We start from the raw sequence: 144,179 nt of genomic DNA on the forward strand, positions 1-144,179 counted from the left end.
ATAAATTCTTATAGGAGCCGTTTTGGATAGTTACACACAAACACAAGCAATGATTTAATACCAAGAAACAATTTGAAATCTTAAAATTCAAGTTGGAAGCAATCAAATGCTGTTTACATGTGTCAGAATTTCCCAAAACACAAAATTTGCGGCAAACTTTTCACTGTGCGATAATCGCGATAACGGGAGAACTGTAGGGATTTGGGATGCGGTTTTAGATGTGATTTAAAGCTGTGGATGTTAGCTACAAGCAGAAGTTCAGAGGTTGAAATTTTGGGCCTGATTCATGGAAGTGCTTTATAATGGCGCAATCCCATAAGAAAACGTTCCAAGAATAAGGCCTTTTGTTTCTAGCACAAAAACTGAGGAAGTTATGGACGTTTTAGTGGAGGTCGTTTTTTCAAGATAGAGACAAGAATGGGAAACAGGAATGCACTTTTAAAATGACAAAAGGATTTCTTACACTAGAGGATGTCTATGAACAAAACGAATGCCCCACAGGAAACCAGCCACTTGATCAGAATGACTGCCTGCTAAGGACTCGCCTTCTTCAGATGGGAAAAGATCAGCGCAAAGGTAGTTTTAGAAATACTATTACAGGAGGAAGATAGAATGGTTTGGAGAGAGTTCAGATAATTCAAAAATACTCCTAAAAAATATAGGTTCTAAATACAAGCTAGGATGGGTTTAAGATAGGGCTTAACTATGGACAGTACACATGCTAGTGACACAGTTCTATCTATAGATACTCACTAGACATGTTTTTAAACGGAACCGTCAGGATTCTGGTCCGTCAAGATTCTGGTCTGGGAACTGGATCTGGTTCTAGAACGGACAGCTGGGCACATCAGATTGGATCTGCAATCAGAAGGTGCTCTGGTCACAGCACGGCACAGGACTGGATTGGATCTGCCCTTCTTGGTTCTGATGATAATTCTTTTAGCAGGCAAGCAGTACAGCGCAGCCCGGCTGTATTTTGATGCTTCCCCTTAGGTTTGTGGGTTTCTGGATCTGGAATTGGAGGCCTAGCTGAAAATGGTTCAGCTACGCAATGGGTTTCTGCTTTGCCAAGTTTCTGGAGTCTGGAGCAAGGAAGATGTAGAGTTCAGCAGCAGGGTGCTCCGCCATGATCAGGATAGTGAGTGAATCTGTCTGTCCTTTTGAGTGGTGAGCTGTCTCTATTTATGCAATGATAAAGGGGTGTGTGGGATGGTTTAGCCTAAGCTTGCCCCTTTTGACAGGTGATTGGGTCAGAGTCTCCTACTGCCTTAATAGGAGGAGAGAAACATGGTGTCACCTTTATCGTGTGATTTTATGAGGCAGAGAATCCACCCCTTGACCCTTGAACACAAAATCTACTTTTGGCACCATACATATTTACACATGTGCAACCATCAGAATAATCACATATACAGATTACATATTTTATATAGCAGCTATCGCTCAAAACCCCGTAGATGTGGGATCTTGTCTCAGCTTTTCACCTAATTTTGCCCTTTTCATCAGGAACACAATGTCCAATTTATAAGCAAATTTCTAAAAGTGTGCGCGAGTAACATGGGCATAAGTGTATAAAGTTTCAGACTTCTAGCGAAAATACATTTTGTGTAAAATCACATTTTCTGCCATTTCTTTCCAGAACATGTCACAGGATTTTGCTGCCTCTTGAAACGTGCAACCAAAATTTAGATTCACCAATCTGTTACTTTTATATTTTATACAATTTTCACTCGAAAATTATAAGTCTTTGAAGCAAATGTTCTTTGTGAAGGTTCAGCCACAGATGGTTGTTTGGGTCTGCCTCTCTCTGTGTCCCTGCAGTCCAGAAGCAGTCTCCTCCCTGCTTCCTCTTGGCAGAGGCCATTTATGACTGTCCTCACACCCCCCATTTCCTTAGTAGCAGCTGTTCATTGTTCCCTTTTGCCTCTGTAGACCAGGTTCTTTCCAACCCCTATAATTACTGCTTGGGTGTGATTTCCTGGTGGGGGGAAAGGCCATCCTTCTGTGGAGAAACCTGATATTCAAGTTTGGTAGCTTTTAGCAAGGCTTCATTTAATTGTTAATTCTGTTGCATTTTCCCTTAGCTTAAAACTAACTTGTGATTTCAAAATAGCAGTTAGAATTCTGATTCAAGATTTTAAACCATGGGATCAAAACAATTACAACATAGGTTACTCTCAGTAACAGGCTTCTTAGGTTGCAAACCTTTGATTTCAGTTTATCCATTTTTAAAGTTTAATCAGGCAGGCTCCTGACAGCTGACATTCCAGCAGCCCTCTGCCCTACAGAGATTTTTTTTTTTACATCCAAAGACAGGCCACTTTTGCTGTGGAAATCCCTTTATGCTTTCAGCTTTTCAGGACCTTGCAAGTTCACAATTATTTCTTAGACTAAGTGAATTGTAGCACCCAACAAGAATTTTGGATGTTTCAGGGTGTTTTGTACCGGCATTCTGCAGTTTCAGCACCAAAGAAAAAAGTGATTTAAAGCAAGATTTTGCGTTTTCATTTAGCAACACTGCTTTTTCCTTCTGTATTCCATTTCACATGTTGTGGAGCCCAGTGACATATTCCAGGAGTGAGATCTCTGTTCCACCACTGACAACATACGTGGCAGATTGGGCAGCCATCTTTTTGTGCTTTGCAAAGCACTATTTTCAGAGGTTTTGGCGCGCACAAGGGTTTTGCAGCCATTTTGCTATTTCTGGCCCCATCATAGCACAGTGCTGCAGCATAGCAGAGCAGAAGTGGGTTAAAACATCCCACAGAGCCCCCCTCATGACTTGAGTTTGACCGCCCGTCAACGGAAGTTGGGAGATTGGGATGTTCTTTCTTTCTTTGGTCCAGGTGGAGAAAGTCGTCTGCTTCTCCCATCAGTACTGGATCGACATGCTCTCCTCGCCGGTTCTGGATGGGAGTATGGAGAGATACTCCGGGCTCCTTGGGTCTTTCCTCCCGGTCCCCGAGTGGTCCTCCTTGGTAATTAGAAATTCTTGGTTCCAATGCTATGAGACAGAACAGAGCATGGTTATGGAAATTTCCCCACTACTACTCATGTAGTGGGGCAGATGCATACATTGAAATACAATTTACAATATTCCCTGCCTGTATTTACTAAGGGTTTGAACAGGTGGATTCTTCTAGGTATCCAGAATGTCCCCCTCTGGGTTTCTGGTTTGCTCCTCTATCTGCCACAAAGTATGCGTGGGATGGCAACTCTTCAGCTGGTTTATGTGGACCCACTTGTCTTCCCCTTCTGCCAAACTGCCTTTGCGGATGCGGATTTTGTAGGAGACTGGTGAGATTTTGTTTACAATTTCAAAAGGACCCCGCCAAGTTGGGAGGAATTTGCGCTGTTTGACTTGGTTCCTTTGGCAATTGTACAAATAGACCCGGTCTTCTACTTGGTATTCTTTTTTAGTTGTCTTAAGATCATAGTGGGTCTTCATACTGTCTTCAGATATTTCTAGATTCCGCTGAGCATAGGCAAAAGCATGTTGAAGGTGTTTTCTCAAATTCTCAACATACTCATGAGTTGTGGGGGCATTTATCAAGGTCTGCTCTTGGGTTCTGTAGAGCAGATGCTGGGGTAGCACCATCCTTCATCCAGTCACCAGCTCAAATTGAGACATTTTTGTTGCAGAAGAAGGGGTAGATCTGATGGCCATCAGGACAAGGGGTAATCAAATGTCCCAACTTGGCCCAGAATCTGCCACAAACTTTTTTAATATGCTCACAATAGTTTTGTTGTATCCCTCAACTCTACCACTAGAGGCTAGCCAGTAGGCAATGTGTAGTTTCCTTTTGACCCCAAGTATTTCCAACATCTTTGTCATCACTTCGCTAGTGAAGTGTCTACCTTGGTCTGACTCAATCCTTTGGGGTAGTCCAAAACGTGAGAAGATGTGATTGATCATCAGGGCAGCTGCTGTTTCTGCCTTGCAATTTGGGGCCGGGAGACATTCCACCCATTTAGTGAACAAGCATGTTATGGTCAACATGTACTTGTTCCCCCTAGAGGAGCGAATTACAGGCCCGATAAAATCGACTTGCAAATCTGACCAAGGCAGTGTCATCCCCCTCTTTTGGAGGGGAGCATGGTGTGTGAGTGATGTTGGCTGAAATTGTGCACACACAAGACACCCCTTCAAGTATTGGTCGAGGTCCTGCTCCATGTGTGGCCAGTATGCAACCTCTCGCAAGATTTCTAATGTCGTATGTGGCCGCATCATGGGCGTGACTTAGCATCAGTCTTTGGAATGAGGTGGGGACCACCCACTGGTCATGGGCAGCTATGGATCTCCTAACCAACAAACCTTCTTGGATAGAGAACATTTTTGGACATTTCATCAACACTCTGTGGTCCTCATTCCCTATGTAATTGGTATCCATCAGGGGAAAGTTCTCAGGGTCCTCAATGTGTTGATAAAACTTACCAATCATTGGATCCCCTTTTTGAGCCATAATCAAATCAGCATCTGGGGTCTCCTTACTCCATTGTGCAGTTTAGAGTTCATTGTGAACATTTTTCTGGGACCTAGTGATAGCAGTGACCTGGATTTCCCCCAACAGGGACTCGATCTCAAGTAGATCCCCTTGGATGGCTCCGGTTTTGGCCAGCTGATCAGCTAGGTCATTTCCAGTTTTGTCTGGTCCCTCTACTTTAGAATGACCCTTGATCTTTTTCCAGCAGATGGTCCTCCCATTCGAGGTGACCAGATCATCAATATTTTGTATTAATTTTCCATGTTTTAAAGGTTTATTGTTAGCACATAGCATGCCTCTGGTTTTCCAGTTAACCAGGTGCTCTACGAACCCATGCCGTACCTAATCTGAGTCTGTGATTATGACCAGTTCGTGGAGTTGGTGTTGGACAGCAGTGAGGATGGCTTGATGCACAGCCATCAGCTCTACCACTTGACTACTACGGGGACCGATTCTGTACCCAGCGGAGGGTTCTGGGGCATCATCCACCCATGCATTCCCTACGCTAGCCACAAGTTCCTTTTCCCCGTTGTTGTCAACATGGTAGGAGCACCTATCCACGTAGACAGTGGGCATTCCCTCACACTTGTCTTCTTCATAGACTTTGGGGAATTAAGGTATGCCTCCATGCTGTCCTTGATTTTAAGACTTTCGTCCTCGAGACAGTTTTCTCTGGCACAATCATGCAAGTCAGCCAGCCCTTGCGTGAGGGGACTCTTCTTGTTTTGGCCATATCTGACCTCCACAGGAAAGCCTTGCATTGACAGAATCCAGGAAGTAATTCGGGAATTACTCACATTGCAGGCCTAGATTCTGTCACTTTGAAGATATTGCAAAGGTTGGTGTGGAGTGTCCACTATGACGTGTTCCCCCTGGATAAACAGGTGGTAATTCTTCAATGCCCACACCGTTGCCAGGAGTGCCTTCTCACAATCGTTGAATTTTTCCTCCACAGAGGATAAAGTTTTACTCGCATAGGAGATTATTTTATTGACCCTGTCATGCTTTTGATATAATACTGCAGTCAAGAATGTATTTGAGAACCCTGTCTCCAAGAAGAACTCCTTGTTTTTGATGACCGGGTAAGCTAGGCAAGGCACTTGTGAGAGGCTTCTTTTGAGTTGTCTTACTGCCTCGGCTTGTTCTGGACCCCACTCCCACTTACCCCCCCTTCAAAAGATGGATCAGGGGTCTTATGATCTCTGCGTAATCCTCAATGAACTCTCTGCTGTAATTAGTTAGTCCAAGGAGGCTCCTTAGTTCCCGCAGAGTTGTGGGGTCTTTTATTTTCTGGAGAGCTTCTACTTTCTTTTCCTGAGGACAGAGACCCTGAGGAGTTATCTCATGCTCCAAGAAATTGACACGGGTTCTGCACCACTGTGCCTTTTGAAAGGAGAGTTTTGCTCCGGCAGCCTCAACTGTGTCAGGACATAACGGATCTCCGCTATGTGTTCCTCCACAGTTGAGCTTTTGACTAGAACATCATCTACATAGGCCAGGTTACCCTTTTCACCAAGGTCGGACATGGCCTTATGTAGAAAGATGTTAAACTCATTGCAGTTGTTGTATCTGAAAGGGAGTCCAGGTCCAAGTGCACTGCTGCCCATGAAGGTAAAAGCCTGCTTGTATTGGTCCTCCCTACTGACAGGTACAGTCCAGTACCCATTGGTCAAGTCAATGGCAGTGAATACCCTGGACCCATGGATCTGGGCCAGCCTTTGTCAATGTAGGGAAGATGCCATCGGGAAGTATGGACCCATTTGTTGAGTTCCCTTAGTTCAACACAGAGTCTCCACTGGCCATTTGGTTTCAAAATCCCCAGCACCGGATTATTGAAGGTGCTGTGGACTGGACGAATTATCCCACAGGACTCAAGGTTCTTAATTATTTCAGTAAGGGACTCCATTGATGCGAGAGGCAAGCGATATTGCTTCAACACTGGAGTCATGCCAGGGTCCGTGGCATTTGTTGTTGTGTGGATGTCGGTGCGACCAAAGTCATATGATGCCACCACAAAGAGATCTTGAAAACCTAAGAAAACTTGTTTCAATTTTTGCTCCAGAGTCTCACAGGCATCAGCTAAGTTGACTCTCTCTTCCACCATCTGCCTGAAGCCTGAAAAGACTTCCGATTTGGCTTTCTCAGCGGCCTCCTCCAGCTGGGTGGAGAAGTCCCTGGTCAGGGTATTGACTTGCATTAATGGCTTCAGGTGGGTAAGGAAGACCTTGTGGACTTGAAAGATCACCTCATCCCTCCTGAAGTCACAGGTCACATCTTCCTTACCATAAGGGCAGGAAGAGTACACCAGGAAATTCCCCCCATGCCGGGTGAAGATCCTGTCTGGTGTTGTGTCATTGTCACTATCATTGTCAAAACAGTCCTTGGGGATTGGTCCTAACAGTTCATTACCTAAATCCATGGATAAATGTCGGTCATCAACCACCATTCCAATAGTGGTGCCTGCGCACAGAGTGATACACTTTAGGTTGCTGTTATCCAGCTCTATTGAAATGGTGTCGTGTTCTATGTTGACTAGTGGTGTTGGGTTTACCCCCAACCCTTGCTGTTGAAAATAAGCATTAAGATGGACATAGGTGTCAGGGTTCTTCAGTTTCTGTCCTCTTTTAATTTTTACTTCCAGTGAGAATTGTCGGGTCTGTTTTGGGATGGTGACTTCCTCTCCAATCTGAATTTCAACTGCATATGACAGCAGTTGAGCTGACCAAAATGCTTTCTCTGGGTCATCAAATTCCATGGGATTACCTGCTAATCGGGACCAAGCTTTGAAGTTTATTAGGTCCAAACTAATGGCAAAGCGATTGAGAATGTCAGTGCCTAAATAAAATGCAGCAGAGAAATCTCGCACGACCCACAATTAGGGACTATGCTCTTGTTGACTATGGTCATTTTGAGCATACACCAGCTAGGCAGGAGATGTTTGGAATTGAGTGTTTCCAGGTCCATTTCCAATTTGTCTAACAGTTTAAATGTGGGAATGGCTGGATCATTGGGAGTTTGCGGAACATGGCCTCGCTGATGAAGCTCTTACCGTTGTTCACACATACTCGGGCGAGAGCAGAGTCTTTCCCCTCATTTAACTGAATATGGGATGAACAACTGCTCTCCACTTTTCTGAATATCAGCCATGCTTTGAGTTGATTTATCATCTTTTTGGACTATAGGAGTGGGAGTTTCTGATTGTGAATTTGTATAGAATTTCAGAGTATTCCCTTCCTGTGTGGAATGCCACTTTAGACTGGAGGGAAGGTTGATTTTCAGAAATAGAGAGTCTCCCCATCACCAGTTGGTTGTCCTACTAGAATTACTGTCACGTCTGGGTTTTGATTATTCTGGAAGTGGAATTCAATTTGGTTAGGTTTTTGTTCAACCATGTGGCATGTGCCATTTAAACTAACATGGTTGACACTATGTTTCAACTTTATTGGTCGGCTAGTCTGGGTCCAGAGGACCTTGTTTACACAATCTATAAGGGGAGACAATCTACGCAGGATGTCATTCCCTAGTAAATATGGTGTGCCCTCTGGAGTCACAACTTGTGTAGCCCAATTTTAATGTCTAAATCCACAGTCTCCTTGACAGGAATTTCCTTCCGTCGAAGTTCTGAAGTTGTCCAGGAAGAGGGTTGAGAGGAATTTGGGAATTTGGTACTTCTCCCCACTTCCCGAATTCAGCTGATCAAAGGCCATTTTTGACAGAAGGGTAGCTTGGGATTCAGTGTCCACAAGTGGCAACATTGTACATTGCCCCTGTATTTGGACCGGGGTAAAAAATCTTCCCTCCTTTTCTTCAAGGGGGCAAAGATAATGCACATTTTTGGCCAACTGGTGGGTCACTTTCTTGGCTTTGGATAGTGACAGCGAGGTGATTTGGGCAGGATTCTGTTTGGGATCTTGGGAACCTGTAAGAAAAAGGTGACAGCTAGGTATGGGGGAAGTTTTGGACTCCCTGGTTCTGATTCTGGGCTGCCCCCCCCTTTTTGGAGGCAGTTACCAAAATAGGTTTGAACAAGGGGATTTTCATGCTAGTCATTCTGGGGTTTGATGATGGGTGGTTTTAACTCGGTCCCCACATCTACCCAGTCTGGATTGGGATCCTTTGGGACCCATTTTTCTTTGGGAGGAGTTCCCCCATCCCTGAAGGAGAAGATCATTTTCCCATAATCCTCTGAGGACCCCTCTCCTTCAAACTGGAAGATTTGCACCTCCTCCTCAAAATGGGCCTTTTTATGCCCTTTATTTCTCCTACCCACCATCTGCTCCTTGGGTTGCAGACTTTTCGGGGGCAGGAGATTTTGGTTCCGGTTCCTGGGTTTCCAGGGGCTTTTCACAAGTGGGGAAGGACGCTTCCTCTAAGGCTTTACACCCCCCTTCCCCTTGTTCCTCCTCCCTGGGAACGGGTGGGTTGTTTGGGTTCTTCCCCCGTCATTGTTCTGGAGCACCAAACCCTGGATTTGAGGAATTCTGAGCCGTCATGCTCATCTGAGGGTTCTCTTGAGCCCTCAGCATGCGACCCAGATCCTGTGCCATGTTCTGGACATGAGGCTCTAGTTGGGACACCCACTCTGGCTGGTATGGGGTCCTCAGATCTACCCTGGGTTGATCCCGGGAAGGGTAGCTATCCCATCTTGCACAATACCCCTGGTTACTCCACCCTTGGCCTCCCCTCTCCTGGATTGGGCTGTCTGGGCTCAGAAAAGTGGGGAAAGAAAGAAGGGTTGTTTTGGGGGTTGAAGTTTGGCGGGTACTGGGGAAGGAAATTTGGTCCGGCATTTGGGGGATTACTGCCCTCCTGGGAAAAATGAGGAGGGAAGTTTCCTGGGTTTCCTGATGTTTGGTTGGACCTCTCCCACTCCCCACCCTTGGGTTGGAGGAGTCCACACATAGCCCAGGATGGGTTTATTTCCCTTGTAGCAGGGGATGATGTAGTCAGGGGAGTTAAGGGTCCCAGTTGTGGGGTTACCTCCTTGGCTCCCCATTTGGGATTGGTCTGAGGGCCTTCTGAGTTTGTGGTTGGTCAGATTCTGCGCAGGAAGATTTTTAGGCCCCCTCATCTCCAGATCTAAAATGGGGGCAACCTTCACGTCCGCCACCTTAGCAGCAGCAGTGTTTGTTGGTTTGGGGTTTTTGCTAAAATTTTTACTTTCCAACGGCTTCTGTACTTCATAGATGCGTGTTGCTTGTTCAATGACCCAGTCTAGTGATCTTTTCTCATGAAAGTCCCTCACTAGCTGGGTCATAATGTATTTCGGGAGAGCGTGAAAGAAGGTGTTCACAAATTCCTTACTGTCAGTGCGCACCTTTCTAGTGGTCTGCGCAAAGGCGTGTTTAAATTCCTGAACACATTCTTGTGGGGCCTGGTCTTCCCCACATTGTAAGTTGTAGGCTGCCTTGCGAGCTTCTTGAGGGTTCCTATGAATGGAAAAATGTTTCAGGATGGCTGCCCTATAGGTGGACCATCTGGAGTGGTTCTGATCCTCCAGCCCGCAAAGAAGCTGGAGTACTCAGGAGAAAACTTCCACTTTACATACTGAATACAGCTTTGTCTGTCCTTCAGATGGAAAGTCTCCATCATCTGCTCAAATAATTCAAGGTGCTCCCAAACCGATTATTTGGCATTCTCGAGGTAGGGCGTAATGACGCTCCTAATCGCTTATATTTCTTTCAGGGGATCCTTGAGCAAGGCCCCCTTGATCTTGTTAGCCTTTTTAGTTCTGGTCACCCTGGACCACTCATCCTCTGACTCAGAGGCACTGCTACCAGAGGTGGTTGTCTGGTCTTCTAGACACTCCCTGATTCTGCGAGCTTGGGAATGGCTGGCAGAATGTGGGGGGGCTAGTCTCTTGGGGCCTGTGGCACTCAGAAAGTTTTCTGACTCTTCCTTGCTCCCAGGATTGGTTGAGTACCCCCACACTGTCCTAGCTGGGAAGAGGTTTTTTAGTATGCTCTTGGTGGGCCTAGTCTCATGGAATTCCCCACCAAATTTCACTGCCTGATCTCTTGGTAAGTTATATTTCTGAGGATCCATTTCTCTGATTCTCCCCTCACTAGAGTCTCCCTGATCAGAGAAGATGGCCCTAGCACTTGAGAACCTGTACAGAGATGCCCGTCCATCCATTTCTGGGAGGTGCTGACCTATTAGCCCCATATTTCCCATTGGGTTGAAGTCTACCATCCCGGTGGCCCTTGGTTCATGTGAGCCAGTGGACATGGGGGTGCCAGAGTCCATGGAATTGAAGGGATTAAAGTATCTGGTGAGAACAGAGTTCCTGAGGTTATGCTCAGGGGTTTCCATCTCCCATCTGACCTCATCTCTCTCAGCCCCTACTCCCTGATGGCATGCAAGAATCTGACCCCTTTGTTCTTCTATTAAGGCCTTACTGGTCTCTATTAGTTGTTCCTGCATGGCTATCTGTCTATGGAACAAATATATAAGGGACGCCTGCTTTTAAGTCTGTGGTCTATCAGGCAAAAGGATAAAGCTAATGAAAATTAGACCATCCAGACCAGAGATGACTTTTTCAATATATAATCATGAACTATTTATTTTTGTAACAACCTATATGTCAAATTGCACAGTAACAAAATATATTTATATAAAATATGGCTCTTTGAACTTAGAAAACAAACACATCCCTCCAAACAAACTTCATTCACAACTTCTTCATGCATTCATCATATTCACAAACAATAGAAAAAATGATATTTTGTTCATATCACAATAATGGCAATTAAAGCATTTCTTGGTTTCACACTCGATTAATTTACAATGTGTCCATCTGTCAACATTCAGAGGATAGAAAAACTGTTTGTCGACATGTTTCGGTTGAGTTCTTGAAGTGGGCAATAACTTCCCTTTGTATATTATGTTCAACCTTCTTCAGGACAAGAGACGATCGCCAATTCCGCGTGGTCTCATAGACGAGTGGGGGTGTGTGTAAGGCAAAGAGGCCTAGGTCTAAAGAATAAAAATTAAGAAAAAATGTCATCTCTGTTTCATAAAAACCCATTTCATGAGTAGCAGCTAACTACTAAGGCTGTGTGTGGACCGGCTCACCTCCTCTGATTTTTTCAGTGGCTGGCGTGTCGGTTCGATGGAGTAAATCCCGGCGTGAGAGATCTCTTTTAATGAGTTCCACGTCGTGCATCCTACAGAATGAAGGGCATATACTCTCGTAAGTTTTATGAGAGGGGTATAGCATACTGTCAAACGGAACATTAATGAATCGGTACTCACTCAGTTGAGGGGCTCGCAAAATAGTCAAATAGTCCGAGCTGTAAGTTCGGTAAGGCTGCAGGGGAAGAAACAAAGTGTAAGAGCTTGCGGATAGTACACCCTTGTGTCGCTTGACTATTATTACAATATAAAGCTTGCTTTAAGAATTCTATTGGGTGTCTGCTCTACGGAATAGAAACATTGTGTGAGGACCCACACTCGGGAGCCCTGAGCCTGCATATCTAAACATCCCTGCGGAGAACTCTCAACCACTTGTGGAAAATGAAACAAAATGGAGCTTACTTCTTAGGTTCTCTGGAGTGAATCCCTTGGGAGAGTGTGCACGTTGCTGGTCAATCGCAACCATGGAGCTATTTACTCCATGGAATACCGGCATGGTGAATGGAGTAATTTCCGGTCCATTCCAAGGATGGATGGACCGGTAATTCCCCATTCACCATAGCCCTTCCCCATCCCCATTTCTGCCCCCATAGGGCTCAATGGGAATGGGGAAGGAGGTAATTACGGCACCGTAAATTACGGTGCCGTAATTTACTCCAAGGTCACTTTGCGGGTCCCGTAATTTACTCCTGCTAAAAGCAGGCGGTAAAGAGGGACCCGCAAAGGGAACTCGGAATACGGAGGTAAGGGATTACTGCCATCGGTGCCCTTACAGGCGCCGGTAATCCCTTACCTCCAACCTCGGAATGACCCCCAATGTCCAATTTATAAGCACATTTCTACAAGTGTGTGCGTTTAACATGGGCATAAGTGTATAAAGTTTTAGACTTCTGTTACTTTTATATTTTGTACAGTTTTCACTGGCAAATTATAAGTCTTTGAAGAAAATGTTCTTTGTAAAGGTTCAGCCACAGATGGTTGTTCATGTCCGCCTCTTTCTGTCTTCCTGCAGTCCAGAAGCATTCTCCTCCCTGTTTGCTCTTGGCAGGGGCCATTTACGACTGTCCTAACACCCCGCAGTTCCTTAGTAGCAGCTGTTCATTGTTCCCTTTTGCCTCTGTAGACCAAGTTCTTTCCAAACCCTATAATTACTGCTTGGGTGTGATTTCCTGGTGGGTGGAAAGGCCATCATTCTGTGGAGAAACCTGATATTCCAGTTTGGTAGCTTTTAGCCAGGCTTGATTTAATTGTTAATTCTGTTGCATTTTCCCTTAGCTTAAAACAAACTTGTGATTTCAAAATAGTAGCTAGAATTCTGATTCAAGATTTTAAACCATGGGATCAACACAATTACAACATAGGTTACTCTCAGTAACAGGCCTCTTAGATTGCAAACATTTGATTTCAGTTTATCCATGTTTACAGTTTAATCAGACAGGCTCCTGACAGCTGACATTCCAGCAGCCCTCTGCTGCACAGAGATTTTGTTTTTTTGAAATCCACAGACAGGCCACTTTTGCTGTGGAAATCCGTTTCTGCTTTCAGCTTTTCAGGACCTTGCAAGTTCATAATGATTTCTTAGACTAAGTGAATTGTAGCACCCAGCAAGAATTTTTGATGTTTGAGGGTGTTTTGTACGGGCATTCTGCAGTTTCAGCACCATAGAAAAAAGGGATTTAAAGCAAGATTTGGGGTTTTCATTTAGCAACACTGCTTTTTCCTTCTGTATTCCATTTTCACATGTTGTGGAGCCCAGTGACATATTCCAGGAGTGAGATCTCTGTTCCACCACTGACAACATGCGTGGCAGATTGTGCAGCCATCTTTTTGTGCTTTGCCAAGTGCGATTTTCAGAGGTTTTGGAGCGCACAAGGGGTTTGCGGCCATTTTGCTATTTCTGGTCCCATCATAGTACAGTGCTGCTGCATAGCAGAGCAGAAGTGGGTTAAAACATCCCACATAGGCTGAGGGTGGCAGGGAAGCTGCAAAGAAGGATAAGGGACTAGGTTGGGATAGGAATGAGGGTTTTGGGGTAAACATGCTCCTTCACTCCTTGTACCAGGAATGTTGCTCACTCACAGTTGGCTATTTCTCGGTTGACCAAGGCTCATGCACACTTGCATCCATTCGTGACTGTATACCATTTCACTCTTTCTCATCATAACATACATAACTGAGGTTTTCTCTACCCTTTTAAAGTGGAAAATTCACCATGCAATCTCATGGAATAATAGGGTGTCCAGCGGGACCAAGCCATTCTAATGGATGCATGCTCACCATGATCTGTTGTTTCCCCCAAAATGTCAATAACAAGAGTTTCTATAAAAAAGAGTTCACAACTAACTTCCTCAAGTAGTTCGTAGCAAAGAGCATGCACATTTTTGCGCATGGCATTGTTGGATTCTTTCCTAGAACCAGAAGCTTTAGCTGAGGTCTTCAAAATAAAGAAAAACACCTGATTACGCAGTGAATCCACTAGCTTGATTACGCCAGGTTTGGTTGCTGCTCTAAACACTCTTATTATTGCCAGGAACTTTGTAATTCGGCTGAGAATCCGAGGTCATGTGCCTTACCCCCACAAACATGCCCTTTAACATATCTGCTCATGCTCCACCTCCTCCCACTATGCCTCACAGGCCGCCCCACTTTTAATCAAGAACATTTCTTTTAGGTCTGTGGGGAAGCTGAAGTAGTCAACGTGGGCATTACCCCAAAAGTGCACTGCAGTGAGGAGCTTTGGGTTCCTGCATCTGCTCCCATAGCATGAACAAGCACACACTTGTGTTTCGGCCATGCCTGCGTCACTGAGAGTTGTGATTTGTTATGTTCTTTTCACTTTTTAGCCTCTCATGCTCCCCTTTCTCACTTCTTTCAGCACTGGAATCACAATGGGGCCCAGGAGTTCCAGAGAGTGTGGTATCTTGGTTCTAATACTTTCTGTTTGGTGTTAGGAGTACAAGGATAGCACACTTTGCTGTCCTGCTTGGCACCTCATAGTACAACCCACCTACAGAAAACATGAGGCTCAGGCTTTGAAGAGTGGTAGGAAAGAAAAGTACATAGAAGCCAAGGTGAATGGATGTGTTCTACTGGTGTCCAGGATATTTCTTCCGGCCTGTACCCCACACTATCTACTAAATACCAAAGGCATCCTAGCCTAATTTGGATTTTCATCATCTGGTTAATCTCATACTCCAATTCCCATTTTAGTAGAATAGGTGGAGGTCTTCTGTTCCGAATGTAAGCTGCTTTCAGTAAGTGGATGTGAAAACCCACACAGTGCAGGGAGGATAGCTCAGGGGCAACGTGCTCACCTTAGAAGCAAGATGACATGGAGCAACACAGGTTCGATCCCTGGGTCCGTGCTTTGAAACCTCTGGGTTAAGTCTGTTATAAATAACCTATCATATCACAGATGTCCATATATATTACTTATTTTGATCCCCAATACACGAAATACAAAAGCATTGTAGACTTGGAACGTAGGAATTCACTCAGACTCTCAATTAGATTATAAAACTGGCTCTTTATGGCCGTGTATTAATAAAATGTAATATGAAGTAGATTAGATAAAATACATCACCACTGACAGAGATGAAGTCGCTTTCAGCTTTGTCAGTGGTGATGTATTTTATCTAATCTACTTTATATTACATTTTATTAATAAACGGCCATAGAGAACTTCACTGGACAGCTTCCAGACCAGGTTGTCAAAGAGAATCTTCACAGCGGGACCGGATGGAAAGGATGTGTCCAACCTTTCTCAAAGTTGTAAGCGACTTCATCTCGCCAAGAACTTCACTGGACAGCTTCCAGACCAGGTTGGCAAAGAGAATCTTCACTGGGGGACCGGACGGGAAAGAAAGGATGTGTCCAACCTTTCTCCAGCCTAGTAGAAGCTTCTCTCTGACGGCCTAATCAGGTGCTCTCCAATGTAAACATTACACAAATGCGTAATGGCATTTTCCAGAAAGTCCCGCATCTCACAGTTCACCTGTTGCCAAATCCCAGAGATTGTCGGCCGAACAATCCATAGTCATCTGAAGAGGTAAACACTTTGCTTTCTCATGGGAGCACAAAAGGCAACTTTCGGCTCCTGCAACATTATGAAACAGTAATTCAAAACAGTCCTTGAACACGGCAAAGTAGCATAGGGAAAAACAAGATGTTTTTCTAGTGATTCAAAGAATGCAGGCAGTATTCAGAGCTCACATTAAAATGAAGTCTTCACTGAGTCGTGAGGAAAATGTTCACTACACCCAGAATGCATTTTGAACAGACTCCATGTTTCTTAGTCAATTATATTATTTTATTTTAAAGGATTACACTGGTTTATTTGACCTGTGACTGTGAATGGTCCAATATATCATGGTTGATGTTTTCGTATCCCATACAAATACAGATAATTGGTGCATAGTCATATGTGATCACCTATATTGTAAGCCTGCTCATCTGCATTTATCACTAGACATTGCATACATCTTTTTGTCTTTTTTTAGATTCACCTCGGTGCATTGCAACACCAGTAACACATGCCCTGGTTCCAGGTATGGCCTGGATCTAGGGCAGGGTAGATGGAGACGAAACTGAGTTTGGCAGCCTTTGTGAGTGGACACCACATATTTTGTTAAATGTAGTTACTTTCGTGGATGTATGTGTTGGGTTATTGCAAGCCAATTCAAACAAATGTGTTTTTATTTTGGATTTCTCCATTTGCATACAAAATCAACAACCTTTCTTTGACACTAATCCTTACATAAAACCTTCAAAAATGAACTAAAGTACATTGAAAAACATGTCGGCTACTTTAAGAAACTGGAGTCATCACAATTCATCATATAGCACATAACTGATTGACATGTCCTTATTCCGTTTATCTTAAAAAAGGCCTCGGCCAAATTCTATGAAGATCTATAAAATTGTGACAAATGAATAGAAGATGCGCCAGATCTTCGTCTTGCCCCATGTGGCATCTGCACATGGTGCGCCCATATTTCCATCTTGTATGTTTCTTTAAACAATTCATCTACCCCAGTCAGTTCCATCCATGACGCTTCCGAAGTTTGAACAAAGCAATGTAGGGGCTGTTCTAGGCCTTTAATCACCTTGTCCATCTGCATGTCGGTTTGCGGATGGTAACTGGTAGATAGTCTTACGTCAATCCCCAAGAGCTTGCAGAAGGCCTGTCAAAATCAGCATGTGAATTTGTGAGGCATGATCAGGAATTAGACACTGAGGTATTCCAAGCAGATTGACAATGTTGTGCAGGAAGAAGTTCACTTGTTCAGAACTAGCACACCCACGAATTAGATATTGGTTGTTATGTTTTGTACCACCTTTACGCTATTTATACCTTTAGCTCAACAAGCATGAAGTACAAATATTAAAGATTTTTGCCTAGTAACAGGCCCCACCTGCTAATACAATAAAGCAGTACTATGAGCTAAAACTGTTGCTTTGTGATATGTGCATGGATTAAATCCACATAAAATACTACCCAATCAATGGATACTAAGCTTACTTCTGAAGCATGATTACGCAATCAAGTTAGTAAAATTTAGTAGACATACTAATAGGATGACAAATGTATTGTCAACAAATTGATATGTGGTTGGAGCCCCACCTCTCGTTTTTTACTTTAGGACAGCTCTACATCCCACCACATTAAGGGCCATCCCTCCCGTTACATATCACCGGAACAGGAAGCACGGTGGCAGCCATCTTTAAAAATCAAATCTACCATTTCCAATTGCCATCTGAACCCAGAAGCAAGACAGAACATGTCACAGGACAAAGGCAAAGGGATGGTGCCAGATACGAGGCTTTGCAAGCAAAAATATAGTGAGGCAGAGCTGCAGGTCCTCACAGTTGAGGTAGTGGCTCATGCTGAAGAGCTGAACAGCTCCAGGCAGAGGAAGAAATCTGGGATATGAATGCTGCCATTTGGGCCAGCATACAAGATATGGTTGCAGTAGTGGGCACATTCCCCCAGGACAGCGAAGACTGCCATAAGAGGTGGAATGACTTCAATAGTAGTGCACAAAGCCTCCAATAGAAACACCGGTGAGATACATCTGCCACAGGAGGCGGCACTGTGGACCACTTTTCAGACCCTTTGGGAGGAGGAGTGAAGCAGCATCTTCCATATGGAAGGGATCGAGGTTGGGACTGCCAAGGTCAGAGCCAGCAGCCAAGGTGAAGCTCGTGAGTATGAATGTCCCCCCCTCCCATGAAAATGCACTGGCCAAATGACCATCCCAGTCCCTCAGCATAGATGGACTCAATGGACAGTGGAATGTGCAACCACATTGCAGTGTATCCAAAGGCAATGCCACCACATGCGCATGAAAGGGAAGGTGGGCAACTGTGTACATACCCATGCACTGTAGTAGGAAATGCAGGTGAGCCCATGCAACCAGGAGCAGCAACCATGTGTGCTGAGAAAGGCTAAGTGCCAAAGTGAACCCCAAGCACAACCGCATGTACAAGCCATGTCATCAACCCAACAGGCAAAGAGCCCATGCATATGGGGTGTACACCCCCAACAGACAATTCCTCAACCTTGCACTAGCCATATGCATTGGCCTGCAATCAACCCTGCCCATTGGATCACGTGTGTCTATGATGACCTTCCACCTTTTAAGGTGGGAACATGCCTGATTTGCATATGGTCTTTCCCCTTCTGTAATGGCTTGGCAGGTGAAGAACGACGGTCTGGAGGGTTGCCCAGAGCAATGCCTGAGATTAGGATAAATTCTAAACCTTCCAGCCATCACCTCTTTTGTTTTGCTTAGAAACACTGTGTGGGACGGTTATGCCCAGGCATGCGTACCCTGCCTGCTGGGACTAGAGACGCAAGCTACTCCTCACTAATGAGGTCCAATGAGGCCAAAACATATTTGGGGAGTCTTATGGCCTATTGCAGCAGGGATGTGACCAAGCAGTTAGGGTTGGACTGACCCTTTTGGGGTGGGACCATGCCTGGTTTGCATATGGTCCTTCCCCTTTGTAATGGCTTGGCAGGTGAAGAACAATGGTCTGGAGGGTTGCCCAGAGCAATGTCAGAGGTTAATATTAATTCTAAACCTTCCAGCCATCACCTCTTTTGTTTTGCTTAGACCTCTCACCATGTAGATTGAGTGATTTGCAAGCCCACGTACAAGTCTGCATGATTAATTACAGCATGTCAATGTCCACCCAACAGGTTCACAGTCGACTCAGTAGGAGGATGCAGGCCCAACTAAGTCCTATGGCAAGGCCACCGTTGCAACCACAACAACCTCCACTGCTTACCGCACAGCAATGGGCAAAGCAGGAGAAAGGGCAGGAGATAGACACCAGAGCCAGGGCCAGGGCCCAGCAGCCCCATACCAGCTACAAGAAGTGGAGATACCACCACAGTCCACACCAGTGAGCCAAGTGGCCAACAAAGCAGCATTTCACATGCCACTGCCAGCACTGCACCTGATGGCAGTACTACACATGCAGCTGAAGTGGCTGCACCCCTTGCAGCTGCAAACACCACTCCACCTGAACAAGATGACCAGGCACATGTGCAGTGTGACTGGTATTAGAGGGTGACACTGATGCCAGTGGACTATGTGATAGAGGACACAGGGGTTTTTCTCCCCCCTGCTTTAGCCCCTGCCCTCCCGATTGCCAACAGCCCATTGCACAGCATTCCATCGATGCTACCTGGAGGAGGCTGGACAAGATGGTATGGTGGCAGATTAACCTGGAGACAATAGTGTATACATAAGTGCAGCATCTGCAAGCAGAGGGCGAGAGAGCTGATGGAGGGCATCTCAGCATTTGCTAGGTAAATGCAGGCCAGAATGCTCCTGACCCTCCAGCACATCCCGGCGCCAGAGTCTGACCTGTCAACCTCAGTCTCCCCCACAGAGGGATCATCTGCTGGCAGCCCATGGTGCTGCCCTTTGAGAAATATGGCACGTCCACAGGTGGAACTGCCTCGCAAGGGCAAGAGACCAAGGAAATTATTTGTACCTCATTGCACTTTTTCACCAGGCACGGGGGTGGTGGGCAGTTATAGGAGTTGGGGATGGGGGAGGTGGGTGGATATGGGTGTTGGGAAAGGATTTTTTTAACAATGCACCATTAAATACTACTTCACTACTTCACACAATCCTTTTTGTGTGAATGTGATGTTTTCAAAATGTGGCTTTATACAAAGGTGAGCAGCAGGTGATTATTGATGAGTTCAGAAATAATTGTCAATTAGTTCTTGCGGCACCAGATGACCATCCCTTCCCTGCTTCCGCTCACTGTGTGGCAGCACTGCACCAGTAGGTATGGAGGAAGTATGTCCTCATCAGGGGGAGGAGACATTTTTAGCAGAGGAAGATGTTGTGCAGCATGGCACGGGCAAGAAATATGTGTCCAGCCATCTCTGGCCTGTACATTAAGGCCCCTCTGGTCCTGTGTAGACACAGAAAACGGCACTTCAGCAGGCCAAAAGTGAACTCTGTTCACAGCCTGGCTCGGACATGTGCCTCATTGTAGGCCATCTCCTGTGGCATATGTGGATTGCGCACAGGTGTCCTAAACCATGGTAGTTGCGGGTATCCAGAGTCACCTGCAATGGCAAAGGTTACACATGTCTTTTCTTGATCTGAGCTTCTCTCTTGAGGTTGTTCGCAAAGACAACCTCAGCATTTTCTGCCAGTGTGTCTGCAAGCATTGTGAGCTCGTCCTCCGTGAAGCGCTCTTTACGCAGACGGGAAGCCCCTTTTTTCAGTGCCTTTGGCATGATGCTGGTGGTGATGATGTTTTTCAGCTGTCGGAATGAGTCTCCAGGTGCTGTGTAGTGAGGATGGCAATGGATTGTGTTTTAAAAGATGACCGCCGTGCCCTTTCCCGTTCTGGCGCGATGATGTTACTTCCGGTTCCGCTTAATAGCGGTGACCGCTAATAGTGGTGACCGCTAATGCAGTATCCATTGATGCCAGGCCCGTTATTTAGGGGTAGATGGCGGCGGTAGTTCTATCTGCGCTTCCGATGATGCCGCTAAGGGGCTTTTTTGGGACTTCAACGGCATGCCGGTAATGTCATTACCGGCATGCCGCTGAGCTCATGCACTCAAACTCGTAATAGGCCACTGTTAGCGGCCTCTTTCCTACACGGACACAGTATTTACTCCATGCCAGTAAATTCTATTTTTTACCTCCAACCTCGTAATGAGGCCTCTTGTCTCTCTTAGGGAATGTCTTGTATTGTTAAAATTGCACACTTCACCCTAAACTTTCTATCCGTATACATTTTTCTGCAGTGGCTTTTTGGTTACATTTAGAATGTGCCTAAGATGAGCTGGTGGCAGCGAATTATTTTCAACTGTGTTTTAAACGTTTTACTCATGCACTTTGGCATTTTTGGAAAATGGCTACTAAAGGAGGCTAGCACGCTAATATGGTCCTTCTAAAACTTCTTTTTTGCTTATCATTTGGCCATATTGTTAATTGGCCTTTATCCTGCCCACTCAGGTCTGGAATTGCCATATATGCAAAGCATTTTCACGGGGAAAGCTTCTGGTGCCTGACGTTCTGTTGCTGGCCAGATGTTGTGGCAAGTAACTATCCATGGCTGGATAGCCACTACCAGTTTGAATGTGCATATGCTTTCCATTGGTAGACCTGGGAGAGCTTCAAATCAAGAGCTTGGATAAAAGGAGGAATGCTGCAGCCATTCTTCAGATCATCATTGGAGTCAAGTTCTCTATGAAGAAGAGCAGCTCATTGGCCACCAGAGAACAAACCCTCCAGCTGACCAGTACCAACTCCAATGTAGCGCTGGAGAAGCCCTGCTCCACTGCCTGATCTCAAGAAGACCCTATTCAGTGCTTCCACCCCTGCACTGGTGGGAACAACCAGTCACAACTCCTGGTTGAGGATCCGTACCTTCAGAGCCTTCAGAAGAGTCCCTGGACTAGCCAATGGACAGAGCAGCTCTCCCCTGGACTACTTCACTGCAGCCGTCATCTTTCTGAAAGAATCCATGGAACTGTAGGATCTTCAACTTCATCAACAAGATGTCTGCTCCTTCCTTTTCAGCCTTCTTGGATCAACGGAAGCCATGCAGGACTTTTGTACATCCCTGGTAGATTGCCTGTCACCGCCTGACTGTGGTGACACACGCTGCAATCCATCTTCTTTGCATCCTAGAGGTGTTATGAGGTCACCTTCCCCCTTTCACCTGTTCGCCATTGGGTTACAAGGGTGTAAAGTCCTATCTCCAAATCATACTTTTTCCTGACTTTGGTCATTGGAGGCCTTGTCACGAACCCCTTCCTATGCCTATCCTAGAATCTGGGATTGAGTAAGTTTAGTTACATGAACTTTAGTTACCTTCTTGTCTTTTGAATCGTAAGCGCTTACATCGGCCAATCTCTTAATAACCCTACTTCAAATGTATATCTTTGGAACTGGTGACCTTAGGGCAAGAGGCCGCAAACGAGTTTAGGGTTGTGCTTGTTAGGTTTTAGGAAACTGTTCTGTGGTTATTCTCAAGTGTCTGAATGTATCTCTGTCTCATTGGTCATTGCTTTCTTTCTTCTCCTGAGTGCAAATGAATATATATGTTTTATAGTAAGTGTGTGGCAATATTTGACTAGAGGTTTTACTTAGAGTGTATTTTAAAGGTTTAATAAATAATTGTATATTTTTGTACTTATCTGCGTGACTTGAATTATTGGGGTTGTTCTGTGCGGACTCATTGCAGCCCTAGACCTCTCTCACAGCCCTCTTGAGACTAACCCTTGCCACTTGAATACTTTACCTTGTTTGGGTTTGGTTATTCTCAGTGTCTTCCTCTTCAACATAAATCAAGGAAAATGCTTTACCTGTGTCTCGTGGTGTAGATGATGCTGGGGAACGCCCTAACAGTAGCAATGGCCCTGTGATTCTTGAAACCATAGAAGGCAATAATGAAGCTGAAGAGAGGGCTTCTCAAGCATCTATTACCACATTTGAAGCTGAGGTCTTTTTTATTTGAGAAAAAAGGAGCTGTTGCTCAAAGAAATGGAGATCAAATCCAACGTAGCAAAGATGCACTCAGATAAGATTGAGAAAGAGAAGGACAGAGCTTTCCAGCTGGAGTTGGCCAGGCTGAGAGGGCCTTAAGGCTCATCCAAAGGGTCTGGGAATGGTTCTGGGCCCGCATCTCTTCTAAGATTTTCTAAGGATTTGTTGAATGTCTATGATGAAAGGTATGCCATTATAGGTTAGTTGATTGCATCTGACTATGCTTATGAAGTACACAAGGTGAATAATTGAAATAAAATAGCATGGTTGCTCTGCAGACTTCCCCAGAATGGCTGCAGTGCTATTATGAGAGAAAGGATTTTGACCAATTAGAGATGATGGAGAAAACTTAAAGGTGCTAAATTTAAAGGACTGACAAATCTAGCAATAAAAACCTACAAAAAAAGCATTGTTTTCTGCTAAATCTTCTATTTTAGAGAACAATATTGCAACTGCTTTAAATAGACAATATGAACTTTTTTGACTTTGAAAACCCTTTTTAACCCACGAGGATTTCTTCTAATCTGGTTCCATCCCAAATTTTAGGCAATGATTTGAACACTTTTTTTTCAACAAAAAATAGAAATCATACAACAAGATCTCTCTCGGAAAGCATTTATACTGAACATGATACTCAAAGAAACTGAACCGAATGTTGCCCTCTTTTAATTTTGAGAGACAGATTCTATTAATATTTCAAAGCTTTTATCAAACCTTAAACCTAATGTAGATGTAATTGATGGGATTCCAGCTTACATAGCTAGGACTAATGTTACATCACTAAAGGCATTTATAACATCCTCTGTACATTTCTCTCTGAAAGAGGGTATAGTTCCTTGGACGTTACAAAATACCACCTTAATTCCACTTCTAAAAAAAACATTGCTCAACCCTTAAATACTACAGAATTATCTTCCAGTGGCAGGTCTTTCTTGGCCAGCCAAAGCGCTGGAGAAAACAGTAACTGTTCAGCTATAAACCCACTTAGAGAGGTACCAGATTTTGGAAACCTACCAATCCGGGTTTCGGTCATTGCATGCGACTGAGACATCACTGGTTGCGTTGTGGGACAATGTACTGAAGAATGCCTATGAAGGGGTATGGTGCTGTTGATTATGCTGGACCGCTCTACAGTGTTCCATAATGTGGATCATGAGATCTTGCTCACCAGGCTTACGCATGTTGCAGGCGTATCAAATAAAGCACTAGCATGGTTTTGGTACTTTCTGATGGATTGTCGACAAAGTGTTGAACTGGGTAATTTCATCTCCCCCGAAATAAATGTAGGTTTCGGAGTACCACTGGGATCTTCTCTGCCCCCAATTCTCTTCAATATCTATATGCAACCAATGATGACAATTATCTCCAATTCCAACTTCCATATCCTACATATGCTGATTATACCCGGCTATATATGCGGATCACAGACCCCAATATACCACTAGATAAGACCATTAAATGCTCAGCACAAATCACACAATGGATGTCTCTTAGTAGATTCCAACTTAATCCCACAAAGACACAGATTATACTTCTGGATTGAAAGGATCTATTAATGAAACCAGAAGTAGTGCCTTCTCCGCCACATCTGTTTGGCCTGCCCTCGACATATGTCTCTAGGGTTAAGAACTTGAGCTGCTATTGGCAGTCTGATTTCAGCTTTCATCAACAAATCAATACTAACATTCCATCAGTTTATTACAATCTTCAGCTACATTGGGTAGCCCTCACATTTCCGGATAGCAGTGATGCCCCGTTAGTTGTGGAATCACGGGTTAACTTGAAGCTGGTCTATTCTGACACTATGTTAATAGGCATCTCTAAGTACCAGCTTCGGAGACTGCAGGTTACCCAAAATGCAGCTGTTAGACCAGGGGTGCACAACTGGTTTGACTGAAGGGCCGAAAGTACCATGCGAGTCTCATACAGTGGGCCAGACTTTCAGTAGGGATGAGAGGGTGGTCGGGCAGTCAGTGCATGAATTTGAGTAAACAAGGGTTTTGATGTCTATTGTCCTATTGCTCTACTTAAACTGTAACCTCTGTAATTAATTGGCTTGTAAGGGCATTACCACTTTGATGTATATGTATTATGGGACTGAGATCATGTAAAACTGCACGTATCATAATGCAAAGACAATACTGGATCACAGAAGCTTCTTACATGATATGACTAAGCGTGTAAGAGAAAAAAGACATACAGTGAAAGCGGGGAGAGAAAAGGTGATAGGAAAAGAGAAGGGGAAAGAAAGGGAATGGGAAAGAGAAAGGCTATCTTTATGGCAAGCCACACTTAAATTATGAAGCTCCTTTGACCTGGAGAGCCATAAATAATGTCCTTGAGCGCTGCATCTGGCACGCAGGTCGTACGTTGTGCACCGCTGTATTAGACTGATCTATAAAATATGAACATGCACTCCTGTCACTAATCATTGAATCTCTTTACATTGGTTAGCGGTGGGTCAATGAATTCAGTTTAAGGCCCTCTGCCTGATGTGCAAATGTGTGAATGGTCTGGCTCCCCTGTACATTGCAATGTGATCAGTTCCTACATCCAAGCCTGCATCTCTGCGGCCTCTAACAACACGGCGGAAATCTGAAAAATCTGCAAGGAGCTAGCCATTCCTGCTGCAGTCTCCACCTCTCCTGTTCCCTCTCAGGCCTCTGCATGGCTCTGGCCTCTCATTTCTCCACTAAAACCGAGGACATCCTGTCCTCTCTCTCCACTCTTTTCTCTTCCTCGCCATGGCCCTCTTCTGGCTGCCTCTCCCTCTTCCTCTTTTCCTGTGATCACTCCTGATGACGTTTTTAGACAATTCCGATCTATGAAAGTGTCATCCAAGCAGGAGCTCACCTGCTCCTCCCGAAATATCAAGGACCATATTGACACCCTTGCTCCAGCCTTGGCTTATTTCTGCAATCATTATTTTGCCATTGGAACTTATCCCTGCCCCTTAAGCACTGCCTTGTGCACCCCCTCTTAAAGCAACCTTCTGCCAATCCTTCCTGTCTGGCAAACTACCGCCCGATCTCTATCACTCCTTTCCTGGGCAAACTCTTGGAAAAGCTGGCCATCTCCCAGATCACTCTCCACACTAAATCTGTTGGTTGTCTCCATGACCATCAATCTGGCTTCAGAGCAGCCAGTGGCATGGAAACCACTCTCCTGAACACCTGTGAAGACTTGCTCACTAATCTGTATTCTAGCCTTCATTCTGTCCTCATCCTCCTTAATCTTTCCTCTGCTTTTGACCTGATCAACCATGCCATCCTGATCAGTCGTCTGCATGAGAACCTGGGCATCACGAGTCCGGCCCTCGCCTGGTTAACTTCCTTCCTCCTGGACCACCCCTCTCAGTTTGAACTGGGGTCTTTTTTCTCCACCTCCTCTCTCACCACATGTGGTGTTCCCCAGGGCTCCCACCTCTCTGACTTTTCAACCTTTACGTGGCACCTTTTTGGCCCACCTCATATCTACCTTCTCCTCTAACTTTCTTCAGTGTTATTTGGATGACACTCAGCTCTCCTTCAGGCTTCCGTCTGCCACCTCTCCTCTCCTGTTCATTCCTAACTGCCTATCCATGATTCAGGAATGGTGCACCTGCAACGATCTCTGCCTCAATGCCAGCAAGATAGAGGTCTTCCTCATTGGGACCCCTGCTCTCGCTTTCCCTCTTTCACTCTGACCCTTCTCCTTGGGCCCTGTCCCTGCGCCTGCCTGTGAGGCAAAAAACCGTGGGGTCATCTTCGACTCCACTCTCGCCTTTTCCCCTCACATCAGGGACATCTCGAAGAAGTCCCAATATCAGCTGCACCTCCTCAGAGGTATTCTTCCTTTTCTTACTTTCCTCCAGAAGCTCAACATCTCCAGAACCCTGGTTCTCTCTAGGCTTGACTACTACAACAGCCTCTTTCTCAACCTGCTTTGCTCTATTCTCCACCCTCTGCAAATAATCCAGAACAAGACTGCCAGACTTGTCCTTGACCTCAAGCCCAGGGATCGTATCTCTCCAGCCCTGAAATCTCTCCACTTGCTCGCAGTGGCTGCAAGGATCAAGTTCAAGACCCTTTGCATTGTCAACAACGCTGTCTGCGGTCGGGCCTGAATAACATCCAACTATCTCTTCCTAAACATCTTCCTCCTCGAGCCCTTCACTCAGCTACCTCTAACTCCCTGATGGTCAGACGCTTCTCCAGGCAGAGTGTTGGGGATAGATCTCTCTCCTCTGCAGGGGCCACCCTCTCGAATGGCCTCCCTTAACCTCTCAAACTTGAGCAGGACCACCTTAGGTTTCCGGAAGCAGCTCAAGACCTTCCTTTTTGCCTCTGCTTTCTATCTTGTTCTCCCTTGCTGATCACCTGTCTGCCGTGTTAGCTGGTCGCCTGGCCACCCTCTGAACTCAACGGGAACCCAGTTCCCCCACAAAGGGCAAGCACCTGCACTGCATCTGGTCCTCCATGCACTTAGGGGCTGTATCTGTTAACCCCACAGTCTCCTTGCCCCCTTTTTGCACTTCCCATAGCTGGCTCCCCTGGCTGCACTTACTTAGAGCATTTGCTGCCCTGACCGCACTTCTCTTTCTTCCTCCCCCTGACATTTCTCTCCCCATCCTTCACTTGCACAATCTGAATGACACAAGGCATCCTCTGTCTCCCTACCTTCTGTTGTCGTGCCTAGAAACACTTGTGTAGAGGCACTTTGTAAATGACTCATCATATCATATCACTGCTCATCTGCCTATAAGATCACTCAGATCAAAAGACAAACATGTTGTTAAGGTACCAGCATCGGTTTTGCCCAAAGAGGAGATAGAGCTTTTCAGTTTATGGGCAGTGACTTTGGAATTCTGTGCCTTTTGAGATAAGGGACATCTCTTCCTTGTTTCTATTTCCGTAAAGCATTAAAAACGTATTCATTTCAATAATTTTCTCAATATCACATTATTCAGATCAACCTTCAAACCTAATTTAAGACCAGAACCAAAATGCAGGTTGGCCTACCAGGGGTGCGTTTTAATTCACAAATACAAATTAAAGCTGGCTATGCTTTTGAAGTTTGGGAAGAATCCTGACCAATACTTAAAGAGGTATAGAGACCACAAGAAAAAAGAAAATAATGCTTGGGTGAAGTTTGTGAATGACTCTTTGAAGAACTTGAGTGTCTGACTTGCAGGTCATGAAGTAACAACTTTTGATGGCATCATGAATCTTGTTATGTTTGAACAGGAGTTAGATACAAAGAAGCTGGCCATTGCTGCTGATATATGGGTGTCCACCTGATGATGGATTTATATCCAAAATGCTTAGTGAGCAAATGAGTGGACACAGGAATAGATCTGATAGCTTTTTAGCTATTGACTGGGTTTTAATGTTGTGTTAAATTACCACGATAAATGTGTGATTCATTTTCTTATAACAAATCTACACTATGTGCCCATTATTGCCCGACATGGGTAGTTGTTTAAATTGCTCCATAACAAATATACATATATGTGTTTGGTAAATATTGTGATGTTAGTTTGATGCATTGGTGGAATAAATATTACATGTATTATAAGCACTGTAGTAAATTATAATTTTGAACTTGAGGAATTAGTAGGGTTAGTCCCTCAAGTGTGCCTGGTTTTTCATCATTGTTTGATGAGCATGCAATATCCCATAGAGTGTTCCATAAGGACATGAGTGATTCTGGTAAGCCTGGGGGGGGGGGGGTATCGGGTTCCTCTACTGAAAAACGTGCATCTCATAAGGCACACACAACGTTTGGTAAGGGTAACAAGTCACATGGGGATCATGTTAAGGGTAGTAGAACGTATCACCCCAAGCACGAATCTAGCCACAGTGCATACAGATGTCCTCAGGATCTTGTGTAACCTCTGGAGCAGGTGACCATATTAAAGGGGACACCAGATGTAAGGGTAGGACCTTGTGGGGTCCTTTCTGTGAATCTGACATTCCCTTATGAAGAAGGAGAGATACTCACAGGAGCGTCCTTCTCTTCTGACTCCAATGGTATTGGAACAGAAGTTATTCTAGTGTCCATGGGATTCTGGGCACCAAGAGTTGCTGAAGCCTATGCTTCCATCCCTGACAATACCACGTCTTAATTTAAGGATAGTGTACTGCTAGATAGGGCAGACACCTCTGCCGTCATGATGGTGGTGAATTCCACACTGGTAAATTCAGAGGCTCTGAATATACAAATAGAAATAGGCACCATCTAAATAACACTGTAAATTATTGAAATCATTTTAAACACTGTATTTGGTGCTGGCCCAAGCCTGGATTGCACTATCCAGGGAAGCAATGTACATGTAAAACTGGGGGATCACCAGTGTTGGCTGAACCCTTGTAGTGAATACTACATCAAAGTCTATACACAAGTAAAGATTATTTCTTCAATCTTCTTAACTTTGTATTACATTCTTTATTAATTTAGCTCCTTCATCATCATAGTTCCTCTAGCGGCATAAAGAATAGACAATGCATTTCGGAAATTCTGTCCCGTATCAGAGCACTCTTTGATGCCACTTGGAGCTTATTTCATGATAATAACACCCTTGTGTTCAAGGCCAATATGTCCATTAGGAATATGGTAAAACAAATGCTTTTTCTCCAAGGTTTCATGAATTCCAATGTGTGGCTGAAAAGGAATGAATGTAAAGTAATTCCCAAATTGTGGTTGAAAATGTCAATAGTAACGTTACAATCTACATTGATAGATGACCCGGTTGGCTGATGTAAGGATTCCTGGAAGTGTTCAAAGGCATGTACCAGTTAGAGTTCTGCTGGGGAATGATCTCAAGTTCTTAGGACTTGTGGGTGATACCACAGAAAGACCATGTACAAGGTCTCTGAAAAAGCCTATTTAGGCCACGCCTAAAGGGAAACCTAAGACCAGTGGGAAACTCAAGGATAAGGAGTCAAAGAATCCTAAAAAGGTGAAGAAGAGCTCATCCCCTAAAATATCTACAACTGAGGTTGAGGTATCTGACAAAACCCTTGAACATTGAAGAGGAAGAAGGGCTGTTTGAAGTATTTAATCCTCATGATCACCGAGAACTGTGAGTTTACTTGCAAAAGGGGGGCCCTTTTGGGAAGAATTTAGTCAGGGTCAGAGATTGTCCATTTATGGAAGGCCTTGTGAAATAGGCCTGTTCCCGGTTGGAGGGTGAATACACAGGGAAACATGGGATATAATAGGAAGTTGGGTTAATGTATAGAGTCCACAGGATGTGACCATAGGAGGTTGTTGTTTCCTCAGTATGCGAGACCCTTCCTCGTGAGGTTGTTGCATGAAGTCCCTTGTGCAGGTCCTTTTGGCATCAATAGGTCTAAGGAGAGGTTATCTAAGCATGTCTACTAGCCTAAGATGGGGTCCAGATAGAAGGTCACTGCAGGAGTTGCACTAGTTGTCATTTGTCTGACAAGAGTGGAAAAAAGATCAAGGCTCCACTGGTACTACTCCATGTGGTGGGTGTATCATTTGAGAAGGCAGGGTTTGACATAGTTGGTCCCCTTCACCATCCAACATCTGCTGGCAGTAGGTGTATCCTGATGGTTGTTGATCATGACACCAGATATCCTGAAGCCGTTTCACTCAAAGAAGTGACTGCCAAGTCAGTTGCTACAGCATTGTTAGGCATCTTTACTAGGGTTGGCTTCCCTAAAGAAGCTGTGTTTTGCAGAGGCAGCAACTTATGTCTAACTAAATGCAGGCCATGTGAAAGGTGTGTGGGTTGTCACATACATTTTCATCTGCCTGCCATTCACAAATCAATGGTATAGTAGAGCGATTCAAAAGAACTCCCAAAAGCATGATTGAAGCTCTTCAGCAGCCCCAGAGAAGGAAGTGGGACCTCCTGCTACCTTACTTACTTTTTGCATACAGAGAGATGCCTCAAGAAGGGGCTGGCTTTAGCCCCTTAGAGCTTCTTTTTGATCACCCTGTCTTGGGACCCTTAACAATGGGGAAGGAAGGTTGGGATGCCCCCACTCTACTTCTATAACATTGAATGTGGGGAACTATGGGCTAGGACTAAGGAAGAGGATGGCCCAATGCCACGCTGAACGCTGGTCAAGCACTGACCAAAAAGCTTCTCTTGTTCACTTTACCCCAGGCCAGGAAATCCTGATCATTTATTTATTTTTGACTTTTATTTATTGCATTTATAATATGCCCATACCCTGAGGTGTCACAGCAAAGTTACAGACATCTTTACATGAATGGATACGTTAACAATCAATACAATAATACGCAGGACATTGTGAGGGGATACAGTTACATAAGTACAATTTCAGTTAAAAACACCTAGAACAACAAGAATCACTATGCATTACAGTCAGATAAGGGCACTGGCACAGGATGGTGGGCCCTGAGAGTTGCGGTTGGATGGCTAGAATTTATTAAATAGCCACGTTTTTAGAGACTTCTTGAAACACTGGTGGGAGGGTTCATTGCTAGTGTGTAGTGGGAGAGTATTCCACATTTTTGGAGCCATAACTGGGAAGCTGCTTCCCCCGCTCTGAAGTATTTGTACCGTGGGATTGAGAGATGTGCATTTTAACTAGATCTAAGTGCTCTTGGTGTCTTATTCAGGATGACAGAGTTATTTAGGTAGGTTTGTGCCTTCTTTGCTAGACATTTGGGGGTGACACAGAGTGTTTTTAATATAATTCTGGCTTTTATTGGTAGCCAGTGGGCTTCCCTCCTGGTGGAGGAGATGTGGTCTGATTTTTTTAGTCCGAGAGCAGCTCACAGGCCTTTATTTTGCAACAATTGCAGTTTATCCAAGTTGGCATTGGTAGTCACTAGCAGTAGTATGTTGCAATATTCGAGCTTTGATAAGATGAGAGCCCGGGCTAGGGTGGTACAGTTTTCCGGCGTGAGAAATTGTCGGTTTAGTGCGATCATTTTGGATGTGTAGGGGGTGGAAAGGAAAGAGCATTCACATGTTTAGCCATTGTCAAATTTGCATCTAGGTACACACCTAGAGTTGTAACTTGCTTAAGAACTGGGATGGTAGTTCCAACAATATTTATCGCTGTGTGGAGGGCCTTGATTTTGCTCAGGAGCCCCCGATGAGTATCTCAGTTTTCTCATTGTTGAGACAGAGTGTTCATAGCATTTGAATTTTGAATTATGGCATACATTTTGTTGATCGGGATAGTGTCCTGGTCATAGTTGTCCATGATGGGGATGAGGATCTGAGTGTCATCCACGAAATTCATTTAGATGACACCCATGGCATCCAGGGCAGCAAATAATAGTTTTGTACACGCATTGTATAGCGTAGTTGATAGGCAGGATCCTTGTGGGACTCCTAGTGGTACTGGGATAGGGTCTGTAGCTTCCTTACCAATGGAGACTTGGGAGGTTCGATCAGCAAGGAAGGATTTGACCCAGGAGGTGGTTTCTTGCGAGAACTGAAAGTCTTGGGCTAATGTCGCACATAGTTTGTCGTGGTCGACTAGGTTGAGCGCAGCGGACAGATCTAATAGCAGCAAGATGCAGAGTTTGCCGGCATCTCTTATGGCATCCATCTTGATTTTAAGATCCAGGAGAGCCATTTCGGTACTGTGGTGGGGCCTAAAACCAGATTGTCTGGCTCCGAGGGGATGGTTTTGTTCGAGGTGAGACTGGATTTGAGAGTAGGCTATTTTGTCCATTATTTTTAGCAAGAACGGTACCGTAGTTATGGGGCGATAGTTTGTGGGGACTGTGGTGTCCAGCGATGTTTTGTTTAGCAGCGGGGTTACTCAAGCTTCCTTGATGCTGGTGGGGACAGAGTTTGTGCTAAAAGAGGCATTGACAAATTTGGTAATGATGGGAGTAAGTGTAGGGGCAAGGGTCATGAGCTTTACAGACCAAGTGGGCAGGTTCTCACTGGATAGTTGAAAGACTCAGTGATGTAAACTATTTAGTAGATTTTGTAAAACCTTACCAGTCCCCTAACACGTTTCATGTGAAAATATTGAGGGCTTTTTATCCCAAGAGTTGAAATGGGAGCCATGCTTCTGACTACAGATAGGGAGAAGAGGAAACGGAACCTCTCCCTGTTATGTTCCAAGACAGACCTTCAAATGGCTCCAGTGAGAGTGCCAAGCTGTCACCTAAAGTGACTCTGCAACAGCAAGGTGAGGTGCAATTTTACCACACTGTTTTCACTAATTCCAGGACCTTGATGTCAGCATGCCATAGATACTGGGGATAGTGTGCCTACCAAAAGTGGGAGTTTTAGATTTTCAGACAAGCAGAGATAACACATCAGGTCTGAGGTCACTACTATGTTGTATATAAGGGTGATAGAGCCCTCTAACAGTCCATGGTCCAGTCCTGTGGTTCTGATACCAAAAGCAGGCATCTCAGATTTGAAGTTCTATATGCACTATAGAGCTCTTAATGCTGTCACCAAGACACATGCCCATCCTGGGCTTTGGTTGAAAGAATGTCAAATGGAAAGAAAGAAGAAAGAGAGTGTAAAAAAACAAAGATTGGAAAGACAGGGAGATAGTAAAATAGGGAAGAAAGAAAAGCAGTTAGAAAGCATGGAAAACATAACGATTGAAGGGATGATGGAAAATGGGGAAAACATTAATAAAGAAGGAAAGAAAAAGCAAGGGTTTAAGGATATAAAGGGAAATCGAAAAAAAAGGAAGACCCATAGCACTATATGACAGAAGTGAAAGAAATAGAAAGCACATTCTAAAATTAAAGCAATTAGTGGGTTTGTCTGATGTGTGGTGAATAGTCAATCCCTCTGAAAGAAATGATTAGTTCTACCCCTCTGCGTACAACTTTTACTCATGTATAGACCTCATCTTAAGAGATTTGGAGAATAGAAACTCTACCTCAGCCTCTAGTATTGGGAGCATCATACTGTCTGATCATGCCCATGCTAAAATAACCTTAGGTTGGGGGGTTAGTCAAACAAACTCCTTTTAATGTTTTAATGGCTTCTCAACCATTTTCTATTGCAAGAAAAACCCTTTGCCCCAGGATCCAAAGTTAGATGGCACACTATCTGGAGGCAAAAAAGAGGTTCGGTGGACAAGTTGGGGGCACTTTCGGAAAAACCTTGAAAGCATTCCTGAGAGGCTTGTTGAAGTAACGAATGGATCTCTCTGATCAAGTGCAAGAGGACACAAGACTAGAAAAGGAGGAAACTGAAAAAGGCACCTCTTTTGATTTGAGAAGATTCTAAAATGAGTTGAAACAATATCAATAACGAAAGGCTGAAAGCTATTAACAATAAATTACAATACATAATTGTACAATTACAATACATAAAACCACAGAAACAATTTAACAATTTTAAAACCAGCCCCACACTAAAATATAAAATAATTATATTAAAAAGGTCTACCATACCTTCTAAAAACACTCTCTTATAAAGGCAAAGCAGGGATACTGGAAAGGGGGATGGATCTTACTAGCTCAGAGTGCCCACGCTCAAGAAACTTTCCCACCAAAAAGCATAATAAAAACATCAAACGCTCATGGAATTGCATTAGGGCAGAAAACAAGGCAATAAAAAAGGCTATTCAGGTTTTTTCAGACAATTGTACACATCAAGATGCTCTGATCCTGGGACAAATTGTCAAAATGGCTAAATGGCCAAATTACCACAAAAGACACAATAGTCACAAAGTTTTTTACCATATGCAGATCGACTGGCCCAGATGGATAGGCTACCTTCTCCTACAAGGGAAATGTTAAAGTTGTGGCCCCTTTGTCAAAGAAGTGCTCATTGAAGATCTAATATAACGTTTCCTGGGTACCATGAAAGAGACTAAGACCATTGTAATCCAAAAACATGGGGGAGACCTATTGTACTGCACCAAGTGCAGGTTGATATTAGTGATACACTTAGATGTGAAATTACTGACATAACTCTGGGCAGACCGGATGTGAAAGTTCTTGCATAAGGTGAACCACCACAATCAAGAGGTTCCATGTAATAATGTCCCCGCAAAAATGCCGCCTGGTAAAAAAGTCGCCAAGCAATTATACTTTTTTGCAAGAACATTATTACATTTAACATGCAGGGGGACACGCCCTAACACTTTTTTTCCAAGGGGAGCGGGGGACACCCCTGCAATCCCACTCCCCTTTCCCCCTATGTATGGTCACCATATATAATGGCCCTCATTACGACCCTGGCGGAAATCGAAAAACGATGGCGGAAATGCAATACCGCCATCGAATAGCGCTCGGTGTGATTATGACCCGTCCCCGCAAAGTACGATGCCATTAGCGACACCGTAGTGAACGCCAACGCTTACTGCACCAAGTACCCGCACGCGCGCCATGCCAAACCGTAAATACCACCATGGCGCAACGGTACGCGAATTCTGACCCTAGCGGACATGCACCTAACGCCATCAAGCACGGCGGAAAGTACCATTCCGCCATGGTGAGAAGTACGGCATCGCGAATCAACCGTAAACGGCCCCACTGAGTGCCTGTACACCGCTCCCTGGCCACATTGTACAACTCCCCGTAGGTGCAATGAAGTCACAATGCAACCAGTGAAATGTACAAGTCACCCATGCATGCCAACGAACAAAAGAATCTCAAGAGGGGCCAATGGGAGCTGCAGGGCACAGATGGCACGAATACAGAAGCTATTCCAATGGACATGACCTCAGTCTCCCACCAAGAAACGCACGCAAACACAGGCACCTGTGACCAGCAACATTCAGAAAATCACATCATTCCACCAATCCACCTGGCTGACCGGCATCTGTTACACAAAACCTAATCCCCCGCCCCTGAGCATGACATCATTCAAACAGTCATATTGGCAGCCCTTATCCCTGACCTCACTGGGCTTCGTAGGCAAACGCGCCCAGCACAGTACCACGCAACTATACTCCGAAGCTGGAACCCAATGCAGATCTCCTCACAATACATCGCTCCCCAAATAGGAATATGCCACATCACTTGCAAAGAAGAACGCTACACGGCCCATATCAGAATAGAAATTTAATGCACAACAAATTCACCAAGCCCATACAGCCATTAGGCCATGAACTCCAAAACACATTTCACCATTGTGGGCTGCATCCGCAATAAATGACCAGCTACTTCTTGTGTGACGCCCTGTTCCTTCATGGTACACAGGGCCACATTCTCGTACGAAAAGGCAACATGGAAGCGCCCAGAACTGCAGGGCCGACCCAATGGGGAGGCACTAGTCCAGCTGAAAGGCCGAAATGTTGCTCCGAGCCACTAGTACTGCGTAAGGGCATGTGGCCCATTGGCGATCGTCCCATAAGATCGTAATGCTGCTCCACTGATTAACACGAAGCAGCAGGTGTCGGGAGTAAAATCCATCTGCAGGAGTGGCATACAGATGGCAGTGGCAAAAGGGGAGGAGATACCTGTCAACCAAATGAAAAGAAAAAGAATAGAATGGCCATCAGAACTACATTTGAATTACTCACTTCAATGATCACACCAAATCCACAGCCATATGCATGCTAGCCCACTCCAAAGGATCATCACCACCCAAAAACCACTTGCGACTCATAACTATCTATATCGAGGTGAAAACACCATCACAAACGAGTGTACCTGTGCATGCGTCTGTTAAAACAGAATCCATCAGATGGGATTGGTAACGTGCATGGACACAAGTGTCTGAAGGCGCGTCGAGACAGGGAGGGCTCAACAAGGCCAGATAGACGATGGTCCCACTATGGCAGCCCTGCATCACATAGCGCAGGGGAGGCGGACAGATCCCAAGAAGCCCTGTACATGGCAAACTCTGTATCAAATCATCTGTCCATGCATCCATTCATCATTCCCTCATCCCGTAATGATAACGCCTGTTCCCATACTCACATAACATGTGAAAATTCCATTGAGTCTGTGCGTCATGCAGCCTGCATAATCCACTGTGCCCCAGCCCGTAATTCCAGTGTTGTGAAGTAACATGTATTTGGGAACGTCCGGCCTCATCGTCCACTTCGCTATTGCGCATCCCAAATTATTCATATCAATCATTGCATCCCCGCCATGGCCCCTGTCCCAAGGACATTGAACAATAGAACGTTATATTTGCAGTCAGACCTGTGGGCATCTCCTCGCCGTTAGCTGAAGACCGAAAGCGCCGCCCTTCGAATTCCTCATTTGCAACATCACGTCGAAAAGGCATCTGTGGCCGCTTGAAATCACAAATTAATCCATCTAGTGCGGCTGTGTGTGTAAATGGCAACTGCCTTTACTCACAAATGGGACGCCCCGCCCGTCGTTGAAACTCGGTACAGTGATGCATGAGGGTCCACCGTTACTCGAGTACTACGTTCCACTGACCCTTCACAAGTCTGTTCGCGACTGCTAAGATAGTATGTGAAACAATGGGACCATAGCCGAATGAACATATCAACCAATGTTACACTGCCATCGGGTACAAATACATGATTGTAATAGCAAGATGCCATTCCTCGAATTGCAGCGTTGTGTGCGGGACGTGCTCGCCCAAAGGGGAGAGCAGCTTGCACAGGTGGAATGAATCACCACAGGTGGAGGCCATACAGCCTGAAAACACATAAATAGCACACCCAGTCTCCTCCCACAACCACACCCACTCCGAAATGCTACCGGCAGGACTCGCGATGTTGGCCCTGGGGGACCTGATAGCACTGCAAGTACTCCAACTCCAAGAAGAAGACGAACACCAACCACAACCGGCCGCACGGAGGAGACGCAGGAGGAGGAGGAGGGCAAGGCAGGGCCAGCAAGGGCCGCCAGCACAGCCACTACCACCACGCAGGCAGCCCGCAATCCCACGCCTCCGAGCACATCCGTTCAACCTCACTGCTGAGCAGATCCACACCCTCTACCGTTTGGACCGGGACACCATAGCCGCCATTGTGGACATGACACAGGCTGACCTTGTCAGCATGATAGATAGCCCAACCGCCATCCCACCCCTACTGAAGGTGGTGTCTGTACTCCAATTCCTGGCCACAGGCACCTACCAGCACACAGTCGGACAGTTGCATGGCATCTCACAGCCACTGTTCTCACGGACACTATTGCAAGTGCTCGATGCCCTCCTGAAGCACGCAGACGACTACATCTCTCTACCACGCTCGGAGCAGGAAATTACCAACACAAAAGTGGGATTCCATGCACTTGCCGGCATACCGGGTTGCATTGGTGCCATCGACTGCACCCATGTGGAATTGGTCGTCCCACATGCCATGGAGGCCCAGTACCGCAACCGAACACAATTTCATTCACTGAATGTACAAATGGTGTGTGACTCCAACAGGATCATTACACATTGTTGTGCCCGATTCCCTGGATCAACCCATGATTCTATGGTCTTGAGGAACTCAACAATACCACGCTACATGGAGCGACACGCAGGGAACAGATCCTGGCTACTCGGTGAGTCTCATTTCATGCATGCTGATGTGGGGTATGTGATGCGGCAATGACCTGGCAGGAAGGGGGGGGGGGGGGTGCATACGTAGCAATGGCATTCCACATAATTCGTTTATCGTCCACATACAGGTGATGCCGGATATCCACTGAAGAGATGGCTCCTCACACCAGTCCGGAACCCACGGGACCAGCATGAGGAGGACTACAACCATGCCCACTCACGTACCCGTGTAGTCATTGAACAGGCATTCGGCCTACTGAAGACTCGTTTCCGGTGCCTCAGCAGGTCTGGCGGGGCACTCCTGTACCGCCATGTGAAGGTTACAAAGATGGTGATGGCATGTGTCATGCTACACAACATGTGCGTACGTAGAAATGTGCCCATGCCCCCTGACGCAGAACTGCAAGCACCTGAAGATGGTCATGATGAGGGTGGGGATGTGGCAGCACCTCAAGGAGTCTGCGAGGCACAGGAGGGCCGTGACATTCGTCAGCATCTCATAGATGCATGCTTCTAGCACTCACGCCTGGTGGCTGATACATGGACACGGGACTCGTGGCACTGTGTGTGTCTGGTACATGCACAATATGGACTGTACGCCTATGATGGCCTCGTACACAAATATCAATGTCCACACATCTCATTGGTTGATCGTGCATTGTTTATGGCATATGTGATATCATGTTGAACACCCTATCGACCCGCCACCCAAGTGAGCCCAACACCCCCCCTCCACCCTCCTACCTCACCCCCGAACACCAGTGTCCAGAGATGCTCATTGCCAGTGGGCAGTCGCTATTGCAAGCCCCCTCTGCGGGTATCAGGGGCACCCCTGCCTGTGGAGCGCAGGTTCCTCCCAGATCTACGTTGGGGGCTGCCCTGGACGGAACTTGCAACGGATGATGTCTCTGCCTGCTCACGTCCATGCATGTCCCTAAGGGTTTGTGAGAGCTCAGTGAGCACACGGCGCACTGCGGCAAGTTCGGCACATACGTCTTTGGACGTCGCATGCAGTTCCCCCCTCAGGCTCTCGGTGCTTCTCTCCATTTGGACTCTCAGGCTCTCGGTGCTACTCTCCATTTGTGCCCTTAGTGTCTCTGTACTTCTCTCCATTTCTGCCCTAAGTGTCTCAGTTGATGTTTCTATGTCTGCCTTAGTGCCCCCACATTCATCGGCATGGTCCTTGAGGAGCGTGGCCAGTTGCTGCTGTTGCACGATTAACTGGTCGAGGGACTGTTGCCTCTGCTGGGCCATGGCCATTTGCGGTGGTGTCACAGAGTGGCTGTTCGCCTCATGTTGCCCTGCCACAGGGCTTGTGGGGGATGGCCAGTCGTCGTCTTGTGGGTGCCCCTGCGTGGTATCCTCATGGTGTACGGGATGGAACAGACAGGGGGATTGGGACAGGTCATGGATGGATCTGACTTCGACATCCCCGTCTTCTGTGTCGGAGCATGCTGCCATTAATGGAGTGTCACCTATGGTGCTGCTGCCACCAGAGGCAGTGCCTTCTGTGGCATCCATTGTGGGGACCTGTGGTGGTGCTGTTGTGGGCATGCTGGCTGCTGGGGTGCCTGTTGGAGTTCCCTCCTCTGTGCTGCCACTTGATTTGTGCTGCTGCCGTGTCTTGATGCGTGCAGCTGAGGTGGAGGGTCTTTGGCCGTTGGTCTTGGCCCTCTTTGCAGGTGTGCTGGTAGGGGTGTCCTGAAGCTCGTCGTTTGGATCGGACCCTGTGGTGGAGTAAAGGAGGGCGAGCGTTATTAATGGGTCTGTGGGAATTGGAATGGCAATGTATCACATGCATTGGGGTGGTACCTGAGGGTGATTTGGGTCGGGGCCTTGGAGGTGCTTTCTTTTGTGTGTGGAGTGAGGGTGCAGTTGTTTGGCAGCCTGCAGTTAGGGTGTGCCTGCTGCACGTGTAGAGGGTGTTTTTGGGGTTTTTAATTATTTATGTATTTATTGTGAGTTTTAAAGTGCACTGTCAGGCCAATGTGTGTGGACGTTCTCCTGGACATGTGTTACTGTTGCGCTATGTGGACACATGGTGATTCACATGATTGGACATTGTGGATTTGGCATGGTTTTATTTGGGCCACCTACCGGATTCTTCGGATGTCTGCACTCCTTTCTCCATCCCTCCGACTCCCTCTATACTCTCCATTCCAATGGTGGAGGCACAGATTTCTTCCCAGGGGGTCAACTTGATGGGTGATTCCGATCCTCCCCCGGTGGCTGTGGCAATGTTGCGGTTGGCAGAAAGTATGCTACGGACGCGTATCCGCAGGTCGTCCCATCGCTTTCTGCATTGCTGTGGGTTGCGGGGTGCGGTCCCCACCGCACTTACCCGCTGTGCCACCAGGGCCCATATGGCCTTCTTGTTCGCAAGTGCCGTCCTGGTCATTTGCGTGGAGAAGACGGCGGCAGCATTCTCCTGGAGGGTCTCTGTGAGCACGGTGAGTTCCTCACGGGAGAAGTGGACCTGCCGCTTGCGGTCGCACGCTTTCTTCGCTACTTTTCCCATTTTTCTTGGTTACACTAGGGTGGATGACGGGTTGGGATGTGTCTCAGGGTAGTGTTTTTAGTGGTTGTGTGGATTTTGTGGTTTTATAGGTGTACGGCGTGATGTTTCCCGTTCCGGGACCATGTTTTTACTTCCGTTTCCGTATATTTACGGTCACCGTACTTTCCGGTTGGCACTCACTGCGGTGTCCGCTAAGATGGGTGGCGGTATTGCACCTAGGGCGCCGTACGGCGGCGGTGTGGGCCGTTTTGGGGTCATTTCCGCCATCGCGGACTTTGCACTTCCGCCATGGCGTGGTGCTCGTGCCCGATGGGTCGGAATGGGCCGCACTTTGCTCCATCGTGCAATGGCGGAAACGCTATTTACGCTGTGGCGGTCCGGTCAGTCACTTTCCGCCAGGGTCATAATGAGGGCCAATGTCCCCAAAATTTTTCTCAGTGACATTATGTATGGCGACCATATATATAGGGACATTATTACCTGATACCAATCAAGTAGGCTTTATAAGGGCGAGAAACGGAAAATCCACTATCAGACAATGATTGAACATCCTTCATCATGCAAAAGTCAGGCTAGAACATCATCTCATTATCAACCAAGATGCTGAAAAAGTCTACAATGTCAAATGGGAGTATATTTTTACAATCATGGAAAAGATGAACCTGGGGGAGATCTGCTGTAGGGCACTCTATGAGGGCAGAGCAATAAGTGTGAATAAAAATGGTTATCTTCTCAAATCATATCTCTCTAGCGAAAGATACCAAACATGGCTACTCACTCTCACCCACTTCATTTGACACTAGCGAAAAGTATCTGTGCTCTGCACGAGTTCTGTAGAAAGACATCAGAACACCGGCATCAGTTGTTGAAAATCAATGATCCGGTAGGTCGCTGTTCTGAGTCGCTTATCACTCGATGTGCTTTGCACTCTGAAGTAAAGTGCACTGAGAATGGGCGCATGTGACTGGCTGACAAACCCTGGAGCAGATGTGTAGGGGAGACGAGAGTTGGCGCGCTGCAGCATACTGGGACCTTCTGCGCGCTCTCTCCACCTGTCGCCTCACCCTGGCGCAGTGCATTGCATTCTGGTGCAATTCTCTCAGAAATCGTGTGTTCTAGGTCCTCGAAATGTGGTTTTCAAGGTCCTTCGAGTTTTGTTCCTCAAGTCGCTTAAAATGAGCTTTGTATGGTCCTTCTACGACCACATTGAAGTTTCACCGATTTCAGGCAACTGTCTCATGTGGGAAGGGGCTGAAATCCAGGGAAACGGGTGGGGTTTCCAAATGTCATGTAGCCGGTAATGTTAGGAGGATCCTAACAGGTGACTGCAAAATTTGGTGCAGATTGGTGGAATGGTGTGGAATTGTATAAGGAACAAACTAACAGATGTTCTGCTTTCTATATATAGATAGATTGTATTGTACTAGAACCCTTAACTATTTCATTAAGGGGATGCTGCAACATCAAAGGAATTAAAATAAGTGATTGCAGAAAAAGTCATGTTGTTTGCAGTCACAAGAGCTGAGACCAGCTGTTTGGAGAAAAAAAAAACAGGAAAGACTGTGAGTGTGTGTTCAAAACTCAAATCACGGAAGATGTCTGGGAGAGACATCCGAGAGGCATACAGACCCAGACCTGAGTCTGGACATGTTATGCACCCAACAGTGGATTGTTCTGAAAAATGCCTGGTCTCCTGATTGTATTTTCAAGCATGGCTTTACTAGAGATGAGGACAACAAAAAGATGATGGCTGGAAGGTTTTGAATTAATCATAACCACAGGCACAGCTCTGGCCCCTTTTGCAATGGCGCAGACCGGCTCATAAACGGTGGTGTGGAAGGGGCCCAGAGCAGTGCCATTGGTTCAGATTAATTCAAAACCTCCCAGCCATCACTTTTTTGGTTATAGTCTGTCTCCCTATGTGAGAGAGGGTATGCCCAGACGTGGGTCCCTTGATTGCAGGGCCATAGTGAACCAAGTTTGACCTCACTGATGAGGCGCAACAAGGCTGAAACATTTCTGGGGTTGCTTGTGTTTCCATGCAGACGGGAACTGGCCTAGCAGTTCCTGCACAGCTGCTTCCATTGGTGGCAGCTGTACATGGATGGACCCCTTTTGCAATGGCGCAGATGGGCTAAGAAACGGTGTACGGAAAATTGCCCAGAACAGTGCCAGTGGTTCAGATTAATTTAAAACATTACACCCATCACTTTTTTGGTTATAGTTTGTCTGCTTATGTGAGAGAGGGTTTGCCCAGGCGTGGGTCCCTTGCTCGCTGCGCCATAGGGAACCAAGCTGCACCTCACTGATGAGGCGCAACAAGGCTGAAACATGTCTGGGGTTGCTTGTGTTTCCGTGCAGAGGGAACCTGGCCTAGCAGTCCATGCAGAGCTGCTTCCATTGGTGGCAGTACCTGACTGATCTGTATAAGGCTGGACCCCCTTTGCAAGGGAGCAGATGGGCTAAGTAACGGTGGTGTGGAAGGATGCCCAGAGCAGTGCCAGTGGTTCAGGTTAATTAAAAACCTTCCACCCATCACTTTTTTGGATTTAATCGGGATGACCAATGCTGGCGATGCCAAGAAGGGAATCCAACTCTTGCTCATATGCTCTCGATGTGCCCACTTATTGCGAACATTGAAGGAAATTACACAGAAAATATTGGCGATTATAGGCCACAGAGAATTGATAACGAACGAGTGTTTAATGCCATGAGTGATTTAAGAGAGCTGTCTGCCTTTAGTAAAAAGTGAGATGGAGGCAAAAAGCTAATGAACGTATTTAGAAAACCATTGGTGCCCTAGCTTCGAAAACTGTCCAAATGATCTCACAAGGCTGGTGTTCCTTGATGGGTGGACCTTTGGAGGACTATATGAAACCCCTGAAATGACATACAATATGGTTCTGTTCATGGAGCACTGACATTTCATTGCTCTATTTTGCTGTAAAGCCTGCCACGTTTAGCCCTGTCTGTATTGGTCTCCACTTTAACACCACTGTCTCCTACACGCTCTCTGTGAGAGCTACTTCAGGCCTGTGCTATGGGATAGTACTGCATGCTAATTGATACCTAAGATTGGTTTTCATCCACGCTATACACGCTATATGAAGTAGTAATGAGTCCGAATACCCAAAAATCACATTTTAAAAACCAAGAAAAAAGGAAAGTACAAAAGAAAGCATATGGAAAGATAGGAGAAAAGAGGGCAAAAAAGTGAGATGAAAAGATGAGAAGACACAATCAAAGAAAGGGAGATGGAGACAAAGGGAAGTTAAAAGAATGAAAGTGAGGCTGATCTAGAGAGTGTAAGAAAGGGAGATGGGGAAAAAGGAAAGATAGAAAAAAGAAGGAAAGAAGAAAGAAAGAAACAAATGAACTGAGATGGAACGAGGGGAAAAGTGGGTAAGCAGAAAGAGAAAGGCTGGCACAGGCTCTTACCCGTGGGTTTGTCCACAGTGCAGCCTTGTTGGCTCTTCTGACGCCTATCACCACATTGCGAAGTGGCTGGAAGCTTCTTTGGGGTTGGGGCTATAAAGAGATTTGGAAGCTTAATCTCTAGTGGTGGCAATGCATTGGGTGCAAAGACGAATTAAGTATCCTACATGAAGGATACTCCTGTCCGTCACACACCATAGACCTGACAATAGCCAGAGAGTTGTGTATTTATAATATGATAATTTAATAGATTCAAGTCAGAGCTTTGAGAATACTCTGTGATAAAGAAACTTTGATGCAGGTACATCTGATTTTTGTTAAAATGTATTTTAGTGTTTTGAGAAAATATAAATAATCCATTGCTCTCCTCGTTTCGGGATCGGTAGATCCCTTCATCAGGAGAATTCTTTAACAATCTGTTGGATAATATATAAAAAAAGAATGTCAGTTTGTTTCGGGTATTTTTTAAAGACTAGTATATTCTGATCATTTGTCTAATGATCCGTACAAAAGTGAAAAACACGTGTCACATAGCCTACTACAATTCTCCATTTCTACTGCAATGACTTCCCTTCGTAGAGTAGAAGGCAACTCAAGTGTATCGAATTGTAGATAGTATCCAAAATCAATGAAGAATTGGTAATAGGAAATTAATTGAATGAAATATTAAATTAATTATTGAATACATAGATAAACAGTACCTGTTTGTGTTCGTGGTACTGGGTATTGTATTCGTCCTCTGTATACAACTATACAACAGAGTTACACTAACTATCTGAGAAAGCAACACATTTTGTGAGTTTATAGACTAAAAAAACGTTGCAGTACCGTCTAACTTCAGTGACAGTAGAATAGAAGGTTTGAAGAAGAAGGTAATATCACACTTAGGTCCCGATTCATGGAAAAGTGTGCACAGATGCTGCAAAGGCCGCACGCCGATAACGCCTCTGCGCGAGCCTGCGCGCAGAGTTTTTTTTCTGCACTCTGCGTATTTATGAAATAGTTTGTGCAAAGTGACCGTATATGCGAGCTGCGGCCAGAATGCCCCTGACACGCCCCCACACAAAGCAAAAAGAGCCAGATACAGCTAGCTTTGGGTGCTCTTCGGGTGAGAACACATGGACCCTTGAAGCAGTGCTTGGGGTCCACTGCAACCAGGCCGGCACCTCAGGGACACTGCGTGGGGGCCCCTTAACTATTACCGGTTCCCCGACAACATACGTAGAAATTTCCGTAACACAGGTAAAACTCTGGAAAATCTGCGTGCAAACCCCTGTAAACCGTACATGAACCCCGCTGCACTGCGTACGCGCACCCCTAAGTTAGTTCTGAACCCTGTCTCCATGCACGCACCCTTAAATCCAACATGCAAACTCACCACACATAGGTGAGTCCTATGCGCAAGTGTCTGCACGCCTGCCTTCGGGTGGCAGATAGATTGAGGGCCTTGCGTGGGCCTTTCCCCACGAGACCTTGCGCAGTCAGGTCCATGAATACGCTTTGTTCTGTGCATTTCTGGGCATTTGTTCGACTGCCTTTGGTCTGTTGCTCATAACGCCCACATTTTCCCATGTTCTTCCTCATTTTGCGTGTTCCGCACCCTACTCTGGCCTCTGCCCAGGCCACGCCCATGTTCTGTGAGGTGTCTTGCGCAGGGCGATCGACTGCAGGCAGACACATGCCAAGCCTGTGTGAAGTCCCTGCAAAGTACAAAAAAGTCCCACGCAGTCAATGCCATGAATCGACAAACTGGATTTTGCGGGTGGTTTGGCCCGCAGTGACCTACTTATCGTGCAGAAAATTCCATGAATCAAGCCCTTGGTATGCACTCTGTTAAATCAAGAACAATCAGATGTACATTACAGAGTATTCTCAAATCATTGACTTGAATCTATTGAATTGTCACATTCTAAATATACAACTCTCTTAGTGTTGACTGTTTTCAGTTATATGGTGTGCAGGGGACACAGGATATTTAATTCATCTTGTTACTTCACAACCTTTGTGCCAGGGTTGCATTACTGCTCAGCACCCTGAATTGTATACAGTGTTTATGGACATTCTTAAGGGTTTGGTCAGCATATTATAAACTAGGTGTGCTTAGACGTACTTCTTATAGAATGCATGTGCTGCTAGCAGGGACATGGGAAGGGTTGCAAGGCCGCTTTTGTGAACACTGATGAAGGGATGACCCCCTATCTCAAGAGTGATACCTCCAGCCAGTCGTGATATTATGAGAGCAGCCGTTTGCATTCAGGGGCATGAAGTTGCGTCTTTCACTTGCCAGCTTAGGTCGCCTTCTACTCTACGGAGGAAAGTCATTTCAGTAGAAATTGTAGTAGGGTGGTATGCAACAAATGTTTGTCCCTTTTGTACGGATCATCCATACTCACACCCCCACCTGCCCACAGACCATGTCAGTGTCAGATGGGGTGACCAGGTGTGACCTCATGTCACTCTCACAGTTTAGCACCACAGAGATTTACTTCTTATGACGAGCGAATGCGTGAGATTGCGGTGTTCTTGTGCAGTTACCGCACATATCAGATGCGGGAACCTGATACGGATATCTTCGCTCCTTTGTCCGACAAGTGTTGCGGGGGTGACAAGGCAAGAGAGGAAGGGGCAAGGACAGGAGCGGTGGGGCTGTCCCCTACTTTAGGATGGGGGGGCGCACATAGCGAACAGGCTACGGCAGAAATGAAGGGGATGGTCAATGGTGTCTGGCTGCAGTGGTGAAGTTGGGCCTGGAAAGAAAGGCGTTTGGCAAACTCAGCATGTGGCAAGACACCTCATAACGGGTGTATGGTTCGATGGGGGAGGGCTTTACATTAAGGTCATGTTTTTATTTCAATTTACATTTTTTATCTTATGTTAAAGTTTTTTATACCGCGTACTGTCATCCCCTGCATAGTGCCTTGGCGGTCTTGCAGATCTGTAAGGCAAGAGGGTAAGGGGGTTTAAATTAGTAGGACTGAGCGGGAGCAAGAGCAAGGGAGCTGTGATGTGTTTGGCAGCTTCAGTTCGGTTTACACCATTCGCTGAGCATAGGTGTGTTTTTTCAGTTGGTAGCCGTCATGTGTTGTTGTGCGAGGCTATGTGTGGTATGGTTCGTTGTTGTTTCGTTTTGTCTCCTATCACTAAATTCAGTGGTTGAAGCGTACGCAAAGAAGTAGTGGAACTATCTTCACTGCTGGCCTGCCCCCGCTCCCTCCTACTCACATTCCAAATCACCAAACAAACACACCTGCTGTTTAAGGGAATGTTCAGCACAGAGCACTAAAGTGCAAGTTTCAACTTCTTCCTACACTTTTATTTTAAAATAATAATAATAAATTAAACCATTCCGGAATGTTCTTTTTAAAATAAAAGTACATTAACAGTAAAACCTTTTTTTTTAAGTAGAGGAGCACCGCTCCCAACCGCTTGATTTGGTATTGTTCGTCTTGTGCACTCAATTCATTAGCAAATTAAGGTATTATAAAGAAGAAATTGGAAAGTCACAGCAATAACACCGGAAGCGCAGGCCTGGCTGTAAACGTGGACTCTTAAAAGTGGGCCGGACAGCAAGTGGTGAATGCTCTGGATGGTTTAATCCAGTGTTAGGAAGGTTTATTTTGCAAGCAATTAAAAGCTGGTTAAGGAATGAATCATGAATGGGTCATTACCTCTGACTGCCATTGTACAGTTAACAGGCTGAGGCGGGATTACTGGAGTCAGGGCCCAATTAAGAGGAAGCAGATATTTACAAAACACCTAGAGCCTGGGCTCCCAAGACTCCTGTGATGGCATCTGTCGGAAGGCACTCTCCATACACCACAAGTATGTTAACATGAGTACCTTGTCTGACTGCATGGGTAGTCCAACTGCAACTAAGAATGCGAAGACACGCTTGGAAAACTGCTATTGTCTATTTAGACAGCTGAGTGATCAATACAACCTTCTTTCACCAACTAATATTTAGGGTGGCATTACAAAAACTTTGCACAGCTCAAAGGCCAATTAGTACCAGGTAAAACATTGCACCAGTGAAAAAAAAGTATTCTTTCAATGCAGTTTTGCAACGTGCTTCCCTAGTCAAAGCACAAGTGTGAAATGCGCTCTGTTGCATTCATGCCTCAACAGAATGTGTTTTTTGCACGAGGGCAATGTTTGCCCTCGTGCTAATTGCACTTGCACAAGTGCAAAGTTCCTGTTGTAAGCATCTGCTACTTTCCACCAAAGTGATTGATCGATTTGATATGTTCATAACAATAATAATAATGTGTTTTTTATGTAGCACTTTAAAGCGCTCTACATAGGACATGTACTTTGAAGGTATTGCTATTTCTTCTTTTGTTGGTGGTAAAATAGTTCATTGGGTCAAGCTCTCGCTGCTGCTATCTGTGTGAAATCTGCAGGCCGCAGGTTCGAATCCAAGCATGGGGAACTCAGGGCCTCATTCCGAGTATGGAGGTAGTCGTGGCGCTATTTGCGCCACGACTACCTCCCATACCGGTACCGAGTCCGACCTGGTTCAATGGGGACTTACCGGTCCATTCCGACCTTGGAGGGACCGGTAAGTCCCCATTGAAAAAAACATTCCCCATTCCCATTTCAGCCCCCATAGGGCTCCATGGGAATGGGGAAAGAGAAAATAACGGTACCACAATTTGCGGTACTGTTATTAGCTCTAAAGTCTCTTAACGGGTCCCGTCCTTAACACCTGGTCAGACAAGGCGTCAAGGAAGGGACCCGCTAAGGGAACTCGGAATAGGGCGCAAAGGGATTACCGGCACCAGTGTCCTTACCGATGCCGGTAATCCCTTTGCGCCCAACTCGTAATGAGGCCCTCAGTCTTTCAACCTTCCGAGGTCGATAAATGAGACCAACTTATGGTGGGTAAAAATTGTATGTTAATGTTCAATGTACAGCACTTTGGCGAAAGTGCTATATAAACAACTAATTATTATCATTATCAATGTATATGAAAATCAAAAGTTTGTAACATGTTATGTTACATAACAAAGTCACCTTTTCCTTAAATTTAGTACAGGTTTGCTTGATGGTGTAAAGCTATATGCGGTCTCAGACCAAATGCCACTTTTGCCCCTGACGCCTTTGGGCTGGATGCATGGAATTATTTGCACGGTTCAAAGTGACTTTGCACTGCTGAATGACTTTGCACTGCCGACACAAAGCCTGATGCATGGACCTGTGCAAAGTGTATTTGTGCAGTGCAAAGTCCGGGCAGAGTAATTTTGTACTGCAGAAATGACTATGCACTGACTTTGCAAAGTCACTTTTCAGCAGTGCAAAGTCACTTTGAACCGTGCAAATAATTCCATGAAGCGGGCCCTTGATGTTTTTGAGTACCAAATGGCACCACTGGTGCCCTTCTGCTAGTTGTTTATTGGGCACCTGCTTGAAAATGCCTCCATATTGCAGCGTCCCTGGGGATTTTTCCTACTAGAGTTGCTCAGACTGGCACTCAAGTTAAAGAACAATCCAAGAGTTCTATCAAAACAGATGGATGACTCAAGTTAAGGAAAAAAGAAGAGCATGGACTAGGCCAGAAATGGGTCTAACATGGGTCATAGTGATCTGGCACGGTGGGCTAAGAACGCCTAAACACGAATTCACGACTAGGGAGCACACAGAGACTTGAGCCTGGAACACCGCTTTGTACTAGTGGAGGGAGTTCTTACACGAGGAGCACACCATTCTGCACGGACATTTCCACGGACCGACTAGAGCAAAAACTGCATTCCGCACCCACTGACCAGTTCGAAAATGAAATCTGGGGCCAATGACTCACACAAAAGCATAACTTTACATTGGTCGGCGGTAAGAGCATTGGTCGGAAATTGCCTAGGACTGGTGGATTTGAGGGGCTTCATCCAGTCTAAGGACCTTCGTTTTGACTTCTGGCAAGTTGTGATAGCGCATGGCAGGAGTTTCCAGGCTCTTTACTGCCCCCTTGTGCTGATGCTGCTGCTTCCTGTAAATACCCCCATGTCTCAATGAATGTTCCTAGTTCATGTCTTCTTAATCCAGCTAGTCCCACAACCTCTTTAACTGCCACTCTAGCTGGTATCTTTCTCAGCCTATCAAATCAATCTCCAGCCACAGGCCATATCCCCATCAGAGGCCTCGCTGGGTGGTCAAAGTGTTTGTTTTAAGCCAAGAACAATAGCCTTTCACCTAATGGAGGAATCTGCTTTGTACCCACACCTAGCCTCCCCCTGCCCCCCCCCCCGCGCCTGGTGAAGCTTGAGAGGGAGGTAGATGGTGTCACCGACTGGCTCATCCGTCAGCTACTGCGTGGCCTAATCTCTGTCGATAGGGATTCGGGCTTGGGAGATTGGTTCCCTCTGCCCGGGAGATTCTAACAAGGCGGACATGATGGTGGAGAAGCATGGTAGAACTTTCACTCATCGGCCACCAACACTGCAGATACAAATTCGAGGTAATATAATGTTCCATATTTTGATAAGTTGGGTATGAATGATTTTCTTTGTGCATACAACTGGTGTGCCCATTCCTACAATGTGTATTTCCCCCTGCAGATTTCTCCCCTTCCCTCCTCTCCTTACCAATCCTACACCCTTTGCTACACCTGTGCCCTACTTGGAACCACCCGGGTGTGCCCCCTGTGTACAGCACTCCTTTGCTTGCCATCAGGGCCCACCCTTCACATATCCCATACATACATATAGAGAAGTGAAAATGTATTTCCTTTTTAAAAAGTGCCTTTTTTCTTTTAACACAAACATCATTTCTTCACATCAGGCAGGACTCTGGCAGATGTTCTGCTCATGCTAGTGGTCTGAACACATCACCTAACCAGTTCAGGTGGCATTAAGGATAAAGCACATGCATACCTTTTACTTGCCATGCTTCTTTGATGGGTTTGCCTGATTTCAGACTGTTAGGCACGAGTGCTGCTTGTCTAGCTGGTAAGATAGCTCAGCAGGGTGAGCACTCGCTGCTGAGATCTGTGTGTGGTCTACAAGCCGGAGGTTCGGAACCCAACAAAGCCATCTGGGACTTCCATCCTTCCGTGGTCGTCAAGTGAGTGGCAAGTTCAGTTGGTCTTTGTACAGTGGTTTGATGAAAGTGCTAAAAAATAAAACCGATTATTATCTGGGCCCCTGTACCCTATGATATGTCCGCATTGCCACGCCCAGTTGCCACGTTATTGCCTCCCATGCTCCGTGCAGCTTGCCAATCCAACCCGCTGTTCCCAATAAAGCGCTCCTTGGCCTGAGGAATACAGTAAGATTCACTAGCAGAACATTCCCCAGAAGCTTTTGCCGCTGGACAGTGATGCCTCCCCGTCAGTAAAACATGCATCGTTTGCTAGGGTTTAGGAACATGTGTAGCCCTTTTAGGTAGAACTCAAGAGGCCTGCACAGGTGCATTCTTCTGCCATGACAATAGACTGGAAACTGGAGACACTTCTGGGATGGGCAAAGATCCAGCCCTTTATCAAGATTCTGGGATGGAGCTTGCAACAACACACCTGCCTTTCTTTTCCAGCTGATTGTTGATTATATTTTTGTTTCAGAACTGAAAAGGTGCAAGCACCTGACTGGGAAAATAGGTCTAGGAATCATCCTTTGTGCTTGTCAACCCGACTTCCTAGGGTCATGCACACGCGTATTTTGTATTTTATATGTAACTTATATAGCGCATGACGCCAAAGCGCTGAACAAAAAGACACACTTTACAGTACAATAAAATGCATCATTACAAAATAAAAAGTAATCATAGCTGTTCTTCTAGATCATGGGTACACAACTGATTTTGACAGAGGCCGAGAGTACCTTACATGATGGCTATAGTGGGCCGAAAAGTAAATGTGGGTGGGGCGGTAGGCGCGGTGGGCGTGGCATGACAGGAGGCTTTTTCAACCCCTAATTTTTATTAAACACATGGAAAAAGAATTGGTTTTTGAGGTGTAACGATTTTTATTTGTATTTCAAACTTACATTTTGTACTACACATTTTCCATTGTTATCATTTATTTCTATTTAGTTATTGCATATCGTCTATTTAATTATATATATTTTATTGACCCTGGATTGGACATTCCGTTGTTTTGGACTGCTATAGTTTGCTGTTTGGGTTGCCCAAGAGGAGTATGGCCTTCGTCGAGTCAGGTTTCCACAAAAAGCAAAGGATGTACATCTCCTAACTGTGCATGTTTTAGCTTTATTATTGGGTTCTCGCTTGGGGTCTGACACTATGCACCATGGCCCCCACCCCTCAAGCAAACACTATGCCCCATGGCCCCCACCCCTCAAGCAAACACTATACCCCATGGCCCCCACCCCTCAAGCAAAGACTATGCCCCATGGCCCCCACTCACCAACCAAACACTATGCCCCATGAATCCCACCACCCAACCAAACACTATGCCCCATGGCCCCCACTCCCCAACCAAACACCATGCCCCATGGCCCCCAACCAAACACTATGCCCCATGAACCCCACCACCCAACCAAACACTATGCCCCATGGCTCCCACCTCCAACCAAACACTATGCCCCATGGCCCCCACCCAATGCACCCATACAGACCCGAACCCCCATCCCCCAACTCAGCACACAAACTCACAAGCATACACCAATACACTATGCACCCATACCGACCAAAACCCCCCATCCCCCAACTCAGCACACAAACTCACAAGCATACACCAATACACTATGCACCCATACTGACCCGAACCCCCATCCCCCAACTCAGCACACAAACTCACAAGCATACACCAATACACTATGCACCCATACCGACCCGAACCCCCCATCCCCCAACTCAGCACACAAACTCACAAGCATACACCAATACAGTATGCACCCATACTGACACAAACCCCCCACCCCCCAACTCAGCACACAAACTCACAAGCATACACCAATACACTATGCACCCATACCGACACGAACCCCCCATCCCCCAACTCAGCACACAAACTCACAAGCATACACCAATACATTATGCACCCTTACAGACACAACCCCCCCACCACAGCATCTCAACATACACTGCACAAACATACAAATACAAACATCCATACAGACCTGATACACCCCCCACCCCCCATCTCAACATGCACTGCAATGCACTGCACAGACATACAAATACAAATACCCATACAGACCCGACACAACCCCCAGCCCCGCATCTCAACATGCACTGCACAGACATACAAATACAAACACCCATACAGAACCGATACACCCCCCAGCCCCGCATCTCAACGTGCACTGCACAGACATACAAATACAAACACCCATACAGACCCGATACACCCCGTACCCCCATCTCAACATGCACTGCACAGACATACAAATACAAACACCCATACAGACCCGACACACCCCCAGCCCCGCATCTCAACATACACTGCGCAGACATACAAATACAAACACCCATACAGATCCGACACACCCCTCACCCCCACATCTCACATGAACTGCACAGACATACAAATACAAACACCCTACAGTCCTGACACACCCTCCAGCCCCCCCATCTCAACATACACTGCACAGACATACAAATACAAACACCCAAACACCATGCCCCATGGCCCCCAACCAAACACTATGCCCCATGAACCCCACCACCCAACCAAACACTATGCCCCATGTCTCCCACCTCCAACCAAACACTATGCCCCATGGCCCCCACCCAATGCACCCATACCGACCCGAACCCCCATCCCCCAACTCAGCACACAAACTCACAAGCATACACCAATACACTATGCACCCATACCGATCCGAACCCCCATCCCCCAACTCAGCACACAAACTCACAAGCATACACCAATACACTATGCACCCATACCGACCCGAACCCCCCATCCCCCTACTCAGCACACAAACTCACAAGCATACACTATGCACCCATACCGACCCGAACCCCCATCCCCCAACTCAGCACACAAACTCACAAGCATACACCAATACACTATGCACCCATACTGACACAAACCCTCCAACCCCCCAACTCAGCACACAAACTCACAAGCATACACCAATACACTATGCACCCATACCAACACAAACCCCCATCCCCCAACTCAGCACACAAACTCACAAGCATACACCAATACACTATGCACCCATACAGACACAACCCCCCACCACAGCATCTCAACATACACTGCACAGACATACAAATACAAACACCCATACAGACCTGATACACCCCCACCCCATCTCAACATGCACTGCACAGACATACAAATACAAACACCCATACAGACCCGACACACCTCCAGCCCCGCATCTCAACATACACTGCGCAGGCATACAAATACAAACACCCATACAGATCCGACACACCCCTCACCCCCACATCTCAACATGAACTGCACAGACATACAAATACAAACACCCATACAGACCCGACACACCCTCCAGCCCCCATCACAACATACACTGCGCAGACACACAAATGCAAACACCCATACAGACCAGAAACACCCCCACACCCCCATCTCAACATACACTGCACAGACATACAAATACAAACACCCATACAGACCTGATACACCCCCCACCCCCATCTCAACATGCACTGCACAGACATACAAACGCCCATACAGACCCGACACAACCCCCAGCCCCGCATCTCAACATGCACTGCACAGACATACAAATAAAAACACCCATACAGACCCGATACACCCCCTACCCCCATCTCAACATGCACTGCACAGACATACAAATACAAACACCCATACAGACCCGACACACCCCCCAGCCCCGCATCTCAACATACACTGCGCAGACACGCAAATACAAACACCCATACAGACCCGACACACCCCCCACACCCCCATCTCAACATACACTGCACAGACATACAAATACAAACACCCATAGATCCGATACACCCCCCACCCCCATCTCAACATGCACTGCACAGACATACAAATACAAACACCCATACAGACCCGATACACCCCCTACCCCCCCATCTCAACATGCACTGCACAGACATACAAATACAAACACCCATACAGACCCGACACACCCCCCAGCCCCGCATCTCAACATACACTGCGCAGACACGCAAATACAAACACCCATACAGACCCAACACACCCCCCACGCCCCCATCTCAACATACACTGCACAGACATACAAATACAAACACCCATAGACCCGATACACCCCCCACCCCCATCTCAACATGCACTGCACAGACATACAAATACAAACACCCATACAGACCCGATACACCCCCCACCCCCCATCTCAACATGCACTGCACAGACATAGAAATACAAACACCTATACAGACCCGAGACACCCCCAGCCCCGCATCTCAACATACACTGCACAGACATACAAATACAAACACCCATACAGACCCGCTACACCCCCACCCCCACATCTCAACATGCACTGAACAGACATACAAATACAAACACCCATACAGATCCGACATACCCCTCACCCCCACATCTCAACATGAACTGCACAGACATACAAATACAAACACCCATACAGACCCGACACACCCTCCAGCCCCCATCTCAACATACACTGCGCAGACACACAAATACAAACACCCATACAGACCAGAAACACCCCCACACCCCCATCTCAACATACACTGCACAGACATACAAATACAAACACCCATACAGACCCGATACACCCCCCACCCCCATCTCAACATGCACTGCACAGACATACAAATACAAACACCCATACAGACCTGACACCCCCCCCACCCCCCATCTCAACATACACTGCACAGACATACAAACACCCATACAGACCCGACACAACCCCCAGCCCCGCATCTCAACATGCACTGCACAGACATACAAATACAAACACCCATACAGACCCGATACACCCCCTACCCCCCATCTCAACATGCACTGCGCAGACATACAAATACAAACACCCATACAGACCTGACACACCCCCCACCCCTGCATCTCAACATACACTGCGCAGACATACAAATATCAACACCCATACAGACCCGACACCCCCCGCCCGCGCATCGCAACAAACACAACACAAACATACAAAAACAAACATTCATGTACACCAGACACCCCCCACCCCCGCATCGCAACAAAACCAACACAAACATACAAAAGAAAAAGAAAGCACACCCGACACCCCCCGCCCCGAATCTCAACATACACAACACAAACATTCAGAAACAAACATTCATGCACACCCGACAACCACCCACCCCCGCATCACAACAAACACAACACAAATATACAAAAACAAACATTCATGCACACCCGACACCCCCTGACCCCTGCATCGCAAAAAAAACACAACACAAACATACAAAAACAAACATTCATGCACACCCGACACCCACCCCAAACACAGCACAAACATACAGCAAAACAGACCCGACACACAAACACAAACAAACAGACCACTTACCAGACGTGCTGGAAGGCAGGCTAGCTGGAACACTGGTGAGGTAAGTGGAGCGGTACTATGGCTGGCGTGGCAAGCAAGGCTGAAATGCCTTCCGGCATCAAGCCTTACTGGCCACACCAGCCGTAATGCTGGCCCTCCATTGGTGTAGCACACATGCACTACGTAGCTCGTAGGAGCTGCGTGGTGCATGTGTGCTGAGCCAATGAGGGCCAGTGTTTTGTCCGACCCGGAAGACAACAAAGTCTTTCCTAATGGAGGGCGGCCGATGCTGCTTGCGGGACGCACTCCATTAGGAAAGTCTTTGTGCCTCGCGGGCCGGACAAAATGGCATGGTGGGCCGCAACTGGCCCGCGGGCTGTATGTTGTGCACCCATGTTCTAGATGGAGGAGATGATTCTTATGAGAAGTACAAGTACGAAATCAAGAATAGGAAGTAATAGAGCAGAGGAATAGAGGAAGAGCATTCCAGTGAGATGGAGCGAGCAAAGTAAGGGAATGAAACCATGACTGGGCACAAGGGGGGGGCAAGGAAATGATAGTAGAAATTAAGACTGAGAGCGAAGCAAACAAGTGGGAGGGTAAAAAGATACAAGAGAAGAAAGGTAAGAATGTGCAAGGTCATAACGAGACTTGAACGCAAGAGAGCAGAAATTGAATTTGTGGCGAGAGTGAAAAGACAGCCAATCTAGGATGGGAAAAGGCCAAGAAATCGAATCACAATAAGAAAGAAGATGTATCAGACGAATATAAACATTAAAAGCAGACTTTAGAGAAGCTAAACGAAAGACAGGAAGACAAAAGACTGTAGCACAACAATAGAATGGGTGAGAAAAAATGAGTGAAGAAACCAAAAGCTTAGAGGCATCAATTGTAAGAAAAGATCAGGATTTATGAATGTTGAAAAGATGATAGCGACAAGCATGGAAAGTAATAGAAATATTAAGAGAGAAAAACAAGTTTGTTTCAGGATAAACACCAGGATTACCAGCAGAAGATGAAATAGGTAGTTGTGAAGGGGGCAATGAAACAAAGGGAGGAGGAGAAAGAGAAGGAATAGCATTCGCGGGAAAGAAATGAAATGTTTTAGTGGCATTTAGGACAAGAAAGTGATCCGACATCCAGGATTTGATAGCCAAGTAACAATAAGCAAGGTTGTCATGAATAGAAGATGAAAAAGAAGAAAAGAAAGAGAAAGTTGGGTATCATTCTCATAGAAGTGATGCCCAAAGGAGAAAGACTGATATGTAGGGAAATTTCTCCTTTGTGAAAGGGACAGTGAGCTATAGACTTGGTAGAGTCTCTCCCGGGGGCCATCCACCCAAGAACAGGCCAATGGCCTGTGTTCGCGCTGGTAGAGGGACTCCCAGAGCCCCCTTGTTTTACATATTAAGTAACTTTGGGTCTCACCCTAAGTTAACAGGGGAATCCAGACGTGGACCCCTTGTTCACTGTTCTTAGAGAGGCACAGCTCCACCTCACTGAGGAGGCCCGACTAGGCCGAAACACGAGTCTGGGGTTACTGTTGGTGCTCTGGTTCAGAGGAAAATTGCCTAGCATTTCAGTGCTGGACTGCCCCTGGGCAGGACAAAGGCTGATATGTAGGGAAATGTCTCCTCTGTGAAAGGGACAGTGAGCTAAAGACTTGGTAGCGTCTCTCCCAGGGGCCATCCACCAAAGAACAGGTCAATGGGCTGTGTTCGTGCTGGTAGAGGGACTCCCAGAACCCCCTTGTTTTTCTATCATAGTAGGTCCAGGGACAATTTTGATAGAGTAAGTGCATAGAAGAAAGTAAGGGGAGGAGCGGAGGAGATAGAAAAAGGGAGAAAGGGAGAGGAGGAGAGAACATAGAGTAAGCAGTCAAAAAGAGTGGAGAAGCAAGAGGGGAGAGCAAATACAATTGCCGAAGTCAGTAGTAACACATAATGTTGCAAGCCAGGATACAAGATGAAGATGGGAATAGCATGATTCAGGGCCACCATGAGTACAAGATGCAAAGGAAGTCCAGCATAAGAGTTGAGAAAGATAAGGAAAAAAAGAAATAGGTTGAGAATTAGAAGGAAGTGAGGGGTCTATGGAAGGTTTATTTAGAATAGGAAGAAAAAAAGCGTGTTTAAATGAAGCAGGAAAGGTGAAAGTGAGCAGAGAAATATTGAAAAGAGAGGTAAGATAAGAAACCAGAGAGGGATAGACCTTGGGGATGAGTGAGGAGGGAATAGGATCAGAAGGAGAAGCGGTAGGGTGGGCTAGGACAAGTAAAGAACAAGTCTCTGAATTAGAAATCTGAGAAAAGGATGAAATTACTGAAAATGGGAGAGGAGAACGTAGAGGAAAAGGGAACAGTAGAAGAAGAAACAATTGCTGCTTGAAGAAAGAAGCATGACGTAAGATCAGAAGAAGTTAAAGTAGAGTTAAGCAAATAGTCAAGAGAGGAGGAAAAGAAGAGGAGATAATGATTGAAATAGACACCTGGGATGAGTAGATTGGGATTGTAGAAGATCAGAATAGTAACAGCATTTGGTTGAAAGAAGAACGTCATTATATAGTGTATGATAAGAGGAAAAAGACAAACGATTTGCGTCAGAAAAAGAACAGCGCCAGCGTCGTTCCAGATGGCGAAGAACTGACAACATGGAGCGAAGATCAGGGGTTATTCATGGTTGAGGTAGTTTCCGAAAGGGACAGAATGGGGTAGTAGGGTAATGAGAATCAAGAGAAGAAGAAAGAGAGGAAGACAGTGTAGTGGTCATATCATTGGCAGAAAGAGCTGCAAATGGGATGCGAAGGAAGAGTAAAAATACAAAGGGGAACCAACAAAGGGGTGTTAAAAGCATGAAGAGCTCGATGAAAATATGTTGACGCGTCAAAACCAGGTGGACTAGTCGAGAGAACAGAAGGGAGAATTGAAAAGAATAAAAGATGATGATCAGAAGAATAAACAGGGTTTACAGAAGCAGAAGTTGTGGCTAAAGGTGAAGTGCAAATACTATTGAGACAAGAACCAGAAACATGTGAAAGGGGAGTAGGAAGAGGAGACAGGAGATAAGAATCAAGAATGGAAAGTAACAGAAGAGGTGAGTGAAAAGAAGAGAGATGATGATTAAAATCACCCAAGAGTATACATGGGGTAGAACAAGGTAGAATAACAGAGAGCAAGTGGTCAATATCATCACAAAAGGTTCCAACAGGGCCAGGAGGACAATAGACAAGTAAAAAAGTCAAGGGATGGGGATGAGAAAGAAGTGAGTGAGTATTCAAATGAAGACAACATAGGAAGAGACAATGAAGTAGGAGTTTAAACAATAGATGAGCGGCAGAGCACACCAGTTCCACTCCTACGGGCCAAAGGCTGAGACGTGTGAAGAAAAGCTGTGTCAGAGGTAGAAAGGGAAGCAGGAATAGAAGTATTATAAGACAAACGCCATGTCTCAGTAATACACAAAAAATGTAGGTTCAGACGGAGAAAAGTATCTAGGACAGAGTGAGATGTATTATAGAGTGATCAAGCATTCCAGAGGGCAAGATTAATGGGTGAGGGGTGAGGGGTGACTGGAGCAAAGAGGATGGATAAGATTAGAATAGTTACGAAAAGGAAGACTAGAAACAGAGCTAGGAGGAACACGAGGAGTTCAATTTAAATCATACATGTCAACAATACCAAAAAGGCAGAAACAATCAAATCGAATGGCAAAACTGGAGCAAGCACTGTGATGGTGAAGGAGCGTGAGCCAGCAAGTGAGTAAGGTGGCAGTGCTGCGGCGAATGAAGTAGGAGCGGCTGTTGAGCGTCGAATTGGGGCCAAAGATGATGAGAACAGAAACATAAAAGAAAAAGGTAGAGAATAGGAAGTCAGCGTCCAATTGCGGACAGCTGCAGACAGCAGCGACCAGACTTATGATTGGTGGCAATACTTATGGACTGGTGGCAGCTTTTACCTGCTTAGAAAAGTAAGATTTCATTACAATTTCAGTTTTTCCATAAGCCGTGTGCGCCCCTCTCCAGGTCTCCATCTCCAAGATGGAGAATTTAGAGGACTGTAGTTTCTTGGTCTGTTGCGGGATATGATTTATAGGATGAAATGTGTGCGGGAGGAAATTCTAACCTCTTTCAGAGATTGTTAATCCAATCCCTCTTACACCAGGGACAGACCCATACAGACCCGACACACCCTCCAGCCCCCATCTCAACATACACTGCGCAGACACACAAATACAAACACCCATACAGACCAGAAACACCCCCACACCCCCATCTCAACATACACTGCACAGACATACAAATACAAACACCCATACAGACCCGATACACCCCCCACCCCCATCTCAACATGCACTGCACAGACATACAAATACAAACACCCATACAGACCTGACACCCCCCCACCCCCCATCTCAACATACACTGCACAGACATACAAACACCCATACAGACCCGACACAACCCCCAGCCCCGCATCTCAACATGCACTGCACAGACATACAAATACAAACACCCATACAGACCCGATACACCCCCTACCCCCCATCTCAACATGCACTGCGCAGACATACAAATACAAACACCCATACAGACCTGACACACCCCCCACCCCTGCATCTCAACATACACTGCGCAGACATACAAATATCAACACCCATACAGACCCGACACCCCCCGCCCGCGCATCGCAACAAACACAACACAAACATACAAAAACAAACATTCATGTACACCAGACACCCCCCACCCCCGCATCGCAACAAAACCAACACAAACATACAAAAGAAAAAGAAAGCACACCCGACACCCCCTGCCCCGAATCTCAACATACACAACACAAACATTCAGAAACAAACATTCATGCACACCCGACAACCACCCACCCCCGCATCACAACAAACACAACACAAATATACAAAAACAAACATTCATGCACACCCGACACCCCCTGACCCCTGCATCGCAAAAAAAACACAACACAAACATACAAAAACAAACATTCATGCACACCCGACACCCACCCCAAACACAGCACAAACATACAGCAAAACAGACCCGACACACAAACACAAACAAACAGACCACTTACCAGACGTGCTGGAAGGCAGGCTAGCTGGAACACTGGTGAGGTAAGTGGAGCGGTACTATGGCTGGCGTGGCAAGCAAGGCTGAAATGCCTTCCGGCATCAAGCCTTACTGGCCACACCAGCCGTAATGCTGGCCCTCCATTGGTGTAGCACACATGCACTACGTAGCTCGTAGGAGCTGCGTGGTGCATGTGTGCTGAGCCAATGAGGGCCAGTGTTTTGTCCGACCCGGAAGACAACAAAGTCTTTCCTAATGGAGGGCGGCCGATGCTGCTTGCGGGACGCACTCCATTAGGAAAGTCTTTGTGCCTCGCGGGCCGGACAAAATGGCATGGTGGGCCGCAACTGGCCCGCGGGCTGTATGTTGTGCACCCATGTTCTAGATGGAGGAGATGATTCTTATGAGAAGTACAAGTACGAAATCAAGAATAGGAAGTAATAGAGCAGAGGAATAGAGGAAGAGCATTCCAGTGAGATGGAGCGAGCAAAGTAAGGGAATGAAACCATGACTGGGCACAAGGGGGGGGGCAAGGAAATGATAGTAGAAATTAAGACTGAGAGCGAAGCAAACAAGTGGGAGGGTAAAAAGATACAAGAGAAGAAAGGTAAGAATGTGCAAGGTCATAACGAGACTTGAACGCAAGAGAGCAGAAATTGAATTTGTGGCGAGAGTGAAAAGACAGCCAATCTAGGATGGGAAAAGGCCAAGAAATCGAATCACAATAAGAAAGAAGATGTATCAGACGAATATAAACATTAAAAGCAGACTTTAGAGAAGCTAAACGAAAGACAGGAAGACAAAAGACTGTAGCACAACAATAGAATGGGTGAGAAAAAATGAGTGAAGAAACCAAAAGCTTAGAGGCATCAATTGTAAGAAAAGATCAGGATTCATGAATGTTGAAAAGATGATAGTGACAAGCATGGAAAGTAATAGAAATATTAAGATAGAAAAACAAGTTTGTTTCAGGATAAACACCAGGATTACCAGCAGAAGATGAAATAGGTAGTTGTGAAGGGGGCAATGAAACAAAGGGAGGAGGAGAAAGAGAAGGAATAGCATTCGCGGGAAAGAAATGAAATGTTTTAGTGGCATTTAGGACAAGAAAGTGATCCGACATCCAGGATTTGATAGCCAAGAGACAATAAGCAAGGTTGTCATGAATAGAAGATGAAAAAGAAGAAAAGAAAGAGAAAGTTCGGTATCATTCTCATAGAAGTGATGCCCAAAGGAGAAAGACTGATATGTAGGGAAATTTCTCCTTTGTGAAAGGGACAGTGAGCTATAGACTTGGTAGAGTCTCTCCCAGGGGCCATCCACCCAAGAACAGGCCAATGGCCTGTGTTCGCGCTGGTAGAGGGACTCCCAGAGCCCCCTTGTTTTACATATTAAGTAACTTTGGGTCTCACCCTAAGTTAACAGGGGAATCCAGACGTGGACCCCTTGTTCACTGTTCTTAGAGAGGCACAGCTCCACCTCACTGAGGAGGCCCGACTAGGCCGAAACACGAGTCTGGGGTTACTGTTGGTGCTCTTGTTCAGAGGAAAATTGCCTAGCATTTCAGTGCTGGACTGCCCCTGGGCAGGACAAAGGCTGATATGTAGGGAAATGTCTCCTCTGTGAAAGGGACAGTGAGCTAAAGACTTGGTAGCGTCTCTCCCAGGGGCCATCCACCCAAGAACAGGTCAATGGGCTGTGTTCGTGCTGGTAGAGGGACTCCCAGAACCCCCTTGTTTTTCTATCATAGTAGGTCCAGGGACAATTTTGATAGAGTAAGTGCATAGAAGAAAGTAAGGGGAGGAGCGGAGGAGATAGAAAAAGGGAGAAAGGGAGAGGAGGAGAGAACAGAGAGTAAGCAGTCAAAAAGAGTGGAGAAGCAAGAGGGGAGAGCAAATACAATTGCCGAAGTCAGTAGTAACACATAATGTTGCAAGCCAGGATACAAGATGAAGATGGGAATAGCATGATTCAGGGCCACCATGAGTACAAGATGCAAAGGAAGTCCAGCATAAGAGTTGAGAAAGATAAGGAAAAAAAGAAATAGGTTGAGAATTAGAAGGAAGTGAGGGGTCTATGGAAGGTTTATTTAGAATAGGAAGAAAAAAAGCGTGTTTAAATGAAGCAGGAAAGGTGAAAGTGAGCAGAGAAATATTGAAAAGAGAGGTAAGATAAGAAACCAGAGAGGGATAGACCTTGGGGATGAGTGAGGAGGGAATAGGATCAGAAGGAGAAGCGGTAGGGTGGGCTAGGACAAGTAAAGAACAAGTCTCTGAATTAGAAATCTGAGAAAAGGATGAAATTACTGAAAATGGGAGAGGAGAACGTAGAGGAAAAGGGAACAGTAGAAGAAGAAACAATTGCTGCTTGAAGAAAGAAGCATGACGTAAGATCAGAAGAAGTTAAAGTAGAGTTAAGCAAATAGTCAAGAGAGGAGGAAAAGAAGAGGAGATAATGATTGAAATAGACACCTGGGATGAGTAGATTGGGATTGTAGAAGATCAGAATAGTAACAGCATTTGGTTGAAAGAAGAACGTCATTATATAGTGTATGATAAGAGGAAAAAGACAAACGATTTGCGTCAGAAAAAGAACAGCGCCAGCGTCGTTCCAGATGGCGAAGAACTGACAACATGGAGCGAAGATCAGGGGTTATTCATGGTTGAGGTAGTTTCCGAAAGGGACAGAATGGGGTAGTAGGGTAATGAGAATCAAGAGAAGAAGAAAGAGAGGAAGACAGTGTAGTGGTCATATCATTGGCAGAAAGAGCTGCAAATGGGATGCGAAGGAAGAGTAAAAATACAAAGGGGAACCAACAAAGGGGTGTTAAAAGCATGAAGAGCTCGATGAAAATATGTTGACGCGTCAAAACCAGGTGGACTAGTCGAGAGAACAGAAGGGAGAATTGAAAAGAATAAAAGATGATGATCAGAAGAATAAACAGGGTTTACAGAAGCAGAAGTTGTGGCTAAAGGTGAAGTGCAAATACTATTGAGACAAGAACCAGAAACATGTGAAAGGGGAGTAGGAAGAGGAGACAGGAGATAAGAATCAAGAATGGAAAGTAACAGAAGAGGTGAGTGAAAAGAAGAGAGATGATGATTAAAATCACCCAAGAGTATACATGGGGTAGAACAAGGTAGAATAACAGAGAGCAAGTGGTCAATATCATCACAAAAGGTTCCAACAGGGCCAGGAGGACAATAGACAAGTAAAAAAGTCAAGGGATGGGGATGAGAAAGAAGTGAGTGAGTATTCAAATGAAGACAACATAGGAAGAGACAATGAAGTAGGAGTTTAAACAATAGATGAGCGGCAGAGCACACCAGTTCCACTCCTACGGGCCAAAGGCTGAGACGTGTGAAGAAAAGCTGTGTCAGAGGTAGAAAGGGAAGCAGGAATAGAAGTATTATAAGACAAACGCCATGTCTCAGTAATACACAAAAAATGTAGGTTCAGACGGAGAAAAGTATCTAGGACAGAGTGAGATGTATTATAGAGTGATCAAGCATTCCAGAGGGCAAGATTAATGGGTGAGGGGTGAGGGGTGACTGGAGCAAAGAGGATGGATAAGATTAGAATAGTTACGAAAAGGAAGACTAGAAACAGAGCTAGGAGGAACACGAGGAGTTCAATTTAAATCATACATGTCAACAATACCAAAAAGGCAGAAACAATCAAATCGAATGGCAAAACTGGAGCAAGCACTGTGATGGTGAAGGAGCGTGAGCCAGCAAGTGAGTAAGGTGGCAGTGCTGCGGCGAATGAAGTAGGAGCGGCTGTTGAGCGTCGAATTGGGGCCAAAGATGATGAGAACAGAAACATAAAAGAAAAAGGTAGAGAATAGGAAGTCAGCGTCCAATTGCGGACAGCTGCAGACAGCAGCGACCAGACTTATGATTGGTGGCAATACTTATGGACTGGTGGCAGCTTTTACCTGCTTAGAAAAGTAAGATTTCATTACAATTTCAGTTTTTCCATAAGCCGTGTGCGCCCCTCTCCAGGTCTCCATCTCCAAGATGGAGAATTTAGAGGACTGTAGTTTCTTGGTCTGTTGCGGGATATGATTTATAGGATGAAATGTGTGCGGGAGGAAATTCTAACCTCTTTCAGAGATTGTTAATCCAATCCCTCTTACACCAGGGACAACAAAAGCCCTTTATTACATTCCAGGATCATGAAATGCCACTTTCTTCATCCCATTACTCAGGTCATGATGGGAAGTATGCATGTATGTGTGGGCTGGATTTTACATAGCACAAACATAGCTTTGAAGCAATGTAGCATTGTACAACGAGGGGACCTAGCAACAGGGTACAATAATATGGATACCATTATTATTATTTTTTTATTATTATTATTTTTATTGGTTTATTCAACTCTTTAAAAAAAAGGAGATACATCAAAATAACATTTTTGTTTCCATCTCTCCCTCTCTCCCTCCCTCCGTCCCTCCCTCCATCCCTCCCTCCCTCCCCATCATCTTAACAGGACTACAGTCGTAGCCAACATATCATATTTAAATGGTAGGTCCAGTGACGGCTGCATTAAGCTTCTCATCTCTATTTACATCCAAGTTTACTTTTTGTACGTCCAGGCGGCCTTTTAGCACGCAAAGGAAGTTTATTAGTGCGAATAGGACTGCTCTATTATGCCCCTCGAAGAGTGCTTTCCACCAATCTTCAGCAGACATAAACTGGTGCTCGTTAATCATTGCCCCAAATCAAATTTCTCTTTGCTGTTGAAATGCTTGACAAAACATTATCAGATGTTTTAAGGTCTTCTTATTCTTGCTACAAAATCTGCACGTAAGATCAGTGTCGGCGTGCTTCGCCCAGCTGCCTAGTCACTCTTTGGTTTCTAGCATGTTTAGTCTGAAGCGCATGTACAGGCATCTTGCGTGTTGGTCCGGAAGGAGAGTTAGATAAGTATGTCTCTGTCCATACACTTTGGCTTCTCCTGGGACCTCCGGCATTAATTTTGATTTTGCTCTTAGATCGCAGGTGTTAATCCAGTCTGCTCTCCAGATTTTGGTCTTTGCCAGCTCAGGATTCTCTATTAGCGTTAGGAGGGGGATGTCATACTCTTTTAGGATTGCTTGGCAGAGGAGATTCCATTTGAAGAGGATGGTATATACTTTGGCACTGTCAGGCTTGTGTAGTATTTGGAATTGGGCCGCAGGATCTTTCGTCATTGTTTTTCTGAACAGGCTCAATAAGTTCCAGGTGGCTCTTGCCTGGATTGAGATAAGGCCCAGTTCATATCGTAGGCAGACCATCGAGGTACCCTTAGGGAGCTGTAGAACTTGCATCCAGAATATATTTTCAAGTGAGTTCCACAAGTCACTTGTGCATCCAAAAGCGTTTTCTCCACCGTATATTAACGCTGGAACAACTTTTTGTTGGAAAAACTCAATAGTTGGTTTTAGTGAGAATTTTCCGAATTTTTTGTTGATCAACAGCGCTTGGCATGCCATCTGTCGGCACTTGCTTTTCACAACTTCAACCCATGGTGTGTCATTTCTGCTGGCACTGATCCTCATGCCTAGGTATGTGGAGTTTTTTACGGTCTGCAGTTGCTCATTAGTAAGACACCAACTGAACTTCTTTCTTCGTGTGCTGGAACCTTGTAATTTCTCAAGGATTAAGATTTCAAATTTTTGTTTGTTGATGTGGAGTCCATTAGCTGTGGTATAGGTGTCAAGACAGTTCAGTTTACGCTGAGGGCCTATAGGAGTCAGATCTAACAGAATAAGGTCATCAGCGTAAACCAGATAATCAATGGGCGATCCGTGTACTTTCGGAGGAAACATAGCTGCACCGATGAATGCTTCGCTTACATCGGATATGAAGAGGTTGAAAATAATGGCTGCCAAAGGACAGCCTTGTTTCACTCCTTTATGTGTACTGATAGGAGCGGATAGCGTGCCTTTAGTATCCAAACGGATCTTGATGGAAGTGTCTGTGTGTAGTTCACAAATTGCATCCACTATACTGGGGGGGCAGTTCCATTTGGTAAGTTTTTCCCACAACAACTCCGTTTATGCTGTCAAACGCGTAAGACAGATCTATCAGGGCCAAGTAGATCTTAGCGTTGGATCTAATTGCTTCCATCTTTAGAAGGTTCAGCACCAACACGTTTAGACCACATCCAACCCCTTTTATGAACCCAGCTTGTCTAGGGTCTACATGATTAGATGCTTTAGCCCATTTTAACAGTTTCTGTTGCAAGAGGGTAGCGTAGATCTTCCCCAAAACGTTGAGGAGCGCTATGGGCCTGTAGTATTTTGGGTTGGAGCGGTCCCCTTTTTTAAAAATTGGGACCACCACTGTGCTTTTCCAAGACTTTGGGGTTGATCGACTCTTGATGACTTGGTCAAACAAAGTTATGCGAAAATCTGTCCAGAGTTCTGGGTTTTTCTTAAGCGTGTAGTTTGTTAAGCCATCGGGGCCAGGAGCTCGAGAGTCACGCACGTTTTTGATTGCGTGTAGTATGTCATTTCTCTCGAACGCCAAGTCTCACTCTTTTAGCGGTATAGGTTCCCAGACAGCTGACGATTCGTCTCTACAGAATAGATTTGTATAGAACTTGGCCCAATCTGCTTCTGTAACTGCAATGGCCAGAAGTACCTGTTGCGGAGCCATGGAGTTGTTTATCAGTCTCCAGTAGGCGGCTGAATTTTTACCGGCCATTTTTTGCAGCATGTCTTCTGAGTCATTTTGCAGCATGGTCGCTGCGTGTGATTTAAACCAGTTCTGATATTTGGATTTGATCGCTCTTTTGCTCTCTCTCAGCGTGGCGGTATATGGACCTTTGAGATTCCTTAGTTCCTGTCGCATAGCTCTTTTCCGTTGAAGGACGGTCACGTCAATTTGTGTTTTGGACAGAACTCAACGTGTTTTAGATTGCGTTTACGTTCCTCAAAGTTGGACAATAGATGTTGGTATTCCAGAGATTTCAGAGTATGTTGGAAATCGCTTGAGATGGCAGCTACTTCTGTGTCCAAAAGGTTTAATCGAATCCTGCCGGTCCCAGTGCACACCGCAAAAGGCCAGCAATTATGAACACACAAGGTGAGGTGGTCAATTGACAGTTGTACCATATCGTGGTCACTGTGCTTCGTTTTGATCACTTCGAGTTTCATCATCCGCTTGTGGATGTTTTCGGTCATAAATATATAGTCGATGACCAATTTTAGGTCATCTCTTCTCCACGTAGGACAGGCCGGAAAGTGACCTACCGTTTGGCCATTAAGCATTGACAAACCTCAGAGCTCCATTTCTAGACACCATTGGGACGCAGCTTGTTCACGTTTGCTCTCGCCCCTGTTGTTTTCGCCATTTAGATCTGAATCAGGAATACAGACAATCTTCAGGTCTCCACATAAGAGTAGGTCCAACGGCTGCTCCTTTGTAAGTAGATCGTCGATCAGAGCTGTTACTTGGTCGATAAAGATAAGCTCGTCGTCGGACCTATGATTCCAGTATAGGTTGATAATATACAAGCGAGTTTCCTTATTGGTATCTTTCTGATGGACACCAATGGTGGCGACCTGAATTAATGGAGATGGGTTACAAGAATTCAGGATCCGAAGGCCAGATTCTTTCCTTACAGCCACGAGAAGGCCAGCCATCGGCCTGCCCTTTGTCTGCTTTATCGCTGGATTGACAGCTACTTCGAAGCCTTCCAACATGGGACTTTGTGAGAGCCAGGTTTTTTGTAAACACAGAATGTCTAGTTCTGAGGCCCATGTTGTTTCAAACAAATGCATGAAGCCTCTAGTGTTCCAGGAACCCATAGTGCAGATGTTGTTGCCTCCCGGTTCCTGGCGTTACTTCCTCGGTTCTGTGTTTAAGGTTGTGGCCAGCCAAGACCAGTCGTCAACTTTGTCGGTTGTAGTGACAGGGATCTTCACGGCGTCTCGTGTAATAGATGGACTCACCATTACGTTAACTGTTATTCTTATCAGGTCACCCATATGGGATGATTCCGTAGGATCGCAGTTTCGAGGAGAACTAGACACGAGACCCTCCTTTTGTTCTGTGACTAGTCTGTTCTCGGGATCCTGTGATTGACTTCTACTCATTGCAAGAGTTGTTCTGCTGCAGGTCCACTCTTTAGGAGATTCAGGCCGAACCCCTCCTTCAGCTTTAGCTATGTCAAACCCTAGGGACATCAGCACTGGTCCAGCATCCAGCAGCGCATCTGCTATGAGCTTGGACTGTAGATGTAGAATCACAGAATCGTTTTTCTTTTCATTAAGAAATTCCACAATTTTCAGGTCTTCAGAGTTTATCGCTCTTAGGCTGGGAATCATATGACACAGCCAAAGCACATTGTGACGGTTTAGAATTAGATCAGCGGAGGATTCTATTTGTTCTAATGTCAGGTGGTGGGGCGCTTGTGGCATCGATAGTTGTGGTTTCCTCCCTTTTACATTTGTTTTTTGGGGATGTTTATTTGTGCAGTTCTGCCACTCTGTTTGATTTTTAGGATAGTTCACTGCAGTCAAAGGCCAGTTTTTCTCTATTTTTCTCTCTATGGGTACACCGTTGGTTACAGACTGTGTCACGCGCTTTGCAACTTGCATCATGGTGTTTGCTGTCGAGGGTTCAGTCATAGCTTGCGGGCCTAGTAAAGGACCCTTTGTACAGAGCTTGGCAGCGAGCATCAGTCGTTTAGCGTCCAAGGTCAAAAAAAGAGGCGCCTGCTGACCTTCCTCTATATGGGGCAAGGGCAATGGTTGAATCAGTTGACAGATTCTGGGTGCTCTCTTGGGCAGGCTCACGTTAATACCCTCTTGTTGAAGTGACTTCAAAGGTGTGGCAGATGTGCTCTTAACAGCGCCCTGTACTGAACTGTTGAGTATGTCTAAAGTGTTCTGGGAGGACGCAGCAGGGCATGACTTGGGTACACCCTGCGAGGAAGCCACTGGCGTGTCCCTAGTGGTGATTTCTTCATCATCATACACAGATACGTTCATCAGGTCGTCGGATCCATCACTAATACAAATATGTGTCTCCTCGGGTTCCGTTGAGACAGCTTTATCCGTGCTTGCAGCCTGCTTTTTTTCAATGGAATTATCTTTGGTGATGGAGCCGTTGACAGTTACATTGACTGTTTTTATGTTACGTAAGAATTTTCGGGAGTCGATTCCTCGTCTCGCTTTCCTTGACGGTTGATTTTTGGATTTTTTGAGTAATCCACCTCTAGTTTGAGGCTTTGCTGTAGAGGCCTTTTTGCGAGACCACATGATCCTTGAAGATGTCATAAACAGCAGGCGGAGGATTTACCCTCACAGTTGGTGACATCGATGTCGATTGATGGCACGACAGTTCTTGATTAATGATTGACTTCGAGATTGAAGCCAATTGACGATTTTGCAGTGCCAAGTTCGTATCAGTTAGTACAGCAGCAAACAAGCTACTAGGCTGGGTTCGGTCCACTGTAAGGACATTTCCGTACGGTTGTATGCAGGGCCTTCCGACCTTCTCGGTGAGCCCCTGCAGCAAGGTGAGATCTGCAGACTTTGGAGTGACCGGATGGGACACGTTAGTCTCTGGGATTACTGTGCTGCACAGCGTAAATTCATCTTGCGCATGGACGGATCCAATTGGATTAGGAACAGCTGTGGTGCTGATTGGACTAGGGTCGCTCTCGAGTAGATTGATCGCAGCCATCATCCTGGGCTCCTCGAAGGTACAGGCATGTCAAGCAGTGGGATTGAATGGAGTGCAACACTGGGGGTGACCTCCACTAGGCAAGCATGTTCTTTTTTTTTGCTGTTGAAAAATGCCCAAAGCTTCTTTGGGTACTTCAGCTAAATGTTTTTTGTCCAGATTTGCGTTTTTAGCATATTCAGACAGGGTTTCGAGAGCCCAGTCTGTTTTTTTGTGTAACTCATGTAGCACTTCCTTGCAATGGAAGTTTTTGTTTTCCGTGATTTGCAGTTTGTTATTCATGGCAATGACCACCGATGAGAGCTCTTTTATGTTATCATTGAGGTTCTCATACAGTTTGATAAATGGCGCGGTGGAAATGGCCATAGAAGAAATTATAGTTGCTTGTAGGTCTTTGGCATACTGAACTATTCCTGGTGCTTCCAAGTTTTTACATTTGGGTCGTGGACCTCTTCTGCCACGGTAAGCTGGTCGTCGGATCTTTGGATAAGGACGTTCCATTATGGACGAGTCCGTTGAAGCTTGATCAGATGAGGAGTCACTTGTGCAAGAGATAGCTTCAGTACCTTGCCTTAATCACATAAGCACAGCTAGCGAGCCCAGGGAGTTACTAGGACATATGTTTCCCATTTTGGGTTTTTTGTTCTGAGAACAGCACAGACTAGGTGATATACTCGCATCAAGCCTCCTGCGTTTGTGTAGGGAACTTGCCCTCAATGTTTGCATCAGGGGCTGCGTTGTAAGGGGACAGAACCCAGGACCAGAAGTGGCTTTTTCGTGAGCCTGCACAATCGACCCGCCATTTGGTGTGCTTTTAGCAGCTCTTTGTTGAGGCGAGTGAGGTCGAGTAACAGTTTATTGGCCACTTCCAGTGAGTTTCCTCTCTCATGCCCTGGTGTCAGCTTGTGAATGGAGGAATTCGAGGCCAGATGGGGCTGAGCACCATTCAGAGCGCCGTCCTGACGTGAATCAGCCCACCTCCCCTCGCAATGTCGTGGAGCGGAACACACGGCAACATTGTTACCACACGTGTTACCACTAGTGAAAACTGCTTCATCCTCATAAATGAATACCTCCTTACAAGTGCGCACTGCCGTGGATTCAGAAGTACTTGAGATGTCAAGGGCACTATAGAACCTAGTTCGTGGTGACTCCAGGTTTGCATTTGTGTTTACATTTAAGGTTGCATTTGTATTTACATTATGCTTTGTAAACCCATCAAAGCGTGATTGCGGTCCGATTGAGTCGGACACAGCGCTTTCAGCAAACCCCTCACTTGTATCACAGGGAACACTGAGATCACCGGGCGGCCGCACGTCGGCACCCGCCGTGACGATCAGGCTCCGCCCCTCATCCCACCCAACAGGGCCGTCACCCAGCGAGGAGCTCGCTCCTGCTCCAAGCATCTCCAGGCGGCCGGCGACTGCAATATCCCCTGACTCATCGGGTCGGGACCCACCACCCAAACCCCCCTCGTCGACACCATCCACACACGCCGAGAGTTCACAGGATCCGCCTGCCTCTGCAGCGCTCAAAGGAACAGTGAGCGCGGACGAAGCCGCACATGTAACAGTGTTTGTGTGCCGTTCCATACAGTTACAATTACTGAGATTTCCATAGTGTTCGTGCGAGGTAGCACTTACTTGTAAAGTGGTTGCTTTCATTACGGATGAGGACGATGGTGAGGCTGAATCCACAGTAGTGCAGTCATTTGGGCATGAGAGGTGAGGTGGTGAGGTGTACAACGCCGTTACACATATAACAGGACCCCGGTTCTTGTCGCCAGATGTTGGCTCCAATGGGGACACCATCTTGTGTTGGGCGCGGGTTTCACGCATAATAGCGCTGCACTGCAGTGGTCCAGACTGGCGGAACCGCTCTCCTCAACTCCTCTGATCCTCGGACTCCTCAGACTCTGCCCTGACTCCGTGCCCGAGTCTTTGTAGATTAGGTGAATCAGGCACACCCACAGCAGGAAGTAGACAGGGTAGACAGACTCTCCATTCCAAAAGCTCCTCAGACTCTGCCCTGACTCTGTGCCCGCTCCGCTGGCGGAATGAGTCTTTATAGATTAGGTGAATCAGGCACACCCACAGCAGGAAGTAGACAGGGTAGACAGACTCTCCACTCCAACACCTCCTCAGACTCTGCCCTGACTACGCACCCGCTCCGCGGGGGGAATGAGTCTTTGTAGATTAGGTGAATCAGGCACACCCATAGCAGGAAGTAGACAGGGTAGACAGACTCTCCACTCCAACAGCTCCTCAGACTCTGCCCTGACTCCGCGCCCGCTCTGCGGGGGGAATGAGTCTTTGTAGATTAGGTGAATCAGGCACACCCACAGCAGGAAGTACAGGGTAGACAGACTCTCCACTCCAACAGATCCTCAGAATATGGATACAATTAGGATAAACTATTATAGGGGAACCTGGACCGACATACAGTGAAGGGGTACAGAATGTTACAGGCAGAGGATAGAGGTTAGACAGTGAAATAAACATAGAAGATACCCGCTGATTTAATTGGTTGCACCTTTGTGGGTAAATATCGTCTGTGCTCACCCCGTTGCCAGAGAGGGCTCCATTGATTTGATCCTTAAAGGGCTTGGCGCACAGATACACCAATGGCAAGACCTTATTTGCCAATAAATTACCCACGTCTGTGCTGACTTTGCTTGGTCTTTTTGGAGTGCTACTAAACTTTACAACAGGAGGCAATGGCCAACTAGCGGCAAAGAATTCTTCAGAGCAAGATATGCTTCCTTCAAGACAGGTCCCACTGATTATTTGGAAAACACCTCTGGACTATGTCATTGTGGGCCAACCATTCCTCTGTGTTTTCAAGGTTCCTTCACTCAGGAACACGTGCCCACGGTTTTCATTTGACCCCACTTTGTCTATTTTGTTGCACTACACACCCGGGAGTCTACTTAAGAAGCCTGAACTAGGCAGACCTGTGGTTCGCTAAGGTTGGCGTTCTCTCCAGTTTCTCAAGATACTCTGGTGGTTGGCATGAAGTGCTACTGGTTATACTCTAATAAGCAGCTCTTGTACTAACCTAGTGTTAGGTAGATGCCAACTCTGATGCTGGAGGATAGAGAGGTCCCCCCTTCTTCCATTTCCATGGCACTGTATAAGGGGCAGAAGTCCTGAGAACTTTGCGTGTGCCTTGCCTGGAACTTTGCAACAAAGTGCCCGTGACATTTAATGGTACAAATAACACTGGTATGCTTCCAAAATTAATGCATAGTCTTTCCTAAATTAACTTATGCAGAGGCAGTAAATGTTATGTGAATAGACTGGAATAAAGGTACACATTTTTGCAGAGTTCTGAAATCACTTGGCACCTTAAAAAGATGTCAAATTTAAGCAAATCCTCCTTTAGATAAACTTGTGAAACTTTGAGCTCACACTACTCTTGTACGTGAGGATGTCATGTTCTGTTCGTTTCTCCGAACTAACATCTATTGTATCCAAAAGTTCTGTTACAATTTCATTTTGTGAAGCCGGGAATACATCCTGTTAATATTTGATATTTTCCTATAAGGGACTGGATTCTCCCCAGCAGGTGTACCAGCTATATCCTGAGACAAAGATGACTTTTATTGAGTCAAAATAAATGTTTTTTCTATGGATTTTCAATAATAGGTATCATTCTCATTGAGCAGGAAATAGATTTTGGCTTCTTATAGTGCCCATCTAACCGAATCTTAATTAATAGCATGTGTGGTAAAAGGGAGAGGCCAACACCACTCCATGGAGATTGTTGAGATTACAATGCCAGCCTGTGGGAAACTAGCTTTGAATGCTCTTTTCAGTTTGCTTGCCTGAGTCTCTGCAGGACTGAATTCTGTTTCCAAAGTAGGGCGCCTTCTCCCACTCTGCATCCCCAGGACTAGGGAGACACTCATGTTCATCTTCTGAATCCTGGACCTAATCTGATGCTAGAGACCAAGGGAAAGGAGCGCCCCGAGCAGCAGTGCTGGGTAACTATGGTACCTCAGCCCCTCTAGCTGAGAGGGAAGGAAGCAGTTTAATTTCAGGTACGCAGGATGATGAGGAGTAAAGCTACCTGAAGTCTAGAGTCAGTGGGGCAGATTCCCAAAAATGTGCAGAAACGAAAGGATCTACTTTTAGAAATGAGCAGGTCACTTCATCCTCAAAGGTGACCTGCGTATTTTAGGAGGGGCAGGACAGTAGCCCAGAGATGTGCTGTCCAGCCCCCCTGCATACATTAGTGTCAGGAGCACGTTCCCGGGACTAAGGTACGACATGCACACAGCAAGCATGTGGTTGCTGGGAGCGCAGATCATGGCCCATCTCTGTGAAAGCTCACCCACTCGCACTGCCTCCTGGCAATCCCTTGCACTTGGGGCTGTATCTGTAACCCTACATTCCCCCACACCCCTTTTCTGCACTTATCAAACACACCCTGTCTGTTACCTTAAACCTAGCACTTGCCACTTGCTGTCTGCATTACCACAGTTTTTTTATTTTTATTTATGCCATTACTCAGCACTTCCCACTTCTCCCCCTTCCCATGCACTTTCCCCCTTCCCTCTCCTGTGCACTTGCGCGTTCTCAATGTCACTGGGCCAAGTAAGATCGCTGTTTTGTTCTCCCCTGTTCCCCTCCCTTGCCCCGTCGCGCTCTGAAACACTTGTGTATGAGTGCAATACACATAAAATATCAATCAATATCAATCAATCAGGAAAAAAAGCCTTTCTATTCATGTTTGGGGGATGGAAATGCAAGTCTGACAGCTGACATCATTTAAATCTAGGATGTGCTCATTCAGATATGCTTTATGGACTTGGATGGACATCTCATCACTTGTAGCAAAACATGTTTTGAGAATCTGTCCCATTGCCTCCAGGCATTTTGCCTGAGAATAGAGGAGTCAATGAAAGTGGTCACTGAGCGTGCTGGGGCTATGTCAAGAAAAGTGCAGAGTTTGACTAACAACACATTCAGAAAATACAAAAGAATTGTGCAGGACCGCGATGAACTCATCAAACTCACCTGAAGAAAGATGGACTCATTCGCATACACTCTGCAGCCATTCTGAATTGAATAACTCTCAGCATATAGTAAAGTAGCTACAAAGAAAGCTACTTAAGCTCTTGATATTCTGCTGCCAGCTCTGGCGATGCCTGCTCTGAGCACGTGTACCTTCCTCAAGCACTAGCAAAGCTGATCTGATGTTGTGGGGCCCTGTTTGGACAGCGTCTGTGACGCACCCCAGGTTGACGGAACTTTCTTCCATTCTGTAAAACAACTGAGAAGGGGGATCCAGTGCATTATTGCTTTAACTGGGAATCCTTCTTCATTCCCAGGCAGGGATTTTTCCTACCTAATGTTTTTTCCTCACTCCAAGAATACTTACTAAAAGCTAGCACCAGGCTGACCCAAGCCTAGGGCTCCCTCTTCATCCATCGCCTGTGACCAGACCCCTTCTTGATAGTACAGAGCTTGGCATAGTCAAGCTTTAACAAATGTTTTTTCAATGAGCACAACCCCCTCCGAAAGTTGAGGAGGAGCAATCCTGATCGGTGCTACTCTTTATCCCAATCCCACTAAAAATTCACATAAATTTGAAGTTGGGTCTGAAGTCTGGCTGGCCGGTGTCCAAATTGTTTGGCCATTTAGAGTTGCACTTGCGACACAATGATATTGTCCAGTGTCCAGGTGTTCTTGGCGAGAGAAGCTATGTGTGGATAACGGATTATCATCTTTGCGTCCAGGAAACTCTGCTTTCAGAGTGATGTTATCATGGTCTACTAGAATTCCTTTGGTACCAAGGCTATGATGGGGCTGCAGTTGCTAATGCCAGTCATCAGTGGGGTCAGACTGTTGGCTCAGCATCTAACCAACGTGGCAGAAGGAAACTTACTTGTAGCTTGACATGGCACGAGCTAGTGCAAGAGACCCTGGGAATGTTATGCAAGCTGAGCAATAGGTTACATTGGAGAGTGGCTACATGAGTGTTGGAAGTGGGGATGTAGGGTGGGAGATGAAAAGTAGTCTGGGGCTGATGTCTTTATATGATCATGATTTCTATTTGACGATGTAAGGCAATCTTCAGATTTTGGCTGATAGGGAATATTTTTGGGCCACAAAGAGGTGCTCTTGTCAACCACAAGGGATTACGTTCTACTTGTTATGAGGCCCAAGGACAATGAGGAACAACAGGTAAATTCAGACCAAACCCATGAATACCAGGTAAGTAAGACCCAGGTGTACATCAGTCTCACACTGCCCAGAAAGCCTGGTTTCTACAAGAACTGCGGCATGGTGACAGTCTTTTAATGAGAATGCCGAGCGTGTGTGGCAAGGTGGCGGCTGGAAATATCAGATCCCGCGAGATTTCCAAATCTCGTGGGATTTCCAGCTAATGCAAGCCGGTTTCGCCTCATGTGGTGTCCTGCTGCTGAAACCAACAACATCCCCTCCAAGTTCTATAGGAATCCATTGATTTTACACCTGCATGAAAACCTGGTGCTCTTTCCAAAAGGAAGAGGAAAGCAAAGCAGAGATACACATTCTGCTTTGCGCCCCTCCTTTGCCTTGGAGGGGCACAATGATGAGCTGGAATGCAGAGGGAAAGCATAAAGGCATAACACCTTGCTTTTATGCTTTCATTTTGCACTCAGCTTATTTGAAAATGACCCCTTAAACGGGTTCTGTAAGTTCGAAAATACATGTGGCTACCAGGCACAGCCAGTGTGCTGTTTGAATATGGTAGTTCCTTGGGGGTAGCAGCATGTTACACAGATATATTGCAAATAGAGAGAAAACACAATTTGAACCCCATTACAAGTTTGCTGGTATCCACCAGCAGTAAATCCACCAAGATACCACCAAATGGTATTACTGTTACCACCACTCGGTCCGACGGAATTACAGCCAGATTATAGGTGGTGGTAGGTGGTGTTAGTCTCCATTAATTGGAGTCCATAGGACTCCATGGGGGATTTCGGCGGTATTACCACCAGTGGTAAATCTGCTGTTGGTAATTCTGTCGATTTGCCCATTTTGGGGCAGTAAGGCAGTAAGGCAGGGGAATTACCCCCAGCTTTTTGGTGGAGGTATGTCCTCCATTTTACCACCTAATCTCGTATTTGGGCGGTGCGGAAATGCATCAGTAATGGCATTGCCGCCGCATTACCTCCGATTTCTACCACACCACCCAACTCGTAATGAGGCCCAAGAGATGGATTTTATCAACATAAATCTACCGTGAGATGTTATGTGGAAGCAACTGACTGCATTTCATTTAACATTGGTGAAAAGAAGTCATGGACTGAAACGATCCAACTTATTTGTTCTTTCTGCATCAATTAAACAAAATAATTCTGACTGACCGATTGCTTATAATTTGTGGAAATCTCATATGCTTTATTAAACTGCAATATACATTTAGTCACATTATGATCTACGATACCCCATATGGAGCTGCAGCCATATTGCAGGAAACACATAATGCACTGCTACCATCTCAGTAGCCATGCATTAGAAATGTTGGGAACAGACCTGGATGCTGAAAAGGAATATGTATTATTCTATTTGGGACGAGACTTTAAATAAAAAAAGGAGCATTGGAGCGCGACACTTACACAAGATCATGAAGTGTGCATTCAAAAACATTCTCCAGTTCCATCAGATAATGAGCAATATGGGGCATCTCATTGGGCAGAAGCTCCATACATGTCAGCACTCCTTGCACACACAAGCCGGGACCAATTCAGGAGTCTCTGTAAGTTCATATTGTGAATGTATGCCTGGTATGGGTGAACTCATCTGTTCGTGTAATTGTTATTATGGCCAGAGACATCCTATTGAAAAGAAACCCTAAAATGAGTTGCACCAAAAGTTAATTGTATGGTGGGTTTGAGCTGTTAGACTTGGCCATAAGTAGAAACGTGGCAGAGTGATTTGCTGCACTATTAGCTATTTCCTAAGCTGTATTCACTAGTAAAAGATGGGCCCTTGATGCCGAAAAGGGCTTTATGTCTGTGTCGGTGGAGCGCCATTTCAAAGACCTGGATGAGGAGATGTGCAGAAAGAAACATGTTGCATTTTAAACCAATTATTGCAGTATCTATAGCCATCCATTGCTGATCCCAAATCAGTGGCTCAAGGGTAGTAAGTGCATGGGTATGGACTGCAGAGTAAGAGCATGGAGAACCTACCGCTTGTAGCCACTGATACGATTGCATATCTTGGCTCCTTGAAATGCCTCCTGAGTGCATGCTCGGCAGCATGCAATAACAAGAGACATGCTGCCATTTGGAAAAGTTTGAAATGCGTGACATTTCTGTATTAACACATTCGGGGTTCCTAGTAAAAGGCATGTGGTGTCTTAGAAAAATGTTCTAAGAAGAGGAGAAAAATCAACATCTGAAGAGTCCTCAGTGTGAAGATTTACAGGCTACAGTCTAGGTCCCAATGATCCTAGCCAACGGGGGCTGTATGGTGGATGGAGAGATATTCCCCAGTGTAAACGAACCAATTGTATTGCATGGCAGGACAATGGCACTTATAGAGCACACATTCACCTTGAAAAGTCACATTAGCGCTAATGTGTAGTTTAGATTACCTAGGTTTGTATTTAGATGCTTTTGATGATATGGAATAACTGCCAGTCAGAGAAGCCCTGAGTTGGAATGGTTCATCATTCTATGTAAGGCATGACAAGAAGGGAATAAGAGAAAGTATAAACAAGGAAATGAGCAAAGGAAGGAAGCTGTGGAAGACAAAGGACTATGACGTGGAAGCCACCAGACAATATGCCCGTCCGATTTAATCAGAACAGAGAGAGCTTGAGCATGCTGCGGCTTTAGAGCCCCACTGTCCTGTTCTCAACAATATCTACAAAAGTAAGTGAACTAATATTATCCCAGTCTGATTAAAGTAATCACCCCTGTTCAGCGGGCGTACAAGGCTGCTAACAGCTCGCAAGGGTCTTGGAAGGGGCTCAGGGATGTTACCAGCCCTGTACACCCCCCTAAGTGGGAGTGATTGCTGTTCACACCCTAGGGTTTGTTCGGGGGTGAATAACTTTTTACTAGAGTGTGTATTCTGTGTGTATTGCACAAACCCAATCTCCCGTAAAAAAAGATGGCTGCCAGCATAGCAAATAGAAGAGGGGCAGAGTCCCTTTTCTATTTGTATGGTGGCCGCAGGAGGGCAGCAGTGCCAATAATCGAGCACCAAGCTCGAGTCCAGCATGTAAGTGGGGAGGGAAAGGGTGCGGCATGTCTTGGGGTTTTTGGGAGAGGGTGGGTGCCTGGGGAGGCACCAAAGAGAGACCCCCTACAATCAAGATGCCGGCACCCGGAGAAGGGCCTCGGGTGGCTGGAGAAACACGGGCAGTACACTCTGCCTTCTCGCCCATGTTTCCAGACACCTGATTGGCTGAGCACCCTTCCCTTGGTGCGAATAGATGTTTATATCCATTTAGAACTCTATTGTCTACAGAGGGCAATTACTGCTCTGAAATAATATGAATAACTTAATTTCCCATGCTATCTCTTGACCATGGGTCCGTCAATACATTAATGTTCACAATATACATTTGACATCACAATTTCAAAGTTGGATTACAAGACATGATATTACCTTTAAACCATTGAGAAATGAATGCCCCTAATAAACTTCTCTTTCATATTGTAGTGCCGTGGAAGCCTTTTTATGAAGATTAAAATGCAACAGCAGATTGCTCCTAATAAACTGCTCCATCAGCTGTGATATATTACATTGAACATCATTTTATGTTTTCCATCCATTTTGATTGTCCTGCAAGTCACCAAACAGAACTGAACCTTAGGTTATTTTGACCAAAGGACAGAAATCCAAGTCAATGGGCCTCATTACGACCCAGGCGGTAAGTTACCGCCTGGGCCGTGACTTTACCACCATGGCGTAAACGTAGTTTACGCCATGGTGGTTGGCGGACTTACCGCCCCATTCCGACCTTGGCGGGGCGGTAAGTCCCCAATCCCCATTTACCCTTCCCCATTCCCATTTTTGCCCCATAGGGCATAATGGGAGTGGGGAAGGCGTTAATTACGCCACCGTAAATTATGGTGGCGTAATTAACTCCATGGTCCCTTAGCGCCATGGATTTTAACACCTGCTAAAAGCAGGTGTTAAATCCGCCATGGCGCTAAGGGACCTCGTACTCAGGCGGTAAGGGTCGGCGCTGTTTACGGCGCCGTAAACCCCTTACCGCCTGAGTTGTAATGAGGGCCAATGGGTATGTATTTTGCATACACTTTACCCTGTTACCTTTCCTTTGGCAGATGGTTTCAGTGGTCTGCCATGGTTACTTTGGCATTGTTTCCCAAATGGGTGAAGCATGGGGTTTTACATTCTGTAAACATGTGAGACAAAATTATCATTTGGAACAGTTAATTATACCTATTGTGACTTTTTTTAAAAAGCAAGTGAAATGCAAATATTGCAACAGAACGTCTGTTTCACAGTGTGGGGTGGGATTGTTGAAAAAAGTCAATTGGGGTTAGTTCATCCATTCAAAAATGCAAAACAGGTAACTGTATAATCTTTGATTTGATCTAGGGTGCTAAATTTCCCCAATCGGTTGCCACCCTTTTAAACATCTTACAAACCTAGAGCACTTTCTTGCTTTCTTGAAGCCTCTCAAATGTGCTCTTCTTTTGCATCTCTCAGGCTGTTTCACTCAGCTTTCCTGCACGGCACCTGTTCTTTTCTCCGTATTGACAGGCCTTCCTTCGATCATGTCTTTTTCCTGTCCCCTTTCCAGTCATCGTGGCCATTGTGTTCCTTTTTGTGGTCCTCTTCTGGCTGGATCCTGGGCAGAGGCGTAGCCAGGATTGTCTACCAAGTAGGGACTGAAGCTAATGTAGTTGGGCCCACTGCAGTGACATTAACATCTGTAAATGCACACAGAGTGCTGCTGAGTGGGTATTGAAAGGTTTTGGGTGGACCTTTCCTGCTCAGGCCCTACCCTGTCTACACCTCTGATCCTGGCATGACATTACACACGCGCTGCACTATGCTTTGCCGTGGGTGCAATGTAGGAGAGAACATGATGCAATGGGTGGATTCTGTGTGCGATGGAACACTGAAAATATCTAATGGATTGGGCAACTGCCCCCTAGCAGCGATTTTGAAGTATTGCATGAATAGGGGTGCTGAACAGGCAATCCTTTTTGATGAGACACACAACAGAACAAAAAGAAACCTTGATAGGTGATACTGTGTTTTTTTCACCTGATATGTGAAAGCTTCCATCTGCATCGCCCTTCCCTACGGTAAGCCCAGAAAAGCAAATCAGGTCTGATCTCTTCGCCCACACTTTCCAGTCCCATCTGCATACTGTGGGAGGGAACTGAGAGAAAAAAGAGCGGCCTGGTCAATTATTTGAATGAACTGTCCTTTACACTTTAAAGAAGATAGAAAAGGGGCATAGGATTTTGGCTGCTTTAGTCGACAGTTGCAATGTTAAACAATCTGAAACTTCCAAACAGTGTTCCAACAACAGTGTTTTTAAAAGTGCAAGTTCTTCCTAGGTCCTCCCCACAGGTAGAAAAGGTCTCTGGATGTAAACAAACAAAAGTTCCCAAAAATATGTTACAGTTCAACTGGCTTGTGATTCCTAGGAGTCTTGCCTTCCCTGGAATGTTTACAAACAGTTCAAAGGAATATTTTGCGCAGATCTACGAATCTGTAGGAGTCTAGGGTTTCTCCTTCCCCTAGAATGTTTAACTGCAGCCCAAAAGAAAACTTGCCAATACATATAGTATTACCTTGTGGAGACCCAGGTTGATTCCTTCTCCTCAGTGTATTCCAGCAACAGCCCCACAAGGGGTTTCATTCCAACTTGTTTGTTCACACACACTTGGGTCTCTCTTCGCCTATTATGTTCCTCTGCATCAGTCTCACAGTTTCTATCTCCCAGAGTACTTTCTACTGGGTTGGGGTCTCTTGCCCTGGATTTCTCTTTTTCAGTTTGTTCAATTCTGGTTGCCCAGTCCTTCCTGGGATAGTTGTGGGTCCCAGACCCTTGGTTTCCGTGTGTCCTGGTCTTGCAAGGTAGGTGGCAGCCTTCTGCCCAGTTTTCCTTGCTTCCAAGCTTCCTCTGGTTAATGGTGTGTCCCAGACCCTTGTTGGGGTTGCTCCGCTGGGTTTCCCTTGCTCAGGCTTCCCCTGGGTAATGGTGGGTCTCAGACCCTTGGTGGCGGTGTTCCGCCCGGCTCCTCTTGCTTCCAGGCTTCCCCATGGGTAATGGTGGGTCGCAGACCCTTGGTGGAGGTACTCCGCCCGGCTTCTCTTGCTTCCAGGCTTGGTTCCTCCAGGTAGTCTTCATTGCTCTGGCCCTATTCCTCATCCCAGTACTTTGAGTCATAGTCAAAGGGGGGTATTTAGGGCCTTTCTTATTTGTCATACAAGGATGGTCTTTTTCAACATGACAATAGGATATGAAGCATTGGCGACAAATGTTCACAAGGCCAAGAGGTTTTCTTGTCGCTCTTGGTGTTTCAAAACTCACAGTCAATACCAGGGTACTGCCTCTCTTGCCCTGGATACCAGATACACAAATGTTCACAAGGCCAAGAGGTAGTTCCTCTTCTCCTGGCCTTTCCATGTTCTCCACCGGACCAGGGGGGATGACTCAGACTAGTTTTTATATGATCAAGGGGATGAATCCCTCCACTTGATGCCACCATGCATATGGCAGTTAAAAAAAATTGATGTGAGTCCAGACTTACAATCTTCTTGCTTGGTATACTGTCCTGCCAGGACTTTGGTTACTCTCTTTCATAAATTTGGATGCGGGTACCAGACTCGCAATCTTCCTGCATGGTATGCTCTCCTGCCAGGACTTTACCAAGATTCACAGTCTCATACAATTTCAGTATCTTGTCTTTGCAGCTTTCGGTACTTTGCTTTTCTTAACAGTTTGCCACGGAGAAAATATCTCCTTTTCTGGGTGAAGGATTGGGTTTTCGCCTCAACCACTGTGATTCCCTATGCAGTGGCCCGGTGCCAAAACTCCCTTCTATGGGCTCACCGGCTTCTCATAGTGGCTGTCGGATCTCGTGCTGATTCCATTAAACTCTGCATCTTTACTCTGTACTCTGGTAGCGTTTCTCCAGCTTCCTAGTCTGCTTAGTCAGAGGGAAGGCTCTGTCCTTCCTTCTCCCTCAACCGTCATCCCAGTAGTTTGAGTCAGAGTCAAAAGGGGGTATTTAGAAACGTTCCTATTCGTCATACAAGGATGGCTTTTTTCAACATGACAATAGAATATGGAGGATTGGGGAGCTGGGTCCAGGGTGTCAACCTTGGATGGGTAAGGGGGATACTATGTTATCTCTGGATTAACGTCCCCAAGTCAACAGGGGAACTCCCTCCTCATGTATTCCTTTCTCATGTTGCCACCCCGAGGGGATCTTCTGGACTGTTGCCACACCACCTTTGCCACATGAGAAGGGGTTTCCCCTAGGGAAATAGTGGCGACATTGCCAGATTCCTCACAAGAGGGAATAGCAAATGAGATGGGAAAGAAAGAGAGATGTCTGAGGATAGTTGAAGAAAGAGGGTAGACCAGAGGCGAAGCGAGAGGGCAGGGTGTTGGGGGCAAAGTAGACGAAGAAAGCAATTTAGAGACTAAATATATCATGTCATAGAGTCAAGGTTGCAAGAGGGAGGAGGTGTGAGGAGAGGAGGAGACAAGATATACAAAGACCAGAACAAATGGGAAAGAAAGGACAGATGAGAGAAGTAGCAGTAGCAGAAGAGTGGGTCCAGAAGAGAGAGCAGGGATGGGAGAGCTACCCAAGGGCTTGAACTGTTAGTAACATTCTTGATACGGTATGGGAGAAGTGCAAGTGGCTAGAGTAGGTCAGAAGAGCTGTGTCTCATTACCCTAGGGTCCAGCAGTGCTGATAGAGGCTGTTGCCCAACCCTCATTAAAATATCCCAGGGCAAATGAGGTGGTGGTTCTAGCGAACCACAACTCCTACAACGCCAAGACAACACCTTGACCCATCCATCGACAGCCAAGAAAGTCCATGGCGAGACGAAGAAAGAAGTGCAGGACACTACAAATCCCAGAGTCTTTGAGTGACTAGTGTCAAGAAAGTGGTCCAGGATTAAGAGTGACGGAAGGACCAAGGACCACAGTCCTATGAAGCCTAGGAGAGATCTCAGACATTGAGGTTCCCAAACCCTAACCTAGGAGAGATCTCAGACATTGAGGTTCCCAACCCCTAACCTAGGAGAGATCTCAGACATTGAGGTTACCAACCCCTAACCTAGGAGAGATCTCAGTCATTGAGGTTCCCAACCCCTAACCTAGGAGAGATCTCAGTCATTGAGGTTCCCAAACCCTAACCTTGTTCGTGAAAAAAAGCTAGTTGTGAACTTTTACTTGGCCTCAAGTCTTCTATTTATCTCTTGTTTGTGATAGGCAGGGGAGCTGCTAGGTCTGGAAAAGACCCAGGGCTACGCTGAGGTCGGAACTGTTGGGACTGGGGGCTAGCTAGTCTTTTGGCTGCAGCTCCTGAGATTCTATCCGGGGCTACAACCAAAAGATCATGGGCTATAGCCCCTTTAGCCCCGCCCCGTAGCAACGCCCCTGGTGATAGGCCTGAAGTATTAAAAGGGGTGAAGTGTGGCCATGGTATTATAAGGAACAAAATACACTATCCCATATGTAGAAGGCATTTCCATTTCCTCTCACAACCTTATTTGGTCAGGGAACTCCCTTTGATGTGCACTATCCTTATTAAGTACAGTGTGGGATACTTAATCTCAAACCCACATACAAATTAGAAATGGAAATCCTATAATCATTCAGTAAACGTGCCAGTTCTAACTGATTGTAGCATAATCAGCAAGCTCCAATGTTATTATATTGTACATGTGAGATACCGTTACAGATCTCTCACTGGCTAGCAACAGGTAGTCGTATCAGTAACCAATGACAGCATCGGAAGATTGCTGTTTTGAAAAACCTGTAGCCGATGAGACATTATGGCTGCAGCTCAGAATGTAAAAAACAGACCAACACATGACATCACAGATGAAATCACAAATTGCATCATTGATGACATCACATGTAGCATTACCACACAGACAGGAAGTGGGTACTAGGGGTTGTATCTAGGGTATGGTATCCAACATATGCAGGTTGACAGGTGGGCCTCTCATGGGTGAGTCATTGATGATGTCATCAAGGATTTTAATTTTTTTTTTAATTTTTATTTGACATATATTCAGGTAAAACCTGGAATTTTATCAAAAGTACATCAAGTTCCTTGTTGTTGACCACAAAAAAAATCCTTTTGAAGGGTTTCCCGAAAAGGCTTCCCACAGATCAACCAATCGTCGGCGGTAGATCGAAAAATGCCTCGGAGTCCCAGCACTGTTTGGACCAAAAAGCTCACTGCATGGACGTAGCAGTGCTGAGAGAAGCCTCGTTGATCTGTTTGAAAGCCAAATCGATAAGGTTTGTCATGGCCAATAAATCTATTCCATACATCTTCTTCCTGCATCAACCATGGGTTCGAGATCAAAGGCAAAAGGTAAGTAGATCTATTTTGTTTGGTGATGGGACAGTTTAGGATCAGATGTTTAAGGGATTCCACCGCCTCCATGTTTTTGCATAGCCGACAGCTCTGGTTTCCCACCACACCACGAATCGCCAAGATTTCTCGAGTCAGAAGTACATTCAATTTTGCTTTCATAAACACAAGTCCTTTTTTATTTCTGGAAATTTGGTGACGTAATTCAGTGGGCTTTTTACTTTGTTAAGCGTAGGAGGGAGGTGGCATAAAAGTTTGTTTTCTACTGCTATCTGTAAAGTGTTGATCCAGTCTGTTTCTTCAATTTTACGTTTGATTTTGTCTGGATTTTCTTTTAAGTCTACTTCTGTGCCTAATATTTCAGACAACCTTTCTTTTCTGATTTTGGCCCACTTTTTAAGAGCTTTACAGTTGCTGTGTTCCAGTTCATCCTTGATAAAAGAGTAGACGGGAAGTGAGTCTGCCAAAATTATTTTTCTGTACAGTCTCATAGCACTGTAGTCGACTGTTGAGGCTAACGAGACTAGCCCAAGTTCTCTTCGGATAGCCGCCATAGAGGTCAACTTTGGGAGGCCCAGACCTTCTAGTTTGTTCCATAACGTCTGTGGGATAAAGAGTCAAGCCTCCATTCCATAAGCCAGCGTCGGAACAACTTTCGTCTTGTAGAAGATATTGCCGGTTTTAGGGAAAATTTACCGAACTTCCTATCCAGGGTTCTCATTTGCGCAGTTAATCTTTTTGCTTGTCCCAAAGTACAGCTTGCATTGGCGAATCCGGTTTTGAGTTGTCTATTTCAAAGCCCAGATATCTGATGTTTTTGACAATTTCGATTTTGGTGTTGTTTAAGTACCACGACTCCACTTTCGAGAGTTTTTTCAGATTTTTGTCGAAAGTCATGATTTTTGTTTTATTTTTATTTATTTCCAGGTGATTTTCCTCAATGTATTTTGCCAGATTTGTAAATTTTTGCTGAAGCCCCACTTTGGTTTGGTCAATCAGGATTACGGCGTCTGCATATAAGAGGCGAGGGATGCTGGTTTTTCCAATCTTCGGTGGAAAAGTCCTGATGGATTTTTCTGCGTATTGTAAGTCTCCCAGAAATGCAACAAAGAGAGCGGGCGCGAAAGGGAAACCCTGTTTAACTCCCCTTTTCACCTTGATCTCTTCTGATAGAGTTCCCTGTTGATTTAGCTTCACTCTTATGGTTGAATGTGAATGCAATGCTATGAGAGGATCGAGAACTGGTTGCGGGCAATTCCAGAGTTTGAGTTTCTTCCAAAGCAGGTTCCTGTCAAGGAAATCATAAATGACAGCAGCAGATGGGATGTCATTGACAATGCCATCATTGTGCTAATAGGCATAGAGTTAAGGTTACATAGCTTCCATCACCTGTCAAATCTGAAGGATTTCATTTAATTAAACTGGCACCTTAACAACCCGTCAACTCAATTGTTTTCACTGAATTTCAAAGATTTTGTTGCATTGAGCTGTTTCACCTTCACTGTCTCACTGACTCTTAACTGAGGTGTTTGCACTGAATTGCCAGGGTTTTGTGATCTTATTTTTAATATCACCCTTAATTTTGCAAGATAATTGACTTCCATTTAAGATTTCATTAAACTAAAAAGCAACGCATTAGGATGTATACTGTTAGCAACCATACACATATTTCAACTTCTATGATCATTAAGAATCAAGTGAAAGCAACCATTTGGAAATGGGCTCATGAAAAAAACTAACATCCCTCCTATTCTATAAAAAACAGTATTCACCCTACTTTATGCAAAGGAGATAATATTCCCCCTTTATTTTGTTTATTTACTATCAAGCATTGCAATGTTTCCCCAAAAACACAAACAGGCCAATTTAAAATGCATGCTACTCATCATTCGTTAACCTTTTCGGTGATTCTGAAATGAACCTTTGCATAAGGGGTACAGGGAAGAGAGTGGGATGGAACCAGGAAGGACAAAACGGTATGTTTTGGGAAGGGGAACAAAACCATGAAAGCATCAGAAGCTTCAAAATGCTCCTCTCTCTCAAAAATAACTAATTCTATTGGTAATTGTTTACGTGCCCACCAAAGCTTCCCCTGGGGCCCCAGAAACATGACCCACCAGCCATGACGGTCTGGTGGCACCGTGTTCCGACCTATGGTGTGGCGTTGCTGACGGTGATGAGCCATGTGACCTATCCACATATTATTCAGCCACGGGAGCACGACAGGTGCCGATGGTGGTGCAGATGCAGTGGCTTATTCCATACATGGGTTTGAATGTCCTCTCACACCTGATACCAATGTTGCAGTATCAAGTAGTGCAGAAAGAGTGCGGTTCCCAAACTCTGGGAAAACGCTGTGGAGGGTTCCTGATGCAGCATGTGCCCGACGAAGCCTACACATATACATCCCAGCATCACGGTGGACATTGCAGTCTGCTATCATCTCTCCGCAGACACTACTAATACACAGCACACCTTATCAGTTCACATGCTTGCCTGCACACACCTCATCCTTTCTGCCATAAGCGAAAGGTTGATGTTTTTATATGTATTTTCTTACATGCCACACCTGTCGACATCAAAATGGTAGGTCAAGGCTCTCTGCCGCGGTCAGTCAGCCTGCATATCATGGTGGTGCCGGCTGCGATGTTGTCATGATCCACAGAACGCGTCCCTTTTGGACTTCCTGGTCCTTGTCACAACGGGGCTTGCACTCTTTGATACTCCCAACATGGCCATCTAACGTGGTACGCCTTGCACCAGCTTCTACGTCGGACGTAGCACATTCCACAAATAGACCACGCCCCCGCGGCCCTGCACATCTCAACGCTATCGCTGGTAGTGACTAGACGTGTGCTCCGTAGTTCGCTGAACTTTCTCCTGTCCTTGGTTCCCAGACTCTCTAATTTCCCAATTCATTCCTCCCTCATCTCTTACCTTGTTTCCCGGATTTCGTGTACCTCCTTCGTGTACACTTCCTCGCTTCCTGGACGTCCTGAGCATCCGAGTATCCTGGAATGCTGAACGCACGCTGGAGTCAGAGGAGACTCGCGTGGGCTTGTACAAAACCCGATCCGTGCGCTAGAAGACTTCCTCCAAGAAATCCTGCAAGGAGCGATCTCAGGTGAGAAGGGGGGAATTCCGTGACAGATGTTTGCTCAAAAACGTTGTTATTATCTCTGCTCAGAAGCTACCAATACACATCAAACCTTTCCTATTCACATCCTTGGCCTCGACACACACCTTCCCTTCCTCCTTCTTCTCAGCATTGGTCATTGGGCCGGAATTTTCCCTGATCCGAGATCCTGCAAAATAATCTGGTGCCCTTTAAGGGTTTTAATGTTTTCAATTTGTTTTTTTTTCCAAAGCCAGGACTCGAACACACGTCCTCAGGACACAGGAGAGACTTAACCACTAGACCACTTGAATGTCTGGTCAAAACACCCCTAAATATGCTTGTTAGGTTTGTTAAAATATTTAAGCAAGCTATTTATGGAGGGCTTCGAAAAATCTCTGCGTTCAACAACCTCCAGCCCCATCACCCCCATCAGCTAGGGATCCCACAGTTATTGCTTTTCATTTCCAGCACTGCTTCCTCTTGAGTTTTACGTTAGCATTTCTTGGAGTATTTTTTTCTTTCCTGGCAGAAATGTGAGCACTGAGATGCTACGCCATGACTCGATGGTGCGTTCCGCCATTTGGTTCATTGCAGGGTTTAGTTCTCCTAAAGCAGAGACACGTAGCCATTTTAAAACGACGCATCACTGAAACTCACACTGCAGGGAATTTGCTTGTACGTTAACTTTCTTAAAACCAAATCGCCACAACACCCTGCGCTACATCAATATTTTTTTTAATTAAATTTGAAAGTAATCATTCATACTTTTTGGCAGGCAAAGGATTACTTTCGAAATTAATTAAAATAAATGTCACCCTCCCACTTGCGTCTCTTTCATTTATCAATAGTGAAATCTCTCCAATAACCTTATTATTTCTCTCGCTTGTTAACGCCATCATTTTCATCCTTGTTTTCATGAAACTGCTTGCATTTAAGAAAGGTTTTCCCGGGCATCTGTAAACAGTGGACCATCCCGAATCTATGTCACGCGGGACCCCCACATCCACGCCAGTGCTTATCAACCACCCCTTTATACTTTTTTAAACACATTTTTGAAAACATTGCAATGTTTTCTCCATGAAGTGAGGGAATGCAGTGCGATTTAAATCTTTAAAATGAAAAGGGTCTATCAGCAATTCATCATGGCAGATAGGTAAAAGAGTTTGTTTGGGGGCTATGCACCATTTGTTTACAAAACTACAGGTCAGATTCCTACCAAACCAACAAAGGAACGCATTTCTGCTCTTTCTGCCATTTTTAAAAAAATCCAGCGGTTTAGCAGTTGTCTTTTTGAAAACTGGGCATTTTCCCTCTGGTAAACCAATGCAAAAAATGAAAAGGCTGTATTGCTTTCAAAGCATTGAATGAATTTTTTAAAAACATTCAGGGGGTAATTCATACACAGTGTGCGCGTGCAGCAGCCTGCGCCAGCCGCGTGCGCCAAAACCCATTTCAGCGCACAGCGTATTCATGGATTTTAACATCCATAACCAGCCGTGGCACAGAGTGGCGCAGCGACCCTGCAGCAGTGCCAGTTACGCCCCCGTCCCCGCCCCGTGCGCCATGAGCAGCGCACAAATCCAGTACATGCGCAAAGGCCAGTGGACCAGCATACAGCCCCCCAACCACGAAAACGCGTGTAAAACTCCCTGCGCACCCCTCAGAATACATACATGCAGCCCATCCACCCTCCCCATGCCCCACATGCAGCCCATCCCCCCAGTGCATGCCCCACAGGCAGCCCATCACCCCAGTGCATGCCCCACAGGCAGCCCACACCACATGGGGGACAATTCCCACGCAATTTCGGTAGTGCGAGAGGGGTACTTGTATTCTGAGAGGTGCGAAGGAAGTTTTACATGCGATAGGCCCTGTGCGAGCGGGGTATGTGTATTTGTGGGGTACGCGGGTAGTTTCACATGTGATAGGCCCTGTGCGAGGGGGGTATGTGTATTTGTGGGGTACGAGGGGAGTTTTACACGTAATAGGCCGTGTACGAGTGGGATACGTGTATTTGTGGGGTACGCAAGGAGTTTCACACGCTATAGGCCCTGCGCGAGCGGGGTACGTGTATTTGTGGGGTACGCAGGGAGTTTTAGACACAATTTTGCTAGCGCGAGAGCGATACGTGTACTTGTGGGGTACGCAGGGAGTTTTACACACGATTTCGCTAGCGCGAGACGGATATGTGTATTCAGAGGGGTGTGCAGGGAGTTTTACATGCGATAGGCCCTGTGCGAGTGGGGTACGTGTATTTGTGGGGTACGCAGGGAAGTTGACACGCGATTTTGCTAGCGCGAGAGGGATACGTGTATTCGGAGGGGTGCGCGGGGAGTTTAACGCGCGATAAGCCCTGTGCGAGCGGGGTACATGTATTTGTGGGGTACGTGGGGAGTTTCACACGCAATAGGCCTTGTGCGAGAGGGGTACGTGTATTTGTGGGGTACGCAGGGAGTTTCACATGCGATATGCCCTGTACGAGCGGGATACGTGTATTTGTGGTGTACGCGGGGAGTTTCACACGCAATAGGCCCTGTGTGAGCGGGGTACGTGTATTTGTGGGGTACACAGGGAGATTTACACACGATTCCGCTAGCGCAAGACGGATACGTGTATTCGGAGAGGTGCATGGGGAGTTTTACATGCGATTTGGCATCGTGTGCCCTCCCAGGTGTGCGGTTTCCCCCTCCCCATGCCCTGCAGACAGCCCACACCACAGGGGACTACCCTACAACCATCACCATGCCCTGCAGTCAGCCCACATGTCACCATGCCCTTGTGAGCACACTTGTGATCCCAGACTCATCTCCCCAGCATTAACAGGCACATGCCAGCAGGCCCCGACTCATGTCCTTCGGCACCTCCGCCCACCTAGCATTGACGGGCACCTGCCAGCAGGCCCCAACTCATGCCCCCCTGTACCCCTGTTCGCCCAGCATTGACGGGCACCTGCCAGCAGGCCCCTACTCATGTCCCCTCCCAACACGTCATCACGATCCACACACATGGCCCTTATGGCCACCCAAATCCCACCCCACGCCACCCCATTCCAAACACCTAGCCAAGTATACCATCCACCCCACAATGAAATCCACCATTACATGATACATCCCAAATGGCAAGTATACACCTCAATACATGTCCGTCACACACAAACAATGGGTGCAAGTGAATGAGAAAACCCACATTGTGACATGCATGAAATCAATGAGAGAATACCACACAAATGTATTAAAAATAAAAGAAAGGAAATGAAAGAAACTCACACAATAATACAAATAATAAACAAAAGGCTGCATGTCCAAAATAAATGAAATAAAACACATGAATGCTGTATCAAAATAAATCCAAATGAAAATGTCTCCAAAGGGTTCATCCATCAAACAAGATCCAAATGAAAAAATAAATCCATTGCTCCATGGTAAAAAATGAAAAACAAGAAGTCCAATCCAGTCTTCAAATATATACAATTTCCAAATCCAGGGTCCATGAGCCCAACAACCCAAATGAAACCTACAAAAACCTCTACCTAATAAACAACTATATACAAAAATGTGGGGCATAGTCCATGCACCCCAAATGAAAGAAAAATATAAAGGAAACCTAACACTAATTAACTATATACAATGGTGGCGGGCAAGTCCTACGGCTCACTTGTTGATATCCTTGGCCCGGTTATCACCGAACTCCCGTTCTACGTCCTGGAGGCGGGCCTGTTCCATTGCCCTGAGGTTTTACAGCGATAACGCCATGTCCACCTCCAACTCCCTGCGAATTTCCTCGAGGCACTCAGCCCTCCTCAGCACCCTGCGCATGGAGTTCTCTGCCCTGACCATAGTGAGCCGTGCCTCTTCTGCCAGCTGCCGCTCCGCATCTATTTGCTGGCCCAACTGCTGCCACGCGGAAGACACTCCCAATCCAGGGTCCTCCTGCCCTCCGGCTGATGCCTGCCCCTCTGATGTTGATGGCCTGAGCCATCATCGCTCCCACCTTGAGCCTGCTGCTGCCATGCATGTGCCCTGGCTCTTGATGCCTGCACGTCCTCCTCCTGCTGGGGTCCAGTTGTTGGGGTGGCCACCCCTGCTGGACCTCCGACTCCCGACTGTGGCAGGGATGTGTCCTCCACCAGCCTGGCCGCTGAGTCAGAGGCAGCTCCACAGGGTACCCAGGTGATACTTGGGCCGGAAGATGGCACGGAGGACGACTGGCGCATAGGGGGTTCATTTGAGGAGGGGGTCGGTACAAGGTCCAGCAGACGGAGGAATCCAGCACTGGTGACCTGTCCTAGTAGGTCGACGTGGTCAAAGAGGCATCCCAGATAACGTGCAGAGTCTTCACAAAAACTCTGCAGGTCATCTCGGAGGCCCCGTTGACGCAACGCCATCCCAGCTAGGACAGGCTCAACACGGTCCCGGATTGCCACGTCCGCAGGGAGAGGAAGGCCAGTTGTTGTTTGTGCATCTCCTCCCTGCGAACGGGTCTGGACGAAGGCATCCCTGCTGGTGCGGGATGATGCAGTCACAGGATCGGGGACAGGATTACACACAGGCACCTCTGCAGCGGCCTGTGCTGCCTCCTGTCCCTGCCCCTGGACTGCACCACTAGCACCAGGGGAATCCCCCCCTCCAGAACCCATGTGTGTCCCTTCCACGGCCTCCTCCTCAACAAAACCCACCACCAACCTGGATGACTCCGTGCCATCTTCCTCCATCGGACCCTGTGGGGTCTCACCTGGCCCTTCTGCTGCCGAGGAGTCCACCTCCGACCTCCGCCTCTTGGACCTACCCTCGGCAGCTGCGTCCATGGACGCGGCACCAGGCTCCTCACTCCCCAATGAGATGACAACCTGGGAGGGGAGCCAGGCCTTGCGTCTCCGGCTGGCAGTGCGATCCCTGCCGCTTTGCTCCACAGCACCATCTCCGCCCTCTTCATCAGTTGATGCTGCAGACAGGGAGAGATAGAACACAGGCATCAGGGCACTGTACAATGGTCTGATACACACATGACAGTTGCACATGAGTGGCAGTGTCAAACTTCAACATGGCATCACACTCCCTAACACACATCTACCATCCAAAAGCTCCAAACACTTCAGAATAACGCCCTAAGAGCGGCCCTAGGCATAAACAAGAAAACTCACATCTCCTCCTTGAGACGCCAACATAAATGGTTATCCACATCTAACAAAATACAACTAAAAACACTCTCCTTGACCTACAAAGCCCTTAATAACGTAGCCCCCAGCTACCTCATGGATAAACTCCAGAGTAGAACCTCTCTCAGACCTACCAGAACTGGGAATGTTAACTGTCTGACCATACCCAAATATAAGCTCACCACTATCGGGGGCAATAGCTTTACTGTCAAGGCAGCTAAACTCTGGAATTCACAGCCTCAGGATCTTAGAGCAGACCAACCCTACCTACATTTCAGGAAAAAGGTAATAAAACACATCATCACTACTGACCCCTAGTCTCCCATTACCCACTGGGGACCTGCCATCCAAAGAGACCTGTCCATTCTGCATTAATAGTGCACTACTTCGTTAACTCTGAAGACCTTGTGTAATGTAACCAACCCGGAAGCAGTGTTACTTGAAGGGCCCCATTTTTGGCATAGATATCCGTTGCACAGTGTCTATCGCTTATCTCTGTAACTACATTGGCTATTCCCTGTCTTCGCCTCTATTCTGTACATTATGTATATCTTGTATTCATGTAAATATTGTATTTCTCGTTACTATGTAAATACTGTATCCTGTGTATATTCGTAACCTTTGTAAGCTTTGCATTTCCATATTGTCGCACCCTTTTACTCACGAGTCTGGTGCGCCTAACAAATGAATAAACAAACAAACAATCAAACAAACAAACATATCATTTCAAATCACACACATGCACAAATCAACAGGAATGTTGCAGCAGGCAGCACCATCCATATACATACAACAGCATGAGCAGCCGAAGGTTAGCCTGATGTCACATGCAACACGGGGAGTGCAGAACACATGCACACACGCCACCAGACATACATGCATCTGTACATATCCACCACCTGTCGCAGTGATATCATCGCCATCCATGTCACATCTGCTAATCAGCCTTCTACATGTCAGTGTTACATGCATCCATGGTGTATCACAGTTGCACACTTGTCAAATACACACACATGCACATGTACATAGTGCAGATACATGCAGGTTGAACCAGCATCCATGTGTGACACCACAACCATTCCATAGTACATACACAGACATTTAAACATGTGTGCATCCACACATGCATTCGACCAGCATGCATTTGACGCATACACCATTGATGTGTCTCACACATGACAGGACTCACATGTGGCAGGCTCATGTCCCTGTACATACACATCCATACATGGGCCTACAAAGACATATGTCCAACCTGCACACTCCTGGCACACCTCAACATGCACAACTTCCAATCAGTACGCATGTACACTTACCGCTCGACTCATGAACCTGGAGGTGGAGCGATGGGCGTATACGTTCCAGGACCCTCATCTGGTTGTTGGTAGGGCGGACCCGGCACTCCTCAGCATCCGCTGCCTTCAAGAGGCGCCGGGCCTTGTTGAAGGTCCTGGACCTAAAGTCCTCCCAGCGCTTCCGGACGTGTTGAATGTCACGGGCTGCTACCCCCTTCATGTTGCTCGCAGCCACAATGTCCATCCAGATCCTCTTCCGTCCTTCATTGTCGGCGCGTGAACTTCCAAAGAGGGCATTATACTGCCCCAGGACTTGCTCCACCAGGTTACCAACTTCATTGGCACTGAAGCTGGTAGCCCTCTACTTCTCTGTTGGGGGGTTGCCACTGGTGCCAGATGGTGTTGTGTCCGACATGGCAACCCCCGAGGCAGGTGTGGGTGGGCAACAGGGTCCTGGGGCTGGGCTATGGAGCGATGGAATCCCAGTTGGGAGTCTTCTGTTCCAGCAGGGGTGGTCACAGCAACTGGACCCCTGCAGATGGCTGACGTGCCGGCACCAAACAGCAGGGCACGTGGCCAGCAGGCAGGCAGGCAGCAGCAGATGGCAGGTGGGAGCGTGCTCGGGGTTCTGGGGGGGCAGGACAATGGCCTTCTGGGCAGGAGCTTGGTCTTCCGTGTGTTGTCGTGTGGCCAGCTTGATATGGAGTGATTTTGCACGTGAAAAAACTGCACATCAGCGTGTAATTCGAGGAAAGGCCCTTAGCGCGTAAGAGCATCTGTGACGTTACACGCGCAGGCGTTTCCATCGTGACGGGTGCATAGTGATTCAGCACGTGACAAAACAGCATGTCCGTGTGTGAATGCGTGTAATTCGAGGAAAGGGCCCAAGTGCGTAAGCGCGTATGTGACATTACGCGTGCAGGTGTTGCTCTCTGCACGGGTTAAAGGTGAGCGTGGGCCAGCAAAACATTGTACGTGCTGTTCGTGGAGACCGACGCATGTGTTTCCACTGCTGGAATCACATGCGATCACTTCACAGCATCTGAAGTTCGTACCTCTTCTTTTGGTGGGGTATTGCCTACGCGCAAAAGCGCGTGTGTGTGTGTTTTTTTTTTCCACGCAAGGTAGACGGTGAGTCGTATACGCTTTTTTCCCACTGTGGTTCTTCCTGTGCATGCGTACTGCATAGAGGTCATTGTAGCCCGCGTGTTCCATGTGTACGTGTTTTTTGTGTTCCTGGGTGCACGTGGGCTACCGGGGTCGCATGCACACATTTCTTTTTTTTATTCTAACTTCATGAGCTTAAATTCATTTTCATTTATGATTATTTTTTTACATTTTTTTTCAGGTGGTGCCTAAGCGTTGCGTGACCCATCATTTCTCCCCAGGGGTCACAGACAGACTTGCAGGGGCACTTGGGTACCTATACCATCAAGTACCCTGCCCCCTTCTAGCCAATTGCCCAGGACAATTGTTGAGTGAACCTCCCATAGCCCATTTTCCATCGGTGCAATGGTTGGGAGGCCACCAAAGTCTAAGGGTGGCAAAGCTGGCCGTCCTCCAATGGCTGGATGTGGTCGGGCCCGTGGGCGCAGAGACCAGGGAGGGCGGGGAGTCCAGGGTGGCCAGGGTGGCTACAGGGGTGGAAGAGGCAGGGGTGCTCCTCTGGGACAGGATGCACAGCCATGTGCTGGTGCAGATATGCCACCACCCCCTGTGGTTCCTGGTGATGCAGCTGTTGCATCACAACCTGGCGCCCATATCACCCAACAGCAATTTACATCTGCTGTCACAGGCCCACCGGTGGTGGTAGCTGCAGGTTCAGCTGTGGACACCTCCACCCGGGCTCTGGGTCAGGCAGCGCATGTTTCGTTGTGTGAGTAGGACTCCCAGGATGATTTCCATCTTGTCCGGAAGGTGGGCTCATGTGCGTCCACTGTGGCTGTGACTGTGGCACACATATCTGGGGCAGTACTGACATCTGCTGCCCCAAGCAGGCCAGTGGTGGTAGCTGCATGTGCAGATGCAGCCGACACTACCCCGGCAGTGACTTAGACCCAAGCAAGACATTCTGTCCTCATACCAACACCCACTGCTTTGGTCCAGTCCACCAGCGCCACTGCCCCCACTGATCAGGGCTACATTGCCTCCTCAGGGTCAGTACCACCGTCCAAAAGGAGGAAGCGTGCTCCTGCACAAGAGGCTGGGACCCCAGACACGGCTCCGGCCTCCAGCACGTCAAGGAAAAAGCCTTTCTGCAATCAGGAACTGGACTTCCTTGTGGGCTACGTGTCGGAGTACCAACTCGATATGCTTGTGGGCCCACAGTGACATACAACACATCACCAGCGATGGGTCCACTGGCAGCATGTTGCGGATGGTGTGACATCCATGGGATTCCAGGTGCACATAGCTCAGATCTGCTACAAGCGCTGGAATGACCTCAAACGCAGTGCTAAGCAAAAGCGTGCCTCCAATTACTCCATGTCTCTGGTGACTGGTGGTGGGCCACCATCAGAGAAGGATGAACTCACTCAGCATGAGGAAATCGCTTCAGAGTTCATCCCGGAGGAACAAATCCGTGGAGTGGGAGAGAGGATGAACTATGATGCATCATCTGGTGAGTATTGATGCGTGCAACTTATTGACATGTGTGTTTGGCATATGTGACCTGCCCAGCTACAAGTTGGCTCTTACCTATCTTCATTCTCCCTCTCCACCTGTGTTGTTCACCAGGGGTCTGAACTTTTGGCCTCAATTCACAAGAGCACCTGGCAGCTCTTAACTACTGCATTATCATTTTTTTGTATGAGTTCTGGTGCTATGCTGATGACAACCAACTAATTTCCTGGCTGCCCTTGGCCACCTCTTGTCCCTCCCTTATTTCAGATAGCCTCATTGCCATTTGCATTTGGTGTACCACCAACGGTCTCTGTCTGAATGCTAGCAAGACTGACATCCTCCTCATTGATGCACCTTTTCCATCCTTTGCAATCAATCTCTGGCCAGCCCCACTTGGCCCTCCTCCTGCCTCCACCTGCAAGGCCATGAACCTATGGGTCTCCTTTGACTCAACACATCCCTTTTAATGACACATTTTTGATGTATCTTGGAATGGATTAACTTATTGCTCCACCACCTCAAGGGTACTGTGCCCTCCCTAACATTCTCCTACATACTCACAGTCTATCAAGCTCTGGTTCATTCAAGGTTGGGGTACTGTGACAGTCTCATTCAATAATCGACCGGCCTCCACCCTCCACCACTAATCCGGTATGATAGTTGTTTTGAATTCCTTTTCTACCTTGTTCCCATCCCTTTGCTTGTTTGCGCTCTGAGCCACTTGTGTACGTGTGTAGTCATGATGGTGCTGTGTGGTATTGACCTGACATGTATGTAACCATGTCCCTCCCATCACAGTTTGGAAATGCACTAGCGTAGATGCCTCCTATGACACATGTACTGTGCATAGTTGATTGTAGTTGAGTGCTGCACATGAACATGCATGTTACATGTATCATGGTGTGTTCGGTTACATTTCTAGCTGTGCCTATCTGTATGGTAACACATGCTTATGCTAGGTGCCGACTATTTGTTACCATCTCTCATTTTTGAATTGCATGAATGCCCTCTAGAGGTTGTGTGTGATGCAGGTGATGTGCAACATGCAATACATGTGTTGCATTCACATTTTGCACACATCCTTTACTGCTTTTGGAAAGGCCCTGCATTGCAATGATACTGGATGCATATTGGGGTTTGATTTGCCTGTGACATGGCTCTTTCATTATTTGTATGTCAATGAGGTGAACTGTATGTGTGTGGAATGTGTTACTGACTTGCGTGTTCTTGTTTTTCTTTTTTAAGCTGCAGGTGATGACGCACTGGCGGCAGAAGATGAAGATGTCATACCAGACACGGTGGTCAGTTCACATGACCAACCAGGCAGCAGTGGTAGTCGTGGGGTGGCAGCTCACGAGAACCCACAGGTGCTCCAGGCCATCGTGCCCAGAGCTGACTCTGAGTCAGGCTCTGATGTATCCTCTGACCACTATGTTGAGACGGATCTGCATCATGACGTGTCATCGCCGGTAGATGATCCTGTGTCGGATGGTCTTCTGTCTGCAACACCTGCAGTAAGGGGCCAGGCAGGGTTGGAATGTCCACCTGTGGTGGTTACGGGTGCACGGTCACACTTGACACTAGTTGGCCATGTTCCTGGGGCATCAGGTCGACAGAGGGATGCAGTCCTGCAGCCGCAGGCGGATCCAACCCAGCAAGGACCATGTCTCCTTGGGCCCGGCAGGTGTGGTGTCCGGCGACGCTGTGGCCGTGTGGCACCGGGTTCAACTGAGTGGGAGCGTTCCATGATTGCCATAGCACAGCAACAGGGGGGAGCAGTTGAGATGATTGCTCAAGGTATAGAAAGTGTGGCCCATTCCATCCTCCCTTCTGTTAGGCAAATGGTGCTCCATCAGCGGGCTACGCAGTCTACGTGCCGCTCACTCAGGCTGGGCATGACGGCGTATGACAGGGCTCGCCGGGCTGAAATGGCGGCGCTGTGTGAAACACTTAATGCTCAAGCAGAGGCACACTGTGAGGCCCTGAGGGTGGAACAACCAGCCCTCCGATCTACTCTAGCTGACCTCATGATGGATCAGAGTAGGCGAACAGAAGACAGGTTTGAACAGCTTGAAAGAACCATCTCGCCTGAACTCCGTGCAAGCCGGGAGTCACTCCGTTTGTCATGTGAGGCCATGCAAGCAGAACTCCGTCTCACACGTCAGTCCCTGCATGCTGGCCTCAGTCTCATTGCCCGCCAGGACCTGGTTTACCAGACCCGCATACTTGCTGCCGTTGAGGGGCAAGGTGTGACTAGGCGTGGTGAGTCAACTGCACCACCTCCACATTATGATGCAGATCCAGAGGGTGACGATGACAACCTATCTCCCACATAGGTCGGGCCGTGCAGGCGCTGAGCCCAGTGAGTTTTTTTTTTTTTACCTCGACATCTACACATGTGGGTGTAGAGGTGCACCCTGTACCTCCCCCCTCCTGGGTGTCACCCCCACCCCCCGGGTCATATATGGGCATTTGTGATTAAAAAAAAATCCTGCTTTCATTTTTCTTCTCTTTTTTATTTCTGATTTTTCATCAAATTTGTATGGTCTTTGGTAAGTATGTAATCTTTTCATTTTAATTTTTCATTTGATTTAAATTTTCCGTTATTCCTGTTATATTTCAATTATTTCACTTTGTTTATTTTTTTGTTATTTTTTTCAGGTTTTCTTCTATTTTATTGATTTTGCTTTTGTTTCATTCATTACTCTTTTCATTGTATTTCTTTCAATACATTATTTGAATGTATTTGTATTTTCTTTAGAATTCTATTTTTTTAATTTCATTTTGTCTATTGTGCATACATGTGACAGTGTGGTGTGTTGTGGCATCGGAAGGCATCCACTGTATGTTGCTGCTGGGCACATTCAGGCTTGTCTTGTGTATGTGTTTTGCTTGGGGTCCTGACACATATGCTACTCCTGCTTTCCTTTTCCAAGGGCTCGCAAGGATGGCTCAGTGTAACAGTATATCACACATGGGCATTGGGCTTCCATCATATCTGTGGCCAGCCTGCAGTTCTACTTGTGTGTACACCACTAGTGGGTATTCCAGATGGGTTCTCCAATGCATGTCTGCACTTCACTTTGGTAAGTATTAAGCTGACTGTGCATTTCATCATGTTGCTTGAGATGTTTGTTATGTATTGAATGTGTATGTTGATGCACTTCCTGCTGTAGCTGGTACCATGCACCCTTTGTCTGCATATAACACACTGATGGTGGGAGTGGTCCATGTGCTGAGAATGTGGAATTGGGACAGTTTTCCCACAGTGATTTTGATATGCCACATGAAGGCTGCACGCTGAGTTACACCTGTCACCACGCATTTCAATAACCACCCATTCCTTGCTAGCACTACTTTGGACATTTCCCAGCCCTGGCTGGTGTTTGGATGTGACATCTGAGTTATGACTACATTGTTTGTCATTGTAATTATCAGTTTGTGTCCTGGACCTGATCCCCCCATCCCACTGTTTGCACTTGGCCCTTGTGACAATCCGGCCAATCAGGATGCTTGAGCCTGCCACCACTATCAAAGGCCCACTAAGGTGCCCCTGTCTAGACCTGTCCACATCCCTTCTCAGTCACTTGAAGACCCCCATGTCTCCCCTGCCCTTGTCAGTGTCCCTCTGCCCCCCCTTCATCATCACATCCCCTACTCTTCTTGCCGGCAGGTTTCCCTCTGCCCCCTGTGTGTGCTTTCTTTCACCATCTCCCCCATTGGTCATTTTGAGCTTGGCCCCCTCCTCCTTTCTCTCCTACCTCTCCCTCTCCACCCCCCTTTGGCCTCCTCCTTGTACTCTGGCTGTCATTTTCAACCACTAGCCCAATTGCCATTGACCATGGTGATACATAGGTGCTTGTTCTTTGCAGACATTTGCCCTTCTGCCTACGTCCTTCCACCCCCACCTTCACCATTTTAAGTATTATTTTGACAGTTTATTTGATCATTAGTCCCTCCACCACTGATTGCATGTCATCTCTTCCCCCTTTCCCTTCTGTCTTTCTTCTCCGCCTCCCCAGCACTATGTTGAATCTTTGTAGACCTACCATAGTTTGTCACTTGTTTTGTTACTCTCCTCACCTCTTCCATCCTCTTCCGTCACTCCCCTCCTTATGTGACTCCTGCACTGCGACTATTCCCGTCAGGCAGGGGAATGTTGATCCTAGTTATGTCATCCTACAATCCGTCCCTTGGCTCTCCCTTATTGGTCCTGGCATTTATTATATGTACTTTGCTTTTCCAGTTCATTCTCACACTGTGGACTGTTTGAAGGACATGTAGGAATGTACTGTTCTTCTCCCTTATTCACTTCCTCATTGATGCACTTTGATGAAGTTTGTGTGTTGTTCATTTAATCGATTTCTATGATTCAGTGATGGGTCACTGTCTGCCATTGCCGATGTGGTGTACTCTGTACATGATATGTTCTGCTGGTCAATGGCTGATGCAATGTAGTGATTTATTTTGACGTGTTACTGGATGGGTGTGGTTTGAGACACAGGGGGGTCCTTGGTGCTATGTTCATATGTGCTGTGTACGGGACACTGGCATTCACTTCATTTCACATGCATGTATTCTAGACATGTCCATATGGACGAATACACTTAGGCAACACCGCCCCCAGATACATTGCACCCAGATTGCCTTCCCATGCATGCTGTGTCACGACAATCCATGTTCTCTTCCGAGTCATTATTCGTGGACATGCATGAAAGGGTGATATTTGGTTGTATGCCATTTTTTGAAATGATGCAGAGGGGTTTTCACGAATGCGATGCACACTCACTGTGCTGTGCAGTGTGCAGTGTTTGATATGGGCATTTCCTATTGTCCAGTGTGCATGGCGAAAAGTATTCAGACTTTTGTTGCTTGAACGACTGGTGGCATGCATTTGTGGCACCGTTTTCAGGGTGTGAGGTTTTGTTCACTCCTTTCTTCCGATTCCATGTGAGGTGTAATTGTCTGGTGACTACTTACATTTCTCACATGGCACTTCATGACTATTGTGTCATGTGTTGTGCATATGGTTGGATGTTTTCACGTTGCATGCCATGGTATGGTGTGGCAGTCAGGGTTGAGGAGTGTTGGGAGGGTTTGTTTAGCAAGGGGGGAGGGGGGTAATGCCTTGAATGTGTTCCCTTTGGTCACATGGGAATGGTTGTGTTTAAGTATCTAGGCATGCACACAATGTGGTACTTCCGTGGACACATTCTCAGGATGGTAAGGTAGTGACAGTTGACTGTCCCTTTGTCATCATCGATTATGACCTGGTGTGTGCCAGGCCTGTGCGCACTCCGCAGGGTTTGGAGTTTAGGTGAAAAATGTGGTCACAAGCTGGGTACGGGCTGCCTCACCACATGCCCTTTCCTCTCCCATGCGCAGCGGCTGCGCGTGTGGTTGCGGATGTGGGGGCACCACCATGTCCACCGGTACGCCATGCCGTGTTGCAACATTGTGCAGGATACATGCTGCCGCAATGATCCTGCACACTACTGGGGGTGCATATAGTAGCTGGCCACCAGAGCGGTCAAGGGAGCGAAAGCGTGACTTGAGCACTCCGAATGTGCGCTCCACTATGGCTCTATTTGCAATATGGGCTGCGTTGTATCTTACCTGGGGTGGTGTGGTGGGGTTCCGTATGGGCGTCATCATGTAGGTGCTCAGAGGGTAGGCACTGTCCCCTGCTAAGGTGATAATAGTTGTCATTAGTGGGGCTTTTGTATTTGTCTGTATGTGACATGTATGCATGTGCACAGACATTTGTATTCACCTAGGAGCCATGTGTCGCCATGCTTCCCAGCTTCCAGGGCCAGGCTCAGGGTGGACATTCTGAATATGAAACTATCATGGGTGGACCTAGGGAAGTTTGCATATACGGAGGTGATGATCCCCTTGGCATCACATACCACCTGCACATTGATGGAATGCCAGTGCTTGCGGTTTCGAAAGATGTGCTCTGTGGCCCTAGGTGGACGTAGGGCCACATAGGTGCAATCTATGGCACCGAGCACTTTGGGGAAGTGTGCCACCCTGTAGAAGTCCAGGACCACGGCCTGACTTTCTGCAAGTGTTCTGGGCATGTATATGTGCCTGCGGACTGAGGGGCGCGCAGTGATGATTGCCAACCCCTGGTGTAGGCAGCATGATTGCGTGGCCTGTGAGACCCCCCCACTATGGCAGTTGTCCGCTGAAATGACCCAGTGGCCATAAAATGCAGTACATTGAGCACCTTCTCCAAGGGGCTCAATGCTTGGGAGCACAGGGTGGGCGATGTGATGTCATACTCCCACTCCCTGATCAGCTCTAGGATATGAGGTGGAAACCTATACCTACCATAGACCTGGTCATCAGGCATCCCAAAAAGGCTGGTCCTGGGCAATAAAATGTGGGGCCTGGCTATTCTCTTCCTCCTGCGGTGTCCCACGATCACTGCTGCGAGGAACGGGACAGTCATCGTATCTGTATCTGATTGTTTGTTGTTTGCGCGTACTTTTATGCCGCAGCTAGGGCGCCTCCGCCTGCATTCGTGTGGCGGACGTAATTGTGCGTGTGTGTGTGTTTTGACGTGCGTGGGTTTTCCCTATTCGATTTCATGAATACGTGTAGTTCGCGTGCGTGTGGGCGTTCCGTATAGTTCCCAGCGGTACTTCCCCTGTTACGCCCTTATCTTCATGAGTTGTTCGCCATTCCGTGTGTTCCGCCCCTTGTTCCGCCCCCTTTTTGATGTGTGCACTGACGTTGTGCGCTTTCGCTGTGCGCCTGCTTGCGCCACTGATTTCGGCGCACATTTATTCCATGAATTACCCCCTCAATTTATTTGTCCCCGGTTGTCTTTTGGAAGATTTCATGCAGATGTGTCCAACGAGTCAAAAAGTGTTTAGCCGTAGAGGTTTGCAAAAGCCAATGGATCGTAGGTTTCAATTTAGATATGGGGCAGCAAGCGTTGCCTTATAATTTATATAATCATTTGGGTGGATGGGGGGAGATCTAATGAAAAGATACAAACAGTGCAGAAAATAATGCAAGGTTAACAAAATTAAAAGTCTTCAAATATTGGGAATGCCAATAATAAGACACCAAAACTCACTCCAAATTAACTAGGTCTATTAACTAGGTCTCTGTAGATTTGTAGGTTGAATGAAGGTCTAATAGGACGTGTTATGTACTGGAGTTAATTTGGAGTGAGTTTTGGTACCTTAAAAATGACATTCCCAATGTCTGTAGACTTTACATTGTCTTACCTTTACATAAGTGTTTGTACCTTAACTTCTCCTCATATAGGTAGTAACTTACCCTCTTTTCTGAACAATTTTCCTTTCTTCTGATTTCCTCTTTTTTTAATCTTGTATGCCTTTTAACCGTGCATGTGTTTCACCCGTTTGCATACTGCGCATGGGTCATCAATCTTTATGTGCTTTGTGAAACTAAGGCTAATCAATGTACATTGCATACTATGACTGCATTTGAATGTTATGCGTGGGTCGCAAACTCCGGGCATTTGTTCTGTGGTTACATTTGTTTTGAGTGTGATGAATTCCAGAAAGTGGTATTAAGAAATTGGGTGCATGGCTTGCGTTTGGCATATGTCTCACGGCTTTGCGATGCACGTATTTGTAGCCATTAGATTGGGAGTTTGAGGTACTGCCTTGCCAGGTACATATTCCTTTTGCATTCATGGGGAGTACTGTGTTGCATCAGAGATATTTGTTGTTGCTAGGGAGATATTTGTAGTCATTAGATGGGGCTCACTATGTGTGTATTTTCTTCGGTTTCACTCCAGGTACCCCAGACCACTAAATATGCTTTCCAAGGATTACCTGCAGCCATGCCCCCTGTCTACCTTGACCGGGCAGAGCCTTAGCCCCGTCCCCAAAACCACCAAGCCTCCAGACTGGTCCACTGGACATGGTCCACTGCCAGGCACAGTTGCTGCATTGACTTGGGCAGGACCGCAGGAGCTTGCACAAGATCTAATAGAACAACTATACTCTGATCAGGGCAGGGCCTTCAGCCCTTCAACAGGAACCACTGAACCACCCCATAGGCCCATGCCCAGAGTTTAATTTGCCACTAAGCTACTGTCCATAGCTCAAGGCCGTAGCCAATGGCCCCTGTTCCCTGGAATTCCCAGCCATGCCCAAGGCCCCACCTAACCTCCCAGAATGGCTAGCTGGGGGTTAGGCGCGAGAGGTCAGAAATGTGAGGCTGACAACGTTGTGAATATTTTTCCAAAGATGCCATTTTATGAAGTGAAAAGGTTGGATACCCTACCCTGTTGAGGATTTCCCTGCCTAAAATAGACTAAAGGAAACACTCTAGCAAACGGTTTCTGTCCCTCGCACTTGCACATACACCAACTCAAAAATTTAATATATGGCAGTTCAAAAGCAAAAAATATAACAGTTAAGTTCACATCATGATAATGGTTTCTCCTAATAATCTGGGTGGATTACCCTTCCCCTGATTCAAGCAGGATTCTGTTTAACAGGTCCAAAAGGATAAGGAAATCATGTCGTATAACACATTTCCAATGCAGTTCTTTTGATTCAAACTCGACAACAAAAGTTCCAATGCAGTTCTTTTGATTCAAACTCAGCAACAACAGTTCCAATGTTTCAGATTTGTTCAACAAGAAGTTTCCTCTTTCCACTTCAAAGCAACATCTTTCATTAATCAGGAATACTTCCTAATTGCATTAGGATCAACAAAAATGTCTTTATTAGGATAATTCTGCAACAGTTCACAACATTTGTTTTAACAAAGTTAGAAGCTCCTGCAGCCATTCATACACACTTGCTTCAGCAATATTAATTTGTTAGGATGATTCTTTAACAGTTCACAAAGACACTTCAGTGGTTCTTCAACTTCTTCTTCAAGATTTTTAACAACACCACAGTACTTAAATTATTTCTACCTGGTCCACTCACCTGCCAGGCTTACTACTACAGAGTTCTCAGCCCTGGCATACTCTCCTGCCAGGACAGAATACAAACTACTAAGTACAAGTACTTCTGTAGTAAGGGTTATCTTCTGACAAGTTAGCGATGTCTTTTGCTTCACAACTTCAATTGAAGCATTTCTTCTGGGACAACAAGAGACACACTAGTGCTGTTTGTTACACTCTTATGATTACCACATGCAATGAAAGTTATGCTCCACTCCTTCTAAATACCTCCTATCAGAAGGGTAGCCCTCTTGCCACTCTTGTTTCCCTTCTTCAGTATCAACAAAACGCTGACAATAGTTCTCTTTCACTCTTTTGCTTCTTTGGCTTTGGCAATGTGGGTTTACGTCAGTTACTTGTATGGCCTTCTTTATATATATGGGCAATATATTTTATAAACACTTGAATTCCTAATTGCCATCCATTGACTCTGTCAATGTTGTTGTTTTCTAACTTGCCTTGGGATAATTCTCTGTTGGCTTTGGCAATAATTGTTTGTGCGGTTTTCTCTGGTTATTGCCTTTTCTTGTTGTTTACCTTTATTCTGGCCCACACAATCACACAAACACCTCTTTGGTCTGTTTGTCAAGCTCTTATTCTCCACCATCTTCTTATTATATTAGTTTGGTTTTCATATGGATTATTAGTCAGCTTCACATTTGTTCGGTATTCAAAATAAGGATTAATTGTACCTTTCACTTTATTTATGATTGTTCTTTGTTTGGAACAACCCGGCTTGACCAGCGGGCAATTACGGAGCGCTATGGGGTCAAAACTCAACAGTGAACTCACTGGGCCTGGCTTGTGAGCCTGCTTGCTCCGCTGCCGCAAAGTCTTCTGCTTCTGCTGCTTATCGCAATCCAGCAACTTGCTTCTTTCATTCTCCTGCAGCCTGCGCCATTCGAAAAAGGAGCTTTCTCTGCTCCAGAGGCTCTGCAGTGCTTGCCTCCAACCGGAGCCAGCCTTACTTCGGGGAAAGCTTTCAAAGTTCCCGCTTCCTAATGCACCGCCTCTGCAATTCCGGTCTTCAGGAGGAAAACCTCCTACTTCAACGCTTTCTGCTGCACAACCTCTCAATGAAGGCTTCTAGAGACAAAGACCCTCTCAGGACCGGCAACTGCTCGACACTCGACAGTGGTCCCGCCATCTCTGTTCTCCAGATTCTGCTTCTGTTGCAAAGTGGAGAGATCAAGACTTCTCCACCTCCTACTACTACTCTTTTCTATAGCCTGCACCTGAGGCAGCCTTTTATGCCTCCCTGTCTCCCTCGGGTGTTGGCCATTATCCCTAATAGGCTGCATTCTGCAACATCGTGCCTCTGCAGCCCTCTTCTTAGTCCCAGTACTTTGGTAATTGTGGGACTTCGAGTCCACAATGCAAAAATCTGCTTTTCTAATGAAAGGATCAACATCAAGTTCCTTTCTTTCATACTTATATTCCCTAAAGGAATATTAAAATGATTTAATGAAGGGTTAAGTTTTACAGGGGAATTATGGTTTTCACAGTTTAAGTTGGTCCATTTTAATGGCTCTTTTTTATATTCCTGATGGAATCATGGAAGCTTTAATCCTTGTGAATGCCAGTGATTTTACAAGGTGGTTTCTTACTCCCAGTACATAACTGGTTATGATGGTTTTCCCCCCACATTGAAATAGTTAGCTTGACAAAAGTAAATCTTTCTCTGACAGCAAGCAATTGCGTATCCCAGTATCCCCACTACTTCCTTCTTTAAAGAAGACAAATACTACATCTCACCCGGCGGATTCCACCTGTTCCCCTGGGGCCCTTCTCCTCCCAGCTAATACCAACCCTAGGGTCAGGATCAGGAAGCGTCTGCCTTACCCTGGCCACCGGGGACAAGACTTTAGGTAGGCTTTTTGTGAGGACTCTGCAGGATTCATCACATAGTGCAAGGACCTTTCTCCCTGGAGAATGGCCCCAGCCATACTATGGACTATCTCTTACCCCCAAAAGTGGACACTGGGCCTGACCAGGTGCCTTGAGTGCCATTGTCCCCAATAGGAGTCTGAAGGTCGAGAGACAGCTTCGGTCGGGAGACAGCTTCTGTCCCATGGACCCTTCATGTATCCCTCTAAAAACCCAGAGCAGTCACTTAACCAGTAGCAATTGGACTAATCCAAGAGCCCTGTAGATATGTCCTAAACCAGCAACCAGTGATAAGTGGCTCAGGTTCACTTTTCTCCTGAAATGGCCACAAGTCATGGCCAGTAGAAACATGTATTGGCTACTTTTCACTGTAAGTACCATTGGACTAGCCCCAGATGAGCTGCACATTTGTCATGTTATAGTATGTTGGACTGCACCAAGTTGTCAGTGTAGTGATGCCAAAGCTCCAAACTGTGTCTGGTCGTTAGTGTACTATGCTCCCATCTGGGTATCTAAGCCATAGTATGCAGAGGAAATGATAAGGAAAAGGGAAGGGGTAAAGTGGTAGAGGAAGATGGTATTGATAAAGCAAATGGGGGATAAAGCATAGGTGGGAAAGGTTAAGGGAAGAAGGATGGTGTTTGTGATAGCTTGGCTGCATGTGAAACCAGCTAAAGTAGATCAGAGATCAGGATTTCAGAAATTAGAAGGGTAAACATTAAGGTGTCAGAAGGAGATGGGAATATTTATGTGAGGGTAGTTCCAGTGTGGCTGTGTGATGGACCGGAGATGTGATTAAGAGGACCCTTGAAGTGTATTGCTTGGATTGCCCTGGAGATGGGTTCATTTATTCCACAAAACAAACTCCAGAACAGTAATCCTGAGACTGCAAAGCCAACTAGCCAAAAGTGACCAAATCCAGAGTAGACTCTTTGAAAGACAAATTGGGATGTAGACAATTGTGATAAGTAGCGAGTGATAGGTCAGATGCCTACCCTTCTGTATACAGTGAGAGTCGTGCACCATTATTTGTGAAATGTTCTAGTGATGTGGACACCTTTTGGCTAAAGGGTGATCATGCTTTGGTACCTTCTTGGACCACTATATGGTGTTGTTAGTCTGGGTGTGTCTAAACAATGCAAAAGGGAACAGGAAAGAAAATCCCTTTGTACTTACTCCCTAGGACTGGAAAAACCAGGTTCTTCGAAGAGGTAAGCTGTAACTCTTAAATGCAGGTTGGCTTTGGACTGTGACTCCTTTGGGAACAATGCCCTGGACTGAGATACCTGGAAGGTTTTGAGGACTGATTTTTGGTGGTGGATTCCTCTTGATTTTAGACTGGACTCTTCTGTTAGTTATTCTACATAATCCAGCCTTGTCTACCCTTCTTGATTAAAACTGGGCTTCAGTTATCGTGTCATGTTAAAAGACAGTCGCAGGGGAGGGGGTCTTCGGTCCAACAGGGGTTTAGAGTCTTCCTACCAGCTTACATTTGCAGGTTTAATTTAGGTGTTATGCCCTTTACCTGTCTGTGTGCCTCTAGCAGGTGTAATTTATTTATTTATTTATTTTGTGATATACTCTATGTCACCTTTATGTTTGAAAGAGTTTTTTCAGTCTTGTAAACAATATTTAAAAAAGCAACTGAATATGAAATGATATAACACCACATAAGCAGTTAGTATACCAGAACTCACTGGTATTATGTCCAACAAATGAAGATGGAGGAGGAAATAAATAAATAAACAAATACATATCAACGGAAAAGAAGCAAAACTTCGATAAAACGAACAACGCAATGAATTAAAAGATGAAAATTGAAAAGGGGAATTTAGAAAAGAAAAACACAGGTGTGGAACCGGGTTACAAATGGATGCTGTGGGGGATTGGTGTGGAGGTCCCAAGAGTGGAGTATGATGAGGGCAGCGTAACTTCATGAAGCACATTTTAATGTTTACATTTGTGGCAAAGGCGTATTTCTGAACAACATAAATAGAAGCTTAATATACCAACATGGAAGAACATTTCCCAGTGTGTTACCATTACATGGTGTAACATAACATAACACAACATAACATAACATAGCATAGCACACCAACCTAAGACAGTCTACCATTTCAATGTCTGGCTTAGCATAGGAATGATAGCTTAGGGTACCTTAGAGCAACCACATTGGCATAGTGCAGCATGCCAGACAAATAATTATATAAGCCAACCTAAAAGCACCACAAAAGAAGTATGTCCCAAATAAGGTAGTAGAATGGCTGTTGGAAAAAGGGGCTATTATGTATTCGGGGTAACCCCAGCATGTCAGATGGACCTAAAACAGGGCTAAAAGCACACACAAACCAGGACCACCCCGCCCCCCCCTATGCCCTTACCTGCTGCCATGCCCAGTGGCTACTTCGAGATGGGCAGGGCCCAGGTCCGGGCCAAGCAATCCCTGAACCCTGCTAATAGTGCCAACTATACATGACCAGCAGTACTGTTCCTGACTCAGGAACAACTGATCCACCTGTGACCACTTTGGAAGGCTTGTGGGGGGCCTGGGACACATCCTTCTGACACGCCCTATCGCCAGTGGCCACTGGTTAGGGGCAAGATGGCCAAAGGGCAGTAGGCCCTGAGAACAGAAGATGGCCAGTGGTCGCTAGTGTCCCTTGGGAGAGTTCAAGCATTGACAACGATATTGCACCAACCAAAGTCACCACTGGCCAAGGCCACAACCCATGGCCAGGGCCCACTCCCTAGACAAACAGCCTCTTTTCATGGTATGGCGGAAAGTCTTGCCCATCGAAGTGGCTGCTGGCCATGGCCTGTTACCATTATGGGTGGTTTGGGGGATTTGAGGGCTTGAACTATAACTCATCCTGGGCATTTTGCACGGAGGGCCTATCAGGTGGCATGGGGGTGTGCATGGAAGTGCCAAATACCTTTCACTGGCAAGGCTTTGCCCAGCAGGCATGAAGGGTGACTTGAGGGTTCTAGGAACAGGTTGAACACCCAGCTTCAGTCAAAGTAGCTCCTAGGAATATTGTGTGGCTCAAGTATTCCTTTCCAGAGGTCTGGTCCACTGAGTCCATTGTGTGGCTTGGTTTATGTGGCCAAGGTCCCTGCTTTGGTCAAGTTAACCAGAAGGCATGTCAGCAGGCCAGGGCAACAATTCTGATGAGCTACAAATGTCCTCTTTTTATGGGCTGTGTGGGTGAGGACAATGAAATACAGACTATAAAGGTTCCCACAATACAGTATTGTGGAAACCTTTATAGTCAGCAGGCCAGGGCAATCCAGCCCATCAGATTGATCGGGGGTCCAAATAGCAGGGCTTAAGGCCATACCCAGGGAAAAGAGTACATTTTCACTACCAGTATGATTCTCTACTCAATCACAAAAGAACTAGAAATGTTATGTTTACATTTCCCTTAAAAAAACGTTTGAAAATTCCATGTAAATAATTATTAAAGGGACGGCCACCGCTTCCTTTGTCAGTAATATCGAGCATATGGGATTGCAGGTTGATACGGGTCGTTTCAGTACTGTGAAAAGGTCTAAAACCTGATTGTCTAGAGTGTAAGATCCCTGTGAGTTCAGTACATGCTTGGTATTGGGTAGTTGCAATCTTGTCTAGGATTTTTAGCAGGAAGTTACAGTTTGTAATAGGTCTTAAGTTGTTAGAGTAGTTAGGGTCTAGGCCAAGTTTCTTCACAGGGGGAGTAACAATAACCGTCTTGATAGATTATGGTACCAGTTTGCATTGAAATGAGGAGTTGACAAAGCGAACCAAGAAAGGAGCAAATATTTCCTTGTTTGCAAGCACTGGTTTAGGAGGGATAGTGTTTCCTGGGCACAATGAAGGCTGAATATTGGCTAGAGGTTTGAACACCTCTGGTGTAGTGACAGAGGAACAGGAGACACTGGAGTGCTCTTCCATAATAGGCTGGGACATAGGAGGTATGTCGGGAAGTTCCTTGATCAGATCTTTCTTAATTCTCGCCCAAGCTTTTGACATCTTTGTTTCAAATGCCAATTGGGCCCTTGTACAATCTTGGTTAGAGGGGGTAAAGTTGGCTAGCAGAGCATCTGGCTTTTCCAAGGATTTAAGAATTTCAATTAATTTTGGGAGATTAGTGTTTGCCTCAGAGATCAGTCGGTTGAAAAAGTTATTGTTGGCATCAAGGATTAAAGATTTGTAGATTTTTACCAGATGTTTCCATATGATCTTGTTTATTTCAGACGGTTGCTTGATCCATGCAGACTCAGCTTTCCTTTTCCTTTTTTTCAGTAGGTCCAGGTCTGCAGTGAACCATTTCTGATGGCTAGTATTGTCCCTTATAGTTTTAGACATCATAGGCGCTGGTGTATTTATCAAGCAGCTAATCGTGGAGTCAACGAGGTTAACTAGAGTTTCTGGGTGGTCAGTGTTGTGTGTAGCGGACAAGATGTTGCTCATCATACATTCCTGTAAGTCAGAGGTGTGCACTCTGTTGTAGTTGTTACTTGAAACCTTTTAAAGAGGGTTCTCTGCTTTCGAGGGGGGATCGTGCAACTGACTAAGAAATGCAATTATGTAGTGGTCTGACCAGATACAGGGAGTAGTGTTAATTATCTGAACTGTGAGGTTTCTGGCCACAATCCAGTTGGGAGTATTCCCTTTCGTAGAGGTCGGATCACTGTTAGCAACAGTGTAGTCAAGGTTATTTAGACCAGCTACTAAGGGAGTAGCTTCTTTGTCATGGTTGTTATAGAGCCACCGGTTGAAGTCGCCAACAAGAAGGGTAGAGCAGTTTAGTCCGCTTAGTCCTCTTAGGAGATGTACAATTTCCTCGTTGTGTCTGCTATATTAACCGGGGCTGGTAGATGACAATAAAGTTGATACAACTGTGCGGGGTAGGAGTAATTTTTAAATGTAGAAATTCGCAATTCTGGCAGTGGCTGGTAGCCGTAATAAATGTCAAGTGTTTTTTGGCAATAATCACCACCCCTGCCCCATGACTATGGGAGCGATTTTGACGGATAATGGATTATCCTTCTGGAGCAGCTGGAAATCATTGGGCTACTCGTCACAGTTATCCAAGTCTCAGTAAGGCATAAAAGATCTAAAACTGATTCGGCACTCGAGGAAGATATTGATAAGTGAGCGTCATCAGCTGTAACATGAATAGGTTCTTTGAGAGTAACAGGACTGAAGAAGAAAGGGCAAACCCCTGTAGCTTTGAAACGGGGAGTATTTGCAATATGTATGTCGACTGGATGCCCCATGGAGTCCAGGGTAACTAGTGAGCGTAAATGTAACGGGTTCGGACCTGGGACCCTCAGCAGTTCCCTGTGCATTCGCAGCTGTATCAGCGATTGAAGTAGTGGAGACTAGTGAGGTATTCGTGAAGCTAGGCAGGGATGGCAAGTCGGTAGACCGTTGAGTTCTTGTATATGGAATTTTTCAACTATTCTTAAGCATTTAGCTTTCTGGGCAGCCAAAACAAAGTTCAGTGCATTAGGGAAACCCATGTTAAAGTAAGTAACAGTGCGCAGCAGATGTAGGATTGCCGCACAGTATGATGCTCTTACCTGGAGCCTAAATTGATGTTATTAAATACCACCGTATAGCTGTCCGGTGCAGACTGACGAAGACTGGCTTGGCACAGAGGTGCTGGTGCTGAACATCTTGATGTTTCCCAATGAACGTCCCAGGGAAGCTGAGAACTGTAGTTCTAACACCGGAGCAAAGCTCAAGGGTATAATGAGAGTGCAGCAAAACAAACATATGGAAATGAATACGTATGCAGCGATGTTTCTAACAATGCTACTTTCACATGCACACTTGGTGAATAGAACGAATTCAGACACCAAAACCCCCGTACAAGCAAAGTCTCCTGTAATCAAGCTAAAAGTATTCTTCTCACAGGATTATTTAATACTTGATCATGAGCTTTTGACATTGGCAATCAGACAACTTCATTTTTCGTATCTCGTCTTAATGACTGGGACTAGTTGCACTCTTTATGTACTGTTGCATTCCTCATATCTCGTCTTTATGACTGGGATGAGATGAACTTTTCATATACTCTTGTATTCCTCATATCTCGTCTTTATGACTGGGATGAGTTGCACTCTTCATATACTTTTTTATTCCTGGTATCTTGTCCTTATGACTGGGACAAGTGCACTCTTCATATAGTCTTGCGTTGGCCGCTGCCCGCTTTTCCCGTTCTCCCCGATACCCTCATCTGCATAAGGTAACCTTTCAGGACTTGGCACACGCTCTGGTATTCTTTTCTATTGTCGCTTTTCTCATTATGGCTTTTCAGTGGCATCCATTCTAAGCTCCCCCTCAGGCTGCAGCCGTCTACGGTCACAGGTGATAGGGAGCTTTTCGTACTCCCTGCTGTGATGGTGTCTGCATCATTCAGCGGCGTCTCACCGACCATGAGGTGATCGTGGTTACGCCACCACCAGCTGCGCGATACTTCTTTTTGCTCGGGCAGCGGTTTCCCTGTTGCCATTGTTTCCAGCCTCCTGGTGTCTCACTGTGGCATTCCTCGCTGATTTTAAAGTCGCTGACTCCATGGCTTGGCTCTAGTCTGCCCCTCCAAGGCGCAATCATGTTAGGGGGTTTCCCCTGCAACCATGGACTCTTTCCTTCATCCACTTGTCTTAGTTAAATTTACATCGTCTTTTCTTCTTTCTGATAGATTCACTTCAGCATTGCCTGCAGCCAAGTATAAAGATGTTACATTCTTCTTCTCAGCAGGCAATCCCATATACGCTGATATAATAGGTAATCTAGTGATTTTCTCATAGGAACAGGAGTCATAGTGTTGTGGGGGGTAGATACTCCCCGTGAGGTCTCACTCTCCCAACTCCTAGGGAGGGTATCACAGAGCGGGCTCACCTACCTAGCATTTAAGCAGGTAGCTCCCCCTGGGGAGAAGTGGTGAATACCATCTATTTGTCACAATGCCCAGAGACTCCCGAGATCCTGCGAGACTATGCGCGAGAGCCTATTTAAGGCCCCTCCCATCAGCACGTGGTGCCAGTTATTACAAGACTCCTGAATGGAGGATGTAGCTGATATTCATACACCGCAGTCCATGCTCCCTTGATAAAGAAACAAACATGAGAAGGGAACAAGGTTAGCCACAGAGTGTAACTCGCTTGTTCTACACTGCTTGCCGTGTTCACTTACTTGATGAGTTAGGCTGCTGTCCGAGCTTCATGGCGCCTCGTTGACCCCCTGCACTTCTGGAATTAGAAAATAAGAAAGTGAGAGAAGACAAGGTGACCTTCAACGCGAGATCACCCCGTTTGGCATTGCACACCCTTGCATTTTGAGAGCATTGCAGGCGTATATATTGGACATTGGGGTGATATTCAACCACCAGTGTGATTTTTTCTTGGGAGACCAGAGAGTGATGTTAACTTTACAGTCAACCCAGACGGCTTTGCAAGCACTGTTGCAGGACACGGTGTTTGTGGTGTGGATATTGACTCATCCGTACACCATTGCAGGTACACATGAGGTGTTGGGGGCCTGTGGATAGATAAATCAAAGGAAAGACATGTGGAAAAGGGCATCCAACTAACATCTTGTCTGCAGGGAGAAACACACAGAATGTTAGCCTATGGCTCTGAAGAGGTGACAGCCACACATCCCTTAAGGAAACAAACAAGAAAAGCAACCCTCACTCACCATCGGGCACTCACCTAGCCATAGTTTAGATTGGCTCCTGGTAAATCAATCACGGATGATGGGCATGAGCAGCTATCAACTATAGCAGATCTGTGCCCACAATCCTCCTGGGAGCCAGAAGACCAGGTAAGACATTACAGTAATGGGAATTTTAAAATGTGATATGAGCGACAACACACACACACACACACACACACACAAAACCCTTATGACTGTAAACATGACATTAACAACATGATTTCCCTTGTGAATCAGCTGAACAAGAGATGCCATGAGTAGGGCATAGATGTCTAATGATGGTGCTGGCACCGTTAGGGTTGGATAGTAAATTTGACTTTGTTGGTTTTGATGTGCAGCTATATCACCCCCTGGAAATATCAGGGGAATTATTGTGAATGCATGGAATGTTAACTTGCTTTTACCAATCTATCAATATTTAGTTATGGTTCACATGCGTATACCCAGCCAAGATAAGATCACTCGTATTGGCATTAAATTTCTTTGTGGGTTGATACTTGCTAAGCAAATAATTGTACATCGATTTGTGGTACTGCCCAGATAACTTACCAGTAATATTCACTACCTTGAGTCCTACTCTTCCTCGACCCAGTCCTTAACCAATCAGATGATCCCACCTCCCAGTCAGGTCTCACATAAAAATATCCAAACCTTTACTACTGCCCATAAGGGAAGGAGGTTCCTCCCTCCAATCATGTGACCAAGCAAGAACTGTCTATCCCTCACTCACCTGCATATCCAAGCTGGTGACCAGGTCCAGCCCTTCGGAAATGAGGGCGGGAAGTAGGACTGGGACGAGGAAGATTAGTACTGAAGTTAATGAAGATTACCAGTAAGTATTCCGGGCACTACCTCTTCATCCACCTTCCTTAAACCAGTCCTTAACAAATGAAGATATGGCAAGCAGGGGATTTTCACCCCGGAATATAACATAAAGACACCAGACTATGAATCTGTGCACCAGGGAGTTTATTTCATGAAACCTGAACACTGCAATAGCGGTGATTGCTCAGAGCTGCAGAAACCAGGCCGTCGCAACAGCAGATAAAGAGAGAGGTGGTTGTATTTAACGATAGTGACCAAGGGAGTTCCAAGTGGCTCCCTGTCAGATCTCTGATATAGACACCCCCTCAAAGGCAGGGACTCTCCTCCCCCGGTAGATCTGCCCTGAACAACCATAGGGTGTGCCACTTCAGACAGCTTGTAGCACATGGAAAGTTAAAGCCTAATCAAATGATGAATGGTACCAACTGAAGGCTTCCTGCTGGCATTATCAGTGCCACAGGTGACCAGGACAGAGTCACAATCACTCATTATATCCAGATGAGTTGTGGCCGCCCTACAATCGAAAGGGCTCATGGAATGCACAGACTCAACTGAGCATTCTTTCAAGAGTGCATGCAGGAACAGGACCTCAGGAGGAAAGCAAAAATGCCCTTGTTGTATTGTAAGTATTGTCTTGTCACTGGCCATGAGACCTTGCTATTAGAATGTTGATGGGTGAATGCAACTCAGGAGAATGTTGAGTGGATCTGTGAGTGAATTTTCCAAGAGTGTCAGTTGGGGGCGTGAGCTGGGATGATAGGATGGCCGGTGGGTCTACTCCTCTGTATGTAGTGTCAATTACCTATCCCTGTTCCTGTCCTGTCGTATATGTTACTGTATATAAACAAGAGTAACTGGATTATGTACATACTGTACATTCTGTATAATAAACCTCTGCCTGAACCAATCTGAGACTCCACGGCTGGTCTGTGTCTGAGTGTTGAGCTGATTGACAACAGAGAGACTTTATAACATTGGCAACAAGGTTACTCATCATGACTGAAAGGACCGGACGAGGACCTCAGGAGGAAAGCAAAAATGCCCTTCGGGTGAAACTCCAGAGAGGGGCGAAGGAATAGCCCCCTGGAAAGAAGCAAAGGGATGTACTGATGCAAAGGAAAGCCCTTAACTCGCCCAGGTGTCTGGAGGAGGAAATGGCCAGGAAAAAGATAGTCTGCAGAATCAGACAATTAATAGAGATCCCAGCTATAGCCTCCCAATGATCCATAAACAGCAGGGAGTGAATCAAAGACAGATATCAGGCTGGACAGAGAGTTACAAATATTCTCTGTTTCCCCGATCACTCCATACGGATCTTGAAAGGCCCTAATGGTTGTAAACAGGGCTGAGGGAGCATCCTCTGGAGAGAAAAAACAAGAAGAGAAGGCTTGCCCAAGTGTTTGTAAGATTTTAAGGGTGGGGAGATTGCAATAACCCTGGACATAAACAACCACTTCCTGGGGCAAACTCCTGTTCAATAGCCCAAACACCAGGCTGTTAAGTGGAGATTATCCAGAGCCAAACGAGGAGGATGTGGAAGTCTGAGTGGTGAGGGGACAAGAGGGAACGCAGTGGGCTCTGATGCCATATACTGGATCATGAGGAACAATCCCTCATGGCCCTGCAGGGGGCATCATAATGACTGATGCTCCCTTCCTCTTGACCCAGAGAAGAAATAAAGGCGAGAGGGAGAAAGGAAAGAAAAATCGTAGAGGGGGCCACAGAATCAAGAGGGAAATTTGTGCCCACCCGAGTTCAGGAGCAACAGCCCGGAAGAAGAAAGTACTGGTGGGAAGCAAACAGAACAAAGATGGGATTTTCCGAACCTCCTGCACAATGACCCGCAGACATTCTGAGTTAGAGACATCCCTAAAGGGATTGAAAGATTTGGATGAGGGCACTGGTCCCTCCATTGACCAATCATGGGAGATAAACAGCTTCTCAGGACAAAGACTGTGCTCTGCCCAAGACATGACCCAGGGACTACCAGGGTTAGGGAAGCATACCCTGTCCCCTATGAGAAAGACAACACTTAGCCACCATGCTTATTGACCTGATCAAAGCCCCTTGATGGGCTAGGTGACAACCGAAGTGGTGCAGGGCTTGGATAACTGTTGGGAACCCTCACCAATTCAGTGACGCACTGGACTCTGCTGGACCAAGGACCCTGGCCTGACTGCAATTCCAAGGTATGTCCACAACAAGAAGGCATCAGTTGGGAGACTCTGAGGAACAGATGAAAGCCATCATTGCAGACGTTGTCTGATGGCAGGGCTCAGAGGAACTGACTGGGGAAAAGGACCTGGCAAGTTGGACTGCAGAACCGCAAAATATACACCACCATATGATATGATATGTCATGTATAACATGCCTGTACACATGTGTTTCTATGTGTGACAAGACAAGGGAGGGTACAGAGGGAAGACAAGACAAACTATATTACTAGGTCTTGTGTCATTCAGTTCATGCAAGTGCGGTAGCGCAAAGAGCAGGGGAAAGGGATGGGAGAAGTGCAAGGGAGAGGAAAAGGGAAAGTGCGATCAGGGCAGCACTGCTCTGAGTAAGTGCAGCCAGGGTAGTGCAGCTCTTGGTAAGTGCATGGAGGCGGGATACTGTAGAGGTTACAGTTAAAGCCCCTAGTGCACGACAGGCCTGGCGGCAGTGTAGCGTAGAATGGTCAAGGAGGAGCCTGGTACACAGTGAGACTCAGAGGGTATCCAAGCAACCAGTGAATGCAGCAGGCAGAAAGGGAGAGAGGCCTGCAGGGAAGGGAGAGAGAGAAAACAGAGGAGAAAAGAAAAGTCTTGAGCTTCAAGTGGTCTGGATCAATTTTGAGATGGGAAGGGAGGCCGTTCGAGAGGGAGGCACCTGCACGGGAAAGTGTTCTGCCACCTACTCTCTGCCTGGAGAAGTGCCTGACCTGCAGAGAGTTTGAGGCAGCAGAGCGAAGGTCTCGAGAAGGAAGGTATTTAGGAAGAGAGTGTTGAATGTTGTGCGGGCCGCGGCTCCAGACAGCCTTGTGGACGATGCAGAGGGTCTTCAACATCCTTGCAGTTACTGGGAGCCAGTGGAGAGATTTCAGTGCTGGTGAGATACGGTGCCTGGCATTGAGGCCAAGGATAAGTCTCGTAGTCCTGTACTGGATTAGTTGCAGAGGGTGGAGAGTAGAGGAAAGCAGATTGCGACAGTAGTCCAACCTAGAGAGAACCAGGGCTCTGGAGACAATGTAGAGTACTTTTGATGAGGTGCAGTTGGTAATGGGCATTCGTGGAAAGGTCTGTGATGTGAGTAGAGAAGGAGGGAGTGGAGTCGAAGATGACCCCAAGGTTTTTTGCCTCACAGGAAAGCGAAGGAAGAGGGCCCATGGAAGACGGCCAAAGTGAGAGAGGGAAAGTGGGGGCAAGGGTCCCGATGAGGAGGATCTTAGTTTTACTGGCATTAAGGCAGAGATCGTTTAATCGTGGATAGACAGTCAGGAATGCCTGGGAGAGGAGAGGAGGCTGTGCGGAGGCTGAAAATGAGCTGTGTGTCATCCGCAAAACACTGAAAGTTGGAGCAGAAGGTAGAGATTGGGTGTTTTAAAGGGGCCCCATAGAGTTTGAAGAGCCAGGGTGAGAGGTTGGAGCCCTGGGGAACACCACATGTAGAGAGAGAGAGAGAGGTGGTGGAGTGAAAGGACCCAAGTTGGACCTGGGAGCGACAGTCCAGGAAGAAAGAGGTCAGCCAATTCAGGGCCTGATCTGCGATGTCCAGGTTCTCAAGGAGTCAATTGATCAGGATGATGTGATTGAATGTGTCGAAAGCAGAGGCAAGGTCAAGGAGGATGAAGATAGAAGGGATGCTGGAGTTGAGATTGGAGAGCAAATCTTCACAGGTGTTCAGGGGAGCAGTTTCAGTGCCTTTGGCTGCTGTGAAGCCAGACTGATGATCATGGAGATAACCAACATTTTCAGTGTGAAGAGTAAGCTGGGAGATGGCCAGTTTTTCCAGAGGATTGCCCAGGAAAGGAGTGAAAGAGATTGGGCAATAGTTAGCCGGACAGGTAGCATCGACAGAGGGCTTTTTTAGGAGGGGGTGCACAAGGGAGTGCTTGAGGAAAGAGGGGAAAGTTCGCCTTGATGGTTCTAGAGGAGCAGGGGAGAACCTGTTTGGAGGACACTTTCATAGATCAGACTTGTCTTCAAACATCGTCAGATGTTATCAGAGAAAAATAGGAGTAAGGAGTAGGAGAGGGAGAGGCGGCAAGATGAGGGCCGAGAGAGGTAGATGGAGAGGAAGGGGAGAGTGAGGACAGAATTCCTGAGTTTTAGTAGTGAAGTGAGAAACAAGGGCTGTACAGAGGCAAAACGTAGGAAACTCTCATTGGAATGTGGAGGTAGTTAACTGTAGAATCACAAGTAGGAACGGAGACATGGGAATCTCATTCACATAGATTTATTGCAGATTACGTTGCTTGTAGTAAGTGCAATACACTGAAAGCGAGCTCCGCCCTTTCTACAGCTGACTCTCTCTCTAACCGTCTTTCCTTTCTCCCTCTTGCGCCATGTCCCTCGCTCTCCCTGGCTTCCACACTGTATCATCAGGTTCCATGACACGGTGTGTGCTACGCATGCTACATTAACCAGTATGATGGAACTGGGAATGTCAGCCCCAGGGCTATGTGCACGGTTATCAACTGAAGAGTCTCCATACTGACCCTTGACTGGATAATATAATGGTTCATGGGCAGCAATTTGTGAATAGGCTGGAGGTTTTCTGACAGTTTGCGGACCAAAAACACAATGGAGTGCATCACGCAGGACTCAACACTGCTGCCGGGATTACTCCTGATATCCCTCATGGGCCAAGGAGAAGTTCATGTGTCAGATCTTGTAAGCAATGAGGTGAACTCAACAAACAACCCAATTGCAAAAAACTCTGGTCTGTAAGCGCTCACACTCAAAGGTGAGCACATTTTGATGTAACTCCCCAACTGAAGCTCTGGACGTAGACAGGCAAGCATTGACTGAGGGTTTGAAGGAGCTGGGGCGACTGACAGGTACGTTTTGATGGCAGAGGAGTTGCCCTTCCCCTAAAAATGGATCACTGGCCAATTTAGTCTAGTCTGGAGGGCTGATACTTGTAAGATCACCTGCAGGAACTGGGTTTGCCCAGGAAAGATAGTAGCAGCAAATCGGCCTCTCAACAACTTGCCCATTTCAACCTCTCAGCCCACTTCTCAATGACGTATACCAGTGAGGACAAGCCCTACCCTTCTTCTAGAGGCAGAAGAAGGACCTGGAAATCCTTGTGGGTCAAACTGAGATGCATTCCACAGAGTGAGTCAGCATGAGCCTCTCCAATGATCCCCATGATCTGCATGTGAGGCTTCCCCTGAATAAACTGAGGACCTGGAGGTAGAGCAAGACTACAGATAGGCAATCCCAAAGACAACCCCTGAGGTCGTTCGCCCTATCCAATTCCAGGCGATTGTCGTCTTCTCTGGGACTCTGCATTCTTAGTGAATGATATTTCAGCTGATTCTCGCAAAGGGTGATCCCCAGACTTCAGTGGCCACACAACAGCTATAAGCATCCATCCTTCTGAAGTCTCAGGAGAAGGGGCATTACATACCCAAGTATGCACCCAATGGAGATGGGCAGCGGTCTCCATTTCAAGTCCTTTGCTTCAGAGATATCTCCCCATGTTCCATGTTCTCCCAGCTCTCTATAACATCTGTGTCCCCTACTGGTGCATTGGGAATGGTGGGGGGGTGGGGGAGAACTGCCACAGAGCCTAGGCATGGCAGCGAGAAAAAAGTGGAGAGTGGATAGGAACCATACCATACCTCTTAACTGTTTGATCACCAGGGTGGGTGAAAACCGTGGATTTGTTTTTGGTGGTGGGGAGTCCATTCCCATCTATGGATGGTATAGGAGCTGAACGCGTGAATTAACTGTTTCCATGGAGGGAGGCACCCACCAAAACGATGTGAGTTCAGAGATATGCCATCCACCCTGTTACCCAGATCTGCTGGCACTTTCAGCTTGAAGCGGGTTCGAGGCTGGGAAGCACCTCCGCCGGCATGCAGATAGCGGGGAGCCTGTAGAGGAGGCTTGGCAGTAGGAGGTGTCGGTGATACCCTTGAAACACGGACCTCCTCCTTCCTCTGCCCAATCTAATTGACTTGGTGCGACAGGTGCTAAGGAGCCCTTTCTCTGCTTAGGGACCGGGACTGTGTGCCAAGAGAGAGCGAGAGCTTCTCAGCCATGTTCGGCGCCACTAACCTCCGGGCCGCATATCGGATGTTCCAGGTGCCTTCTCATGGCATCTCTGGGCTGGGCTTCTGATGATACTGAAGTCAATTCATTGATGGTGTTGGAGTGTGCTGCATGCGTAACGGGGGCGTCTGGCGCTGTTCCCCGCCTTGGGTGCGAGGGTCTACTCTGCGGGGGCGCCTCATCTAAAGAAAGTAACAGAAAACCTACCTGTCGCAGACAGGAAAAACTGGTGGCTGAAGGAGAAGAGGCTCCTCTTATTTGGTCACGTGATTAGGGAGGAGTCTTCTTCTGTAAGGAAGGGTAGTAAAATCGAGGTTATTTTTACTGTGAGACCTGCTTGGCAGGTGGGATCACCTCATTTGAGAAAGACTGGAAGGAGGTAGATTGACGAAGGGGTATCGTAAACATGTTCGTTTTTTAAAATAAAAGTATATCTTTTCATACCGCATAGTGGTATTGTTGTTACTAGCACTAAGGTGTATTAAACGAACGCCACCTAAACCAATAAGAATGTCGACAAAGAAACCTGCGCATCAGGCCAAGAAACAAAACATTGTTTCCTTAAGATACACAGAGGCCAGGCAGCAGAGAAGAAAGCTACATCTGCAATATGCTTCTCTACTTTACAAGGCCCTAGATGTTCAGAAACAGTTTCTGGGGGTTAAAAGGCTCCCCGAAGTGACGCTGAATGAAAACGACAGGCCCGCTTGGGCCAGGGCCCTTGGAGAGCTGGGCGCAGATTGTGGAAAAATAATTAGAGGCCGCCCATTGTCTCCACACAACGAGCGGGAAACGTTGGGAGGCGAGGATCCCGGCCTCCATTGAACCGTCGCGCACACAATGAGGCTTCTTTCGGGCCCCCTTCCACCTCTAATGAGGAACGTTAATTGCCACATTTTCCAGACTCTGTGTAAAGCACCCTGCTCACAGAAAAACGAGGGTGTTTTATGTAAAAGGTTCTCAAACTTATCTGCCCCATTAAATGTGGTAACAGAGATAATAGGGACGAAAACCTCGGCGCTCCTTAATTCGGCCGCCCAAACAATGGAATGCCTCTCTGATGATGTGCTATTTTAATTGCACCTGATAGTCTAATTTGAGGCCACGGCATACGTAGTTAACCGGATTTATTTCTGCCAACCTTTTCCTTGTCCTAAAAATGCTCAAGTCGTCGTCCAGTAATTACTTCACCTTGGTCGCCAAGTGCTGCTGCCGCCAAAAAAAGTGAACCGTGATAGTCGTTCTTTTACTCCTTATTTAATTTTGCCTTTTGTACCTAAACGTACGAAATTAAAAATAATGAAAGTTCTTAGACTGAATTCACTCTTTACTTCTAATGGTTGGTTTTTATTAATGTTTGTATTATTATTAATATCAGAGATGTAGATCTACACGTGTGTTTGATGTGCGTATGTATGTTGGGTTCTACAAAGTGCAGCCTAGCCGTGAAGCCAGGGGGCGCTGTACACCGAATGGATATAGTAATAGGGTACCACAATGTGGACACGATGAGGACAGCCCATTATCAAGAGAGCAGGAGGAAAGATATGGGGAGATACCGCAGGATACATGCAGAGGATATCATGCCTGATCCCTCCTGCACGTATGTCCTTTCAAGAGTAGCTGTGATTACTTATATAAGACAGGGTGTAGGTGGAATATCCCCAAACCATGGGTGCAACATTTATTTCCATATAAAAGTTCCCATACTCCCCCACGGGTTCTGCAGACAGGCCCTTAATAATCTCACTTTCTTTGATTTTGGATTCATTTGTCAAATAGATTTCCGCTTTTTGGGAGGCATCTGGAAAGAGAAAAGCATAGAAATAATACCAAATTAAAATGTTTACGGTGCGTTGGGGTTCATTGCGATTCTCGGAAACTAGGACCTTGAAACATGGTCCTGTTCCACACGTCGAGACGCTTAACATGAGCTTTATCCGGTCCTTCTATGACCACATTGATGTTTGGACAATGTGAGGAAACGTTCTCATTTGTCAAGGGGCGGAAACCCCGAGGAATGGATGGGGTGTCCAAATGTCATGTAGCCAGTAATGTCCGGAGGTTCCTAACAGGAAACTATGCCAGATTTGGTGCAGATTGGTGCAACGGTGTGAAATTGTATAAGGAACAAACTAACAGATTTTCTGCTTTGCATGTATAAAGATTGTAAAGGTTTTTACATTTGTAACAGAAGGGCAATATGTAATTTCAGCAGCATACATACATCTTTATTCATATTAAATTTTTGCTATAGAGTGCAGATATTTTCTTACAGGGGCACTAGGATTTATGAACTTTGTAAAATGTTTCGTGAGATAAAGTTGCAGGCAAATTATGTGAATGTGACCCCTTTTAGGGTTAGTATATGTTCTGATTTGTTCAGATTGATGATAGCGGATACGTTGCTCTAATTTCAAGGTCACACAAACCCGAAAATATATTTTTCCAAGGGCTTGCGGTGATAAAAATAAAAAAAATAAGAATCCACTTTGTTCAACCCAATACTGAGGATTTCCCATTCCAGACATCCATATATATGGTTGGTGTGGAAAGTAAGCAAAAGTGGCGAAACATGGAATATAGAGAGGATGTAGGGGGAAAGGCCAAGATGGGAGAAAGATTGGGATAGGGCAGGGATGTAATTTCACCAAAATGCCAGGGGTAGCGGAAGTGACATCACACGGCCCTTGACCCCCTGATGACATCACAGGAAGTGATGTCATTTGACCCCACCCCGGAGTGATATTGTGGGAAGCGATGGAACATGACCTTTCAGTCGTTGACAAAACAGGAAGTGGCATCACATAGCATTGTACAATACGAAAAATATGGTTACGATATCACTATAATGTGATGTACATTTCATACAAGAATGGATCGCTATATGTATCATTAAGATCAGTGTGTATAGGCCCATATTACCAAATTACTGTGATTGCAAGCAGACGTCCATGACCAAATGATAATGATGTGTTATTATATAGCACTTACGCTTAAGTGCTTTATGTAGAAAAAATATACACCCAACATCACCCAACCTGTGCTGGTACTCATTTATCGACCTCATTTATCGACCTCAGAAGGATGAAAGGATGAGTTGAGGCATGTGCCTGAAATAAACCTTTAATGAGTCTAGCAATTATTGTATAGAATTCCTGAAAGACACATTATTTGGTATTCTTATTCTTTCTTATTTAGGGTCAGTGCTGAAAGTGTTAGACTTGTGGCACTCCTGTTCTTATTTTTCTTCTTTTGTTTAAGGGGCCTGAACGAGAAAGCCATCCACTCCAGAAGTCAAGAGCCACATGGTGCTGGCCACAGCCCAGGAGCTTGCATTGCAAAAAAAAAAGTTTTCATTTTCTTTTTTTTTTTATAGGTCACAAGGGTGGTCTCAAGGGTAGGCGACCCCTAAATGACGTCACTGGGATAGGGCCAAATTGGAGTTGGAGGGAGGAATGCCAGATTTAGATTAAACGAAAAAAAGGCAAACAAATTGAAATGTTGCTTTTTATTCAATGGTTTGGCAAAAGCAGCAGATCATGGACATGGCAACACTTTTCAAGACAACGAGAATAGTGTGTTGTCTGCAAACCTTATATGGAATGATTCCCTTCTGCAGTAGTGATATCTCACCATGTGATATGAAAATATTCCACATCAGAAGCACTCAAAACCATAAATACCAAAGGCCGGATTAACTAACTATGTCACCATTTGAATTTTTTGTACTATGCATGTGTAACTTACATTTAAAAAAAGAATTCACAAAGCTAAGTACTTAAACCAGGAGTAACTTAGACCAGGTGCAGCGTCTTTTGTAAGTCGTACGCGGTCCCGTCAGAAAAGACACTTAGGGCCTCATTACAACTCAGGCGGTAAGGGGTTTACGGCGCCGTAAACAGCGCCGACCCTTACCGCCTGAGTACGAGGTCCCTTAGCGCCATGGCGGATTTAACACCTGCTTTTAGCAGGTGTTAAAATCCATGGCGCTAAGGGACCATGGAGTTAATTATGCCACCGTCATTTACGGTGGCGTAATTAACGCCTTCCCCACTCCCATTATGCCCTATGGGGCAAAAATGGGAATGGGGAAGGGTAAATGGGGATTGGGGACTTACCGCCCCGCCAAGGTCGGAATGGGGCGGTAAGTCCGCCAACCACCATGGCGTAAACATAGTTTACGCCATGGTGGTAAAGTCACGGCCCAGGCGGTAACTTACCGCCTGGGTCGTAATGAGGCCCTTACTCCGAAGAACTACCATTCCAACAGCTGGAGCCACGCGGCCTGACTCTACCCATGGATGTGGTGGAAAGACATCACTACAAAAGCAAACAAATAAAACAATCCACCAAACAACTCAACACTTTTATCAGACAACCATATATCCACTCCACAAATCCAACTCACTAATACAACACGTCACACTTACACCGTCACTTTAAAGCTGTAAATTCAGACACAGGAGAATGTCTTTGGCAGCCCCAAACACTTTAGAGAATTGCAACCAACTTACTTCCAGGGGCAGTGACGGCATTTTACTCTGATGCACACATAAATCACTATACACTCCCACCGACAGACACACCATTTCCAGCATGCCCTCCTCACGAAAAACACCTATAAAATCCCAGGCACACACATTCCGCCAGGGGGGCGGACTCACCAGCACAGCTGGATCAAGCTCTGACAAATAAAACAGCTGCTGATTCACTGTTGCCTAGCAGATTTACACTCAGATAATTGGCCCACACAAGTGTGCACATCAAATAGTGATACCTCACTTCCATTGTATAATAGAATTAACTCGGAGTCCCTCGATGGAACCTATCACCATAGCTGGCAGCTCCCTTAGTGAGCGCGATGGTGTAATTGGGCTCCTTGCACCTGGCAAACCTGTAGCGGGGCACTTCCATCCGAAGCTGTCCGTTAAAATGAGGGATAGTGCTATATGGGTGTCTGTGCTGTGCTAACCAGGCACTATGTGGGAGTCTTTAGAACTACAACAGAAATAACGAAAACTTTTTAATTGAAATAAAAATAACGAAGAAATGTCGAATTCTGTTCTCTTTTTTAATTTGTGGTGGTCCTCCCAAACCCCCTGTTTCCACAGCTGCCCCCCCCAAGCTCCCCGCCACTCTTTTTAATCCCTCACCCACCCCACCTCCTGTATATACTTTTACAAAAAATTTGACATTTTATTTCGTTATTTAAGTTTCACTGAAAAAGCTTGTCGTTATTTTTATTTCTTATAAACACTGTATACTGGATTCTTAGCGTTCTACTACGCTGGCTACAGAGACATATAGGGCCTCATCACAAGTGAGGAGGAACGGGTTAATGGGACCCGCTAAAGGAGGCGGACCCGTTAAACCCGTTCTATCTCATTACAAGCTCCCCTCGCGGGACCCTGTAAGTAATGCCTGGTCAAACCAGGCGTGCTTACCGGGTACCGCGAGGGGAAGAGGGAGCAAACAACGGGCCGCTCGTAATCGGCCCGTTGTTCGCTCCCTCCCCCATTCCCATTCAGCCCTATGGGGGCTAAAATGGGAATGGGGAAGGTCCGGGCCCGGGTTCCTGGAGGGAGGAATTACCGGGCCCTCCGAACTCGGAATGGCCCAGTAATTCCCCATTCTGGGAACCCGGACCCGATTTTGGCGGCAAGATCGTAATGAGGCCCATAGAATCATAAATCGGTAGATACCTGTAACAAGCTTGAAGTAGTTACTATTGATACTTACGAGTGACAGTCATGTCATTACTAGGACAATGTGTGAAAGACACTGTACATGTTTGGTCTATAAAGCCCCTACCGAGCCGATGCAGTGACACCAATCAGCGCCCAGCGAGACAAAAAATAGCTAGTTGCTCGTCTTGCCACTAGATAGGTTTATGACAGGCTGGGATGTGTGTCCCACTTTTTTAGATGCAGTGGTGAGATAAGGCATCCCCCTGAGAGATGCCACGGGAAAAGAAAGAGATAAGTGGACCTGTGAATGGCCATGCTGTGGGTACTTGGTCACAGAGCATTAGAAACAGGGGTGAGAACCACTGAATGCACCATAATGGCTAAAAAGAGTTGTAAGGCAGCAGCATTACTGAAGAGGATGTTTTTTCCTTTTTAGATATCTCCCCTCCATCGATGGGGGGCATAGAAGATAGGGCACAGTGGTGTCCGGTCTACATACAGGGCGAATTTGAGCACAAGCCATGTGTAAGTAATTTATGCAAGTGTAGGGCAGGTCACTACTTTTAGCGATCTGTTCACGTTTGTAAAGGGAGAGATACAGGAATTTGGTTAACTCCTTTTCTGCTCTCTCTGTCCCTGTACCATTAGGTGGGTTCATTTTCAAGTAAAGAAGTCACCTGAACATGACAAATCACAGAATCCGAGGTCCAGAGCTCAATGGTTGAAGTATGCACCTTTGGGATTTCATTCATATGATATGTACATTGTGAAGTGAGTCATTCAAGAAGTGAATTGATAAGTGGAGACAGAACTTGAATTTTAATGTTAGCCATTTTTGTTTTTTGTTTTGTAGATAGCTACGAGTACAAAAGTTTGTTAACAGTTGGGCATAGTACAGCACCCACTTGTGTCCTGTGGAAGGCTGGAGCAACAAAGGACCACAGTGAAGGGCTCATATATTCTGGCTGAAACACGTGTCAATGACTATTTGTTGTTAAGAAATAGACACAATGTTAAAAAGCAATTAGGTGCATTGAAATATGATAATCAAAGTGTTATTTAAAGGGCCTGTATATCTTGTTTGTAGTTGGTTGCTATGATAAGAGTGATTCTAAAAGTCGATGCATGATCAATTTGGTATGCATGTACTCATGAACTAGTAGGGTAAAAGCTACAGTGACATGAAGAGCGTTTTTTTATGTTGTAGATTGCAACATGGTGGTGCTTTATATTGAAAAAATAAAACTATTTTAAAAAGGAAGGTTGAATGATTAGAAGTTCATTTAATCAATTCTGTCTATCACTTCTGGGTCTTCATCTTTCTGGGAGGTGAGCTTGGACAGGGGTTGAATGTAGACATGAAAAAAAAAAAACAGGTGAGATGATGGGTCCCTGAGGAACACCACAAGTGATAGACTGGGTGTTCAAAACCGTCAGAGAGGTCAAGGAAAACCAATGCACCAACTCCACGCTGATCTTGCAGTCATGCCAGATCATTCACCATAGAGACCAGCACACTCTTGGTGCGCCGGCCTGGGCAAAATCCACACTGTGAAGAGTGAAAAAAGAGGGAGTCTTCAAGAAAAGTGCTAAGCAGTGGACAGACCAGGTACACATCTCTAGAAAGGGATACCCTTTGTTATGTCCTGAGGTTCACCCCTTTACAAAATGTCACAAATGTGTGCTAAGTGCACACAAACAAGATAAGTCAGGCTTTTAGGAAGCCACGGTGTGTATATATTCTTTAAGATCAAAACAAGGTGTCAGGTAATTTCTGATAGGGGATTCTGAGCGAATTATTAGGGAAGGGAACAACCAAGGAAGGATTCTCATCAGTTTCGAACAAGACCAGGTTAGGGTATAACTAAAGGTGGCTTAACGACTGCTATAGGGTTCTAGCTGTGCTGGTTTCTTCACCTGCATTGGGTATACTATTCTCATGGGGAAGTAGCAATAAAGAAACACAAACAAATGTTAAATTGAAAGCTCAATAGTGCTTTCTTGCACAAGCCCCTTTTCGGACTCCCCAGCTCCCAGGAAATGGTCAAGCTAACAGCCAATAAACATAAGGCAAGTGTGACGAAGTCCCCTTCCGGGGCCTTCGTCTAGTGGCCATGAGCCAAGAGACTCAGGGAGCTGGGTACCAAGACAAACCGGTAATGGAAAAATACGTGTTCTACAATGCCCCTCAGAAACAGAAATAAAAGGCAGGCCTGTGACTATAAGCAGAATTAGGGGCTAAAGAGAGAATAAATCTGAAGAAGAAAAAAAAAGTCCTGTCACTTAAGACAAGGAAAACACCAGAACACTTGTCACAGGACCCAAATATCGAATTGAGCAGGCAAATCACGCTCAGAGGGACTACATGCCCAACGCCCTTCTCTCCCAATAAGAAAACCCGGGAACGGATCAGGGAATTTAATATCCCTTCAAGGACCGGGAGGCCATAGCAATACCTCAAGGAGACCCGGGAAGAAATCCTAACACCTAAGAGACCCCCGAGCACACTTGCCTTTCCAACAGTAGCAGAGCAGGATATCCTTCACACAAAGAGCCAGTTCGGCTTCTTCACGCACACAGAGTTTCAAAATGATCACTGGGGTTCTTTTAGAAGCAGCCCAACCTTCACAACCTCAATCTGAGTATCAGGAAGTGAGAGAGCCCAGTCAATCCCAACCCTCACACCCTTTAGGCCCACAGCTTCAGACCATCAGCCCCAGTTCCAATCAAGGAGAGGGGAAGGTTGTTATATAAGCCAAGCAGCCCAGTTAAGTGCGGTGGCTGACAGGAGTAGGTGGCTCCTGTTTGGCGATGACTGGAGAGGGGAAATTGATAGAGAGGGGGGATCCTGCAAAGTCTTTGGAGACTTGAGTCAGGAGTGTGCTAGAGATGGGGGCTGGAGAAGTGACAGCAGGAGAGAGGAGGAGGTGATCCCTACAGAAGAGAAGAAAGTGATGAGATTTAAAGTTGAGAGAAACGGAGGAAAGAGTGAGGAAGTAAAACCAGGAGTGGATTGTAAGTTAGTAGTAGTAGCAGAGGAAAGGATGGAGGAAACAAAACCAGCAGTGGAGTAGAAGATGGTAGTAGGAACAATAGAAAAGGAGGAAGGTAAAACAGGAGTAACAGGAAGAGACAAGAGCAGACAGAAGGAGGGAATGAAGTAAGACACAGAGTGGAGTGGATGGCAATGACAACAGGCCATGGTGGTAGTAAGGAGACAGCGATAAATAAGCAGGAGAAGGGGGAAGGTGAGAGTGAGGAGACTGAGGATTATCCGTCGTCAGGTAAGCAGAGTAAATAAGGTTGTCCAGGCGGCGTTGAGTATTGGAAGAGAAAAAAGAAAGCCATAATTAAAAGGCATTGGGAGTTTATTAAGATATTGAAAAGAGAGGCAATGAACCAGAAGCATGCCAATCATCTAGACATAGGAGGTTCCAGAGGACCAGATCAGGCACTAGGCAGGTCTAACAGGTGGGAGAAGGTTTTAGCAGGGGTCAGGGAGCCTAGTCACAGTTCACAAAGTTGGGGGGAAGAACAGAGTCAGAAAGGCAGGCTAGTACGGATTGGTAATTTTGCCTCTTTCCTTGCTAACTCCAACACAATCTCTAGGTGACATCCGAAGGTCCTGCAGAACTCAAGGGATTGGTTTAGTCTCAGGGTATGGGAACCCAAAAAGCCTGCAACTAGGCTCAGAGGAGTTGAAAGACGATTTGCTACATAGAGTGGAGGAGTAGTGAAGTAACTCCTCTGAGATTTTGGAACAGTGGCTGAGACTTGAAAGCTTGACCTCTCATCCTGACACTGGAAAAGCCATTGCAATGGACATTTATGGAAGGAGGGAATGCTATATTTGTATTTCATTGAGGAAGAGCCTGTTTATATTTGAGTTGGCCTACCCTTGTACACAGTCCCTAATTAAAATTACTGAACTTTAAGCATGTGATCTTGGCATGCTTCTTCGTTCAAAATGTCTAGTTTGTGACACACGTCTCTTACAAGTGTCTCTTTTTGGCTCTCTTCTGAGCCTTGTCCGACATCCACTGAAGAACCTGGATGTTTGGCTTTGGGTTTGGGATGTGGTTTTCCAGGTATTGCTGAACCTGCTTCAGTAAGCCAGGTTGACGCAGGGTCCTCATTTAGTGGGTGTTACAGCACCTGACACGGCTGTAGATCTTCTTCCAACTGGTTCAGGCAGTTGCCAAATCGCTTTAACACAAAAACAGCTCCCATATCTTCTGAGGCCCTGGGAGCTGGGGCATTGATCAGGCCTCTGTTCTCCTCCATTAACTGTTGGCTTCTTCTGAGCGTTAAAATCACCTGATAGTGTTTGAAATAGGATCTGTGTCTCTGCTGGAACCTGCCTATTCATTGGGGGCAATGGGGTCAGCTGATCCCCACCCTCCTCCTCAAGATTTGATATATGTATTCCCCCTCTAGTTCTTTGCTTTTCCAGCTGCATCTTAGGAGCTCACTTTGACAAGAACGGCCAACCTTCCCTCCAGGAACTCCCCTCACAAATGGTAGCCTTCCTTTAACAACCAACTTCTTTTTTATAATACAACTTCCTCCTTCTAGATTACAATTTCCTCCTCCAACCTTGTGCCTTCCTAATACACCTCTAGCGTAGCTTAGCTCTCTGCAACACACACTCCTCTCCTGCTCCTAGTCACACATCCTACACCAGGAGACGGTCCAGGGCTGCCATTATACTCTGATTCCCTCTCCCATTAGGGATACCTGCTGCACCTGGGTGGCATGGGCTGGGTTGGATTTGGATTGACTCCTGTGCTTAGGAACAGGATGTCTATAACAGTCTTGTCCAAACATTATTATAGAGAAGCCACCATTTTGGATGTCATACTGTGGCTCTCTATGTGGAAGCTGCTCTCCTCTCCTCTTGACTCATATGACTCAGATTGTGGGGAATGAAAGGCTTGGGGAATGAAAGTCTTTGTAGTGTCAGGTAATTGTTGGTAAGGGTTTCTGGACAAAATATTCAGGACACGAAAACATCAGAGCAAGGGTTCTCATCAGCTTAAAAAAGACGACGTTAGGATATAACTAAAAGTGACTTGCTAACCACTATTGGGTTCTTGCAGTGCTGATTTCTTCACCTGCTTTGGAGATACTATTCCCATGGGGAAGTAGAAGAAACATAAAGAAATGTATAGTCCTAAGATCAATACGGCTTTCTTGTGAACATTCGCTCTCTGACTACCCAGTTCCCTCACAGGGAATTATCAATTCAATAGTCAATAAAGATACGTCTCTTACAAGTATATCCACGAAACAACCTCCTCTCAGACGGTACCCCTCCTCTTCTAGCAGAACCTTCTCCTTTCATGCTCTGCCCTCCTAAACCTGTCTACTCATTGTGTCTGTAGTTTGCCTAACATGTAATTTAGCCTCAATGCTAGGGTTGCATGGTATCTCAAGCCATGTGCAGTTTTTCAAGCCATATAGTCAGCAGGCAGACATGTACATAATGCAACCACATTCAAATATATCCAGACAATGAACAGAATTCGCAATTAGGAACAGAACATTTCATTTAGTTTGGATGTCTGTCTGTGCGCCAACCTTATCTTTGTTATGGAACACACATGCACATTGCATAAACAATACTTGTGGGATGCACTCCAAACAGTCTTGGAAGTGTTACATTGTCCCAGTGTGTTATAGTAAACAAAACCAAATGTTCTAGTTAACTACAACAATGTTTAAAGGTACTAAACGGTTTCTAGACAAGGCCAGACGTTGGAGAGAATGGGTGAATGTAGGCTACAGGTTATTTAGCAACTAGCTGTAGCATGATAAGATATCAACTCGCAGCTGTGTGAAAGGTTTAGACAAATTGCTGGTGACCTCACTTTAGTCATAGCCAAGCATTTTGCTCCTGCTAAACACTGATAGTGACATATGACCTAAGCAGCATCTTGCTCTTGCTAATGGTGAGGCCGAACGCTCCGATACTATAAAAAGGCTGACTTTGGGAAGGGCTAGAGGAGTTGTTCAGACAGAGCTGGAACAGACAGGAGGCAGATGGGGACTTGGAGGACCATCCATAGAAAAACACTGGAGCCACTCTCACCTATAGGGAGGGGAGGTGGGAGTCCATCCTTTTTCCTTGCCTGATTTTTTAAGCCACTGAATTGGATTTATGGATTTTTGAGACTCTTGCTATTCGCTTTTGAGAAGTACTACTGGAGCCACTCTCACCTATAGAGAGGGGAGGGGAAGCCATTCTTTTTTCCATGTCTGATTTTGTGCTTTTTGAGACTCTTTCTATTCGCTTTTCAAAAGAACTACTACTGGAGCTAAATGCAGTTCACCACCTATTCACAATTAACTATTACTAACACCATGGTCATTTCCTTTTGACACTGAATCATTTTAATATATTTTCCTATTTTCTGCCTTTTTTGCTAAAATGAACCATGGTGATCCTGAGAGGGTTATTATTTTTTTTCCAATTGGATTTGATATTTTTGGGATTTTCTGTCTTGGATTGGGCAGACTATATGCTTCCAACTTCCAGCCCTCCCCGGCCCTACCTTATATGGATAGTAGTGAGTTTGAGAACCTGTTTTACCCATCTTTAATATCACATTGGAAAAGAGGAGAAGTATTAAGAGGCATGTCATTCTATGAGGTTGCACAGCAAGATCTATTGAGGTAGGCAGATACAATTGGAATGGCAATGCTTCTGAAATGATTGATTGGTCTTGAGTACACATAGATGCAAAGACAATGATACCTCCATATTCATTAATAACTTTTAGCATATTCAGTGTGTTATGTGTAGTGAATATAATGGTAGCAATATTTCTTTATTACTTATTTCTCATCATTAAAAGATTTACACTATACATGAGAGTGTAAGAACATTCATAAAGTGTTCATTATTGGGAATCTTGTCAGAAGCATTTGAACATGAGCATTATGCGTGGGGCATATCTATGAAAGTACTGTATATTGATATGTCATGTGTGCTAAAAATATTTCATATACACACACACAAAGGGTTTCTGGAAGGTTTGAACAGCGCACCATCAATAAAATATATGTAACATTAGCAAGCCACTTCTGTGCGGATGACAGGGAGTAGCCGCCCACTGCAGGGGGTTGTTGCCTACTCTCTTTACTGATGCAGAGTGACGGGTATGTGCTTTTCCCTACCTCTATCTCTACCACATCACTTGCTGGGGGGGTCTTACACCCTCCCCCGAGGTGGAGGGAAGGCTCTGCAAGGTTGGATTGATAAAAATCACATCATGCAACTCTCTGGCAAACAGGAGCTGCCTTTAGACTCTGCTTTCCACTTCCCTAAATTGGAATCCAGGGAAATGTGTTACATCTGGGTGGTGGGGACTTGCTACTGTCGTTAGAGTCAGATAGTCTGTGAGAATCTGGGTCTAAGGTTATTTTAAGGTTAATCATCATTTTTTTTATTTCAAACTGTGGAAGACTGTGTGAGAGCTGCCATTCTCTCATCTTGGAAACTGTGGTCAGTTTGTCTGCTTCTTTTCAGCAGCCTCTGGTTCAACAGTGAGCACCACGTGAGGCAGTACGTTTGCAGAAAAGCTTTTCTTCTCTGGAAATCTTTTGTCTTGGGGTAAATTACACTTTGTGTCTCCTGCTGAATTTGTTATAATAGTCAGACAATGAGATGGATAGAATGTATCTACATGAGTACCGTGGACTTTGATGGAGGTGCCTTCCATAATTGTTTGTGTTGCTACAATATCGGCATTGGTCTTGCAAAGGACGCTGGATTGCATGTTGTGTTTGCATGGTTTGTTCAGTAGCACTGCCAGCAACATGAATGCACTGTTCGTGATTTCAAATTTCTCTGCCAGTGCTGTCAGAGAAAATAATGTATCTGAAATATTATCAGGAATCTTACTTTCAGATGGTACTGTTGTTGAGAGTAAGCTTGAATCCTTACAAAGGGCCTCCTTCTAACCTTACCGGTATCCTGCAGTAAACCCGCCAGCATAACAGCAAAGGCTGTTACCGTTTCCACCACTTAGTTCGGCGGCACTACCGACGGATTACGAGTTCTGGCACTGGCATTGATGGCTTATTTTGCTGGGAAGGCACCTGGAGGCAACCCAGGGGCCCCACCGGCAAACCTGTAGTTGGGTGGTCCGGTAAAGTGCCAGTATCCATGACAAATTGCCCTTTTTTTTACCAGACTCTCTTTATTTCTAAGCCCTGGAGCTTTGATCCATGTAGCATGCTGTGCTGTAAGGAGCTATGGGGGTTGAAAGTCATGGCATGCAGGATGTTCAAGAGTATTCGTCATGTCATGCTGGAGGTACCAGAGCATAGGTCATGTCATGCAGGATGTACAATAGAATAAGTCATGTTTTGCAGTATGTACCAGAGTATACGTTATATCATAGGGGGTTCTATGTGGCAATGAATATGATGAAAGGCTTTGCTGGATACAAGTTTAGGACGTGTGTAGGTGTTTTTCCCATACATTGCCCAGACCTATCCATTGTACCTTCCCTAATCCTCGTTACATTTTCCCTATTTCCCCTTGCCTATCCACAGCCTCTTCCTAACTCTCTTTCCCCATTGGTTGAGGTGGCCTGTGTATTTTAGTAGGCATCCTGTGCCAACCAAAGGGGGAGGGTCATGTACATGCAGCTTCCGTGGTTACATTGATACTTTGCATTGCATTTACAGCAGTCCTTTAAAGATACCCAAAGTCTGTCTTTTGGGGAAAAAACACAGTCTGCATATACGTACCCGAAGTCAATTTCAACCAAGCCACATTGGTCTATAATACTTCTAGTACCTGAAAAGGCCTTACATATCTGGATTGCAGTTTTCTTGGACCCTTTAAAGTCAAATGTTTGGAGGACAACCGTGCCTTGTCTCACACTTTATATTCAGGGTTTTCTTTTGGCATCTGTGTATTTCGTGCATGTTCCTTTACTTTATCCAAATGTTGGTGAGCCTTTTGCCAACCCAACTAGATCTCATCTCTCTGCCCCTTTCTTGCATCGCAGGGAGTTTCTTTCAGGAAGTCTTTCGGATAACATGCCTGGATGCCAACCATCTAAACAAAAGAAAGGGGTTATGGTAAAGTAAGCATCTCTGTTTATTGTAAAACCTGTTCATTTGCATTTAGGTACAAGGATAAATGAGCCCTCAGCCTCCACCAACTTTCCACCCCTTCTCTTAACTGCCTCTCTCCTCAGAACAGCCCCAGCTACTCAGACCCCTACAATTCCATTAAAGAACTGATGATGAAACATGGTACTATATACAAAGATGTAATTATAAAAATATACGATATAACAGGGGACATTAGTAAGTATCCATGGTCTGAATTCCTATAACACAATTCTGTTATCCATAGAACCTCAAACCAATTACTCTCTTGTTGAGTGATAAGACACTGCAGATACTGGTCGAACAGTTTGGTTAACCTTCTCTGTCTGCCCATCTGTCTGAGGATGATAACTTGTTGATGGTTTGATATTGATCCTCAATTGGTTGCAGAAGGCTCTCCCGAATTTGCTGGTAAACTGAAACCCCATATCTGTCACCACTGACATTGGTAAACCATGTAGCCTTACTATGTGTTGAAGAAACAACCCAGCCAATTGCCCTGCTGTAGGGGAACCTTTATGGGGTATAAATTGAGCCCTTTGGTCAGATAATCCCTGATAACCAATATAGTTTCATACCCCCATATGGTTGGTAAATTAGTGACAAAATCCATAGAAATAATATCTTCCCATAGCAGCTCAGGTGTGGGCACAGGGGTCAAATGCCTTATTGGTTGATAATGCACTGATTTGTTACGTGCACATACCTCACAGCTCTGTAAATATTGGTGTACCATTTGTGGTAACTGAGGCCACCATAAATGTCTCAGAATGACCTGTAAGGTTACCTCTTCCCCTGGATAATGGCCCTTTGTGATACGACTGCATGATTATCATATGTGTTTCTTGTTTAGGTAAAAACACCTTTGTTCCTTGATAAGGCAGCCCTACTCTGAGATACTAATAGCCTCGTGTGTGCACTGCTCCTCTTTTTCCTCCCGAGTCATATTGTTTTCTGATCTCTGGAGGTGCAATGGATCTTAACTCATTGCCCATAATATCTTCCTCATGGTACCAGAACAGAGCATCTGCCTTCTCAATACATCCACCCGGATGCTGGGTGATGATATAGTGAAACCCTGCAGAAAACACTGAGACCGGCGCAACTGACAAGCACTCAACATTTTTGTTGACTTAATGGCACCATTCTTCTAAGGCTTCCTTAATAGCCACAACTCTCTATTAGGAATACTGTAATTAAGTTTGCTTGGTGAAGGTTTATGCGACTGATTGTGCTACTGGAGGCAGGATGCCCTCTGTGTTAGGCTCCTACTGCATCACTAGAGGCATCTGTCTCCACTTTAAATAGTTGAGTGGTGTAAGGGTGCTGTAGTATTGGAGCAGATGTAGATGTTTTTTTCAATTCATCAAAGCCTTTCTCAGCTAGAGCATCCCTTTCAAACTGGACTCCTTTATGTTACAATCGAGTGATAGGGGTAACAGTATCATAAAAAGAAAGAATGAACCTTCCATAAAATTGTAAACCCCAAAAAAGCCTGCATTTTGTTGACCTTTTATGGAGTAGGCCAGTGCAACACTGCCGTCACCTTTAATGGATCAATGACAATAGCCATCAGTGTTAAGACATACCAGAATAAGGATACTGTGGCTGTCTGGAATACACACGTCTCCAACTTAATATACAACTGATATTCTCTCAGTCTCTGTAACACTGCCCTCACATGCTCATGATTTGTTTCCTCTGCATCGGCGTATATTAGGATGTTGTCAATATGCAAAATTACAAAGACATCCAGATATCCCTATAGCTCCTGCATACAGGTCTGGAAGGCAGTTGGATGTACAGAGCATTAGGCATTACCAAGTACTCATACAACCGGAAATGGATGTGGAAAGCAGCCCTCTACTCACCCACCTTCTTGACTAACACCAAATGATAGGCTCCCCTCAAATCCAATTTAGTATGCACCTGGACTGAATGCATCTGATATAGCACCACAATCAAAGGTAAAGGGAGCCTATTCTTGATGTTTGTTCTATTTGGCGCTCTGTAATCAATACATGCTCTCAGTGTACCTTCCTTTTCAGGTATTAGAAACAGAGGTGAGAATACAGACATTTGGGAGGGACTGAGAAACCTTATTTCCAGTATCTGATTCAAATATTTGTTTTCTTATGCTGTTGGAGCATACATTTGACTACATGTTAACTTCACTGATGGTTCTAATTCAATGGTTCAGTGATATGGTCTATGGTAGGTTTTCTGCACACTGTTTGTCAAATACATCCAAATACACTTGACATCATATCGGCATGTGTATATTGATTACACTTACACACTGGGTGTAACCTGATCCTTCCAATAACGGATAATAATCTCTCTGAGTCTTTGATGTGTTTCTCGCCTTGTTTAGCCAAAAAGGATACCGTCTTCAGTTTCCAGTCTATGGTGTGGTTGCGTGCCACTAACCAAGGCATTCCTAATATGATCTTAAACCGGGGTGCTGTGATTAAATCACTAGGCTTTTTCACGGTTTGGAAAGCAGACAAAGCTCTTGATCTGGGTGGTGATTGGTCCGGAGGTCAGTAAGGATCCATACACCGATTGTACTGGTTCAATGATCTTCTTTGGTTGTAATGGTATCATCACACTTTGTGCATAGTCTACATCAATGAAATTACCTGTGGCCCGGGAGTCAATCATTGTTGAAGCAGTGATATCTTTAAAGGGAACAGCTACTAATATTGAGATGAGTGGGTTGAGTCGAAGAGCCACTGTAAGGGTATACATAGGGGTTTGTACTCTACTCCATCGAACTCCTCCCTCCATCACTCTTTTTAGGTTCTGACTGTGTGTATTTTCCTGATTGGAAGTCCACTTCCTTTAGGGGTTTTGGGGCATTCTCATACACAATGACCAGACAGGCTACAGTACCAACATTGTTTATTTCTTCTCCTTTTTTCCTTTTCCTCATGACTGAGAGTACCAAATGCTTTTTATTTTCATAGGTTTGACTTCACCCTCTCTGTTTCCGCATCACTTATCTAACCCCAATAAAGGGATCATACCCTTCCTCCTTTCCCCTTTTCATTCCATGAACCAATAATACAATTTTAACGCCAAGTCAATCAAATCACTACACGACTGGGACTGAGTATCAACCTGTGACAAGGCATATTTAAATTCATCCCTCAAACCTTGATAAAACAACACTTACCTCTTCTCTGCTCTCCAGTCTGCTTCAATTAGTAGGCGATTGAACTGCATACCATAAACAAACAAATCCTTAGAGCCTTGTTTTAAGGTCAACAATAATGAGATAGCTTGTCTATCAAACAGTATACTGAACACACCTTTACGATGTGCCCAATCATACATAGGATCATCTTTGTTAACCAAGGCAATTGCCCAAACTGCTGTTTCTCACTTTATATATGAAATCAGAAAATAAGTTCATGCTTGAGTCAATTGAAACACCAAAGTTACATAGAAAATGTAATTGGCACTTTGTCATAAACATCTGATATTTTCCTGCATCACGTTAAAACATTTTGGGGGGAAGCCAAGAGTACTTGCACCAATGGTGCGACCACAAAGGTAGACGTTGACCCTCCCCAGGTCCTGCTGTACTAGCCTGTGCAGCTCAAACCCCTCTGCAGGTTGCAGTGGCCCACACTACATCCAACTCTCTTTTCCAAAATACCTTCCATCTAGAGGCCTTCGCTCAGCTACCTCCAACTCTCTGACGGTCAGATGCTTCTCCAGGCAGAGATTGGGGGTAGGTCTCTCTCCTCTGCAGGTGCCTCCCTCTGGAACGGCCTCCCCACCCCTCTCAGACTTGAGCTGGACCAACTTACATTCCGGAAGCAGCTCAAGAACCTCCTTTCCTCCTCTGCCTTCTCTCTCTCGCTCCCTTGCTAACTTACATGTCTGCTGCATCGACTGGTTACTTGGTTCCCTCAGAGTCTCACTGGGTACCAGGCTCCTCCACGACCAGTTTTCCTTTGCACTGCCCATGGCCTACAGCGCACCTAGGGGCTGTAACTGAAACCCCTACATCCCCCCTGCCTCCTGCACTTACCCAGAGTCTCACTGCCCTGGCTGCACTTTACTCAGAGCCATGCTGCCCTGATCGCACTTCCCCCTTTTCTCTCCCTTGCAATTCCCCCTCTCATTTCCCTTGGAGTTTTATTGTCGCACCTGCATGATCCAAATGACACATGCCCTAGTCTTGTTCTCCCTCTGTCTTACCTCCTTTGTCTTGTGGCGCCTAGAAACACTTGTGAACAGGCGCTTTATAAATGCAGTTTTATATCATATCATATCATACCATAAAGAAATCACCTAGGTCGTCAACATCTGTATGAGCGTGCGTAAAGCAGAGGTCTCTCTCCATGCATGATCCAACTATGTAATACTTTCATCATATCAGCCAAGGCGGAGGCTGTCATGTCCATGTTATCCAGGTGAGTAATAATCCTTGGGCTTGGGATCCTGTTGTGCTTTCCACACTCTCAATTTAACCACAGAAGCCACATGTACACGAGCTGCCCCCCTTGGTTGGCAGGGAATGCCTACTATGGTGCACAGACCAGTTTGAGACAACCAATGGGGGAAGAGATTTAGGAAGAGGGTGCGGATAGGCACTGGAAATAGGGAAGCAGGAAGGAGGATTAGGGATGGTGTAATGGATAGGTATGGGGAATTGATGGAAAAATCACCTGCACACTTCCAAATGGTACTTGTGTTCAGCAAAGCCTTTCATCATAGCCATTGCCACATAGAGCTCTTTCTAACATAATGTATAGATAAGTTATACTCTGGTACATACTGCTGCAAA

Source organism: Ambystoma mexicanum, chromosome 6p (assembly GCF_040938575.1).
Source record: "Ambystoma mexicanum isolate Mex_15411 chromosome 6p, UKY_AmexF1_1, whole genome shotgun sequence".
Classification (NCBI taxonomy): Eukaryota; Metazoa; Chordata; class Amphibia; order Caudata; family Ambystomatidae; genus Ambystoma; species Ambystoma mexicanum.